Below are 144,179 nucleotides of genomic sequence, written 5' to 3'. Positions count from 1 at the left end.
GTGTCATTCTTCACAAAGGACATTTCAAGTAATTACAAAGCAACAGGAAAATGATAGTTTGAATATTAAATCACAAGCTGTTGCAGAAGTATGACAATTTATTTCAGATAAAGCATGAACACATACTTGGAGCTTTATGGAAGTCCACACTACCCCAGATTCATACAATATTCAACAAGTTCTTCACTGAGCTTCTACATGTGCTGGGCTCCTATTACTCAAACATCTTGAGGAAGAGCACAAAATCCTGAGCCAGGTATTTTCATATCCTGTTCCTGATGCTAGAGTAGCTAAGTGTCTTCTCAAATTTCTGGGCCAAAGTTCTGAAACCAGAAGTAACTAACAATGAAATAGTTTTCTCTAGATTTTAAGTCTTTTTGTTTAAACAACTGTTTATCCATAAGAGGTAAAATTCAATTTCATAAACAGTTGAAAAAGAAAATCCAGCTTGAAATGGTTTAAACAAAAAGAAGAAATTAGTGAAAACCTGTAAGTAAATTTGGCTTCAGGCTTGACTGGATTCAGGGACTCAAATGGTGTCCTCAGAACCAAGTGTCTGATAGGTCAGCTCTGTTGCCTTCTTAGACTGCACATGGTTAGCAAGATGGCTGCCCAGGGTATTGTTTTTTATATTTTCCCCTACAGAATAAAATTTTAAACATGATTTTCATTGGCCCATATTGGATCACATGCCAGAGGAATGCACCTTTTGATTGGTCAGTCTGAATCACATGTGCATTCCTGGAATCAGAGCACTTGGGCTGAGAATGTCAGTTCTCCCATAAGATCAGGTTAGCATTAACTAAAAGGAAGGAAAATATATACTAGGTAGCCAAAAAAAAGCACATGTTCACCACAGGTGATAAGCTTATGTCTCTCAAAAGAAGATAGAAGTTTTCATTTGTAAATGAGGCACTGCTACAGAAAGGGCTGTGGATTAGAAGTGAAATTTACTTAAATCTAATGTTAGCTCAGATTATTTTAGCTACATGACAGGGTTCTTATAAGAAGTAAATGAGTATGCAGTGAAAGTGGTTCATTAACATTGAGTAATATTTTATAGCTAAATCTGTCATTATTATCCAAGAGGCTGAGACTATACCCCTTAGACAGGCATTTTTTAACTATCTGAATTCCATCAAAGCAACTCTGCTTGTAGTACATATTGTGTTTCCTACCTCTCTTTCTGCTGACTGACGGAATGCAACTTTTATTTTAAAAATCCACTCTCTTCCATAGTGCCAAGTATTTCACTAAGTTGTGATGGCAATGTCATCTTGTGGCTCTGCCATCTCCTAGGACCTTGGAGTCTTCTGATTCAGCCGACAGGAAAAATTCAAGAAAATAGGAAAAGAGCACTCTTCTGAATTACTGTACCTCAGAAGTAACACTCATCACTTCACATTTCATTTGTCAAAACTAGATACACACTTGGCCAAGATGCAATAAGCACTAGAAAATATAGTCCCTCATTAGGTAATCACTTCTAAGGACCAACTGTTTCATGAAAGGTAGAGCACACAGTTAGCCATGTCTACCATGTTGACTGAGACAGTAGTCAACACTGAGACAAACTCTTGTCAAGGGAAAGAAAAGGAGATGGAAATTCTTTAAGTCAAAACAGTCCTGTATTAGTTTATTAGGGCTTTTGTAACAAATTACTACAAACTTGGTGAATCAAAAACAACAGAAATATATTCTTTCTCAGTTTTGGAGGCCAGATGTCTAAAATCCATGTGTCAACAGGGCTGCATTCCCTCTGAAGTCTCTAGAAGAGAATCCTTCCTCACTTCTTCCAGGTTTTGGCTCCAAGTGTTCCTTGGCTTGATGCTTCATTCTCCAGTACCTGCTTCATCTTCACATCATCATCATCTGTGTGTGTCTTCTCCCCTTCTCTGTGCCTGTATATTCTCTTCAAAGGACACTTGTCACTGGAGTCAGGGTCTACTCTAATCCAAGATGATCTCATTAAGGTCCTTAAATAATTACATCTTCAAAAACATTTAGTCCAAATAAAGTCACATTAACAGGTTTTGGTTGGACATATCTTTTGGGGGAGGGAGAGTCACCATTCAAGCTACTATGTGCTTTTGTGAGCCCGGAATGGTTTAGGTTTAGTTGTATATTCTCCCTCTTGGCTAAATAGGATAAATTCAAACAGTTTCATATAACTAAGATGCTATAAAACTAGTTCTTCATACAAAAAGGTGCATTTTGTACAAGAGCAACAGACATTATTGTTAGAGGATTACCCACACACAGGAATTAATAACAGTTGTCAATACCACTTATTCTAGATTTTATTAATTTATCATATTTGTTTATGTATAAGGAGAAGTGGTGAAATATGCAAAAGAATGAAATCCAGGTTCAGATACAAACTCAGACATTTATTAGATATGCAAATTTTTGGAAAGGTATTTAAACTTCATAAGCTTCAGCTTTCCCATACATAAAATTCTAAATCTCAGAGTAGGGCAATCTGAAGCTATAGTATGCATGATGGTTCACTGATTATCCTGTCTTTATTTTCTTACCTTCACTTCACTCTGACATCCTCAGGGTCACCTTCAACCTAACACTGGTTCTTCTCATGGCTATTACAAATCCATATCCAGACAAAGCAACATCCAGAGGAAGATGAAAGACTGTCTCCTCCTATGACTTTAATGAGAAAGGAAGTCTTTCCAGTAAACCACTGAGAAGTCTTCTCCTCATGTATTTTTAGCTGAATTGAATTACATACTCACCAGCCCACCTTGGGAAGGTGGGTGAAATGGCCATAATGGCTTATAATTGTCTAGTGTAGAAGAGTGATTGAGGATTCAACCACAAATGTCTAATACGATTACCTACCCCCAACATCCCAAATGAGTAGTTGAAGAATATATGTATATATTCACCTAGCATATTTTCTGGAACTTAGAAGTCATTAAAATCATAGTGGCTTATATCTATTAAAGAAATTAAATCAATAATTGATAATATTCCAAAACAGAAAACATAGGTCCTGATGGGTTCACTAGTAAATTCTACCAAACATTTAAGGGAGAAACTATAAAAATTCTCTACAAATTCTTCCAGAAGAGGTGGCAGAGGAAACACTTTGTAACTCATTCTATGAGGTCAGCATCACCTTAACACTAAAGTCAGACAAACACATTATAAGAAAATTACAGATCAATATCTCTCATGAACACAGATGCAAAAATTCTCAAAAAAATATTAGCAAATGAAATCCAATGATGTGTAAAAAGAATTATACACCATGACCAAGTGTGATTTATTCCAGGTGTGCAAGACTGATTTGACATTTGAAAATCAATTAATGTAACCTATCACATCAACAGGCTAAGGAAGAAAGTATACATAATCATATCAATGGATAGAGAAAAAGCATTTGACAAAATTCAACACTCATTCATGATAAAAACTCTCAGAAAATTAGCAAGAGAGGAGAACTTACACAACTGAATTAAGAATCTATTTAAAAAAAAAAACTACAGCTAACAAAATACTTTAATGGTAAGAAACTTGAAATTTTTCCACTAGGATCAGGAAAAAGACAAGGATATCCCCTCTCAGCACTTCTTTTCAACATTGTACCGGAAGTCTTAGTCAATAAAATAAGATAAGAAAAGGAAATCAAAGTCATACAGATTGAGAAGAAATAAAACTGTCTATTTTCAGATGACATGATTGTCTATAAAGAAAATCCAAAAGAATCAGCAAAAAAACTCATGGAACTAATAAGCAATTAGAGCAAAGTTGTAGGACACAAGGTTAATATACAAAAGTCCACCACTTTTTTATATACCAGCAGTGACCAAGTAGAATTTCAAATTAAAAACACATTTTCACCTATATTAGCACTCCCTAAAATCAAATAGGTATAAATCTAAAAAATAAATATGTACGAAATCTATATATGAAATCTATGAAGATCTGATGAACAAAATAAAAATAAAAAACTGAATAAACGGAGAGGTATTCCATGTTCAGATTAAGAGGACTCAATATTGTCTAGATATCCATTCTTCCCAAATTGATCTATAGATGCAATGCAATCCATGCAATTCCTATCAAAATCCCAGCAAGTTATTATGTGCTAATGACAAACTGATTCTAACATTGATATGGAAAAAGACCCAGAATAAACAATAAAATATTGAAGAACAAAGTTGGAAGATTGATACTACCCAACTTCAAGACTTACTATAAAACTACAGTAATCAAAAATAGCACAAAATTGGTAAATATTATTTTAGACAAATCAATGGAATAAAATATAGAGCCCAGAAATAGACCCACATAAGTATAGTCATCTGAGCTTTGAAAAAGAAGCAAAGATATTACAACCAGAAAAGATAGTCTTATCACTAAATGGTGCTGGGACATCTGGATATCCACATAAGGAAAAAGTGAATCTAGACACAGATCTTACACTTTTCAAAAGAATTAACTCAAAATGGATCATAGACCTAAATGTAAAACATAAAACTATGAAAACTACTAGAAGGTAACATAGGAGAAAACATTGATGGCCTTAGGTATGATGACAACTTTTAGATACAATACTAAAGGCATGACCCATACAAAAATTAATTGATAAGTTACACTTCATTAAAAAAACTTCTGATCTGTGAAAGACAGTCAAGAGAATGAGAGAGCAAGCCACAGACTGGGAGAAAATAATTGCAAATGACATCTGATAAAGTACTATTATCCAATACATACAAAGAAAATGAATAACCCGATTTAAAAAACACCAAAAACAAACTAAAAGGACAACTCACCAAAGAAGATATACAGATGGCCAGTAAGCATACAGAAAAACATTCAACATATTTCATCATAGAAATACAAATTAAACCAACAATGAAATACAACTACATGCCTATTAGAATGGCCAAAACCCAAAATACTGACAACACCATATGCTAGTGAGGATGTGGAAAAACAGGAACTCTCATTCATTACTGATGGAATATAAAATGATATAGCCACTTCACAAGATAGTTTGGTGATTTCTTTCAAAACTAAACATATACTTACCATATGATCCAGCATTCACACCCCTCGGTATTTATCCAAATGAACTGAAGATATGCCCACACAAAAACTTAAACATGGGCATTTATAGCATCTTTATTCATAATTGCCAAAAGTTAGAATTAATCAATAGATCCTTCAGTAGGTGACTGGATAAATAAATTGTGATACATCCAGAAAATGAAATATCATTCAGTGCTAAAGAGCAATAACCTTCAAACCATGAAAAGATCCGGAGAAAACGTAAATGCATGTTACTAAATGAAAGAAGGCAATTTCAAAAGACTACATACTATATGATTCTAAGGCTACATGTTATAGGACATTCTGAAAAATGCAAAATTATGAAAACAGTAAAAAGATTAGTGATTATCAGAAGTTGAAAAGAGGGAAGGGATGAATAGGCAGAGCACAGAGGGTTTTTAGTGTTGAAACTATTCTGTATGACACTACAATGATGGATACATGTCATATATTTGTCAAAACCCGTAGAATGTACAACACCAAGAATAAACTCTAAAGTAAACTATGGACTTTGAATGATAATGATATGTCAATGTGGATTTATTGATTGTAACAAATATACCACTGTGGTGTGAGATGTTCATAACGGAGGAGGTTGTGTGCGTGTGTGTGTGTGCGCGCACATGTGCATGCACACCAGAATGGAGGGCAGGGGCAGGGAGGAATTTTGCAAAAACTCTCTACTTTTCACCCAATTTTCTTGTGAACCTGAGTGCTCTAAAAATTAAATTTTAGTAATTAAAAAAAAAAACAATGAATTGCAGTATATTACATACACAAAGTTAATACACACAAAAATTTGCAATATTTAATCAGACCCTGCTCACTGCCTATAGAAATTTTATCTTTTCTTTAAATCCTCTCTCAACATTTCTCTCTCTCTGTAACATCCTTTTAAATTCTCCTGTAATTTATACATAGACCTTCTCCTTCATCTAAAATCTTATATTTGTAACACATAGAAAGGTAATATGTCTTGAAAACATCTATTATTATTACAGGTTTTCACATATGAATGCCTTAACTTACCTTTAAACACTCTAAGCTATTCTTTGAGGAATAGTATTATATCTTCCATTGTTCTTTGTCTTATTTAATACCTTGATATTTTCTCAATAAAGAATAACTAACCATTTATGTCAGTAAAATGCTGTTTAAAAGACGGTGTATCCAAACCATTTGAACTCTTATGTGAGAAGAATCTTCCCCTTGGAAATAATGGTGTCAGATCTAAAATAAATTTTCAATTCCTTGCCATGCAAAGTCTAATTAATAAAACATCCATTTATTTTTTTACAGTGTTTTATGCTTACATAAATATTTAAATATATAATTTAAATCTAAGATTCCACCCCCCCACACACACACACATTTTATTTTCTATGTCACATAATCAGTGTGATGGATTAAAGTTCCTAGGAGTAGCACACAGCTGTTAGATGCCACAAATATATTAAGCCACAAAAGTCTATTCGAAGGCCACATTTCTGAAAAAGGCTCACCACCTCATCTGTGATAAGTCCTAGAGCCTTTTGCTCATTATAATTAGGTTCAACAGCCAAATAAAACTAGTGCATTTAAGCCTGAGAACTAAAAGTCATGTTCAAAGTTGGAGGGAGTACATAGCAGAACATATGAGATGGAGTTTCTATAAAAACTTTCCCTTACACTTTAGTGTCTTAACACATATAATCCATGGTTTAGGACTGGTTATTTGTTTTAGTCCTACAAATGCTGAAACAAAAGCAGCTCCAGGTTGGGAGTCTCATATTAGGAAGAAAGAGCATTTAAAAATTAAAAATAGTTATAATCATTATACTTTATTGAATATCTATAAGCAGAGTACTTTAGAAACATTTGTAGGCTGTAGGCAAACTTCCCCCTAAGACTTTAAACTTTCATCATATCAAAGATATTAAAACATATAACTCTCAATAAATCTAACTTTTGAATTTTGAAAGGGATCTAATCATTTTTATCAATAAATGATCAAATTTTTCAGATAAGTCCATGAAAAGATGTGAGCACTGAGCCTAAACTACTTAATTAATAAAATGCCTTTCTATATCAGGTCATTTGCCAACATTGTCCCTTTAAGGGGGGAATCATTTTATCTATTTTAGACATGAAGAAATTGAGCTCGAAGAACCTAAGGAACATTGCCAGAACCATCAGAGCAGTAGAGCAGAGTCAAGATCCACTTTGGTCTGGCCTCAATCTTCTCCTCCATCTTCTGCTTTTGAGGGAATTTGAGTCTTCACAAACCTCTATAGCCTGTATTGGAATCTGAAAATCTAACCAACATTTATTGCCTATAATTCAATAAATTAGTCATCTGCCTCGGGGATGCCCTGTTTTATACATAGGTATCTAGCCTTTGCCACAGTTGTCACGTCTTCTCCTAACATCACTATAAACAATATTTGAACTCAGAGTTAATTCTCTCATACTCATGCCCCCCTCTCTAGCACCTGGCCTGCATGCCTGGGTAAGGGGAGACATAATAACATTGTCAAGGAACATACAACTTTCGCTAACAATAAAAGTGAAGCTCCTAGGTGAAAGTCAAGTGGAGTCCCAGTTTTCTGTGAATGTAATTCTATTGAGTTAAAAGTAAAGTTGTTACATGACATTATGGTATGTATCATAGGTTAAACTGTACAAATATAACCATGGTTCTAGAAGAGCTACTGAAATAGATTACTCTGTGGGGTGGAAGGGAGCAATCTCATTAGCCTCTAAAGAGAGACAGTATTGGAACATGGAAGGATTGGAGAAAGATGATCGTTAGATAAACGAGGAAGAAAATCATTCTCAGGCAGGTAGGAAATTCAAAGAGATTATGTCTCTAAAAGACCTTAACATAATAATATAGGTAATGTCTATTTTTTCTTTAAAATTTTTATTGCGACATAATTTCAGTCTTAAAATAAAATACTACAAAAGTAGTAAAATCCATATATTCTTGTATCCTCTACCCAGATTAGCTAAATATAAACATTTACCAAATTAACCTTATTCCATATTCCACTTTCTCTCTCGCCTTATCTTTCTGTAAACACACTCATACACTTTTCCCCTCTGAATTAAAGATTAAGTGTGGACATGAGGACATGAGACCCCTTTGCCCATAAATATACCTCTTAGATAATCACAGTACAATGATACAATCAGAAAATTAATGTTGATGCATGACAAATGTTATTTATATTTTGCCAATTGTGACAATTAAATCCTTTAGAGAAAAAGAAGGTACCAGATTTTGAATTGCCTTCAGTTATGTCTTTTTTATCCTGGACTAACATCTTGATATTCCTTGTGTTTTAAGACATTAATATTTTTTGAAGAATTAGTTCAGATTGTTTGGCCTTTGTCTGATGTTTCATGATTTGATTCAGGTCTCCATTTTTGGCAGAAATCAGTGATGCTCTTTCTTTCAATACACCATATCAGGAGATAGTTGATATCAATTTGTCCCATTAATGGTAAATGTTTAACTTTGATTGTATGTTAAGATGGTGATTACCAGGTTTCCCTACATAAAGTTATTATTTTCCCTTTGTAATTAGTAATAAGCATCTTGTGGGGGAAATATAAAGCCATCTTAAAAATACACTTTAAATCCCAGAAATTAAAAATGAAATGTTCTCATTAGTATAAGCTATCTACAATCCTGAATTTTCAAGAGGTTAAAATAATTTCATTGTATCTAGAACATTCATGTGTTTTAAGTGATAATAAATTACTATATATCTATTCTATCTAAAATATGAACTTTTTCCATACATTATTAAGAATAAAAATGCCCTCATAGTTAAAATAGCTGCTTGATGAAAGATAAAACATTTCTACTTTTATAGTCATTCTTATTGTTCTTGAAACTAGAATCCTATTCATCCAAAAACAATTTAGAGGGCAACTGATTGTACTTAATGTAAGGCAAGATCTGGTAGTATTTCTAAGAAATATTTATTTTGAAAAAGTGCCCATTGGCACATCTTATCCTACAACATTTAATATAATCTAATTGCCTGCAGAAAAATTCTACATCGGAGATGGTTCAGAATAATTGTGACTTTCTGTTGGATAAAGTAGCAGAAGATTTGCTTATAGACATTTCTATATATAGGCCCCCTCAAAGAATCTTGTTATTTAACAAAGAAATCTATGAATTTTGCAAAGATTACTCTGTTTCATGGAGAACAGTTTAGAGTGGGGGAAGGAGTGGAAACTGAAAGAACACATCAAGAGCTCTTGCAGTAATCCAGAAGAAAACAATAAGAATATCAATTCAAGATATAATTCAGAGGATGAATCAATAGAAATTAGTAATTATTTGGATATAAAGAGGAGAATGATAAAGAAAAAGATGTCAGGACAATCCTCTGGATTAAATCTGAACAACTATGTGAACAAGTTGCTATTTACTAAGAGAGGGAGACTAGGGAAGTAAGAAGAGTTTTGCACATGTTGATTTTGAGATGCCATTGAGGCATCCCAGTGGATATGTCCAGGAGGCAACTGGAAGTACAGAATATACGTCAGGGTAGAACCCCTATGCTAAGTGCTCTCATGTACTGACATTAATCTGGTACTTTTTTCAATTTGCCTATGCCAAATGGAAGCTTTTTTTACTCACAACCACCACATGAAACAGATAAAGTGAGCATGAACCAGCTTTACTGTACAATGAAATAGTACTCAGCAATTAGAAGGAATGCACTATGACAAGTGGGGGGAAAAAAAAACAGTCAAAGCTTACATATTGTAGCATCCCATTTAAATGACTTCCTGGAAAAGGCAAAACTAGAGATGAACAGATCAGTGGTTGCCAAGTTAAGATTAGGGGGCGGATTTGACTACAAAGAGGCAGCGTAAGAAAATATTTTTTGAAGGTGATGTTAATTTTTCCATATCCTGACTGTAGTGGTGACAGCTGCACAGCTCCATGGATTTGTCAAAACAAAGTAAAAAGTGGATTTCAATGTGTGCACATTTTTAAGTGTCCGTTAAAAGGATATGAAGCAAGGGAGTGTGCTTTAGAAAGATCATTCTGCCTCCAGTGTGAAGAATAGATCAGATACACCAAATGCCGGAGGCATGAGATCTCTTGGGGGCTATTGCATTAATCTGTGAATATATAACTATGGCCTGAACTAGGGTGCTAACAATGAGGATGGAGAGAAGCAGATAGGTTTGAGAGACATTGTGAGGGGAGAAGTAAGAGATGATGTTCACGTTTTTAACTTGAGCAAGTGGATGGGTAGTGAGCTCATTCAGTAGGTGACAGCTGGGTATGAAAAAGATTTTAGAGGAAGGGCAATAGCTCAGTTTGGGATGTTAAGGTTTGTGGTGTAATCTTAAGTTTCTAAGAAGATATTTACATGGTGTCATGGCTAAGGGAAAATACTTGTATTCTATCCAAGTAATGGTGCTGAAGAATGACATAATCCACTACATTTATATAACTGACATTTCCAGGAACCCAAAGCAGTTCATAAAAAATGCAAAGTGTATTTTTTTCAATTCACTGAATTATTCCTCCTGGAGACATTTCCAGTTTAGGAACTGGAGCCTTTGTACATTAATTTGTTGTCCACACCAAGGTGCAAAATTGATGACTAGAGCTTGCATAACCAGAGCAATTACTTAGTTCCCTACAGTAGCTTGAATATCTAGCTTATGCCAGTTATCAACTCCACTGACAACAGGGTTTTCTGCTTAAAGAAAAATAATTTTTAAAAAGCTACGTGGGACATATGTTTTCAGAAGTCCTTGAAAATCTTTATCCAATAATAGGAGCTAAGGTAACCTTTAATCTTAAAAGTTAAGGACAACAAGGAAAAACATATCTGCCTATGTCACATGTTTATCAGTAGACTTAATTATGTTTGTGCTATGTAATACTTAAAAGGACTGGTTGAATTTTTGTTCTCATTGGTGCTGGAAAAGTTGATACAGATCCTACCCTGAAGAGCTAGAAATAGTCATTTTCTTTGCTATCTCCTCCAACAAAGCAAAAATAAACCATTAAAGCATAGGGGTTCTCAAAGCCATAAATGACAATACTTGCTCCTATTGAATTTTTGTTTGTTTGTTTCATTTGTATAGATCTGATCTTCAAGAACATCATGGTCCTTAAAAAGTGTATCTACTGTTGCTATAGAGTTTTCCCCTATCTTTGACACAATCCTGGACATGCATTCAGACTTTTTAAAAGATACCAATTGATAGTGACGTATAGTAATGGATCTTAAAATGTTCTTAGGTTTGCTTTACTTTGAGTCGCTACTTAAATATCTTTCTTTTTCCACCTTAAAGTCTGTTCCACTCTTCAACCCAATCCATACATAAACCATTTTCTTTACTTCTTTCTCTCTTTCTCTCCCTCCTTCTCAGATTCTTAAAAGCAGGAAGAGCCTGCCATAAAGGTTAGGGAATGAATTAAATTATTTATAACTGGTGTTTTCAGTATGTCTGAGGGATCCAGCTGAGTCTAAGTGGGATTCAGAGTCTGCCCAAATACGAGGAACTGCTGATTTTATTGACTCCTCTGGGGAAAAAGAAAAAGGCCCAAAGGAAAAGATTTTGTGTGAAGATAAGCTTATGCCAGAGGGGAGAAGTATAGCAATGGGGAGAATAGGATGACATCAGTTACCTAGCCCAGACCCCAAGACTAGGTCAGATTCCTGGGAAAAAGAAAAGTTGTGCAGTATTTTAATCGTGTAATATATTCTTGGATGACTTTATGAGTCATAGGACCTAAGCAGAACTACTTTTTTGACCAAGGTAACCAAGTTTGTACCCTGATTTAATACACTAATGGCTTTTTGAAACAGCACCAAAGAGACTTTAAGAATATGATTCCAGGGACTCCATTCTCATGTAAAAAAAATGAGACTAAATGGTTGAGTAGCAGTTAACCAGGTGAAGACTTGAAAGGATGGGGAGGACATATCAGGGAAAGCAGATAGATTGAGCAGAAGCATAAGGAATAGCTCGATGTTTGGAAGAATCCCAAGTATTTCATTACTGATGGAGCCTGAAGTTACAAGGCAGGGAGTGCAAGGTATGAAAATAAAAAATAGGCAGGTCTTGATTCCAATCAAGATGGCAGAATAAGTAAACAATATGCTTGCCTCCTCTCATGACCACACCAAATTACAACTAAACTACAGAACAATTACCATTTAAAATCCCCTGAAGCCTATCTGTACAGAAATCCTATAACTAAAGATATACAGAAGAATCTACATCAAGACTGGTAGGAGGGACGGAGATGAGGAATGAGCTTTTCCCACGTCTGTGCGTGGCAGTTAAAAATCAGAAGAAATATCTCAGCTGCAGAGGTCCCCCTTGAGAAGTGAGGGGTCCAAGCTTCACACCAGGCTCCCCAGCCTAGGGCTACAGTGCCGGGAAGATAAATCACCATAACTTCTGGCTATGAAAACCTGCAGAGATTGTGGCTGAGTGAAATAGAGGGCTGCTGGAGTCCCAGGCATTCTTCTTAAAGGGCCTATGCATGAAATTACTCACCAACAAACTTCTTCTGAACTCCAGTGCTTGGGAAGCAGCTCAAAAGGTGCCAGGGACACATGGTGAGGAACTGGCTTTCCTGACTTCAGGACATGTACTAGAAGGACAGCTTTCTCCTAGACAGAAGTACTGGCAGAAGCCATTGTTCTTTTGTTGAGCATTTCTCACACCCGGCATGCATGTACATGTGCAGACAGGCAACAAATCTGAGTCTCCATCAACCTGGCTAACCCTGGTTGCCCTGCCCTACTGATTCCGAGACCCCACCCCACCTAACTTGCAGGCAACCCAAGCCATTTCCAGTGGCTTTTCCATACAAATGGCCTGTCTTGGCTCACACTGTGTACTTCACTAAAATCTCTCAAAGGTTCACGAAACCTTAACAAGCAGCAGCTACACCCAAAGGGTAGACTGGGAAAGCACCAAAGCCCTGCTAAAGTAAATTCTGCTTTGTAGGCTCGGCCCCTGCACAGCAGCTCCTCTATTGTAGTTACAAGCCAATTCTCACAACCAATCAGACTGAGGATCAACCCTTCCCATTGACATGCAAACAGCAATCAAGTCTCAACTACAATAGGGGAGCACCTAGCTCAAGTGACCAGGGGGACTGTGCCACTAGACCCCATAGGACACCTACTATATAAGGCCATTCTACTAAGATTGGGAGACCTAGCAGCTTTACCTAATACATAAAAACAAATATGGAGGCAGCCAAAATGCGGAGACAAAGAAACATGTCTCAAATGAAAGAATAAAACACAGCTCCAGAAAAAGAACAAAATGGAAACAAGCAGTCTACCAGATTTCAAAACACTGGTTATAAAAATGCTCGATGTATTTATGGAAAGAGTAGATGAACTCAGTGAGAACTTTAGCAAAGAGAAAACAAAACATAAAAATGAAGATAAAAACATAAAAAAAATCAGTGAGAAATGAAGAATAACTGAAAAGAAGAATACTTTAGGAGGAATGAACAGTAGATTAAATGAAGCAGAGAATAGAATCAGAGATTTAGAAGATAAGGTAGCAGAAAATACCCAATCAGAACAGCAATAAAAAAAAAAAAAAAAGATGAGGATAGTTTCAGGGGCCTCTGGGACAACAGCATGTGTACCAACATTCACATCATAGGGACACCAGAAGGAGAAAAGAGAGAAAAGGATTGAAAACTTATTTGAAGAAATAATGACAGAAAACTTCTCTTACCTGGGAAGAAAATGGACATGAAAGCCCAGGAAGCACAGAGTGTCCCAAACAACATGAACCCAAAGAGGTCAACGCCGAGACACATCATAATTAAAATGTGTCAGGGTAACTTTCAACCTATCCAATCTAATAATCAAAATAATTTTTTCATAATTTAGTTTTTATTGTATTTACAAAAGTACCGGTTTGTGATGGCTTACAAATAAATAATAATAAAAGATTCCATCAAACAAAACAGAAAAAATAAGTAGGTCTTGTTTGCAATGTCTAAAAACTGAGATTCTACCTTGTTAACCAAGAATTGCCAATTCCAATCCAGTGGCTGTGGCTTCCTAAAGAGCTGTGTCAAGGAGGAGTCTGGGGTTACAATGGACTCATCAGGAATGTCACGATCAAAGGGAAAGGAGGAGAATAATGGTATATATGTCAGATTCTAGTGTCCCTGCTTTGGCAGTGAGAAGCCATTAACAGTTCTTAGCCCCTGAAAGATGTAGACTCAGACACAAGCCTGTCAAACCACCAGAATATGTTCATTAAACTTGGCCTATTTTTCTAGATCCTGGGAAATCAGTAATCAATATTAGGTGATTGTATTCATAGCATTTGTGTCCTCTTGGTTCTGTTGAACTTTCTAGTAAGGCTGAACTATATGCTACTTTAGCCAATAACATTGGTCCCTTCTGATTCCTAAAAAATTGACTGGTACAAGATTCAACTGAAGCACAACCATCTATAGTTCTTAATCCACTCATCTTAGTGTGATCTGTAGCTTGTTGAGTGTCTCAAAAGCTGCTTTGAGATTGACCTGCCAATTAGCAATACACATTATCACCTAAGGAGATAACCCCAGTTTCCTTGTAATTCAAGCCATAAAGATTTGACTTCTCATTTTAAATGATATTCCTTAGGTTTTCTTGAGATTTTTAAGACGAGGAAAGATCTCCATCTGAATACATTTAATTATAAGCTAGCAAAATTGAAAAGGAGAGAACAATGAAGATGTTGGGGAAAGGAGAAGTCATCAGTAAGTATGACTTTGAGTTATACAGTCTAGGTAATGAGTTGAGCAATGGCATATCGAACCATAACAGAATCTAAGAGGAGAAAGTAAGAGGAAAATGATAACAAATTTAGATTAGAAATATCAAGATGTTAAATGTAAAGCCTTAGTTTAGTTTATATCATCATAAAAGTATATATTAAGAACTGATTGAAAGCCTATCTATAATAAATGTCTTTGCAGCTACTCTATGAGCTTTAAGATTTTATTATTTAATAAAACAGTTGTAAAGTTTTCAACCTTTCTAGCCATTTAATTATTTTTATGGCTCTCTACCAAGTTATCTGTTTCTCTTACATTTTGGTACACAAAATTGAATATATTATGACTGCCAAGGCTGACTAATTTTGATTTTTTGGCTTTCTAATTTTCTTCCATACTTTTCCATTTATGCTGCCAGTAGCTTTCTAGAGTCCTACGTTTGGGCACTGTGCCTCAACTCATAGATAGTACCTTCATTCTTTTGGATCACTGTTCTTATCATATTGACTTTCATCCTAAGGTTTTTGTAGCAAAATGGCTGCCACCATTCAAGCATCATTCTCACATGACAAAAGAGAAATAAAGAGGACAAGACAAGGAGAAATAAAGGAGAAATAAAGAGGACAAGACAAAGTGTAACTTTCTCCAATTTTATCAAGGAAGAAAAATTCCAAGACACTCAGACAACTTACTTTACTTTTTATTGGCCAAAAGTAAGTTGTGTGGCTATCCCCAAATTCAGGAAAGGATGCATAAATGAGTATCTGACAAAAATGAATGGAATTCCGAGACTAAAATAACCAATTCATAACTTATCCCTTTGATCTAAGTGCATGGCTATTCCAAAGTCAGGGAACTCTTATCAAGAAAAATGTCAAGAACAGCTTTTAAAGAGGCAACCAATAGTTTCTGACACATTCCCCCTTGAAGAAAGGGAACTAGAATATGGAGGTGAAGCATTTTCTTGATTTAGAAATTTTGTAGATAATAAAGAATGCTTGAAAATGAGTAAATTGGGGTCGGGGGGAAAAAGTGATTTTCATATTTGGACATGTAAACTTTGAAATGCTTGTGATGCACTGAGATGGATGTGTCCAAGCAGATGGGGGAAAATATGAAACTAGATCTTAGGAAAAATTTGTGTGCTAGAGAGAAACATGAGAGCCATCAGTGTATTTTGTGGCAGTTGAAGCCATAGATTTGAATGTGACCATCTAGGGAAAGTATAAAGAGAGAAAAGAGAAGAGGAATTAGTGGAAAAGCAGTATTTAAAGGATGGGAAGCAAAATTTAGACCCTGGAAGGCAGCGCAGAAAGATAAGTCAGGATATAAGAGGAAAACCAGGTCATGGTATTGTCATGAAAATCCAGAAAATGTTTCAAGATAGGACTGATAAAGAGAATACTGTAGAAAAGTCAAATAAGTTGTAAGAGGAAATGTGAATGATGCAACTTAGACAATTAGAATATTATTGTTTGATAGCAGCATTTTCAATAAAATGATTAAGAGAAGCCAAATTATAGTGGGTTGAAGAGTAAATGAGAATGAAGGAAAAGGAGAAACATGTTTAATAAGTTACAACACGACACACACAAACACACAATACAGTTATCAGTAAGGTTATTGATGTCAATGAAAAAAAAGAACAAAACTGATAAAAGTTTTAGGCACTATAATTTTTTCTGCCTTTTCAGACACCCCTTAAATTATCTATGGTGTCTAATCTGTCTAGAGTGGACATATGCATGAATTTAATATGAATTCTTCAGTCTCATAAATGCTGTAATTTAACCTGAATATTATTTTTAATTTAATCTTAATTCCAATTTTTCCTACCATTGTGATATTGGGTTATGTAGTATTCAAGGTCACACATCCAGTTTGTAAGATAGTTGAGCTTCAAATTCAGGTCTGATTTCAAAGCACACATTCTTCACCCTTGAGACTTCTTGTAAACCTATTGAAATATGAGTCAGCTTCCACTTTTATCAATGTCAGCAGGACTTTAGTTTTTCCACATGAATCTACCTACCCACCTTTGCACAGTACAGAGACAAAATGAATGCCAGATGAGAAGGGATTGGATAGAGTCCTTAGGTTAAGAGTTCTGCCAAGAGGTAGGAGTAAAAGGGTTAGTCTCCATATTCCTTAGGATGAGATCCATCCATTCTCTCATCTAACCATGCCCTTTCCTGGAATTCCCAGCCAGCTGTAGCAGAGAAAGAGATAGATAATCTGTTATACAGAGAAGTTCTCCAGCAAAGGGCTGTGTGAAAGAGAAGAGTAATTAGGTGGTGTCAGTTATGTAAATCAATCATATACAAATGTTACAGGCCATGCTATATTCATTGTGGAGGCCCTGCAAATAGCATCATCTGTGTTAATAAGCAGTTTGTTAATTATGTCCTCATCAGAGTAAAAAATTGGGGGGACAAAAACAGCTCTAAATATGTATTTGAAGTCAACCACTCATATTTAAAATGATTTAAATGTGTAATGCAGAGAACTGTTTTTAATTGAAAGAGCAAATAAATTATTACAGAGTTTCAAAAGAAAAAGATTGCTATCTTACATATCAGCTATTTTTTATGGGTTTTTCATGACCATAGGCTTGTCATTTTTGCATTTCACTTTATCTCTTTTACTAGTGAAGAAACAAAAACTGACAGCAGCTAATGTTATGTCCTTTGAGCCATTTCTCTATAACAAAGCAATTTAGAGAGGCAGACATAGGATGGAGTCAACTTTTATGAGAAAGTTGCTCATGTTTTCCTCTGATACAATTTTTCCATTCAGATGTTTTATGACAATTACAGTCTCTAAGGACTGATTGTGCAAAGTTAAGACTGATATTTTATAGGAAGACTTCCCCTATTACTTAATCACTACAATCTGATAATAAAACCATCTGACTTTAACAGGCCAACTCCACAAATTGCTCAAATCCAGAGAGCCAAATGTCTAAAAGGACTCATTGTTTTATCTTGGGATGCCAAGTTTTATTCTGAGACAGACTTTGTGTCTGAATTTTATTATGCCATTGATAGGATGAGACACTATTTTTTTTCCTCCACTATAAATATCTAAAATTTTAAAAATCTGATTAGTTTTACATTAAATGATGACAATCATCATCACTGCTCAGAATGATATAGATTCTCACACTCAGAAACCTATTGTTCCACAATCACAATAACAAGAATTCTTGAGATTTATTGAGTTGTTATGCTAGGCAGTGTGCTATACACAAGAACCTTACAGGATAAGAACTATTACTTTCTCCATTTTATAAGGAAAAAAACTAAAGCTTAAAGCCATGAAATAAACTTCCAAAGTCACACAGTTATTAATGGCAATGGTGGGACTCAAACTCAGGATGTTTGAGATCAGAGTCCAATACTCCTAACCCTTATTACAAAGAAAACAGAAGGTATCAATTCTATAATGAAAGAGAACTCATCTAGAAGACCATGTCAAATGGTAAATGAGTTAATATAACAGCAAGAAAGGGGGCTAATGAATATATATTTAAACAATATATATAGCATTTAAGAGAGCTATAAATATATCCCTTTTTTGCTTTCATTTTTGGTATAAGTGAGCAATTTGAGCAAAAATTTAAATAGATGACTTTAGGTCAGAGCTATTTTAAAGAGACTAAATTTTGATAAATAGAGCATGTTATGCTAAGCACTTAGGAAGTTTTCTAATACTTTACAAAGGAGAAGTATATGTGTCCATTTACTTGGTTTTCAAGAGAAAAATAAAAATATTCATCTTCTTACTAGTGACATACTTTCCAATTATGACATCTGTTTCCTGAACTGATGCTTCATAACCAGGTTAACAGGTTCTCTGTGTCACATATTGTTATAAACTGATCCATTGAAGGCCCATCGCTGAACCATGGACCCAATTGTTCCAGAATGGAACAACTGAATGTGATGAAAGTCATAGTCTCTGAGGTGCCCATGCTTTATCAGTTTGATTCTGTTTAAACAGAGGCACTTTCGAAATGGAAATGGGCACTATTAATGATTTTGATGAGTCAACAGATATAAAGCTCTGCAAAGTTGATCACCTGAGCTAAAGCTCACTCTCTGATCCTTTCTTCATGCTGCCATTGTCTGTGTTGGTAGGAGAGTGAGATCCTTTCTGAAGCTTGGGTGCTAGAAAAAATGTTTTTGATAAAAGTGGGTGTGGACAAAGTACTTGAGCCCCATTAAAGAGACAAGATGAAAATTCCTGTTTGGATCTTATTTCTTTAAATGCAAAACCACTCAAGAACTGGACCAGAGGGTCATGGCTTATGAGTTTTAATGGAGTTTGTATACAAAAAAATCCAAGAATACATATGAACATAATTAGAGTGAGGCTGGTAGAGGCTGAAGGGATGAAAGTTGTACGAAAACAAAAGTGAGAAAATTAAAAAAAAAAAAAAAGTCTTGCCAAAGAGGAGAGAATGGGCAATTTAAGTTGTGAAGAATGAATTTAGAACCACCCACCCCATGTTAAGTTTTTTTAATATGATATGTGTGGAAATAAGAATGATGAAACTGATCACTAAGTGACCTGAGATTACAAAAAAATGAATAAATAGCTACACATATTGGCTTCACACAGAAGGAAATAAATTCAGAAATTGGAAGCTTGTTTAGAATTGAACATAACTCTAGACACTTGGCTGTCTCCTCTCACTGGGCAACAGGAGCTCCTTGTTTCATGCTCTGCCATGGTGAAAACTTGACTACCCTCTCTGCCTCTGCTCTTTTCTTTGCGTTCCATCTGAAGTACTCCCTCCTGTGGGTGTGGCATTCAGTAGCTCTGAGGCAGAGGATCCAATTTGTTCATTAACCTACCATCCAGTAGAAAGCTCTTGCTGGAAAGAGTATTTGTATCAGAAAATCTAACATGCTTCTGGTTAGCCTGAAGAAAAGCTGTCTTTAGGTCAAATGCCTACCCCTTGTCTAATAGCCATGATGAGAGTAATGGGATCACAGCAAATAGAATGTAGTCACCCATGGTACTGGAACACCACACTCTCCTACATTACCTACCACCTCTCTGGGTTCTCCTTGGGTTCTTTTGTAAGCTTATGCTCCTCTGTCTAGGCGTTAAATGTTGGATTTCCTTGAGGCTGAGCCTTAGGCCTTTTTCTCTTTTCCTACTATCTTTCTCCTTATATAATCTCCACCATGCCCATGGCTTCAGTTCACATACATGTACCAACAGTTTCCAAATGTGTATGTCTTGCCTAGATCTCTTTCTTGAACTCTGTATCATATCTAATTAATGTCTTGAGATTTCCACTTTTACATCTCAGAGGCATCTCAATCGAAACATGTTCTGAACTTAATTTATGCTCTTCCACCTCAAACCTGTCACCCAATATACCCTTCCTTCCAATATATATTATTATCCACTCTGTTGCAAAAGCCATAAATTTAAGAGCCATCCTTGCCATATTCTTCTGCCTCAATCCATTTTCAATTTACTCTCTTGTTCTATCAATCCTATTTCCTCAACATCCCTTAAAGTCACTTTCCACACTCTTTACCACCATAGTCCATTCTGCCATATTCTTCTCCTGGACCACTGCAGGAGCCCTCACATTTGTCCCCTCATCTATTCTTGTTCCTTTCAATTCATTCCTGCCACCACAGTCACAGTGAACTTTACAAAAGGCAACTCTTATCATGTCACTCTCTTATTTAAAATCCTTCAGTGATTTCCTATTGCTCTTAGAATTGAGAATAGCCAACATGACATTGAAGAAGAACAAAGTTGGAGGATTTACACTACCCAACTTTAAGACTTACAATAAAACTATAGTAAGCAAGACAAGTGTGGTATTGGTGAAAGAACAGACAAATCAAGGGAAAGCCTAGAAATAGACTAACACAAATACAGTCAACTGATCTTTGACAAAGAAACAATGGCAATATAATGGAGTGAAAACAGTCCTTTCAACAAATGGTACCTGGGACAACTAGACACAGACCTTACACCTTTCACAATAATTAACTCAAATTTGGTTAGAGACCTAAATGTAAAACATAAAATTATAAAACCCTTAGAAGATAACATAGAAGAAAATCTAGGTAACCTTGGGTATGGTGACAACTTTTTAAATACAACATCAAAGGCTCAATCCATGAAGGAAGTAACCGACAATCTAGAAATGAGCTATCAAGCCATGAAAAGACATGGAGAAACCTAAATGCATATTACTAAGTGAAAGAAGCCAATCTGAAAAGGTCACATACTATGTAATTCCAAGTATATGACATTCTGGAGAAAGCAAAATATGGATACAGTAAAAGACCAGTAGTTGCCAGGGGTTAAGTCAGTGGGGAGAGATAAACAGGCAGAGCATGGACAATATTTTGGGTAATTAAAATGCTCTTTATGATACTGTAAAGACAGATACATGTCATTATACATTTGTCCAATCCTATAGAATGTACAAAATCAAGAGTGAACCTTAAACTATGAACTTTAGATTATTATAATATGCCAATTTATGTCCATCAATTGTAACAAATGTCCCACTCTAGAGGGGGATATTGATAATGGAGGAGGCTATGCTTATGGGGGAAGGGTACATATGGAAAATCTCTGTTCCTTTTTCTCAGTTTTGCTATGGACCTAAAACTACTCTTTAAAAATTGTCTTTTGAGAATCTACTGAAAAAGACAAGTATCTCAAAGGAGCAGTCAGCTGATAATACAAGCATGTAATTTAAAAAATGCTATAACTGGCAAAAGAAGAAAAAAATGAATAATCTAACTGGTAATTATTTTAATTACAAAATAAAACAATGGAATATAATTTTTCCCCTCTTAACTGAAAAACACTTAAAAGAATAAGAATACCCAGTGTTGGCATAAGTGTTGGAAAAATAGGCCTCTCAAACACTCTTGGCAGTAATGGAAATAAATTGGTCTAATAATTCTGGTGAGAAATATGACAATATATATGTCAAAATTGTAAAATGTATGCCATTTGACCTAGAAATTTAATCTGAGAAAGTAATTAGAAAAATGTGAAAAAATATTGGGAATAGAGATGCTAATTTCAGCATTTTTCACAACAGCAAAAATTCTAAAACAACCCGAAGTTAGAATGAAAGATCAGTTAAAAAATAAATAATTATGGTAAATATATTCCATAGAAAACTCTGTAAACATAATTTTGTTATGTTGATGTATAGTTAGTGACATGAAAGATGTCCATGGTTTATTCAGTAAAATGCATTACAGAATAGCATTTTTCATATATCAACGTTATCTGTCTATAAATGTTTATATATGCATTAAAAAGTCTCAAAATCTCAAGAACGTTTATCAAAAGGTTAACTAACAGTGGAAATTTTGGGATAATAAGATTATGAATGATTTCCACTTTTACTTCTTTCTATACTATTCAAAATTTTAAATATGCATTACCATTATAATAGTTGAAAAAGGAATAATACATACTTAGTTAATAGTTTTTAAAAGCATAAAGATAAGTCACACTTGTATTTATATCAAAGCTCTAGCCTGCTACTTCAGATATCTGCTTTTCTTTTTTAAAAAGTTTAATTATTTTTAATTTATTTTTATACCAGCAGCTGTCAATTCAAAGAACAACAACAAAATAGCCATCAGCTGAAAATTTCTATGCTTTGGAATAGACTTCCCTTTCCAGGAATAGTATATTTCTATCATGCCATCTAGTGTTAAGAAATCGTGATGTCTTGAGAAAGGTTTGCAACTCTAAAGGATTCTTAAATATTTCAATTCACAATTGTATAGGTAACTGGAGCAAAACAAGTACATTTTTAAAAAAGGACACTGAGATTTGTCCTGAGGTATAGTGAGGTCAAAGTCTAAGTTGCGAACTTGCAGCTGTGTCCTTTTAATTAAGCTGTAATTGAAAAAATCACAAAAGAGTATTTGAGAGCCGAGGTGGTTAAATATTTAAACTGATAAAGGAAGAGAGTGAATCTCTGCCCTCATCTTCATCCCTGCCACCCCCCAACACACACATCTACCACTACTACCATCACCACCATCACCTACAAAAGTTGAGAATCCACCAGTTTCTTTAAAAGATTCCAAAAACAAAGATTTTATTTGAAAATATACCCAAAGTCTACTTACTTTTTGCTCTAATGATAGAAAAGAAACAAAAATGATAAATAGCAGGATATATTTTCTTCCGTGTTATTGACACAAATGAGTACTCAGAGGAAGTTGATGTTCTATTGATAGCTTGTCTCCAGACTCATTTGGGAATAACTTAATCAATACAACTCTAAGTAGAGCCATATGTTAATCAGGCAACAGTATTTTTGACTACCTATATGCCAAGTTGTTTTAAGTGTTAGAAAACTATACTAGGTGTTAGGAAAAAATACTCTAAGAAGAACAAAATTTCTGCTATCAAACAACTTACAAACTAGTGTAATTTTTTAACCCGACAAGAGTTTTCCAATTTGAGACCATGTACCAAGTACCTTAAATTTTTCCGACCCCATGACTGATAATTTTGTTTTCTGGGAATTTATCCTAAAAAAAAAAAAAAAAAAAATACAAAAAACTCATCTCAGCAATATATAATAGTGACAAATTGGAAACAACCTAAATGACCAAAAGTAGAGAGTTGGTTATGAATTATGCAATGAAATACTATACAGCCATTCGAAATTACATATCAAAAAATTTTTAATAGATTTTGCAAATATCTAGATGACAAATCGATGGGAAACTCTTTAGACAATTCTAATGCTTTGAGAAAGATGATGTGTTCCATTTTAATGCGGAATGTTGACTGTGCAGTCAAAAAGTCAATATCATAGTGAAAGTTTTTAAAAACCAAAAAGTATATTGTTCCTCCATTTGTAACCTACTTGGAAACTGTCTTTATAAACACTTTTTTTATGCCTTAAATATAGAGTGAGTTTGATTAATCCTATAAAATTGGCCTCCTTTCTGAAAAACCAATTTCAGATCATTCTACTGTAGTGTAAGTTGCCACTATGTTAAGAAACTATTTTAAAAATCGACATTTTGATAATGTAGGCACTCCTTTAAGAGAAATGTCAGATATATTATTATTCTTTTAAAAATACTCTTATGTCAGAAGAAAAATTAACTTATTATTAGATGATCAATGTGAACACTAACTGTATCAGTTTAAAAGATCCTAGCTCTATTAGAGTCCATAATATATAACGTATTAACCTAGCCCTGCTATAGGGATTTGTGGATAGTGAAATTAACCCAAATTAGAAGTTCAGTATCCAAATTATGTCTAGTGTCATAGTATGCTGGGAATTGATGTTTAAAAAACAATTTTCTTTGGCATTTAATTCCAGAATGGAAAAAAAAAAGAATCTAAATTAAAATATTAGAAGGAAAGTGCAGAGATATAACTGCTACTTAAAAAAATTCAATAGCCTAAATGTCTATACTGTAAAGCCTGTTTAAATAGTTTTAAGAAATTTATAACAATTGTTTTAATTCCTTTTAATATTAATTTATACCCTCCACAATAGTTGATTAATTACTAAATGTAAATTTTAAGTGTTTAAAATATACAATATATGTTTATATAGTAATATATATTTATTATTTATTAATATATAGATATATTGCATTACATATAATGGAATATTATTCAGCCTTAAAAAAGAAGGAAATCCTGCCATTTGTGATAACCTGGGTTAACCTGGAGAGCATTATGCTAAGTATAAGCCAGAGAGAGAAAGACAAATACTTCCTGGCTTCACGGTATCACTTATATGTGGAATATTCAAAAACAAAAGTCGAAATCATAGAAACAGAAAGTAGAATGGTGGTTGGAAGTGGGTGGGGGAATATAGGGATAGACTAGTAAAATGGTACAAACTTTCAGTATGAGTAAGGTCTCAAAAATCTATTGTGTAACAGGGTAACTATAGTTGATGGTACTGTACTATACAATTGAAATTTTCTAAAAGAGTAGAACTTAAGTGTTCTTACCCCCAGTCACTAATAATATTTTATGGAAGACTCGAAGCCATCCATTAAGATAATGCGAGTTGCAAACAACAGTCTCTAAAACTCTCCAAAGAAGTTGACAACTTAAAAATAAGTAGGTGGCTTTGTTGGCTTTGCTTTTCAGTATAATGATAACAGCAATGTTTTCATACTTTGAAATATAATTTTATAAAACATTGTGAAAGAACAGAGGTGCTGCCACCTCAACAATTAATGACTCTATCAACACACTAAAGTACACTAAGAGACAGCCCATAGGTACAATGTTACACATCCTATATTATTTCTCACTGCTAAGATTGAATAAGTATTTACCTATGTTCATGACTATCCCTATCAAGATGTCTTTTGATTTTTAACTGAAGAAAAATTACTATTAGCAAACTGAAAAGAATTTAAAGGTGGTTCCCAGAAAAAAAGAAAATCTGAAACATGGGGTATTTTCTCTTGCTGCTGCTATTGCTACTATTTGAGAATAGTTTGTGGGTTTGTTTGTTTGTTTGTTTGTTTATTTTTTAAGTATCCATTCCCCTATGTTTTTTAGAGGGATTAATAAAATTCAAAAATCCTTAGCTATGCCCATTAAAAATAAACAGTTAAAAAGGAAAATAAAGAGTGAAAATATGAACAGGCAATTTACAAGCAAAATACAGAGTTCTAGTCAAGATGGCAGACAAGGTAAAACAGAGTTTACCCCCTTCCATAACTGCATTAAAATTACAACCAAATTATAAAAAACACAACTTGGAGAACCACCTAAAGTCTAGCTGATCATAACACACACATCTGAGGATGTAAAGAAAAAGCCACTTCTAGACCAGCAGGAGGATCAGAGATGTGAAGCCAACTGGTCCTGCACCCGGGCATGGTGGTTGAGCAGCAGCAGGGAGAGTACAGCTGCAGAGTTCCCTCTGAAGGAGTGAGGGCAGGGGCTCTCCAGGCCAGGGTTCCTGTCCCCAGAAGAAGGTTTCCCACAAAATCTGACTATAAACAAGTGGGGACTCTGGCCATCCGGGTGAGACAGAAAGAAACCTGAAGACCCAGAGGTCCCCTTTAAGGGCCCACACACAAACTCATTCACTCGCAGACACTCACCCTGGGCCCCAGCGGAGGGTCAGTGTCTTGGGAGGCACAAAAGACATACGGGGAAAAACAGAGTTGCATGGTACAGGCAAAGGCCAGAGGGACAGCATCATGGTTCCTTTGCCAGCCTTCCTCCAGGGCAGGCTACAGGTAGGTACCATCTTGCCTGCGTTTACCTCTCCCTTTGGGTGGCCAATTCTGAAGCTGCACTGGCCTGGTGAGAGCGGTTCACTCCATCCCATGTCTCCCTGAGGCCTTGACCCACCCAGCACACAAATTACCTGCAGTGGCCCACTGCCAGGCAGCCAACCCCACATCTACACCTTCCCTGGGCTGCACATTTATTGGCAAGCAGCAGCCCTCAGCTCAAGCGGCCCAGGGCATGGCGCATACATTTTAGCAGAGACTTGTGGTGGCGAGCCACTGGTGCCAACCCGAGCTAGTTTCTCTTGGGTGGATTGCAGGGGTCTGAGGTCTGAGGGCCTGAGGCAGATAATGGCTGCCCTTACTACAATCTGAGACTTTTACAGGAAGCTGAAGATTCAGCACTGGCATGAAATCTGACTCTGTATTGGTCATGTGAAATTCACTTCCTTTACTACCTGAGTTTCCACCCCACCCAACTCGCATACCCCGCAAAGCTTCTTCCAGCTATGGAGTCATATGGGCAGCTGACAGGCAGTCCCAGGCCTTGAGGTGCACTTGTCCTTTTCCTAAGTCACCTCAGGCCTGGTACTAGGGGCAACCAACCTTGACTTTCAGCATGGTCTCTGCCACATGTCTCCAGATCCAGCACAGGCAGCAAACATTCGTAGATTGCTTTGTAGTTCTTACCAAGTAACACCAAGCAGTCAAAGGCAGCAGCTGACTTTGGCCTACACAGAAGTTCCTCCCAAGGTGCCACAGAACCAACACACGCGAAGCCTGGCATCAAACCACAAAAGAGTACCACCTGACTAGCCCAATAAGTGGTTTACCCAAAGGATGGTCTCAACAGGTACATGAGACTGCTGGGGCTAATCTCACTCTGTGGGGTCAGCCCCCACACAGCAGTTCATAATCTGTGGGCATGACCAATCCCCATATCCAGTCAGCTCGAGAATCAATTTCATCCACTGATATGCTAACAGCAATTAAGGCTTAGCCACAACAGGAGAAAACACACAACCATAAGGAACACTCCAGAGCCCAGAGAGCAGATTATCAGGAAAATTGAGCCCCTGGGCCACACAGGACACCTACGTAAGGCTGCCTGGCCAAGACTGGGAGATAGAACAAATCTTCCTAATACATGGAAATGAACACAGAGAGGCAACTAAAATGAGAAAACAAAGAAACATGTTACAAATGAAACAACAGGAGAAAACTCCAGAAAAAAATACTAAACAAAATGGAGGCAAGCAACCTATCATAGACAGAGTTTAAAACACTGGTTATAAGAACGCTCAATGAACCTAGGGGGAGAATTAATGATCTTGGTGAAGACTTCAAGAGAGAGATAGTAAGTATAAAAAAAGACATAGAAGCCATAAAGAAGAATCAATCAGAAAAGAAGAATACAATAACTGAAATGAAGAATACACTCGAAGGAATCAACAGTAGATTAGATGAAGTACAGGATCGAATCAGTGAGTTAGAAGACAAGGTAGCAGAGAACACCCAATCAGAGCAGCGAAAAGAAATAATAATCCAAAAAAAAAAGAAGAAGAAGAAGAAGTTTGAGACCTCTGGGACAGCAACAAACATACCAACATCCACATCACAGAGTTATCAGAAGGAGAAGAGAGAGAGCAAGGGATTGAGAACCTATATGAAGAAATAATGACAGAAAACTTTCCTAATGTGGCGAAGCAAATAGACATACAAGTCTAGATAGTGCAAAGAGTCTCAAACAAGAGAAACCTAAACAGACCCACACCAAGACACATCATCATTAAAATGCCAGAAGTTGTAGACAAAGAATTCTAAAAGCAGCAAGAGAAAGGCAGCCCGTTACTTACAAGGGTACTCCCATAAGAACATCAGCTGATTTTTCAACAGAAACTTTAAAAGCCAGAGGGATTGGCATGAAATATTCAAAGTTATGAAAAACAAGAATCTACAACCATGAATACTCTACCTAGCAAGGCTTTCAATTAAAATGAAAGGTGAGATAAAGAGCTTTCCAGACAGGAAAAAGCTAAAGGAATTCATCGCCAATAAGCCAGAATTCCAAGAAATGTTAAGGAGACTTCTGTAAAAAGAAAGGCGGAAAAAAACCCAGAAATACAAATAATGGCAATAACTATGTACCTATCAATAATCACTTTAAATGTAAATAGATTAAATGCTCCAATCAAAAGACATAAAGTAGAGCAACAAAAAGAAAAAGAATCGAAAAATAGATAAGAAAACAAGACCCATATGTTGTCTACAAGAGACCCACTCTCAGATTAAATTACACACAGAGACTGAAAGTAAAGGAATGGAAAAAGGTATTTCATGAAAATGAAAATGAAAAAAATAGCTGTGGTAGCAATACTTATATAAGACAAAACAGACTTTAAAACAAAGATTGTAATAAAAGACAAAGAAGGGCATTACATAATGATAAAGGGATCAATATAACAAGAGGACATAACCCTAGTAAACATATATGCATCCAACATATGGGCACCAGTATATATAAAGCAATTACTGACTGACATAAAAGGAGAGATCGACAGTAATACACTCATAGTAGAAGACTTTAACACCACACTGGAACCAATGGACAGAACTTCCAGCAGAAAATCAAAAAGGAAACAGCAGCCTTAAATGATATACTAGACCAGATGAATTTAAATGATATTTTCATAGTGTTTCACCCCAAAGCAGCTGAATATACATTTTTCTCAAGTGCACATGAAACATTTTCCAGAATAGAACACATGTTAGGCCACAAAACCAGTCTCAATAAATTTAAGACGATGAAATCATATTAAGTGTCTTCTCTGACCACAATGGTATAAAACTAGAAATCAACTACAAGAAAAAAATGGAAAATACACAAACACATGGAGGCTAAACAACATATGACTAAACAATGAATGGGTTAACAATGAGATCAAGAAGAAATCAAAAGTTACCTAGAGACAAATGAAAATGAAAACACAATGACTCAAAAACTATTGGACACAGCGAAAGCAATCCTAAGAGGGAAATTCATAGCAATATTGGCCTATATCAAGAAACAAGAAAAATCTTAAATAAACAATATAACCTTACACTTAAAAGAGCTAGAGAAAGAATAGCAAAACACAAAGTGAGTAGAAGAAAAGAAATAATAAAGATCAGAACAGAAATAAGCAAAATAGAGTCCAAAAAAACAATACAAAAGAATAATAAAACCAAGAGTTGGTTCTTGGAAAGAATAAACAAAATAGATAAACTTTTAACCAGACTCAAATAGAAAAAAAGAGAGAGGACCTAAATAAATAAAATCAAAAAAGAAAGAAGAGAAGTAACTAGGAACTCCACAAAAATACAAAGGATTATAAGAAATTAGGACAAGCAATTATATGCTAACAAATTGGAAGAAATGGACACATTCCTAGAAACATACAATCTCCCAAGACTGAATCAAGAAGAAACAGAAAATCTGAACTGACTGATTACCACCAGTGAAATTGAATCAATAATCAAAAGACTTCCAAAAAACAAAAGTCCTGGACCAGATGTCTTCATAGGTGAATTTTACCAAACATTCAAAGAAGAATTAGCACCTATTCTTAAATGATTCTAAAAAATTCAAAAGAGGAGAAGGCTTTCTAACTCTTTTTAGAAAACCACCATTACCCTGATTCCAAAACTGGACAAAGACAGTACAAAAAAAGAAAACTATAGCCAACATCCTTGGTGAACATTGATGCAAATTCCTCAACAAAATATTAGCAAACCAAAATCAGTAATACATTAAAAATATCATACATCATGATCAACTTGGATTTATTCCTGGAATGTAAGCTTGGTTTAATATCCACAAATCAATTGATGTAATAAACCACATTAACAAATTGAAAGATAAAAATCATATGATCATATCGACCGATGCAGATAAAGCATTTGAGAAAATCTATCATCCATTTATGATAAAAACTTTCAGCAAAGTGGGAATAGAAGGAACATACCTCAACATAATAAAAGCCATATATGACAAACCTACAGCTAACATAACATCATACTCAAAGGGGAAAAGCTAAAAGCGTTTTCCTTAAGATCAGAAACAAGACAAGGATGTCCACTTTCACCACTTTTGTTCAACATAGTATTGAAAGGCCTAGCTATAGCAATCAGACAAGAAAGAGAAATAAAGATATCTAAATTGGAAAGAAGGAAAACTGTCATTATTTGCATGTGACATGATATTATATATAGACTATCCTAAAGATTCCACCAAAAAATTTTAGAATTGATAAATGAATTGAGTAAAGTAGCAGGATACAAAATTAATATTCAGAAGTTGGTTGCATTTTTATACACCAATGATGAACTATCAGAAAGAGAAGTTAGGAAACTAATTCCATTTACAATTGCATCAAAAACAATAAAATACCTAAGAATCTAATGAACCAAGAAGAAAAAAGACCTGTTCTCAGAAAATTATAAATCATTGAAAAAAGTTGAAAAATATACAAAAAAATGGAAGCATACTCTGTGCTCATGGATAGAAAGAATCAACATTGTTAAAATGGCCATACTACTCCCAAGCAATCTATATATTCAATGCAATTCCTGTCAAAATATTAAGGATATTTTTTCAGAGAACTAGAACAAATAATCCAAATATTATGTGAAACCATAAATGATCCTAAATAGCCACGGCAATCTTGAGAAAGAAGAACAAAGTTGGAGGTACCTGATATTACACTACCTGATATTAAACTATACTATAAGACTATAGTAGTCAAAACAGCATGGTACTGGCATAAAAACAGACACATAGATTAATGAAACACAATAGAGAGCCCAGAAATAAATCCATGCCTATATGGTCATTTAATATATGACAAAAGAGGCAAAAATATACAATGTAGTAAAGATGGTCTTTTCAACAAATGGTGTTGGGAAAACTGGACAGATACATGCAAAAAAAAAAATGAAACTGAACTACCTTCTTACACCACATACAAGAATAAACTCAAAATGGATTAAAGACTTAAAAGTAAGACCCAAAACCATAAAACTTCTAGAAGAAAACATAGGCAATAAGCTCTCCGATATTGCTATTAGTAATTTTTTTTTCTGATTCGTCTCCTTGGACAAGGGAAACAAAAGAAAAAATAAACAAATGAGACTACATCAAACTAAAAAGTTTTGCACAGCAAAGGAAACCATCAGCAAAATGAAAAGACAACCTACTACATGAGAAAAAATATTTATCTACAATACATCTGACAAGAAGTTAGTATCTAAAATTTATAAAGAACTCATACAACTCAACAACAACAACGACAACAAAAACAAATGATCCAATTAAAAAATGGGCAGAAGACCTGAATAGGTATTTCTCCAAAGAGGATCTACAGATGGCCAACAGACATATGGAAAGATGCTCAAGGTCACTAATCATCAGAGAAATGCAAATTCAAACCACAATGAGTTATCACCTCACACCTGTCAGAATGGCTACCATCGATAACTCAAAGAACAAGTGTTGGCAAGGATTTGGAGAAAAGGGAACCCTTGTACACTGTTGGTGGGAATGCAAAATTGGTACAGCCACTATGAAAAACAGTTTGGAAGTTCCCCCCAAAATTAAAAATAGAACTATCTTTTGACCCAGCAATTACACTTCTGGGTATTTACCCAAAGAAAACCAAAACACTAGTTTGTAAAGAGCTCTGCACCCCTATGTTCATGGCAGCACTATTCACAATAGCCAAGATATGGAAGCAACCTAAGCGCCCATGAACAGACGATTCAATAAAGAAGTTATGGTACGTATATACAATGGAATATTACTCACCAATTAAAAAATGAAATCTTACTATTTGCAATGACTTGGTTGGACCTAGAGGGTATTATACTGAGTGAAATAAGTCAGAGAAAGGTAAATACCATATGATTTCACTTATATGTGGAATTTAAAGAACAAAAGAACAAACTAAACTAAAACAGACTCACAGATATAGAGAACAAACTGGTGATTGCCAGATGGGTGGGGGTTTGGGAGGCTCGGTGAAAAAGGTGAAGGAAGGGATGAAGAAGTACAAATTAGTAGTTACAAAACAGTCACAGGGATTTAGAGCATAGCATAGAGAATATTGTAGTGTTTGTGTGTAGTGCCAGATGGTGCTAGAGTAATTGGGGGAATCATTTTATAAATTATATAAATGTCTAACCATTGTACTGTATATATGAAACTAACATAAGATAATAATAACTAAATAGTCATGGGGATGTAAAAGTAAAGCATAGGGAATGTTGTCATTAATATGGTAATAACTATGTGTAGTGCCAGGTAGCTACTAGACTAGTAAGGGGATCACTTAGTAAATTATATAAATGTCTAATCACTATGTTGTACATTTTAAACTTATATAAAATAATGTTCAATGTCAATTATAATTGAAAAATATTTTAAGGGGAGGGAAAAGGAATAAGAGGTTCAAATTTCTAGGTATAAAACAAATAAGTCATGGGGATGTAAGGTACAGCATAGGAAATATAGTCAGTCATATTGTGATAGCATTGTATGGTGTCAGACTGTTGCTGGACTTATGGTGATCACTTCTTAGGTATATAAATGTTGAATAACTATTGTGCATACCTGAAACTAATATAATATTGTATATTAGCTACATTTTAATAAAAATCTTTTTTAAAAAATACAATCAACATATCAATTTTAGTCTCATTCATAATTAGAGAAACATAATTCTAATCAGCTGCTTGCATACAGATAGGCAAATATTTACATTGTATAACATATAAGTTATGGGAAACCAAGTACTCTCGTACGCTATTGGTAAGAATACATAATTAGTGGAGCCATTTCAGAGGACAAATTCTTGGATTTCATAATTCCACTATATTAGAAATTTCCTTTTGGAAATACCCACAAAATTATGCCAAGATCTATATGTACGGGAATATTTCTTAAAGTATTGCATATGCTAGGAAATCTAGATACATCCTGAAAGCTCCATAAGAGGAAACTTATACAATTTAGCGTCCATCCATCCAATATAATAGTTTATAGCAATGTAGTTGATGTCCCTGGGCAGAAAATATCATTTTTGTGGGACCTAGGTCACCCCAAGGAAATGTCTACTCTATAATAAGATTTTCTACATTTGATCAACAGGCTACCCCCTATATTGAGTCTTTAGGAGGAAAATGAAATTCAGTTGAAATTCAGTTATAGTTCATTTGTTTAAATATTCATGCAAATGCCATACTCAAAATGTCCCCTTATGGATCTACACATGAAAAGATAGTTAATTGGACTAAGGCCATAAAGGTGGAAAAAGCACAAGGAATCTCTAATGACAGTACAGGTTTTACTTTTTCTATTACATTTGAATACAGAAACTGAGGTAAAATCAAATAATGCTTGGGGTAGCTTTGCCATTGCTAAAATGAAAAAAAAAAAACCAGCCATAACTTTGGTCAAAATGAACTTTCTCTTGTTTGGTGGGTCACTGAATCTGTTGGCAGTGTAGGTGACAGTAATGGTGAAAATATGAAAATATACCCAGAGCTGATTCCTGGAAGATGTAGTTTGTGTCTACATGTTTCTATCAAAACTGGAAAAATTATCTTGGAAAACCTGAACTGGTTGAATTCAAACTAGACAAAACTAAGAGACCAATAGTGAATTTTTTATTTAGACTCAATTTGGATCATTTCTTTTTCCAATTCCTTTGAACTCGAATATGCAGTCCCAGCATCCACATCCATCCTCTTTCCACATGCAATACTGCAGTGTGTAGAGTGACAAACCTTCCCGCTGCCCAGGATACAAGACTTTCAGTATTAAAACCACAATAATACCAGGTGAATTAGGACAGTTGGTCACACTAAAGCTTAGTGTTCATTGAGGAAAAGGTTTATAGTATTGTGGCCCCAAAGGTCTGCTCCCTAGGAAGCCAGATCCACTTAGGATGGTCCCATTGCTGAGAACAGGGCAGACCTACAGCAAAAAGCTAAGATGAGGAAAGGACAAAGAAAACCGCCCGTGTTCCTGATGGTTTCCTGATTTCTGATTTCAGTGGTACACAAGAACCAGCTGCAATCTATCCTTTTAGTTACATAAAATATACTTTTATAACAAATTGCCTGGGTTTTATTTATTTATTGTTTTGGTTTAAATTAGTTGTGGTAGGTTGCTCAGAACCAAAATAACTTGATTAATATGATATCCATCACCAGCACTGTCCAAATAATTAAAACTTTTTAAAAATCTCATTGCCCTCGTGATGGTGTGTCAGTAGTATCGTACTTGAGCACCAAAGGGAGAATTATTAATAGTTTCTGGAACAGTAGCAAGGCGTATCCATTAATGCTTCAGAAAGCAAAGCACTAATGGAAAAGTGCTGCCCAGTTTCCAACTTTCTTTGTTAATGAGCACATTTCATTCTCAGGCCAACAATGACTAGTTCAGATTCCCTGGTGCCGGGAAAGTTTTAATCTAAGTGCTATCTTGGTCTATTTTGAAATCGCAGTGCAGATAAAGGCTTAGATGTCCAGAGTTGAAAACAGATTTGAAAACTAAAACTATATAAAAAACAAAATATTTTAAAAAGTGGTATCCCCTAAAGTCTCAAGTTCAGGTGTGGTGAGATCTAATTGATAAGAAGACAACAATTTATAAAACATCAGGATCTGCCTGAGCTCTGAGTTGTCTCATACTCAAAAGATGAGGGCGATTTTTATCCTTGTCCCTGTTACCTGCCTCGGACTGGTTGGTCACCTGCTTTAGTCTCTACCATGTGGTCTCATGCTCAGATAGAGGAGCATGAGTCACAGAAAGTCAAAGAGAAGGCCCAAGGTGGCTGAGAGAGCTCTCTCTCCCCTTCCTGGAATATTAAAGTACTGAAAGGAGCACAGTTTTGAAGTAATAATTAATCATGAATCTCGCCACTTTCCCAATATCAACCTAATTCACACTACTATAATCTCTCAGTTTTACAGCAATTGCCTCCTAACTAGTCTCCCCACTTCTGCTTTTATCTCCCTAAAGTGTACTTCTCACAAAACAGCCAGAGTATGATCTTTTGAAATCATAAATCAGACTTTGACACTCTCTGCTTAAAACACTCTTGATTTCCCATCATACTCAGAATAAAATACAAACTCCTCACAATAGTTTATAAAGCCCTATGTACTCTGGCCCCTGCCTCTCTTTGCCCAACCTCAATCCTCAGTTCCTGCTACTCTCAAACCTCCTACCGTATCCCAGTCCCACCACACTCTGGTTTAGCACTCTGGCTTTGATTATACTTCAACACACATTATTCTTTTAGGGCCTTTGCAGGAGCTGTTCCTTCTGCCTAAAATGCTCTTACTATAAATCTTTGCAAGATCCTTGTGAGGTCTCAACTGTCACTTCCTCAGAAAGAACTTTCCTGCCATCCTATCTAAAACAATACCTTTGGCCCAGTCACTTTCTTTCCCTTAACCCTGCTTATATTTCGTATATAGCATCTATTTCTTGACTACTTATACATACATATGAACATCATCTATGACACATGCACACATATTCTCTGGGTCTGACTGAGGATCCACTGAAACAAGCTCATCTAAGCTTCTCACAAGACCAAAATAACCTCCGAAGTAGTCTGAGTCTCTGATATTTGTACCCTCTCATTTCACAACTCTTTATTGGCCCTGAAATATCTCACCAACCTTGTCTCTTCTGGTCCCATAGAGTCTGTAGCTTAAAAGTACCTGGACTCCCTGAATCAGAGAATTTAGAACCAAGGAAAAGTCCCTGGAAGCCTATTATCTGTGGTTCTGTAACATTGGAAGATTTCAAAGACTTTCTTTTTATTCATTTAATCTTCCTCTATGATATACTACCTTTCCTCACCTCCATCTGCCATCCCCAACCCAGATAAGCTTTTGAAATTTAAAATCTTTTGAAAATATATAAAATTCTATCCTTTTATAAAATGTATTCTCTGGTTACCAAGATATATTTTTAATAGTCTATCACATCCAAGTGTGTACAATCATGGGCAGATTTTTACTAATTAACATGGTTTGACTGAGATATTACAGCTTTTATTCTCTTACACATTCCCTAATATAGTTTGAGCCTGCATTCCTAAAATGAATGGCTCTCGATTCAGTACATAGACATACGTAAACTGATCTTTGGATAAATATAAACTTTAATTTTTGAGAAAGTGGCGCTCATTTTTACACACCCATACCTGAGAACCAGCCAAAACTGTCTTCTTTCTTATAGAAATCTGTTCTAATATTTCTTAGGGAAGAATGACCTAAAATCTAATCAGTGTCCTAAATTCTGTACAAGTAATTTTAGAACCATAATTTTAGAAGATGAGATCGCGCTGAGGAGCTAATAATACTACTAAAACTTGTAGCTATATTTTCTAAGCCTAGATCAAAGGTTTTATAAGCAAAGTACATCAAAGCTCTAAAAAAACTTAATCGTTATCATGCCATTTGCAGGACAACCCAGATTAATCTTTCATTTTTAGGGACCACCTTGTCGTCTCTACATACTAAAGGTAGAAGAACTGGCAAAGAACATCAGAGTCTTAATATCGACTTACTTCGATGGTTAAAAGAATGTTTTTCAAGCAGAAAGGCCCTGACCTTAACATTTTATAAAGATCTCTCTGCTATTAATACTTTGATGATGAAGAGGAGAAAAAAACATGAGATAAACTCCTGGAGTCATCATTTATTTAAAGGTCTTCCAGGGAACTCTTATGATGCATCACTGACAACTGTGCCCCAACAATTGTTTTTTCCAGTTTCAGATAATGTTTTCAAACTATTGAGTGTTTGCTAGAGGCCAAGCACTTTTCTAGGATGTGAGTGTAAAAAGTTGACTCCATGCCTACTTTCAAGACAATAACAGTCGGAATGCTCACTTGCCAAGGTAAGTGCCCCTACTCGGAATGTTGAAATCATCACTGTTTGTTCCTGGAAGCCCTCGACCCTCTTGTTCCCTTTCAGTGCTTTGCTTTCTCCCAAGGCTCTGTTCTACAAAGTCGCTTGAAAAATAATTCACATTTATGTGAGTAAATACATGACTAACCCATGCTTTCCCTCTCTTTACCTTTACCTACAATTCACCTTCCTCAATAAGCTAAAGATCTACCATTATAGAAGATACATGATGATATATGTAAGTATTGCCTTTCAAGAAATAACACTTTTTAAAGAGAAACATGGAAGAGAATAAAGTTCAGCTCAAGATATGAAGCTTCTGGCAATGAGGCTTCTCAGGCTCTCAGGCTATCTGGCATCTAAGGTATATAGTGTCTTATATTTATTCTGGTTACAGAAGCAGAAATATACTAACGTCACTACAAAGTAGAATTAATGATAAGAGTGCAGGTATTTCCTGGGACTGAAAGTAAGAGTAGATAGGCATTCAGTGGCATTTTAAATGGAAACCAGCATGATCAAAGGCAGTTATTATTCTCTATTCCTTTCTTTCTCTTTCAGGAACTACAAAATGTCTAATTTCCATCCCTTTCTCTGAGTTTAGTCCATCATCCTTTCTCAACCAGCTTCTTCTCCTAACTAACCTTGCACATGGCTCAGTATGGCCAGCAGTCTCAACTCAATATCATAAAGTTTCAGCCTTTCTATCTATTTCCAATTAATATAATCTTAGTTCCTTGGTTCAAATATGAAGAAGAGAAATGAAGAGAGAGTATGTGAGTCTGATTGGTTCAGTTCATCTTTTCAAGCTAAGTCATAAAATGTGCTTACAAACCAGTGCATAGGCAGGTATTGGATAATGTATTCACTCCTGGCTCAATTATTTGGGCCAGAAAGCACCAAAGTTCCAGAGTATGTAAGACTGTCAACATGGGATCTGGATAGAGTGGAATGTTCAAAAAGTCTGTGGATAGAGGCAGACAATAAAACATTTAATGGACTAGTCCTCTATATTTTTACCATAAATTATCTGTAGGTTATTATATAGTATCAACTACCCATCCTCTCTTCCTCCTTCCAAATTTTTACGGATTTTCTTGGTTTAAGTCCATTTCACTTTTGTTTGCTTGCCTCCCACATCATGTTTATTCTCATTCACATTAAGTTGTCGACCTTAAGAACCTAGTTGATAGTGAAACAAAACAAAACAAAAAAATCTATGTAGATCATCTAGTGACCATGACTGCCCACTTCTACAGCAATCATGATAAGAGGTAGCTCAGACAATCTCCATTTGCCATGGTACACTGTGACCATAACATTGAGTACCATAGAGACAAGTGGGCAAAGAGGATGAGATATTTATAAATGCTCTTCACAACATATCCAGAGAGGAGCCAAGGGGCATCTACATTGCCCTCTTTTCAACTCATAAGATTGATTTGGCCTCGTCTCATAAAAACACAATTTGGTTATTTTTTAGACCTGCCTCATCTCTTTAAATATCTCTCTTTGTCTTTTTCTCCTTCTACCTCCTCCCACTGTTAGCCTTAATCTTTGCTATTGTGATAAAACAAAAAATTTTACTGCAGATGGCAAATTAACCACTTGCACATAATTGACAGTGTTCCAAGAAACTATGCCATGGAATATCGAAAGTAAAATCTTCCCTGATACAGAACTCTCTTATGAAATGCTCTACTATCCCACAAATTCAACTACCCTCTGGTTATATCACAGATCTCATATAAAAGTGATGTATTTGATAACATGGAAAACTTGCAAAGTAAATACTTTTTGTCCTTCAGGAACAACTTTTTGATGAATAGGAAGCTACTGAATATTAAGAAATGGTAAATAGAGTAGAAGTAGAACTCAACTAAGTTCACTGGCTCTATCATTAGATCTGTCATTGACTAATCTTGTCATTGACTTTGGACAAATTGTTTAACCCTGCTGGGACTCAGTTTCCTTAAAAGTCAAGTGCTAAGTTAGATGCTTAAGCAAACACTCTTGATTGCCATAAGTCATTCTCTCCGCTTCTTTCTTGCTTATGGAGCTAATTTCCTACGATAGAAGCTAAAAATGACCATTCTCACTTCTTTGGCCTTCTATGCAGCTAGGATTTGGGCACTTAATCAGTCTTGGCCAATGGAAACTGCCTGGAGTCTTCTGGGAAATGTTTTCCTCACTACTGAAAATAAATTTCCCTCCTGTGGTCCTCTGGAAGCTTTCATGCCTGGAGCTGTGGTAGCCATTATGCAACCATGACGTGGGAGCTAGGAGGACTACATGTCATTGACTAATCTTGTCATTGACTTTGGACAAATTGTTTAACCCTGCAACTTTTGAGCTGCTGAACTGCGAACCCTAGAAGTCATTAAATAATTTCTCACTCTATATTCCATTTTATTTGGGTATTGCATCATTTGTAGCCAAAAACGTCCTTATTAAATAAATGCCATTATCTCTAAGACTCCTTCCAGCTTTAAGAATATCTGATCTGATAAGAAAAAAATAGAAGAAAGTTGTCTCCTTGATAAATAAATTATCTGAAAATCTTGAGTTTTAAGGACAGGAGTTAAGAGACGTCAGAAAAAGATACTCCAATAGACTCCAAGATACTCCAATAAATCTATTGGAGTATCTTTTTCTGACGTCTCTTAAATAATGAGTAGAGAGCTTCTGATACAATATTGCCTGAAAAGCACAAAGACAAACCAACTTCAAAACATCTCTCACTGCCTTTATGCCTGATTAGAGAAGGATTATCTATAGTACATATCTGTAATATTTTGACTTTTAATCATTTGAACACCCTTCCTATTTTAGGAATCTGCCTTCCATTATAGAAGTCAAAGGGAGATTTGCCCTCTTCCTATCACTGGCAAGCAGAGTAAAAGAAGATGGCTAAGGCCTGACCAGCTGAGTGCTCCTACACCAGGATTTTTCATCTTGGGGAATTGGAATGAGGTGTGCCAAGGCAGTTGTAAGGTTATTGATGTCAGAATCCTTGGTCTTAACAGGGCAGTGATGGTATCACCAATAGTGAATCCCCCCGTCAGATTGTTGCCACGGCGTGAACTTGCATAATAATTTCTGATGCCCAGTCTCCCTCAGTCATGCCTGTGTTTTGATTTTGGTTCTCCAAACTTCCAAATGATTCTAGGAGCTATCCCCAATGTATTTCAAATAAACTGTTTTTCAGTTTTGGTTAACCAAAGCCTGTTTTTGTTTATCACACCCAAAATTACTGACTGATAGAGAGTCAAATCTATAACATGAAGAAATGTGTCCTCACAAGTCTAGATTTCATACAATTTGTGAAAATAAAATTTGGAAGAATAACTGGAACATTTGAAGAACATCTGGAACTTTACAAGACTTTCTGGCCCTACCCAATAGAGGAATATCAGTTTGGGGAGGCAATGAGGGAAGTGAGTCAGCCCTCCCAGAAGCAACCCCAAGCACTTCTACTGCTCCCCGTCCTGTGAACAGCTTCCCCTAAAAACTTTAAAATAAGTAGTCTTTCAGAACACTGGCACTCTCAGCTCTCACTTCTATATTTCGGGGAGAGACATGATTGTCTTTCAAAAGTGTTTCTGATATATACTTAGAGAAGTGTGAGTGTTTGAGAAACAACGTTGAGTGGAATATGACTTTTATTAAGAGTAACACCTGCAAAATTGGCCATAAAGAAAGAGGCCTACAAATTTTCCATTTATGGTGGAATTGTTTCCCTATCCTCCAGACACCAGACTTCCTGCTACAGTTATAAAAACAAGTAACAAAATTAAATAAAATTAAAGGAAAGCATAAATGAGAGCAACATCAAAACAAAGATAATAAGTTCACTGTAGGCTAAAGTTGGTAAAAAAAAAAAAAAAAAAAAAAAAACCACAAACAAATTGCGAGAAAAAAATATTGTCAAAAAGAAAACAGGAATCAGGACAGTTAAATTATAGTGAAAGAAAAATACAAGATTCAAATAGATAAAAGATAAAAAGAAATCAGAGGATAAGATTTAAATAAATAATGAAAAGTCAAATAAAATCAAAAGATAATATGAATCTAAAAGAAAACACTATTTTGAAAAACTCTAATTCAAAATTTAAAAATGTACCAACTAATGCAAAGTTCTAAATGGTATGTTTGTGTGTTTTAAATAAAAATAACTCTAGTCTCAGTAACGATAAGGAAAACATAAACAGCTGAAGCCTAAGGGGACTCAGAGAGTGAGCCCAAACATGCCACAAAGGCCTCAGTGTCAGGCCATTCTCTTTCTCCAGACTCCAGAATGTGGCTCCATGTATTGTGTGGGAAGCTGGCCTACCTCTCACTTCAAGCGCTTCCATATGCTAGTGACCCTTTAAGGCTTGCTTATTTCGGACTTTTTTCTGGTCCATGAAACTTCTGGCTACAGAGAAAACCAATTGATTTTTGAAGGGACAAAAGTGAGAGAAATAAACCCTAGAAAAGATTCTGGGCCCTCACTGACTCTGGTTCAACAACCTCTATCATAACCATTTACAGCCTGATTTGAATTAATTTGAAAGTGCTTTGTAAACCATACAAGTACTTTGCAGTTCTTGCTGAGGAATGGTGGCTAAAAGCCTACAAGCAGATTGCTAAGAATGAAGAAATATTCTCTATCCACTATCTGAGCTGTCCTGACATGCTGGCTGCCTTCCAGACCACATGATTAGATCAGGACCTAAATTTGTCACTGACCTGGTTTTGCATCTTTGGTATAGCCAGTTAATGTAAGCCCAGTGCTCTGGAGTTATATTTGTGTAAGACTTAGCTTTAGCCTATTCTGTTTTTCATAACTGAATTTTGTAAACAATAGCCTGTACTCCTAGTTATTATCAGAAGTGGATAATAGAGTGAGGGCCAAAGAAGCCTGGGAGAGATCTAAGCAAAGTAGACGATATGCATCTCCATGACTGAACTCATATACTAACTACCAGATTCCTGCAGATGAGACACAAAGCTATGAGGAAATCAGAAATCATTGAATTGACCTGATTTCATTCAACCCTTCTGAAAGCCATATCCTGCACTGATATTAAGAACAAATCTTATACTGGCTACCCTGTGACTGAGAAGCTCTTCGATGAGGTGTTCAATGCCTAGAATTCTAGAATGGGTATACATAATTAAAATACACAGTTCCTGGCCCCAAAGAATGTATAGCCTAGTAGAGGAAAGATAAACATATTGACAAGACAATGTGATAAGTGGCCCGATGGAAGTAAGCCTTTGTGTTGTAGGAACAGCTAAGATGGGCAGCCAACCCAGAACAACATGGCTCAAGAGCTGAGAGAGGAAGGTCAGGGATAGAAGGATATTTCACTGCAAGAGTAAATAAGACAGGAGAGGAGAAGAAAGGAGAGTAGAAGAGAAGTGAGGATGGGAGAGCAATGGAGAAAAATCCTAAACTACTAGGGCACTGATTCCCAAACTTGGGTGGGCAAAAGAATCACCAAGAAGCTTTTGTTGAAATGAAGGTTCTCAGGCCAGTCCTCCTTAACCCCTTCTGAGTTTAATTAACTGGGGTGCACCCTTTGCACTTCACTTTACACCCAGTGTGAAATGAAGATCTTGAATTACCACAATCAGGATGAATTTGCTTTTTATCCTGACCTCTGAAGGAATGAAACATCCTCAGGAGACAGGATTATTTGTGTAAGTACCAGGGAAAGTTTCCTAGTGGCCACCTTGAAGTGGCCATTTATTCAGCTTATGGGAAAAGGTACTCCAGAGTCCCGGGACAGGCTTACTCTTTGGAATGCTCACTGTATTCACACTTCTTATCTCTTACATGAGATGAACAAAGAACAAGTATTGATTTCTTTGTAGTCCAACGAGTCTTATGCTTCAGTCCATACTCTCAGACGGTAAGGCCTAAGAATAACCTCTGATAAATCCCCTGGGTTTCCCAGCAAAGCCAGGGTCCTTGAGAAGCCTGTCCTTCCTTGAGACCTTGAGAAGAGAAGGAAGGAGTTTTAAAGAGGTAAGGGCAACAGGAGCTTTCTCAAGTAAAGAGTTTTGTAAGACAATGAACACTTACTACCAAATACCAAAAATAAATAAATAAATAAACAACTTAGAACACATAATTGGGCACTACTTTTCCTAACTGGATTAATCCTAATTCTTCAAAGCCTCCTGTGGCTCTTTTCTATATTGCTTCCATCCGTACCTTAACACATTTCCTGATTCTAATGTGTCCATCTTCCCAATCTTTCTCACTCCCATCTCTTCGCTTCTGCTCTTACTTGCATAACACTGCCAAGATCCTCATAATATCTCTTCTGGTGGTCCACAGTAACTGGCTCAGATAGCCTACTGGTTCCAATTCATCTTACCAGTGCCACAAGATGAGTATCTGTAAAGCATGGCTTTTGTCAGGTAAGTCCTTTGCTTAGTGGTTCCTCAACACCTCCATGGATGAGCTTCAACATTGGGACCCAACTTTACTGTATTCAACAACCAAACAAATATCCATGTTGTCTTCTTTCAAGACTTAACTCAAATGTTCTTTATTTTGGTTGTTGTTGCTGCTTTTGGCTTTACATTCAAAAATGTTATAAGTACACATGGTAAGTATTCAAACAGTACAAAAGACTATGAGGTAAAAGAAAAAGTATGGACTTTCCCCCTCGTAGCCTTTCCCAGAGGCAACAATGCTACTGGTTTCAGAGTTATTCACTGCATCTATAAGCATCTCCGTGTATATATGTCCCCCTTTTTAAAATAAATAGTAGCACACTATACCATTCTACACTTGGCTTTTGTCATCTAAGAATGTCTAAGAATGTTGTTCTATCAGTACATATAGATAGATCTCCCTCATCCTTTTTAGCAGCTGCATAATATTCCATTATAAAATGTATCATAATTTAACCAGTACTCTACCAATGAATTCTAATTAGTTGAGAGTTTTGCTACTAAAAATAATGCTAGATTATATACTCTAGCTCCAGTCAAAGACAGACTTACAATGACACTAATGAAGCTTAAATGTCAGTGTTCCTCATTTGCATGAGTCCTTTGGTATACTTCTTCTCATAAAAAGGAAATCCGAAAATTATGTACACTTCAAGATCCACAGAACCTGGATCAACACCTGGATGTACAATAAATTTTCCGTGACAATGGAGTCGAAGGGCATATTTATTTTACATTTTGAATAATGTTGCTGAGTTCCAAAATCAAATCTGTAATCCATGCTGATGACAACCCTCACCACCTCCTTACAATTCCCATGGGCTTCTATTGACACTTCTGGTAGGATATATCCCTTTGTACTTTGCTTTAATTATTCAGGTAATTGTCTTATCTTCTTCCTAAGGCTGAAAGCACCTTGAAGTCAGCATTTCAGTCTTCTGTCTCTGTTCTACCCAGCACCTAGCATAGGGCTTTCATACAGCAGATTTTGAAGTATTTGTTGTATCTGGAATCCTTTTTGGATATATAATCAGTCAGTCAACAAAATACCTGTTGAGTGAATAATAAAACACTTCTGCTTCACCTTAAGTACAATTTGATTTTAGATTCTATCCATTAAATACCAGCTCTGCCAATTTTTCAGATTTAATGATGATGCTTTTCATCGTTAAAGTCATGTAAAAATAGTAGATAGAGGTGGCCTAAGACCAATAAAATATTACTTAATATGTTTTCTTCATTTTAATGTTAATATGAAGCCACCGATATTGCAGTCTAAATAAAATCTCATGAACAAATAAATTTAAATAGCAAATATAAAAAATCAAAAGTTTATTAAAGCTGAGTGCTTCCTCATTGTTTTCACTAGGGTTCTATTACTTTGCCAAAGAGGCAAATTTTAATTGGTAGACACAGTAGGTTCTTCACAGAAGAGCATCAAGTACTAGCAAAGTTTTCTATTTCTTTTCAGTGCTTGCTAAACAGTTCAGAGGCATTCAAGTTACAGTGAGCAGAGAATATATAGGTAGTAAATTGGATGGGGTATATAATTTCTCATTTTAAGTGGTATGAAGTTTAGCAGTGTTGGAATTAGTGCTGAAGGCATCATTTTCCTTCATCTAATAAACACTTGTAACAGAGGATCTCAGAACTCCATTTAAGCATTATCATACATTAATCTTAGCCTCTTTGACTGTCGTTAGATATTCTCTTAATCCAAACTCAGTTAGTCCCTCTATGTTTCCTAAAATCTCTATTTTTCTTCTTTAATTAACCCCAGTAGTTCTCCAACTTTGATATGCATCATAATTGCCTGGGAAGTTTATGAAAAGCACAGTTCCCTAGCCCCATCTCTATTGTGTCCAACTCATTTTCTCAAGATTTTGCTCCTCAAAATTTGGTCCCTGCAACATAGCCTTGACATCACCTAGGAGCTTATTAGAAATTCAGGATCTCAGGCCTCAGCCCAGGCCTACTAAAAAGATCCCAAGGAGATTCACACATATGTTGAAGTCAGAGAAGCATTGAGCTATACGCCTCTTCCTTCCAGTCCATTCAGTTTGTCTCCTTGACTCTATCCCTTCATATCCATTCAAAGACATTATTCCTTAAATCACCTCCTTATTTTCTTAGATTTTACTTGGAAAAGTACTTGAAATATAGCAGTAAATGAGTAAAACAAAGCTTCTGCCACTATGGGGCTTATGTTACCTTCTGGAGGACAGACAATAAACCCAACAAATAAAAGAAATAAAGTAGGTAACGGCTGGGATAGGTTAAGAAGAAAGAAGCACAGTAGAAGGAAAATGAGATAGGTACTATTATGCTTATTTTACAGACAAGGAAACTGAAATTAGTGGTACATAATTAGGTAAGAGTCACATAACTAGTAAATGGCAGAGCTGGAATTTAAACCTAAGTCTTTCCAACACCAAGACACTACAGTTTTAACCACTCTGCTAATGTGTCCAGATGGGATTATTAAAAGCCCAGATGGGATTATTCTGCATCCCTTTCTGGTCACCTATGAGAACTTTGCTCTTATTTTCCCAAGATTTCTAACCCCTCTGCACCCAATTCCAAATTTCCTTGCTCTGATACATTTGGAAACATTTTACAAACTCTAATCCTGGCACAACCTTCAATGTACTTATCCTCTGCCTTCTGATATGGCAGTATGGAGACTAACAGTCTAACCTTTTACCTCAGTCGCAGAAGGAACAACTGCCTCTCCCTTGATAAGGAAATTGTATGCTGCTGGACACTTTGTCCAAAATTTAAGAATTCCATTATATCTTAAAAAAATAAAAAATAAAAAAATCTTGCTTTTCTGTATTCACAAATCACCAACATTTAGTGTCTTCTTGACTCTTTTCCCAAAATTAAAAGACAAAAAATTAAAACACAAACCTGTGATATAGAAGAGATCCCATCTTTTCATTTAAATCCAGATAATGTCAACCACTCTCTATCCCAGGCCCTAGGTTATAAAAAATTCAGCAGATACTAGTCAACTTTAGGCAAATACCTTCTCAAAGAACAGTGTTTAATTTTCACATGTACTATGCTGAAACAGCCTCACCCAACTTTCTCTGATAAGTTGATACCATTTATGATACAACAGAATTATTCAAGTACTAGAATATTCTAACATAATTCTGAAATTCCATACATGTTTGTTCCAAGAAAGTATTTTACAACTCTGCCCATATTTAAATGTGACAACTGCAAATATATTTTGTGAAAATGCATACCAGAAAATTTCATGCTTATTGAATCAGGCAATGAGAAGAGGTTTTTGTTCCAGCAATAGTGTTAAACTTTAAAAGTGTGCCTTGAAAAAATAAGTGCCTTGACGCTGTTAGTTTAAAACAGAGAGAAAGAAAGGCTTGGTAGTAGATACTGTGCAGTCACCTTTCAACAATCTTCTCACCTTTTCCTGTTCATGTACCAGTCCATGTGGTTTTCAGATTTGACCCTGACTAATCTTGAGAATATAATTCCCTTTTGCCAATAAATGGTTTATGAAATCAGACTTAAACCAAGCAGTGCATAGCTTTTTTCCTGCAGACAGAGATAACATAAAGATATTTCTCTATCTTTGGATTTTGCTGTGTGAGGACATTAGGTCAGAACTAACCTAAGCATGAGGCTTATTAAACCAAGAGTGTTGGCTGGAAAATGAATCCAGAAGCTCTAGAACAAACCGAAAACCTGAGGATATCCAGCTGCCATATTTTATCAAATCTAATATGCATTCAGTGTAAGACACAGCATTATTTGAGGTACTACTCAGAAAAGAAAAACATGATCCCTATGACATAATGCATCACTTAGATTTTTTTTAAGAACTTTCTTATTGAAATAGCTCTTTTAGATTTATTTGGGCATAGATTTTTTATGAAATCTTCTCTTTATACATAATAATAAGGGATGCATGAAAAACAAATTTAAGGTTATCTCAAAACTTCACACTCAATCTGGCTCAGTCACATTCAGTAGGTAGGTCTAGGTTTTTCCATACACTATCTTTCTCTGTGCCATTAAGACTACAAAAAATGCATTAAAATAAAAAATAAAAAAAGAATGATTGACTACTTTCTTCAGGACTTCCTTCTAATACAATGATATCATTTTTAAATATTGCTATGCATATCATCATTGCATATGATGCATGCAATGACATCATCATGCAGTGAAGGCAATGACAACACTACACCCACTGTTGCTCAACAGTGATTTTAAGACACATCAAGAATATACAAATATACAAACCATACATATTAGAATCACTGAAATATAGCATATGTGCCAATAAATGTCCCTGCTGCCATAGTGGACCTTAACCATGGATGTGAGAACATGTCTCCTGAGAGGGCACCGTACTTCCTGCTATCACTGACTGCTAACTGCATCTTTAGAATCAAGTCAACAACTAGAAAACTGGGGTCAAGAAGAGGATCTAAGTTGAAGGGTTCTGTAAAGCAACAGTGACTTATTGTTTGAATGATGAATCACTGGTGAAACTTCACACAGTATTAGAAAGCACTTCCTAAAGAGCATGGAAACTGGCTGGCAATAGGTAATTCATTGTCCAGCACATCCAGACTGAGTGGTGTTTGACACTGCATATCATAATATGAAGGGGGATTTAGTATCATTGGTTTAGAAGACAATGTTCTAAGTAAGTGCATTAAATAATGGCCTGCACTCGGGGTCACTGAAAAGGGGATGGCATGCTTCTCACAGAGTATGAGGGATAGTGTTAAACAGAGCCTGGGAGCTACTTTTTTAAATTAAAATACAATTTGAGGCTAAATATATTCAAATTAATATTCTTGTAAGGAAAACAGGGTCTCATCTTGACACTAAACTGTCTCTAAAATTAGTCATGTGCAATTGATGAGTTCTCAGCTTGAGTCTTCACTTCAGTCCTCCACTAAAATGAAACCCTTTTTAAAAAAACTCAAATATATTTTGATAATCAATTAAGAGAATAACAATTATGAAAATAAACAATAGCTATCATGTATTGAGTTCTTTGTATGTGACAGGCACTATACTATGCACTTAATACACAATACCCCGTTTAATCTTCATTTATGAAGTGGACACTTTTAATATCACCATTTTATAGAGGAGAAAATGAGCCTTGGAAGGCTATGAAACGTGACCGAGATCTTCAACTAGGAAAGGAGGGAGCCATGAGTCAAACTCGGTGTTTCAACTGTTCCCCTAAGCCTATTTGCTTTCCATGATACCCCACTGACCCTCCTCACTAATTTCTAAGGTAATAAAATACAACCAGGGATGCCTTTTGAGAATTTCCATGCAGATCAGAATGGCCTTTTATTCAATTTTCACCAGTATATTATTTTAAACTACATTGATTTAAATATATAGTTTACTCAAATTTTGGAATTCCTCTTGCAAATTGGGATATCTGAGAAATGGTTGGAAAATGTATAATTTAGCCATTGAGTGAAAGGTTAGAAAATTTTAAAGATTTTCTTGAAATTCATACTGATTTTTTGGTTCCATTTATTAAAATAGATAATATCTGGGTTGCATATAAGTATGGATAAACATAAAGAGACAAAGAGAGATATAGCAGTGATTATAGTCAGATAGATGTAACTTTATAATTAGATTTCTGAAGTCCTTTAACAAATTTTTCAATAGCAATATTAAGGACTGCCTATGTGCATAAAAAGTAAGGCAAACAGGTTTAAATTCTTGCTTACTATGTTACCTTGGTCACATTACTTAACTTCTCTGAGTTTAATGCCTCCATCTATAAAGTGGGGGATAATAATACTTTCCTTTCAGTATTGTTTTAAAGTTTAGGAATGTTTTACCTGATGTGCCTTACACAGTGTCTGAAATATTCATTTATTCATTCAAGTATTTATCCACTCAGTATTCATAGAGCACCTACTATATTCCAGGCACACTTCTGAGTATTAAGTATACAGTGGTAAAAAATAAAACAAAACATGTACCTGCCCCATAAAGGTTATAATTTTGTAAAGAAAACTACATAAAATCAAAAATCTTACAAATATATGTAAAATTACAACTGTGAAAATTGTGTGTAGACTGAGAAATTAACTGAAAAAGCTCCTAATAGCCAAAGCTAGAACAAGTTGAACAAGAAAAGAAAGTCATATTGGGTTATAACCCAATGTACAAAATAAATGTCCATGAATCCTTACTCATAAGAGAAGGAAGGGAGGGAAGGGAGGGAAGGAGGGAAGGGAGGGAGAAAGAGAGAAAGAGAGAAAGGAGAGAGGGAGAGAGGGGAGAGGAGGAGAGGGGAGAGAGAGAGAGAGAGAGAGAGAGAGAGAAGAGAGAAAAGAGAGAAAAGAAAGAAAGAAAGAGAAAAGAAAAAAGAAAAGAAAAAAAGAAAAGAAAAAAGAACGAAAGAAAGAAAAAGTTGTTGAAAAGAAAGAAAGAAAGAAAATTAAAGAAAGAAAGAAAGAAAGAAAGAAAGAAAGAAAGAAAGAAAGAAAAGAAAAGAAAGAAAAGAAAAGAAAAGAAAAGAAAAGAAAAGAAAAGAAAAGAAAAAGAAAGAAAAGAAAAGAAAAGAAAAGAGAAAAGAAAAAAGAAAGAAAGAAAGAGAAAGAGAGAGACAAATCTCCTTTCCTTCTGTGTGGGCTGTGCATAGTGATTTCCTTCCAGAGAGCCTAGTATGGAAAGAGGAAAATAAGAATAACTTCACAGTAGAGAAACCTGACAAACACTACTTCAACCAAGGGATCAAGGTCAACATTAACAGTCATAAATCATGTTGATAGTATGTACTCTAGATATGATGGAATTAAAACATCATTTTACCTCTGCGATCTTCTCAAAAAAAACCAATCTAATCATAAGAAAACCCTCAGATAAACTCCAAATATGGGACGTTATTGATCAGTACTCCTCAAGACTACCAGTCAGCAAAACAAGAAAAGTCTGAGAGACTGTCATAGTCAAGAAGAACTTAAGGAGACATAATTACTAAATGTAACATTGTATCCTGTATAAGATCCTGTGATAGGGAGAAAATATTAGGTAAAATTTAAGGAAATCTGAATGAATTATATTATTTAGAAATAATGGATCAATTTTGGTTTATTAATTGCAACCAATGTTCCATCCTAATATAAGACATTAATAATAAGGGAAACCTGGTGCTAGATATATGGGAAATTTTATGCATTGTCTTCAAAATTTTTCTGTAAATTTAAAACTTTTAAAAATAAAGTTTATTTTAAAGGAACATTTATAAAAATGTAGAATCTTTTGTTCTGAACTTTAATGTTCTTTCAAAAGCTTTTTTAAAAATGCTCCTAAAGAGAAGCATATGGAATGAGGAGAACAGGCAATTGCTGGACTTGACTTCTGACCACATGTATATAGCTGGTTTTCTTGAGGCAGTACCAGTAAAATTAAGTTTAGACTCGTTAAGAGTAGCTAATGTTTCTATTGTGATAAACTTTGCTTGTTTGGGAGTAGGGAGGAAAGGATTTCCCTTCTTGGCCAGAAATCTATACTACTTGAGTCACTAATTTGAGTTAGGCTAGCCATGGGCCATTAGCCCTTCAGCCTAAGAAGAATACTAACAGGTATTAAATGCTAGTGTCCTCAGCACAATAGCAAGCTCTTTAAACAGAGAATCTATCTCACTCTTCATAGCATCTCTGAAGATAAGTATAAGAACTTCCATTCTGCAGGTGAGGAAACTAAGGCTGAAAAATTATATGGCAGACTTGCCAGAGCTCAGATTTAAACTGAAATCTTTCTGGCTCTCTGCTTTTTCTATGAAACCTGGAAAATTGCTTATTTTGTATGATACAGAGAGCATAGCCCTAATGAGCTAAAATCATTTATAAGGCCTATCTTTGCCATAGATACATAAGAATGTATAATGTTCACAGAATGGTGAAATGTAAATCTACTTCCCTGCTAAAAATGTTAAAAAAGAAAAACAACTCCTCTGGCATAAAGCCAGCAGTTAGATGTTTGAACTCAAAGGAATTCAACAAAGTAGGTCTAGCTGAATTAAATGTGTCTTTAATTGATGTTTTGGTTGAATGTCCCTTTTGCAACAAACTAATGCCATTAACATGGAGTTTGTTTTCCAACTGAATGAACAGAATTGAGTGAGGTTGTAAAGTCTGTTCTATTTTCACTGCTGCTTTGTTGTGTGAAGGTAATGGGTTAAAAGTAATTTATGTGGTCAAGCTAAACTATCTCCAGCTACAAAATCTAGAAATAGTTGGCCAGAGCAAACACAACCTGGGATGTGTTTTATACCATGAGTTGCCTTCTTCTCCAGTTCTCTCAACCCAGGATTCAGGCACAATGGTGCTATCCTGAGCATGAAACACACATTTTAATTCATGTTTTGACACAAACTGAATATACTTACACAATCTTTTTTATATTTCTGTCAAATTGCAATATAAAGGAACTCTTCTCATCCCCATTTATTAGTAAGCTTTTCTGGATAGTGAACTAATTATATCATTGGAAATCATGTTTACTTCAATAATCTATAGCTAACATTCATTGAATACTTACTATGTGCCAGACAATGGGCTAAGCACTTTTAAAATATTCCATTTTATAGAGAAGGAAATTAATCACCAAGAAATTAAATATTTGCACCAAGATCTCATAGCTAGCGAGTGGGGAGCCAGAATTTAATTAAGTAGGAAATCTAGCTTGAGAACCTGACTGCCTAGCCACTGCACCATCCCACTAGGCATTACTACTCAGCCATATCATCCCAGTTAATTCCAGGACAGATGTCCCAATTCAAACATAGGTCCAAGTTCTAAAGTTGGAATTCAAGTTTGGGAGTGGCTTAACCGAGGTCTTAATGTTCTCCTCTAAAATGAACCATTTACCAACCTTGCACAAGTCCTTTCTTTTTGGGACTCAAGTCTCTCAATTGTAAAAGGAGACAAAAGACTTTTCCAAATCTCATCTTCTCTTTTTTCTTCTTCCTGTGTATTGAAGTTCCTAATTTGGCGGTCGATGTGAAAGTCCACTGTGAGCTTCCTGCTTGTCCAGAACTATAAATGCACCAGTGCACTTGCCTTTCAGGAGCTCATATTACAAAACAATCACAGACTTTTACTTCTGGAGGGAAGTTAATGCTTAAAGGATGTCAATGATCACCCCTTTTCAAAGCCTTTTTGTAGTGTAATGGCTATTTATATGATAGAAGTGAAATTAAATGTGAGCCCTCCCAGCCTTCTCTTTTCTTGATCCAACCCCATTCCAACAAGTCAAATTCTGTTTTGTTAAGTATCTCTTTACCAACCAATTTATTTAACACAAAATTTACCAATAGTAGCATAGAGATTTTAATTCTAAAATAATTAGTATTATAAATAATACCTACATATATTATTATTGTAAGAATTCAAATAATACTGAAGTGAATATCTTTAGTTGCCTAAAAGTTCTTTTTTATAGCCTGTTCTCTTTTTTTAATGCTAATTCCTTTTAAATATCTGAGGAAAATGATTCTTAGATATTCTACATTCTGAATTTGTTGCTTTTGGTTTACAGAGTTGTATTTCTTCAAATACTAAATGATATTTTCTGTTCATTTTTTAATTTTATCATTCCTGTTTGATTTATCATCAAATTTCTAATGTAAGTTTTATAGTAGCCTGTCTCTTCTGGTAAGTGTGATACGTCTATGGGTGTGTGTGTGTGTGTATCTCACATTTTATACACATATATATAATCTGCTTTACTCAAAGTCTACTATCTATATGTTAATATCATCTAAAAATACTTTCACAAAAACATCTAGAATAACATATCAACAAATATCTCGGTTCTATAGCCTAGCCAAGTTGACATAAAATTAACCTTCACAAAAGCCCTAATTGGATGTGAAGATAACAGAGACATGAAATTTTCTCCCTAATAATTAAGTTATTATGTATATGACAATTTATCACTCTAGATAAAAGCCCCATGAGAGCAGAGACCACAACTCCTGGTTCCAATAACCCCAGCATCAAGTGTGATCCAAGTGTTCAATGAAAATTGTTCCTTTAGCTGCAATCCTGTAAGCTAAATTTCTTGAAAAACTTCTTGTGATGGAAAAAATTAGTTGCCCACCCCAACTTTGTCCTCATGGTAAAAGAATTCTGACCTTATTCAGGGCATCCTTGAAAGAATAATTTCCCCAGCTAGGATCTAGGCAAGGCCATATGACCAAATTTTGGCCAATGAAATGTAAGCAGAAGTGTTGAGTGGGATTTGTGGGAGAGTTTTCGCAAAGAGAGGGGCACAACTTTTAACCTTATTTCTGTCTCCTGCAGTGTAGATTTCAGATGCGATATTGAACTCAATTAGGATCCAGGTATATGAAGATGATGTCACATCCTAGTTGAGAGCAAGAAGGAGCCCAGGTACCAGATAAAATCTTATAGCCACTCTACCCTCTTTGGACTTATTTTACATAAGGAAAAAAAAAAAAACTTCTATCTTGTTTCAACACTATCACTGCTATTTTGGGTTTCCCATTATATGAATTGAAACCTAATTCAAATATATATTTAATTTCCTAAAAGATCTGGAAAGGTGGGTAGAACATAGCACATTCATATAAATGCATAGCTGACCTCACGAGAAGGAATGGTAAAAACAATAAGGAAAACAAAAATTGGCGGGAGCTGATATTAGTAACCGAGTGGAGTGGATGTTAATAGCTATATGGAGAACCTTGGACTTGAAAGAAGCAGAAGTATAGTATTAGTATTGACATTGAATCCTTTTAAATTTAGGACTCTCTAATGGAACTGCACTTCTCAAAATCAAATGTAGATTTAAAAATATTTACCCACTGGTAAAGGGCAATGAAAATTGGATTTTTTTCTGTCTCAATCTTATATCTAGATGAGCCAAAATTTCTCCTAATATTAATAACTACTAACATTTTATGCAAATTTTAAGAGATATATATATTATGTATGTGTGTGTATATATATATACACTGCATAGTCTCATATATCCCAAGCTAAAAATTAAATAGAAAAGTGTCCCAGAGGAAGCAAATTCAAAACCTCTCTGGAGGTACACTCCATCAACTGAGTTAGCAAACACAGGTGACCCAGGATTCCTACATATAAAAGTGTTATTAAACACAAACTCACAATCTAACATGACAAAGTTACAAAGACATAAGATATTTTGACAGAGAGTTGACAAACAAAAAAGAATTTAAATACTAATAAATTGACATACTGTGATTATCATATATATAATATAAAAAGTTTATCGTGATTCATGAAATAAAAAATGTAACTGAAAACAAAGAAAAATAAATAAGGATGCACGGCTCTGTTAAAAAAAACAAATAGAACTTTTAAGATATATATGCATACATACATACATACACAAACATATGTATATATGTATAGGTGTGTATATATAAGTGTGTGTGTGTGTGTGTATAGTTGGTATAGTTTAAAACTCAATAGATGGGTTACACTGAGTTAAACAGCAGATTACACAGTGTTGAGATGGAAATTTATGAACTGGAAGGTATATCTGAAGAAATTACCCAAATGTATGTAATCATAGTGGTAAAAAGATTAGAGAAATTGGGTTCAAGGGCAACATTTGAAGAAATGATGATAAAGAACTTTGTAAAACTGGTGAAAGACTTATGTCCTTAACTTTAGGAAGCAAAAGGATTCTCAAGAAATCTTAAAAAGTATACAGATTTGTAAGTGGGAGAACCAGGATAAAAACCCAGGTCTGCCTACTTTTGATGGATCATGGTATAGTAGAAAGACACCTGAAGATGAGATAGAAACTTACTAAAACTCAATCTTAGTTGAGTTTAAAACACATAGTTCATTTAATCCTAAAAAAATGATAAATTAGAGATTATCAGTCTTACAGATGAGAAAATTGATATTCAAAGACATTATAAGAACTTCTACCGTCACTCAGTGAGTAGAAGCAAAAGTCTGTACCCTTTATTCCATCCCTGCGTTGTTTCCAGGTATAAGACCACTTTGTACAAACATTTAATCTCTTATTATCTCATCTTCTCTTCTTCAATTTTTTTAATTCTACAGTGATCTACAATTCTCAAAACATGTTCACAGTGTTTACCCCACAATATAAATGCATGGTGTTGTTAACCAAACCATGCAGAAGATCTTGGACTTTCTGACAGGCTATACTAATTTTTAAAATGGTATATTATAGATCACATGGAATCAGAATTTTCTGTTTGCTGGAATAATAGAAGAAAGACAGTTAACCTTCAAGACTCCTTTGAAAACTGATTAATATAAAATTAATATAGGTAAATATTTACTATGAATTGGGCTAAGCACTTTCTATAACTTCTCTCCCAGGAAATCTGTGGGATAGATGTTATCATTATCTCCATTGCCAAATGTGAAAATAGAGGGTTAGAGAGGTTAAAAGTCCTGTCTAAGGTTAGTAGCTAGTGAGTGATTAGTTGAAATTTCAACCCAAGCAATTAGACTGAGAAACCCATGGTCTTAAACATTATACTCCACTAACATTATACTTCTAATACTGATATGGTTGTCACGAAGACCCAATAAAAGTGTTTTGGAAACTGCAAAGCACACTTGAAAGGTAAGTTTCCATTTTATATAAGACATACTGAACACAAATTAGGCCCATTAAACAGCAGCCATGGTTTTGTTTGAAAAATTAATGTTCTCTTCACAACAATCTTGTCATTAATTTCGGCTTTCTTTTTTTGAAAATGTAGTAATGCATATAATCAGTATTTTATTATTCTATTTCTGTTATCCTTAACCCCCGAAGTTATTTTAGCATTTATTAAGAAAATTAGAAAAATTGCCTTATTCAGTTAACTGACAAATGGGTTCTTACTTGGATGTTGAAAGTCTGAATTTGCTAAATTAGACCTGATTTGATTTCAGGCTATTGTAGTAGCCAGATCTAGTTTTATCGGAAAAAAAAAAAAAAAAGATGTTGCCTAAATTGCTAGAAATTGCTAACTTCTTAGATTCTTCATTAATCTGAAGAATTCACAATACCAATTGGTAATGAACAGTTGTGTGAAAGGGGGGGAAATGTGGTTATACCATAGTTGTGTCTAGGGTGTATGTGTATGCTTGTGGTGGTGTGTACACACGTGCATATGTATGCAAATGTTTTAGCTTCGATTCCTCCGGAATGCCTTCTACCTTCTAAAAAGAAGACATCTGCTTTTGTCAAAACAGTAAAATTAACTCAAGGAAATAGGTAATGACATGGTCATTAAAAGAGAGATTATGTAATAACGCCCTCTCAAGAAGTTATCTAAAAGTTAGTGGAGCTTTTTCTGTAGGAATTATTTTGTGACACAATAGAACACAGCACAGATTAAAGACCTAATGATCTATATATTGTAATATTTATAAAGGAATAAACCAGATTTGATAACTAGATTTCCTTTTCTAAAATTTTTCTTTTTAAAAAATATTTGTTTTGGAGTTGGTTGAGCTAAATAATATTGCTTTAAAAAACAAGAAAACATTTAAAAACTCTAATTTCAAGAACATTTATAAAATACAAGGGAATAAGAAGTGGGAGACAATTGACTCATGCTTACAGGACAGGCCCAGGGTAGCATCCCACTCAATACCAGGGTTTTTAATCTAGACTTAAAGAAAATTCTCAAATATTCGTTTAATCCTGCAATTGTTTGATATTGAAAATGTCACTCAGGAGAACCAAATGTAACTTCTTAAAGCACAAAGCAAATGGGTGTGTGTGTGTGTGTGTGTGTGTGTGTGTGTGTGTGTGTGTGTGTGTGTTTTGATCAATTCAACACTAGATGGCTCTAGTTACAAAACCAATACCTTTTTAAAAGCCTAAAGTCTTAGGATATGACATTATGAGAACAGATGGATTCTAACCCACTGAATCAAATTGTACTATCTTCCAGAGTCTTGTAGGCATTAAGAATAGCATCAAGCTTTCAGATTTGAAATACTATGAAGCTCTAAAAGAACAGGCATAAATCCTAGAAGTCCTTATTTCACAGATTAAAATAAGGAGTGCCACTGACAAACTGGGGCATGTAGATTTAATTTGCTCTGTAATTAAACCACTCTGTACTCTTATACTCTTCTTATTTTCAAATTATTTTCATGTATTCCAATTCACTTGACCCTCTCAATAATTAGTGAGGGAGAAAACGGAGGAACATGTTTTCCTTATACGTGAGTTCACTGAGTAGTCAGACGAGGGGCAGACATAGTTCATAAGTGAAAGTATTAAGACCAGATTCCTCAGGTGCCAACTTTAAGTTCAAAGCTCTTTCCACACAATAGGCAGGGAAAGAGAATCAGGTTTTTTTCCTGTGTCATGCATCTGACATGGTCCTTTCATTCTTTATAATGCTCCCTTCCAGTTAACTAAATATAACCCCCCAACTATCCAACAACCAAAATGAATTTTGAATTACTAGGAAATTGAAAATAGTAAAGAAATTTCTTATTGATGTTGGCGAGGGACAATGGTGGCTGGGATGCAAGCTTCTTACACTTGGTAATCTCTGGCTTTGATTTCTGTTTTCAGTTTTTAAAGCTTTTTGTTTTACCTAAGCCAGCAATAATCAATGAATTTTGCCTAAATATGCCAGCTCTGCTGGATGGCAAAATTAGTCTGATATTAAAGACAAGATTAGTTAAAATTCACAAGCCAAATAATTCATGTGCAAATAATTGATAGCTATCACTTAATGAACATCAGCTGTGGACCTGATTATAGTGCACTTTGCAAACCTCTTCCTCTATCCATTCTTTCTTGCTCCAGTGCCACCACTCTAATTTTAACCACCACCACCTCCTCTCTAACTGGTCTGTTAAGGCTTTGCTTCCCTCAAATACAAATCATTAACTCTTACCTGAATACATGCATGGACAAAATAATTCTAACACAGCACATTTTCATTTTTTAGAAAAGAGAAATATAGTGTTATATGTCAATCATAAATCAATTAAAAAAGAAGAGAGGCAGGAAATGTCATCTCATGACAATTTGTTCTCAACTCTACACCTAAATATACACGAATAGATCATGTGGCTCACCTTCTTACAACCCTTCGGTGACTTGCCATTGCCCCAGGATAACATTGGAAATCTGTCTGAGTTGGCCTCCAGCCACTTTTCCCCTCTCTCTCTTCTTTACCCCTCACACTGGACTTCTACCAGTTATTCGAATGTGCTAAATTCAGAGCATCCACATGTGCTATTTACACCTCCCGGAATGCCCACCCTCCCATGCCATGCATCCCTCAGTCCTCAGTTTAAATATCTGGTGTTCTGGAAGATCTTTCTCACCTCCCTCCCAGTCCCAGTCTAGATTAGGTCCCTGTGTTTTATGCTTTGGGTAGCATCCTGTACTTCTCCTTCGTAATATTTATTACAACTAAGTTAAATAACAAGGGGGTGTAATTGCTTGCTACGTATACATTATATCTGGCTTATTAACCACTAAATATCTAAAGACTAACAAAATATTTTGGAAACTTTTTCAATAATGCTCCACAATAGAAAATAAAACTTACACAATAACCAGTACATCCATACATGTAACTGAAACAGAAGTTTCATAAATACTACATACCATTTTTCTTGATGAAATTCACTTGACGTTTTCTATTCTGTTCTAGTTTTAATGGTGGATAGAACCCAGTGTATTGACTTTTGCAGCCTTCTTATAGACTCAACCCTCATTTTAAATAATCACTCATTTAACACAATGCTTACCAGACAGTATATCCTCAATAGTTGTTTGTATAATAAATGAATGAAAAATATTTACCAGCCACTATTTAAACCAGATTTGTTTGTTTACACTGTATAACAGTTTGATTATTGTTTTGTCCCTCTCAGGAGGATGAGGCCTTAGGAGGGCTAAACCAGGTTTATTTTTACAAAGTAAAAGCAAGCCTTGCCATTCTAGGTACAGCTATTTCCTTGATTAGACTGATGAGATCAAGGTCATGAATTTGATCTCATTCTGATCAGCTAGTTTCTCTTGGTTTCAAGGCCACAGATTGTCCACCTAAGTAACTTTCAGAAAGAGAGAGGCTAATCCATTATTTTTCTTTTAATTGCTCATCGACATGTCCCTATCACTGCAACAAAATATGGTTTAAAAATAAAAAGGAAAAACTTTCCAGCTACATCTTTATAATGCCACTAAATTCATTCCTGCTCTCTGCTTTTATGAGTAATGCATGAATTGTCCTGTTTGAATTGTCAGATTTCAGGACTGTTTTAACCGATTTCTAAAAACTTGGGTTTAAAATTATATTATAATCACACTCAGTTGAATGTCAGGACCCATCAAAGAGGAAATTGATATATTGTTTTTTTAACTAGTAAATATAATTCATTCCTCTACCTGTCATACTTTGTTGTTGCCATCAGATACCTAAAAATAGTGGCTTTCCTTTCGTCATCTCCCTTTCTCACCATTCAAGCACCTAACCGCACAAAATGACAAAGGAAGCCGACTGACAACATTACAACATCAGCAATTCCTTGTAGGACCAGGCAGACTCAAGGTAAGAATTCCTCACTTATTTGGGAACCATACAAGCCCATACTGAGCTTTCATGAGGAAAACAAGTAACAGCTTGAGGAGGGGGAGGTCTATCCCCAAGGAGATTGTAGAAGTACCTGTCCTTCATTCAGCTGTCTAGCTGGGTGGGGCGTGAATATTTATCTTAGGTCTCACTCCAGGGGCACAATTCCAAGGCAAAACAATTGTTCCTGGGGTGTTTTTGTTAAGCCTTGTCATGCATTGCTTTGGGAGAGGTTGAGGTAAATCAAGGCCTCTACATATCTGAGAATTTAAAACTGTAGGCAGTACTAGCCATTAGTAGGTCATATCACCTGTTTTGTATTCCCAGATGTACTTCATCGATTCATCTTTCTCTATGTCTGTACTATGGAAGGATTGCTCATTCTGTGCTTTTCTAAATTCAATGTACTTCTGTTAATAGTTGGTTCTTAGAAAATTAGACTCCTCTTACTAGAACTGAAGCTAAGTGAGAATGTGCTCTAATTCTAGCTTTGGGGCCTGTGGTTTATGTACCCTTAAAATTTACTCAAAAGGGTTTTAGTTTGCTTGTTTAAGTGGACTCTACCCTTAGGAATTTTCTCTGTAGACTAGAGAGCTCTTCTCACAGAATCTCAAATGTAGAGTTCATATCTTTGAAAATACCATTTCTCAATTCTTCAAGAAACACGGTTACCACTGAGGTTTCAAGCAATCAACAACAGCCTCAGCTCTCATATAATCCCAGCTGATTATTATGCTTTCAGTCATGGCTTCCTCTTAATATCTGAATGAGACGCTTATATAAAAAGAAGCATGCTTGCCCCAACCTCATCTGACCCTATTTACTTGGTTATATAAATGCTCTGTGTATTTTAGTTTTGTAAACTAGTATTTATCTACATACTTGACCTAAAACTCCACACTTTACTCCATGTAATACGGTGATATGAAAAGTGTAAAAAAATATTCTCCTAAGTTATCTTAGTTTTTATGTCATTTTGGTATAGCAGAAAAAAAAGGAACTAACATATAAAAAAGGTTATTTACCCAAATTGTAGTGAGTTCTAATTTTTAAATATGTCGCTAAAATAGCTTCAAAATAATATTCACATCAATGTTTTTAATGCGAAGTTCATTTTAATTTTGTAAACAAATGACAACAGTAGTTTTGTAGATTCTGTTTGGGCTGTAGTGACCCAAGTATCCGGTCAAAGGGCTGCATGGATGCAAGAGACGGGGTGAGTTAAAGTTTAACTCCTAGGAATTGTAAACCAAACCTAAAGCCACTGAACCTTTGGAGTTTGATATGATGATTAGAACATAACCAGAGTGACACGTTGAATTCGCCATAATCAAGGAAACCTTTTCCAGGTGAGGATCTCTGAAATCACTCAGGTATGGTCCATGTGTTTGATTTTTCTATTTCAATTCTGTAATATTGTGCAGTGTGGATCAGTGGAAATGCAATGAAAACAGCTTTTACCCTCTTCTATTATAGAACCTAATTTAGGGATTCTTCTACTTTGTTTTTATACTAATGAAGCAACCTAAAAACAAGAAACTATTGGAATGATCATATAATCTCAAAATGAGATGGTGCCATCTTTTGCTTCTTGAATTGAATCATTTTCTGATGCCAAGAAATGTAGATTTACTACTTCGGGTTCAAGAATAGGGCTAATGTTTCTGAAAAGTTTATTTAGCAATAGCCAGACAGCAGGGAGAGTTGTGGTTGCCTACCCGTCCTGGTCCTAGGACTCTGAGAAGCTTTAAAATGTAATTGACAAGAGATATAGTATTAACATCACTGGCAGATTCTGAGTTCTCTGTATGGATCATAATTCTCATACTTCAGACTTCATATATTCAATTATCTCTCTTTTTCTCCTTTATCCTGCACCACTACTGGAAAAACAAACAAACAAAAACCGCCTCGGTAAATTCGTGCTATTTCCTCTGCTACTATTGTACTAACCAAAGGAATGCCCTAAGCTATTCATTTTCATCCTAAAGAATAAAACAAAACAAAAACAGTCATGAAAAATGATTGGCTATGAGCGTGTTAAATCTCAACCTTGCGATGGCTAATTATTAGATCTTTTCCTTTCAGGATGGTTTAGGCAACTGTGTTGCAGTGGATACATTTTTTGCATAATCTTTTTATTAACTCGAAAAAATAATTCACAATCAGTATATGATGAATTTTATCTAAAGAAACAAATCAATCAGGGCACTTTCAAGGAATATCTCATTTCTATCAGAAATCTCTTAAATTCTCTGATTGAAATACTTTTGTTCCATGATTACCGAAGTAAGTTGCAAGGAGGATAAACTTCAAGTTAAACATGTTTATGTTCTATAGAACTTTTCGGATGTGTATTGAATATCTCCAAGAAGATAAAGAACATAGCATTATTTGTGCATTGTGCAGAATTAGTGTTTTGCAAAATACACATTGGCAAACTCAAGTCTACAATTTAGGAGCAAAGATGTGTTGGTCTGGTCTGAAACATTCTTAATAATATGTGCTGAGATGCCTACAACAGGAGTATAGTTCTGGAAATAAAAGTAAAATCACTTATTTGTCAAAGCACTGAGGCCCTCCCTTGCTAACTCCAGAATAATAGACAAATGACTTACAGATTCATTTGTAAGGGCCACATTTTCTGGAATCATGTTGATACTGCTTGTTTGAGACACTTCTCACATTTTACTGTTCCATTTTATTATTATCAAGTGTAAGGGCAGAGGGAAGATAGTTAGTTGGCAAGAAAAAAGAAATTAGTTGTTATGGGCAAACATAAAATGACATAATGGATATGAAAAACACTGAATATTTAGTTATTATGACTAACTAGGCTAACATCAAGTTGATTTTGTATCATCTCAAATACATTTCTATACTGTAGCCAGAGGACATTAATAAATGTGGCTCAAAATGTCACTCCATTATCAAGTAAGTTGAAGAAATGGTGGTTAGATAAATTAAAGTAGGTCTTGTTACTATGAGTGTTTTGAGTAATAATAATAACAGGCATTTATTTCCAAATGCACTTCTCAGCACTTTCCATGACTTTATCTCATGTTATTCTTAGAACAGCCATATAGGGTAGATACTATTATAACATTTTACAAATGAGAAAGCTGAGGTACAAATAAGTTACCTAACAGGCTTAATATCACCCAGTTAGGAATCGACAGAGCCAGGTTCCCCAGCCAGGTGGTCTGACTTCAGAGCCCAAGTCTGTCACCATTATACTGTACTCACAGTATAAACATGTCTATGTATAAACATATTCATTCATGGTGAATATCTATGGGAAGGCAATGTTTTGTTTCCTAATCATAATTTACAACAGAACAGCTTTCAGGAACACCTATAAATGTCTCTCAGAAATGGTATTCCTCAGAACACAGATTAAGAAAGAACAAATCATTTTTATAGCCCACGTCCAGCATTTATAACAACAATTGACTGAAATCATCACTATTGAAATTGTCACAATTAAAAAGAGACCTTACAGTCTAGCTATCTCCCATCACACAGGACCATGCTTATCTTAGAGATGTCCCAAATTAATTATAAAATTAACACTGAACTTTTTCCTGATAGAGCTGGGTTGGAATGCATGTTCCAAAACTCCGTAGGTTTGTGACAGGCGTAATATTTAACTTCCCTGAATCTCAGACTCTTCAAATGTGAAATGAGGATAAAATCTGCCCTGCAGAATTTAGTGAAGATTAAATGAAATATAGCAAAACAGTTAAGCACAGTTCCTAGCACTAGAGAGAAATTTAACAAAACTCTCTTCCCTTTCCATTCCCTTATTTATAACAACCTCCAGAAAAATTTCCTAAAATTTTCTGAACCTACTCATTAGCTCCTCATTGTCAAAACAATACTAATACGGTTTAAATAAAAAAATTGAACACAAATAGTAAAGTTTGTATTAACCACAAATAGTAACCCATTTCCATTTATTCAAAGAAAAAGACAACATATAATATTTTTTCTAAAAAAAAAAAAAGTATATATTTATTTTTGAGAATTTTGCTCAAGAAAACTCTTAGTTAAAAACCCAATTCTCTTTTCACTGAAACCTACAGGACACCCTGTCGTGCGTTTATTTCATCACATAGCCAGCTGATGTTAAAAATCTGTCTCAATAACTGTCATTTAAAATATTGTCATCTCTCAGAAAGCTGGGTAGTACTCTGGGTACTATTGCACAATAGTTTTCATTACCTTAAGCGTCTCTAAATGACTCAATAAGTTCAAACAAGACAATATTGATTGACGAAGGATAAACACCATTTTATCTTATTCGTGGAAACAGTAACCAGGCTCCTCTAAAGTGCAGTTCTAACAATCCAAACTCTGGAAAGCATCTGGAAAAGGAGCAGCACTACTGCAGTGACATTCTATATTAGAAATCTAAATCCCATCTGCCCCTGGGCCCAATACTGTAAAATCTAGGCAGTTATTAACATATGTTTACTGATGGTTGGATTAGGAAAGCTAGTTTATTATTTTATTCCATCAAACCTACTTCAACTAGGTTATCAGCTTCTAAAAACAATTTAGAATTTTTAATAAATTAAAATTTTGTGTTGAATATTTTCAATTGATCCAAACCAAAAATTAAAATATTTTCTTTTATAAAAATGGTTGTCTTGACTAAAATATGCTGGTATCTTGAGCCTCCAATTTGATTTTTTAAAAAGATATATAAACTAAGCTTTTTTCCTTCATATAGATATGTATGTGGAATTTCATATATGTAGATTTAACGATCATATGGAAAACATTTTTCAGGTTCAGGTTTACTAATTCCATTAGGGCTTGGTCCCTGGTCATATTATTAGGAAAGTAATAATAAGGACTAAGGTAACTTTTTTCAGTTTGCAAGGTTACGTGCAATATTCTGCCCTAGTCAATAATATGGCTAAAGAGAATTAGTACATGACAGTTTGTTCAAATGAATGACTAATTGAACAAACTAGTTCGTAATTCTATAAAATCCCTTCAGTGATATAGTAATGTCTTCTCTTCCCTGGCAGTTAAAAAATGACCATTGTTTCTGGGATGCCCAATTGGTTTAAGAACACTTGACTGACATAGCAGAATTAACTAATATAATACCTTATGTCTATAGAATAATCTAGTTTACAAAGTATTTTATACGGAAGAATTTGTTTAGTTTTTTTTTAATGCCAAATTTCTTCATAGTCAATTTAACATGCCTAGTTCCTTTAAGGGAATTGAGTCACTATTTATCATTCCAATGGTACAAAGCTAGTTAATTGAAAGATGCTGTCACCTAGAATGTATAAGCCTAGCTCTGTTTATGCAGCACAGTGCTGATTATGTAGGGAGCCTTCAACTACTGTTCTAGACATTAACCAATTTGTTGATAAGTTAATTAAGAGGTTAGATGAAACTATAAAGAGAGGTCATAAGACTCCACATGGAAGGTGAGAGAAAAATCAGCCCCAGGCAGGCCCCAGAAGAAAACAACCCTCAAAAGATTTAATTTAGTACAGATGCTGTAACTAACATAGTGAAAGAAGCGAAGGAAGGGAGGATACTATAGTATGTCCTAAAAGAATGGCAGGGCGCTGGTGGAGTATTATGTATAAATACAGTTGTTTTTCATTTCTATTAACTCGCCTTTTGTATTCTTCTACCCCGCTCTCATATCAGGATTGTGTTCAGTGCTTATCTTTTCAGCTAGAGCCTCCTGAGTGAAGTAAATTGATTTATTAGATATACTTAAACCTTAATGCCTCCAATTACATGCAGTGGAAGTCAGAAATCAGAATCTGGTACCCTGGAGGGGAACACTGTGTTAGAACATATAAATGCTCATCTCAGGAATTGTTTTTCCTGAATATCCCTAGCAGTGCCTCACAATTAAGGCATTTACTACCAACCGATTAGAACTGGCACCCTATGATGATGATAACAGTGGTATTAATAATAGCTCTTACATCTTTATATCGCTCCTGCCACATGCCAGGCAAATAGACTAACTTGTTCAATCCTCTGGAATCCTATGAAATAGGTACTATTGCTGTGCCATTTTTCCAATAAAGAGAGTAAGTCTTAGGGACATGGAGAAACCTGCCCAAAGTCACAGAGTGAATAAGTGGTAGAAACAAGTGAACTCCAGCAGTCTGGCACATACTACCCTGTAAACAGAGTAAAAATGGAACACTGAGAAGCACTGAATCTTGGAATCAGAAAGAAACTTTTGAGGTCCTTTATTTCTCAGAGAAAAGCTAAATGACTTCCCAAGGATGAAAGATACTTTTTGTTAGGGTAAGAACCCAAGTGCAGGACCCTGGCACTCAGAGAGGCCCTTTCGATTATACCACCCCCCACTGCACATGGCCTGATTCTACACAAATTCTGGGAGACATTAACAGGACCTCCGTGGTTAAGGGGAATATTCCCTTCACTATGAGTTCCGCCTTCCTTGCTATATCCAGAATCATGGACAGACACAGCCAGAGACTAGGTTACAGGACACTCATTTTGTGACTTTGAGAGATTGCCAGGCCCAGAGCACAGAGGAAATGTGGGCAGGCGCAGGGACCACGAACGTAGTGGAGGCACCTCTGAAAATACGAAGTAACTGTCCTGAATGACTCTGCTGCCTTATGCCAAAAATCTGCTAGTGTCTGACGAGGGCATAGCACTTCCCACCTGAAGAATACACCCTTCTCCCCAGGGAAAGAATAATTGGGCTGCTAGGACTCTGAATGCTAAGGGAGTCCTATATTTAAACTGACCTAATTTGGAGCTTTAAATTAAGACCCAGATGCTCCCAAATAGCAGCTTTACCAGCCTCAATAGAGTTATTCATTTAGGATAATAAGAATATGTTTTCAGAAGTTCCTTGTTAAAATACAAATTAGCTGGGATGCAGAGTGTGAGTGATAGGGACACTCAGGAACACTTTAGCCTAAAACCACTTAGCAGAGAGTAGCCTGGTAAATTTTGTGTGAATGGTACTTAGGACAAGTAAGTTTTGATGGTGGGGAAGATAGATATAGAAGAGAGATGGTCCAGGGTGGACATGTGATGGGTAACCAGAGGATAATATAAAATATTTAAATGGTAGATATTTGTCTGATTTTGGAGGAAAATTTTATTTACTAAATAATTTTGATTTATCATTAAATTCATTTCAGTATAGCACTTACCAGATATCATTTCCTCCATGTCTCTCCCTCATTATATAAAAACTACTTAATACAGGTACACTGACTTAAATTAGAATCATCCAGAAAATACCATTATATGGCCCTTTAGGTATTTTAAGGGAAAAACCTATAAAGTCCAGAAACTCTTATTTTTACTTGCCTTTCAAATTAGCCATAAAGCCAAATATCATCCCCAGTTTTGAAATGAAGAAACTAGGATCTGATTATATAACTTGACCCACGTTTACAAAGTTCTTAAGGGGAGAAACTATAACATTCAAACCTAAAGTCAGTTTGAATCCACTATCCTATGGTTTTCCTACCATGACACCCTCTTGCTTGTAAATCAATAATGAACAACACAGGGCAAAATTTTGTATATTCTAAATTATTCAGCAAAACTAGAAAATGAGGACAAAAAAAAAATACTCTGTAGTATTCGAAGGGGCTATAATAACTAAACTTGTCAACCATCTATGCTACTTTTACTTCCATCTCTATCTCCTAGAGTCCCTTTCTTCTCCCTTCTTTTCTAAACTCAGTCATCTTTCAAACTGGCCTGAGTAGAGATAAGGTCTACACTATAAATTAATATGGAATACAAAGTTGGAGAAGTTTGATAGATGATGAAACAGAAAAGTTGACATTAATTGATAGAGTTATGAAATATGGAGCCACTGAAATTCTTTTAGTAGGAGAGTTATATAAAATGGACATTTAAGAAAACTAACCAGTGCTATGAAGATGGTATTAGAGTTAGAAAAGACTAGAGGTTGAATTAAGACAATGCTCTCGGTAGTAAATGGTGATTGTATGGACCATAATTAACGTGGGTAGGAATTCAAAAGCGGGGCAAAGTATCAGGATTCAGTGGCTGACTAGAATAGAAATAAGGAGCAAGAATTTAGTAAAATCAGTTTATGCAATGCATGTAAGTCAGCATAAAATCAGGACTATATAATCTGTTTTTTTAAGGAAACAGAAGGCTGTCTTTCATTACAAGTGTCAGATTGCTTCGAGGCCACTGTAATATGGAGCTTTAGATAGTTGGACTTTATAAACTTCACTCAAGGATCAAATATATTTCATTAATTAGTGATTGGCAGTCTTGGTGAGAATTGAGCTTTCAACTTAATTTTTCCAAATTTATCTGAGGAAACCACATCAACACAAAAATTCAAAAGGACAATCATAAAAAAAAGAAACACATAATAACACGAGACCAAGAATGAATGAAATATAGTATTCACAGCCCATCACATCTCTGTAATCTGTCACACAAATAATTGGTCCCAGGACTATTGAATAAACATCTGCTTTTGAGGTTAAGGGTATCTAAATTGTATGCTTTGATTACCATTTTACCAACTTGTAAGTCAACTTAGAAATTAAGCATATATACAAAGAATTTCTATTTTTCTCATGAAACTATGCCATTCTAGAATTTCTAAATTCTGCCAGTTCTCTTTCCCAAGTATCTTCAAGGAAGGCAGGCATAGTGGGAAGAGTTGAGTATCATAACTGCCTGAAGATAGCACAACAGCCACCTGTAGCCTGATTTTACAAGTACTAGGACAACACCAAAACCATTTATGTACATTCATTAGCTGAAGTTCTCCTGAGAAACAGAACCAATATCCTAGTTGGAATTTTAATTGGCAAATATATATACATAAAGCTTCTTTATTTTTATTTTTGGAAAATCCCAAAATATTTAGAGATTTATTGTTTTTTAAACTTATTATAGTGACATTGATTAATAAAATGCAATATTTCAAGTATACAATCGAACAGTATATCATATATATATTTCATTGTATGTTCACCTCCCATAGTTATAGTGTTGTCATTGTCTATTATCTTTAAGATACTAGTACTATTTAGTAGTATCTATAAGATATATATATATATAGATATATATATAGATATATATATCTATATATATATATATCAAGAAATTATTATAAAAAGTTGGCTTAGATGACTATGGAGGCTGGAAAGTCCCAAGATCCGCAGTTGGCAAGCTGGAGACTCAGAATAGCCAATGTGGAGTTCCCGTCTGAAAGCAGGAAGGCTCAAGACCCAGGAGGAGCCCATATTTTGGTTCAAGTGTGAAGTCTAGAAAAGACTGATGTCCCATGGCAGGTGGAGCTCCCTCTTATTCAACATTTTGGTTCTAGTCCGGTCTTCAATTGATTGGATGAGACCCATCCACACTGGGAAGGGCAATCAGCTTCACTCAGTCTATTAATTCAAATGCTAATCTCATCCAGAAACATCCTCACAGACACATCCAAAATAATGTTGGGCCAAATGTCTGGGCACCTTGCGCCCCAGTCAAATTACATATAAAATGAATCATCACAGTATAACCTTAAGGAAGTAGGAGGCTCCTCATGTTGTCTGATTTCAAGGCTCTCCTTTTCCTCCCCTTCACCCACTTCTTCCTCTAACACCTGCAGTTTCCATCTATTATTAAAATTTTCCAAAATCTTTTTTAGATTAAAAAACAATTGTTTTCACCTCTCAATCTTCAGTGCTACCAAGAACAAGTCACTTAGGAGGATCTCACAGTTTCTATCTATCTTGATATTATCCAAGATGAGCAGAGGCTGGAGGATTTGTAAAGGGGTGGTGGTATTAGAGCTAGTTCCAGAAATAAAGGGATGTATAAGGAGGTCTCTTATATGACGTGCTGCCAACACTGGCCACCAGGAGTTTATTCACCCCTGTGTAAACACATTCATGTCCACACACGTTTGTGCATTCATACACACATATCCACATAACACACACAATCTAATGGAGTGGGCAGGAATTTGTCTGAGCCAGGGAGATTGTGGAAAGAAAGATGGGAACCCTAGGAAAATGGCAAACAGGAAACAAGAACAAAGGAACCTAAGAAGTTACTGGTGTATCTGGGAGACTGGATAGGATCGAGCATAGAATAGCTCTTGATTTCCCCTGAGAGATAATCTGGAAAGTAGAGTTAGGGCTAGATCATGGCAGGCACTGAATGTCAGGCTAAGGGAATAAACTGCTTCTTTTTAGTTAGCGATGAGGTCAATGAAGGTTTTTGAGCAGAAGAATATTAGAAGAGACATTTTAGGGAGACTGACCTAGCAATGGTGTGCAAAACAGAGGAGCAGTGCCCAGAGGGTAGTAAGCAGTGAAGTTTCATCCTACACTTTGGTTGAGCTCAGGTTAAGTCTAGTAACAGAAGAGGAAGTGGGAGTTGGGGGTAGGAGTATAAGAGGAGCAACAAGTAAGGATACATGTGTATATAAAGCAGGAAAAAAGTCAAGATCCAGACTTCATGAGGAGCCTAGTTTGTTTGGGATAAAGAGGCTATAGGGATTCGTAGGGATAGAGATTCGTTGACCTGCTCAGGCGCTTTGTTATTAACTATGTACGTCCTACATCTGTTCCTCTCTCTTTTAAAAGCCATCCTTACTTTCTACTCTCCTTTCTATATCACAGCTTTTGCTTCCTCGACATACACAGAACCACTACGAGGCACAGTTATGCATACAGCATTAATGTGAATACCTAAGTGACTGATCCTCATGGAAATTGAGTTGAAAACAAATTATTTCAGCCAGAATCTAAGAAGAATGTATAATTTGGGGGTGGAGGGGAGGGCGGTATTTCAAAGTCGTTATTTCTTTTTTTTTTAATTAAGTTTATTGGGGTAACATTGGTTAATACAATTATATAATTTTCAGGTATACATTATCATTTGACATCTGTATATTTTTTGTGTGTTTACCACACAAAGTCCAGTTTCCTTCAGCTTCCATATATTTGATCCCCTTTACCCATTTCACCCTTCCCGTAAACCCTATATTTGATCCCCTTTACCCAGCCTACTAGTAACCACCCCACTAGTAACCACTAGCCTACAGTCCATGAGTCTCTGTTTGTCCTGCTCATTTGTTGCTTTTAGGTTTATATCCCATATATAAGTGATATCATGTGATTTTCAACTTTTTCTGTCTGGCTTATTTCACTTAGCATGATTATCTCGAGGTCCATCCATGTTGTCACATATGGTTAGCAGTTAGGAAAACATTTTTTCATTAGAAGTTATAAAAGTGTAGACAAGACAATTATAAGAGAATTTTTAAATTATTTCTCATTTTTCTATAATCAAGTCTCTATCTTTCTTCAATAAATTTTTTTCTTTTTTAGTAAAAGTTTTATATATCCATCCCATCTCTTTGGAAGGTGAAATGAATTTGATTACTCTCCATTGTTTTGTTTTGTTTGACATTTAACATGTACAGACTGGAGCTTAATTCAGCAGTTCTAAACTCAGTTGCATACTATGACCTGAGAGGTTTTAAAGCATACCATTTCTTGGGCCCCACTCCAGACCAGTTAAATCAGAATTCCTCTGGGTGTGGGAAGGTGATGCCCAAGTACAGGTGATTATAATGCGAGGCCAGATAGGGAGTCTGTTCTTTCTCAACAGCTCCTGCATCTCATACCTGTTGTCAACTGGTGTTGACTAGTGCTATTCTTAAATAATCTAGCTCTAGGTTGGAGTATGTTTTAATAGTGGTACAGTATTTTAAGGATAAGGTCCTGTGTAGCAAGATATTGCAAGTCACAGTTAAGAAATTCACTCAAACTGGACACACACTGAACAGAAGATTAGAGTAAAGTTGTTTTTCAGAGCATGATAAAAATAGGGAGAGAGATTTAACAGAGTGAATATTATTTGCTAAAATTTAGGAATGCTTTTGGTGAAATCTCAAAGTCCTGTTTCGACAAGACGTGCATAGGTTAATGCTTCTCTCCTATCTTTTCTTGTGTAATTCACAGTTTGAAGCTAAATTTTAGAGATTTAAAGGCTCCCTATTGATTTTTAAAGGTCATTTTAAACAAATAAATGGTAAAATTATTTTTGAAGCAGACAAAATTGTCCCTCTATAATATCTACTTAATGAGAATGTTAAAAAGCAGGAAGTGTTTCCACTGCACCAAAAATTATACAATTTTTAAACATACTTTTAAAATGATAAATTTATTTTTCATTCTATTTGAAATCACTTATTCCTCAAATGAAACAAAAAAAAATATTTCTTGCTGTCAGGATTGTTTTGCAAGAATGATGATCAGAAGGGCCAGAAGAAGGTGCTTAACTTTCCCAAGATTTGGGGTAAATTTTGGATAACTTTTTCTTTTCAAATGAGATTGTGTGCAATTTCTGATTTTGAATTATTAAAAAAAGAAAGTTGGGAAATCGTGGCTCCTCACTTATTTAGTTCAGATGTGTGTAGGTGTGTGTGCATGCATGCAAGCACATACACAAGGACATATACAAAAATTGCAATATAATCATTTGTCTATTATACACCTGCTGGTCTTTTTTGCTAATATATTCTAGGTCAACAGCTTCAATAATATTTTTCTCTGGTATTGTTATGTTTTTTTCAATAGATATTTTTACTATGGTACAATTTTCCCCAGTGTCTTAGGTTTTGCTGTTTTGAATTATTCTATTTAGGACTTGGAGTGACTCTAAATAGGATAGTTTATAGATTTAAATATAATTAAACTGTAATCAAAGTACTAGCTGGCCCTATACATCTTTGCAAAAATAACAATTTCTTTAGAAAGTCTGTAAGTACTTTATAAAGTACATTACCTCTCTACAACAGTTAATACCTTATCTTAGAAGTATAATATACCTACTAGATGGAATCAGTAACTTCTTTAGCCAGTGTTGTCATGAAGGGAGCAAGAGAGAGCGTGCAAAGTAGAGGATAAAAAATAGAAGAGAGTAAGAGACAGGAGAAGAAAAAAAGGAGTTCTATGGCATTTGAAGGTGGAGATAGAGGAGAGAAATAAAACCCTGCTCCCAAAACAACTGTGTTTTGTGCCCATGACAAGTACCAGTGGCTCTGGTTATGCAACACTGTACTACTCCTTTGGATGTTTGGTCCATAGTTGACTTCCTCCTCTCAGGCTATCTACAATCCAGAGAGCTAACAATAAATGGGAAGAAGGAAACACTTTAATAGAAATTCACATGAAATCCAAGTCAGATCCTGCCAAGTGATACATCACTCAGTCACCTCTGAAGACTCTACGCTCATGCCCAGGAGTGATGTTTCAGTTAGGTATGACAAAGTGCATAACGAGGCTGGCAATGACTATGTGTCCATTTTAGACTGTGTCGAAAAGGCGTCAGATCCTGAATATGTCCAAGTGAACCATCAGACTGTCTACCCACCCTACCACTCAAAAGAGCTATTATACTAGTTCATTTTTATCCCAGCAAAGAGGCTAAATTACCAGAGTGCTTTAAAAGATCAAGACCAACAGTTCCTATGGAAGAGAATGCAGACTCACAGTATCACCTTCATCAGTTTCATCATGATGTCACATGTTCCTCACAGCAACAGTTCAAGGGAACTTGGTTAGACATTAAATCTCTCTTCTCCCCCTCCTGCCACTTGCCTATTTTTGTAAAGTAAGGAAACTGAGAAGTCAAATTTAGTAATTAAAAGCATGGAGTCTGGCCCTGAGCTACCTAGATTCAAACTATGGGTCTGCCACTAACTATCTGAATAACCCTGGGCTCGTGAACTTCTCCAACTTGGTTTATTACCTATATCACAGGAATGATAAATCCTGCCCCAATGAATTTTAATGAGAATTAAGTGAATTACACTTAAAGTTTTTAGAACATAGCATATAGAAATTGTTCAGTAAATGTTAGTTATACGTATTTTCCTTCTTATTTGAAACCTTTTCAAATTTTGCCAAATAGGTAAAACCAAGCTATCTAGGTTTTTTGTTTTCATTTGCTTTTTCTGATCATGAAAGACAATGCCCATAGTTAAATAAGTTTATAAACTAGTTTTATTTTTTTCTCTGAATTAATTGTTCATGTCCTTTGCTCATCTGCCCGCTGATTTGTTTCTTTATATATGACAGACATTAATTCTTTGTATACTGTATAAATAGCAATTATTCTCTTTCAGTCTGTGGCTTCTTTTTAACTTTATTTTGTCATTACAGATGTTTTTAATTTTTATGTAGTCAAATCTTTTAGTCTTTTTATTTTTTACTTGTGGCTCTTGATATGTTTGGTTAGGAAGACCTTCGGCATCACAAGTTTATAAAAATATTCTCCAATATTTTCTTCTAGTAGTTATACAATGTTTTTAAAGGTTATTTCTGTAATCCACTTAGAATTTTAGTATGTGTTGTGAGATAGTATACCAACTTTATTTTTTTATCAACTTGTCTATGATCTCCTTATAACTCAAAACAGCACCTATTGGCAAATTTCGGTATAAACAAAACTATGGGTCTATTCCATTAATTTACTTGCCTACTCCTGTGCCTGTTTTAATTTTAACTTTGATCAAGCTGGTTCCAAACAATTCTATACTTTCAATACATGTGGCATTTAGTGCACATTTTTTTTCTCCCAGATTAACTTTAGAATCAACTTTTCAAATTTCAAAATAATTTTATTGAAATTTAAATTGGTATTGAATTAGATTAATAGTTTTGGAAGAACTGATAGTTTTATGATAATACTTCCATTTATGCAGGCTTTTACATCCTTCAGTAAAATTTTAACATTTTCTTCATATAGCTTTTGGATATTTTGTATTGTTTATTCTTATTTACTTTATAAGTTTTGTTTATACTGTTCAGATGTTCTCATTACATTTCTGTTATGTACTGTTCTGTTACATTCATTTTATAACTGTCCTTTTGTAGTATTCTTTTATTAGTTCTAATAGTTTTGTATAGTTGATTTGTTTATAATGAAAATGAATGATTGCAGTGTTGCACTATTGAACAAGATGTTTGGCTCATGTTTCTGATAGATGGTCTTTATCAATTTAAGGATGTTTTATCCTATTGCTAACTTACTAAGAATTTGTTTGTTTGTTTTTTAAACCAATAGTGTGTTTTGAAGTTTATTAAGTACCACTTTTACATTTACTGAGATGATATATTTTTCTTTTTTTTATAAATGAAGTAGTTAAACTACTGGACTCACTAATGTTGAACAATCTTCTTATTCCTGTAATAAACTCATCATGATTGTTATATATTAGTATTTTGATATTTTGCTATATGCAGTTTATATCCATATTAAATGTGAAATTGGTCTAATTTTCTGTTTTGTGATAATTTTTCTGGCTTTGTATCAGAGATATGGTAAGTCTATAGATAATTTCATAAGTGTTTTATTTTTCTATTTTTTCTATACTTCAAAGGCTTTATATAACAAAAGGATTATATTTCTTAAGTGAATTGTATAACTTGCTTATTAAAACCATTTGGACTTTGTGTTATTAGGGAGGAGAACATTGAATTTTTCAATATACTAGTTTATTCAAATTTTTAACTCATCTGGAGGTAATCTTAAGAATTCATGCTTTTTGGGTAATTATCTACTGCATCTACAATCTTTAATATTGATAAAAATATTTTTAAGTCTCTTGACCTGTCCTTATATTCTTTTTTCCTTGTTTTTAAAATAGATTTCCTTCTTTTTACCTTGTCAAGATTGCCAGAAGTGTGCTAAGCTGCTAATCTTTTCAATCAGCTCTTACATTTATCAAGTCTATTGGTTTTTCTGTTTTGTTACTGTAATTTGTTTAAATTTCTCTAGTCTATTTGGTTTTTTCCTAGCTCCTTGAGTTGAATGCTTATATTATTTTCAGCATTTTTCTGTTTTCTAATAAATGATGAACAGTTTCCTCAGAATAGATTCTCAGCCATATCTCATAGTTTTTGAGATGATTTGTTTTCGTTGATGTTCATTTATTAATGTAACTCATTTTTTAATTATTAGAGTAAGAGCTGTATGTTATAAAAAGCTAAAAATAGTCAAATAAACAAGAATGATAAATATAATTTATTAATCTACTACCCAGGTATAACCAGTTAGCCTTTCACAATCAGTCTTTATTAAACAAAATCAGACTATACATTCTGTTTCGTAGCCTTCCTTTTCTACTTGATTATATTTCACAAATATATATCTGAATCATTACATTTTCTACCATAACGTCAACATTATTAGCTGCACTGTACTACTGCTTATCTAAATCTTTCTTCATCACTGAAAATTTAGGTTGTGTCTAACTTTCATCGCAGCACTAAGATGCTCTATGAAAGACACACACAGACTCGGGACCTTAAGGATTTTTCCAATTAAAAAATATAAACAAACAAATGAAATAACTAATTATTAAAGCCATATGAAAGAGGTTAAGATAATGAATTCAAAACTACATTTCTCTTTACTTCAGACAATTGCTAGAAAGAATAACTATCCAGAGAACTCCAGATGATGGCTAAGATGAATCAAAGAAACAGATAAGGAACAAAAAGGGAATATTTCTTGAGCACCTTCTGTATGCCAAGCACCATGTTAGGTGACCTCATATCCATTATTTGATTGATTTAATCCTTTGTTAAAATACAAAAACAAACAAAAAAACTTCAAGTTAGATATCAGTGCACCTATTATTTTCTTAGAACTGGAAACAGGGTCTCACAAAAGTTGAATCCTGGTGGCAGAACTGAAATTTAAATCCAAGCCTGTCTTTCTCTAAAACTGTGGAAGCTACTAAAGTAAAATAAATATATCTACTATGAAGAAATTTAATTTCTTTTATTTTGGGCCTTAAAGGATCAAAATTGATCAGGACCAAATTAATGTATGATTCATTACTAATGATTTAGTAACGAAGAAGGGATTCTGGTTAATTTCCTTTTTCTTTTTTTGCTGACATATTCTATAAAATAAAATGCCACATATTGGAACTTTGTGTGATGTTTTTATGGCTACATATTGGAATTTTATGTATGCATATATTCTATTAATTTTGCTATGGTTCATGATGCATGAACAAATAAAGAGCTATCACATTAATTCACTACCAAAATAAACTTAAGACCAATTGTAAACATTTTTTCAAAGAGAATATTAGGGCTAATCTATATTTTGCAAAGTAATGCAAAGTAATAATTAATTAGCATCAGTTGGCAAATGCATAAACTAAACCTTCAATACGGCCATACTTTTGCTCTGGAAATTCATAAATTTGAACAACCATCACATTGGGAATGGAGTTCAAATCCTGTTCTCAAATAGAAAGTCTAGACCAGAAAATGCTAAAGTTGCAATATTTATCTACATACATAAACATGGACATATGTAAACTTTCATAATTTCTTAGATTTTTACCAAGGGCTTCATGTCCTCTACTGAGTGGTCTATCTGGTATGTGATTTAGGTTTTAGTAGGCCTTTCTAACACCACTCAAAAGAATCTACTCTTCTTGTTTTGTTAAAACCCCAGTGACGTTTTTATTACATAAAGTAGTTTATATGATGCCTTCTGTATATATCACCAGGACACTCTGTTTTATAAATTATCTTTGGAAAGTAAGTAGTTAAATGTCTTAGTTAACACATAAAATAGATAAGTGAAACTCTCAGGATTTTGATACTTTACACGACTTGATTTGTTTTAGTAACAGTGCCCTCTTCCCACATCTGTGAGGACCATTCTGTACATTCTTTTATTATTATTAAACTTATTGTTTCAGTTGGCAAGAGCTAACTTGTTTTTGAGCCTCTGGTGACATTCTGAGATCACTGGATGGAGAATCACTGATCTGCATTCTAATCGGACAAAGGATATTAATCATTTTTTTTCTTTTAAATTTCAACTGAAATTGAACATCTATAAAAACTCTTTTTTAATGAGGACATTTAACTGGCCTTGTCTGTGTGCGGCTATTAATTGCTCTAATCTTAATGACTCATTTATAGAGAATGTTTCCTAAAGCTGTCTTTCATGAAAAGGACAAGTTTAGACTTGGCAACAACAATTTACTTAATTTATCTTAAATTTGGTTTCAGTGAGCAACCTTAATTAACCTGATTTTTTGCTGATAATCACTCTCAATGGAATCAAATCACAAATCCGGGGATGGATTGAGCGGCACCCAGAAGGAAGCAGCCCTTCGCGCACTGGTCCAGCGCACAGGATATAGCTTGGTCCAGGTAGGAACTTCTTGTGACATCTGCTGAGACCCACCACTGAATTCACAGAGTGGTGAGATACAAAAATGGGAACGGTCAGTCGTATAACTCTTTATATGGATGCTCCTTTCCAGTGGGTAAAGAGATTGCATCATTTCAGTTTTGTAGGTGACCCTGCAGGTGATATTCTTCCTACTCTGGGCTATCAATTCAACTTTGTCATTTGAAAGCAGAATTGGTGTCCACAGTCATAGAGATTATCACAATTTTGAAAGGCCATTTTAGTAAATGAAAAGGCAGCTGGAGTTTATCACCCAAAGCTGTCTGTGAAATAGAACCAAGCTAGTGTTTCAAGAATCAGTGAACAAACTATCCAGGCAGCAAGTAGTCTTAGTTTCCAGAGAGATCACTGCAGATGTGAGAACACTTCTAGATGTGGGATCCAAGGTCTGCTGATTTGGCCAGCCTAGCTATTCCAAGAATTTTTCTCATAATACCTACCCAATAGTTTAGGATAATGTAATGATTTTTCTCCATGTTCAGCATTTTTGAAAGGGAAAAATATATCCTAAACTGTCTCTTCATAGATGTTGGTTAAGAATTATCGGTATGTTACTTTCTTTATGATAACCTCCTTTAGAGATTTTATGATACATTAAAAAGCAAACAAGTATTAGACATGTAAGTGATCTTATTTGAAGTACTGTTGCTTTTTTTTTTTTTACAGTAAACCAAAGTATTTTCACCCGTTATAATTTTCCAACTTTAAAATCTGTGGTTGTTATAAATACCAATATCATATGTGGATAACAATAAAATAGACAACAGTGTTCTTTTATTACATGTTACTTTGTCACATTGTTGCAAAATGTACTAAATTTAGTTTTCAACTAATCTTATAAGTCAAGGCATGCTTTGTCAGAGATAATATAATGATCAGTTATTTCTAATTCTTCACCTTAATGAAGAGTATTTATTTAGACTTTAAGATTTCAGAAAGTATTATTTCACAGTAGACTTTCCAAAGTTTTATTTAAGACAAGGGAACAACTAATGTATTATTACTTTTTAAATACTTAATAAAAGTCAAATTATTCTAGGATCATTGATAAACTTTTAATGTTTTCGTCTCCAAATTTAATGTACTTCAAAATGAACGACTGATTGAAGTATTTTTGTGCAGGCTTCTGCCACATAAAGTGGTGTTTTATAATTCAGAGTAAATCCTATAGAGTTGACGGTCTATAAATCAGATACTCTTAGAATAATTTGCATATGCTCAGGTACAGTTGAAAGTGTTTCCCCTCCCTCTTTTATAATCAATATTTGATGTATAAAATCAAAAATTGTTTTCAAATCAGTTATTTTAAACTTCTTTGTATCTGAAACATTCATGCAAACACAGTAGTAGTGGAAAGCACTTAAACCCTTTTGAAACTTGTCAATATTTATATATAAGTGTGTTCACCTTCTGGAAATAAATCTCTAGTAATCCAAAATATAATGATAGAAATATATATATATATAAACCTGTCTAGTGTGACATTGTTTATAATACCTCAATATATCAAACCTAAATGTATAAAAGGAAATTATTAAATATGAATATATAATCATTACAGACAACAAGCAAAATTTTATGAGATATAATCCTAAAACAATATAAATTGTCCATTTAATTTTATTCTGGGAACTGGTTTTCCCCAAATAAAATTTAGGGCAAATCTCATGGCGTTTCTGATAACTTTTAGACAATAAAAGATCCTCCACTAAATATGTCTAGTCCAGTATAACAAAAACTTAACTTTATTCGAAGTTATAGCTATTTCCTTTTTCCAACTGTGTCAGAGTGGAGTGCAACTTCGTTTCTATATTTCCTCCTTTATGCTTTTAGAAGCATAGTTCTCTCCACCGGTTTGCTAACTATAATTCCTGACTCCAAGTTGAAACAGAAGGGAGGAATAAAAGCAAAGGAAAAGGGACAGGAAATTTCTTCCATGACGGATATTGGCACTAGGCTGTCTGGACCTGGCACGTAAAACTCTGGTACATAAAGCTCATGGGATAGTTTGCAGGCTCACCAGAGACATCCTTAAGTCCATGGTTGGAGAATCTCTCACGGCTACACTCTCCTCTGGCTGGCCACTTGCCTGAGCCTCAGTCTCCTCTGCAGAGCTCTTTTTGATGTCCCAAATAGCCATCTTAGAGAAGATGAAAAATAACTCCTGATTCCTATATGTGGCCACTCTAGTCCCCTGGAAATGCTTACACATTCTCTGACCCATCAAAATCTAGAAGCATAAGTGACAAAGCAACCAGCTCTCCTTCCCACCAACATCAAAGCAGCAGGCCAACCCACTGCCCCCCAGTAGATATCTCAGGAGTAAGTTAGACCCACCAGGCTAATGTGTTCCCAAATGCAGAGAATACGAATTAATCTCTCTACTGGTTAGAATGAGGAAGCACCTTGCAGTTCCTCCCAATTTACAACACACCAGCAGTGCTCTCCAAATATCTTTGAATAAACTCCAAAAATTTCTCTTAACTCTTCAATCTCTTTTTCTAAACTTGGGTGTGGAAGAGAGGGCAATGGGTGTTCAGTTATTCAGTTAAGAATGCAAAACACTTTCCTCTACCTCCTTGTTCTGCTTTGTGGTCCAGTGACTTGATTTTATATCCCAGTCAGAGGCAAAACAGTCTCATTCTATCTTAAAACACCGTTACAAATGAAATAGTATTCAGTCATTAAGCGATCATTTAAAAAATTCTGCAGGACAGAAAATTGTTATTATTACAGCTATGTAAAAATCTGCAAATCACAATATTTTAAAAAAGAGATGCAAACAACAATGGAGATCATTTTATAAACCTAATGCTATGATTAAAAAACATTTTCATTATAAAAGAAAAACACTAACAGGACTATGTTATCTTTATAATTTAAAATGTTTTTAAAAAAACTAAAAATATATGGCCAATCTGCATATTACTTTGCTCTTATATATTCAATTACATTCAGAAAATGTTAATGAGGATTTATATCAGAAGTTAATATAACAAAATAATAGTAAATATTTATTGGACACATTCTAATTGCTTTGTATATATTAACTTATTCCATCCTTAAAACTGCACTATGAGGTAGCTACTACGATCATCTCCAATTTCCAGATAAGGAAAACAAGGAGTTTATGTAGCTTGCCCAAGATTTATAGGCTATAATTCCACTGCTATTGGCCAAAATTTCTGACAAAATTTACAGAACTAAAAACTGCTATAATGTTATCTCTAAGATTGTGATTTTAGAGGTTAGCATGTTAGGGCATGCTAAAAATATTTTGTTGAGCCTAAACTTTGTAACTTAATTAAGTAATACTTATCCATCAGCAGAATAACTATTGGATCAGAAATTCTCTAATAATGTAGAAATCTAAAATTCTAAAACCTAGTTATCTAGATCTAAAGCCTCTAATCAAGTTGTAAATACACACATGACACTCAGTTCAATCATTTTGAGTGAATTGGAAAATCCTTCCTGATTTCAGCTGCAAAGTATTGAAAATCACCCAACACTTAAAATCAGAGACTGGTTGAGACTGGTCTCTTCCACATACAAGTTGTATGATTTTGAACAAATTCTTCAGCTGCCCTAGGGTTTAATTTCCCACAGCATTGACTAGGAACCCCCACTCTCTCAGTCATGATTTTGTAATCTACCTTCTGCTTAATCTAGTTATTGGTCAGCTAATTGGATTAATTGGCTAGAAAAGAAGGCCAACATGCACTGAAATACAAGTCTCAAAATCTTTGTAACTGAGGGAAAACCATTTAGCCTTCTCAATACTTAAGTCTTTCTACGCTAGATTAAAGAATAATATTATTTTCAAAAAAAAAAAAAGAGGGCAACATCAAGTTTACTTTTTTAAAATCTTCTGTACAAAAAATGAAGATAAACATTTTAATACAATCAAGGGAATATACGCATTTCAAATTGTATGGTTTTTGCTAAATTTGGGTTTGACGGATTAATTTCTGTTATATCTTTGCAGTCTCTGATACTGAGTGTTGAATACTTGCAAAACAAGAATTAGAAAAAATAGGTAATGAATTTGTGCTCCCTTATCACTAGCAGGACAAATACAGCTGTCAAAAATAGGATTTTGCAGGTTACTTAATAACATGAGCCAGTCTGTTATATTACAACTGATGCAACAGCACATCATTGTAAAAGTTTGAAAATATACTTTGCGATATCATTTTTATATAATTGGATATTTTTAGATAGTGATAGCTAAAAATTTTTATTAAATTACTTGAGATTAAAGAAACTGAATGCAATTCCCTGAATATAGTAGACATTTCGTAAGTATTATTGATAAAAAATTATGCAATGTTGACAAGTTAAATTTTCAACTTCATAGATGCATCATGCCACATAGAAATATTTTGAAAGCATGCTGCAATGTTAACTTGTAAAAAGTTCTTGTCTCCAGGCAATGGAATTACATAGGGTGATCTTCTCCTCTACTTTTTCACTCTTAACTATATGTCTCATTTTTTACAAAACTAGCATATATTTCTTTGAGAGTCAAAAAAAAAAAAATCACATGATGATGATTCTTTCCTCAAGAATGCATCAATGATGCAAGTCATAAACTCTACAACACGTGATGTTCCTTCCATCTGCAATTTCTCCTTAGAACTAGAAAAACATTCTTCATAGATGAGCATTTTCAGAAAGCTTTCCACCCAACGTGGGGTTAAATTACACAAATTTTAAACCTACTAAAACTAAAGCCAAACATACATTTAATACAGATAACCTTCAAGTAGTCTAAGTATTTTTTAAAAAGTAGACTCAGAATATTTCTATATTATTTTGAAATAATTTAAAATATGGTATCCATTAGCACTATTTGTCCAGTTATCCTATTGATAATCTACTTTCTAAAAATCATTACAACACAATACATTTTTATGAAGTATGATACTCCCATTGCTTTCTTAATCCAATGGTTGTTCTTAATAAACATGAAGGGTTTTGATTATATATTTGCTTTTCTGTTTTATTTTCTTAGTCCCTATTATTGAACACAATCTGTTGGTTGGTATGAGACCTTGGCATTGTAGAAGATATAATGCCTGACCTAAAATGCATATAAAGTAGTTGCAATGAAAATAAATGTACCCCAAATTAAAACTGACAACATAAGCCTGCACTGAATGAACAATACTGATGTGGCTGCTACCTTTCTGTTTTAAGCCTTAAAACTGACCATACTCTTAGACCTAAGGAATGAGGATAAATATTTAGACATAAAGATGTTCATAATAGTAGAATTTATGTTTAAAAATTAACATAACCTAAATATCCAATAAAATATTACCAGTCACTAAAATATGATCACTCTTATATTTCCAAATTATATAGTCATGTAAAACTAATTTCAAAGAAAAATGGAGAAGTGTCCAAATTTTAATTAATGTTTACTGAAAAATCTGAATGTAAAACTGTATATATCAATTTCCAAATATTTTAAGAAATTATTCAAATGCAATAAAAATATTAGAAAATAATAAAATGTAATCTCTGGGCTATTTTTTCTTCCTTATTGCTCTTATTTTCCAAACTTTCTACAATGATTATAAATTATTTTTATTATGAGGAAAAATCTCATAAAGTGGAAAATTTTTCTATGGAGCATTCACTTCAGAGTAGAAAAATTGGGAAAATTTCATGGAGAAACCTTTATTATTAAAGTTGGCTGATATGCACCTGGGTTCATTAGGCTATTCTTTTTAATTCTTTATATGTTTGAATTTCAAACTGATATAGTCCAATCCTTTTGTTTTACCATTAGAAAACCAGCCCCCGAGTTTTACAACTCAGTAGAGACATAAGCCAGAGGTCTGCAAACTATGACCCATGACTCAAACGTGGCTACAACCTGTTTTTGTAATGATTGTAAGCAATGAAAAGTTTTCACATTTTTTTAAGGCTTTTTTTTTTTTTTAAGCCTTTTAAAATATCAACTATCTGGCCTTTTTCAGAAAATTTGTTGACCCCAATTCTAATCCTTAATCTATATTAGAAGCTAATTCACAATTTTTTAAAAAAATTCCTACCATTGCTTAATCAAAACATTTGTAAAGTATATGACCCCTTGAGCAGTGACGTTGGTGTGTCTTAAATTTAAAATTCAATTAGATTACAGCAGATAAATAAGAGAAATAGTGGTTTGATCCATCTCTTCTTTAAATCAGCCATCAGCCTGGTTTCCTGGGAATAATTTCCTCAAAATAGAAACAAAATACAGTCTCTAATTCCTACCCCTCAAACTTTTCTTTCCATGTATGTTCTCTTACATGGAATTTCAATACAACTATTTTTTTTAATTCTAAAATTCCTCAACCAATACGTACAAGCTATAAGGTACAAAGGATGGTGCTAGGTCAACATAAACCTGATTATTTCTCAAACTCCAATTTTTTTCCCTACGAATAATGCAATAAAAATAAATAACTTTGGGCCTCAGTGTTTACAATTGGCTTCATCTAGATTAGCTCAGCAAGAGGCAGATGGAAAAACACTGTGGCACTGGCATTCTTTTCCAAGCACCACACAAAAATCCTTGGGACAGAAATAGGAATTTGACTTCACAGTGAAATATAGCTCCCGGGTCCTACTTTTTCTTCTTTTGCCTGGTCTCACCACCTGCTCATGTCTCTGCTACCCAAGGACTTAGGTTATTCACCAAGTGCATGAATACTAATTCTTTAAATAGGAAGACTAAGAATGAGAACAAGATGGGACCAGCAAACCATCACAGACACGTGTTTCCCTAAGCTTATCACTCCATCCACCCACAGGCCAACTTAATTTTAAAGTTCAGAAAAGCCTTGTTTCCGCTAGCCAGAAATGCCATAGCATGGTGTGGAAGACGCCAAATGAAGGAACAGTTCTGTGAATGCTCTTGTGGAAAATGTGTGTGCCTGACATTGATGGGAACTTCAGCATCCCAAGAGATAGAAATACATTCCAGAAGCTATTTTCCAACAGCAATGAATTCTTCCACAAATAGCCTAATAGAGAGTTGGTTTTGAGGTCTCCACCGTAAAGTTCAAAATCTTTGCAAACTATGTATTATAGTGCTTTCCTTATAACTAGAATCACATGAGGTTTTCCATTTTATCAGCTTAAAAATCTGTGCGAACATCATGACTTAAATACACAGAAGCACGGTCAGCTCTTTTGGACTTTAGACTTTGCTTTCAGGCAACTTTGTTGTTTTTTTTTTAATTGTTACCTGTTTAATACTGATCAGCAACCAAAAATAAGTGACTCTTCATCTTCAGATCCTAAAAGCTTATCGTTATGAAATGCAAAGATAGATTTCTGACATAGGCTAAGGAGTAAAAAAGTGAGATTACAAAGCCATACAATTACAAATTTGCAAGGACTTCAGCAGCTGTGTTCTTTTTAACATTGTTTCAGAGGTGCCTGGAGAGAGCTGAGATGACGTCAAATGGTACATTGACATAACATTAAATAACTTTAAATTTCATAGTGAAAAAATTATTCCATTTTCAAATCTCTTTCAAGCTTTCACATTGAAAAATTAGTTGTTGGAAGTATGTCTTAAACACTTCTTCAACCCCTGCTAATTTTTTAAACCTAGAAAGCAGGACGAGGGCTCAGAGTTTTTAGTAGACAATAGTGTCTAGCTAGAATGCGATCGTAATTTCCCTCTTTCGTAATTGTTTTTATACTTTTTTATGAGATATAATACTGATACTTATAAGAATAATATGTATTTTCTTTTCTGCATAAATTTCTTTAAGAAAATGAATCAATTCAAAGATAGCCATTAAGTAATTAATGAAATAGATGTTAAGTGGATATGCAATTGGAGATACACTAATTTTTAAAATCCCTATAACACCCCTACAAAATGTCTTTAAGGATCCTATTGACTAATTCATAAAATATTCAATGAACATTTTCCCACATTTTAATATGGTGTCAAAGTGAGCCTCTCGTTCACAAGCATCTTAACACCCTCACAAGATCCTAACACCCTCACAAGATCTTTGCAATCACTTAGTCAACTGTATATCTTTATAAATGAAGAATTTAAAGTCAGGAAAGATTTAATGCCTTGCCAAGTTTCTCAACTTGTCAGAAATTTAAATTCATGAGACTATGGTAAGGAGAATAATGACTGCATAAAATTCTCACTGTGACAGATTTATGTTTCTCACCTAAAAACAAGTACATTCGATGAAATTCTCCCTGTCATATGTTGAAGTAGGAAAGGGCAGGTGAGCAATTACCCAAACCAAATGTTCTTTATGTACGCACACATGGATAACTGTCTTTATCTGTATGTGTACAGCTTTATATAATTTAACCAGATCTTCAACTACTATAATACTAGTCAATTCAAAAGGCAAAAAAAAAAAAAGTAAATAAAGTAAATAAGTAATAAAAATTTGTATAGGTCTACTGAATAAATTATATGTGGCAAAAAGATAAAAGTCCAAAATGGATAAAGTCATCACCAAAACTTTTACCTGGTTATTTCTTGGATGAAATTTAGAAGTTCCTGTAGATTGGACCGATGCATCAAGACACATGCCCAGAGCCAGAAGTGAGCAGTAAACACAGCAAATCCTAGTATCAAAAAAGTAAATATATGCTTTGCAGTCCATCACTATGTAAACTTTGTTGCAAAATATGAACACAGTCCCTTAGAAGTGAGTTGGCATTTTACTTGTTCTCTTATGTAGAAACACACATATCTGCTCAAAAAAATGTTTTCTGAATCTAATTTTGTGTAAACATGTTCTTGAATTTAATGTTTCCATGAATTGACAAAAAGCTTATACAAAGCTTTACAAAATACAAGTCATTTTTTAAAGCCTGTTTGTTTATGAAACTTGAGGTGTTGATTTCCTAAAGCATGGTTTGCCACACATAATCCTTAAAAGCAAAGGAAAAATATTAAAAATCTTTAATTTTAAGTGTATCATTTGATAAGAAATTAGTTCTGCCTCCATAAGACAATCAATAACTTGAAATATAATTAAGACCATTTTCCTGGGCAATAGACCTTTAATAGTCTTCTGATCTGATACAGAAACATGATTCATAATTTACTAATAGGTGTTTTCATGGATGAACCAAATCATATGATTTTAAAGATCAAGTGCAAGAGCTTTGGGGAGAGTGATATGAATAGATACATTTTCAAGAGCCAAAGTCTTTTGTATGTTTCTTTGTGCATTTTGCCATAAACAAAAGCTGCCAATAATATTATTTACTTAAAATTTATTAAATCAACTATTTCCACTTAATTTTAAAAGTAAACTTTTTGTCACTTATATAAATGGAAAAGCCACAAGTTTTATGTGATAATTATATTTTTCTAATATACAATAAAATAAATGCATAACTATTAAAATAAAGCATTGGTCTATAAATTATCTAATATCTTCTCACATACCACATTTTCAAGAGACTCTAAGCTATATAATGACAAAGCTATATTTATATTTGTATATTATGTTTATGCCCTGCTTCCTTCTCGTTCTAACTATAGTTTCACATTTCTACAAATTTCAACATCCTTTTTATATCACAATTGTTATCACTCTTTCTATTTTTAGAAAAATAATATCTGGCATCCATATTACATATATTTTGCAAAGAAAAAAAGAAAGGCTAAAAAGGGCATGCCATCTTCTACAGTATATAAGTTAAATAAATTATGCTTTCTAAAAATTCCCAGTCTAAAATAAATTTCACCAACATGAAGTCACTGATCTTAACAAGATGTGAAGGTAAAAAAACTAAATACACAAAACAGATTATTATCTTTTATATAGAATTAACGAAATGAATATTCCCATAGCCCCATCTATTGCCTTCATAAGCAGAGCCAAAGTAAAAATCACATCTAAGAGAATCCTTTTGGCATATCTTATTAAAATTCCTTTAGATTTGCCTTGAACCTATCACATAATGAGATATATAGGTGGTATATAAGTATGAAAGACATAGAAATATTGTCTAATAAGGACTTTTATCCAATCTTACAAATCAATAACTGAGAAAATACAGTATTAATTCATAAACTCCCTAGACACAGTCCAGAGAGACTTTCTCAATGCATTCACATCAACTGTGAGAACAGTCCCCAGGAGCTTGGTGACAAAATCACCATTGTGGGTATGGCCCTGGTGACTGGCATGCTTGTAAAGTCTAGAGATGCCACCTAACATGGGTATATTGTCTAGCACCTGAGAACAGGAGCAGAAATAAATACATAATCATTGGGAGGTGGATAGAACATCTGAAAGCAGTTTTATAAGGGCATACAGTTTTTCCCCTCTTGGCAAAAAAAAAAAAAAACACACACACACACACACAAAGAACCACGATGATTACAGATTTAGAATATAAAATTTCCAAAGAATCATTACAGGAATTGAAATTACTACTCAGGAGAAAATAAAAAGACAGAATGAGGGTTCATTCGTTAATATCCTTCTACTTTATGAATGGGCTCATTTATGAGAGACAACACACCTTCTGGTCTCCACATTTGGTGAAGCTAAAGAAGAAAGTAGATGTGACATAACAAAATGCAGAATTATGAGGCTGGTAAGCCTAAGAAGAAAAGTTATCAGGACTTTTGAACAGTATATATGCCTGAAGTTCACCAGATCAAGAATCATAGGACCTTTATTCTAGCATTGTCATATTTAAACCAATGTGACATAGACAACTCATGTAATATCTCTGGACTCAGTTTCCTCATCTGTATAATAAATGTAGTAGGTTAATATAAAGAGCAAAGAAAAATGATGTCATGACTACAAGCATGGACTCAGGATTCAAATTGTCTTTGTCATTTACTGCTTGAATGACTTTGGACATATTCCATGCCCTGGAGTCCTGATCTATAAAAAGTAGTATCATCTACATAGGTTTGCTGAGAAGATTAAATGAGTTAACACAAGTGAAGCACTTAGCACAGTGCCTGACTCAATTAGGATTAGCTGTTGTTTTAGTTGTTTGGGGTTTGTTTGTTTGTTTTTTGTTTTTGTTTTTGCTATATCTATTATGTGTAAGTAACAGAAGCTAACTTGACTAATTATACAAAAAAGGAGTTTATTAAAAGGGCATTTGTTCACAGAAACTTTGGATTTGGAGAACCAGAAACAAGGGCAAGCTTTTAGGAATGAACCCTAAAATCATATCACAAATCTGGAATGATAAGAAAATGCATCCACCATCACAGAGTTCTCAACACTGAAGTTGACACCATTATAATCTCTGCAACAGAACTTAATTTTATTTTATTATGACTATGACTGTCCTAACTGCAAGGGAAGCTAGAAAAGCAAGTCTCTGACATGTTAACTGCTATAGGAAAAGGCAATTTTGCCCAAATTCTCCAGATGTATAAAAAGTTCTGATGTGTGACTGGAATGAAATCAGTCTGCTTGACCTTCATGCTAAGATTTATTGCTTAGAATTATTTGTTAAAAGTTGTGTGGTTTTATCCAAGAAGATGGTATACATAATCTCTTAAAGACTCTACAGTTCCATAATGAAAGGCTTAAAATATCTGACAAAAGGAACTTCCAAATACTCTTGACATATACGCTAAGTTACTAGGTAGGCTCAGCATTCAATATTTAGATTAAAACCACTGGATTTATAGATAGAATTGGGTCTTCAATTTTTAATTTACGTAGTTGAATATTTTTACCCATTTATATGTGACTAGAGAGAGTGAATGGTTTCCAAGTCTTAGACTGGGGAAAAGATAAAAGTTCACAGAGTTGAATGAATATTCCCTCATGAAAAACAAAAACCCATATTCTCTCTCTGAACTATTAATATATTTATTTGTACTGCTGGGAGAATGCATTCCACAAGAAGAACATCAGCTAGAAGGGGAAAGAGCAGTCATAACTGGGTTTATCTATTTTAAACTCTACAACTATAAAAAACTGTGCCTAAAATACCAGCAATCCAGCTCCCAACTGTCCTTCCCATGTGATGGACAGCTATTCTGACCCCATGACTAATGCCCAGTGCCCGTCTTAAACTGGCCTGAACCTTGATCACTGGTACATTCTCAGCCCAGTGGGTGGTTCAGAGAGCACATCTCCCCTAGCGCATAAACTTCATGGCATCTCTGAACTAGTCAGACTCTTTGTGATCCCAAAAAATATTCTTGGAGAAACTATTTCAAGTGTTTATAGAAACCATTTGAAGACAATTAATAAGCTTTCCTGTCCAATTATTTTGGCTGGTGAGCAGATGACTCCTTCTATACACATGATATGCACAAAATAGTTTGGTGACATTTTCAGCAATTATACCAAGAAAGTTGAAGGGAAAATAAAAAACTTCAATATGCTCATTGCCTATTTATTTTCAAACTATTAGACAAAACTTTCAAATCAGAAATTCTAGAATAATCATTTTACTATTACAGGATGAAAGTTTGGTTTCCTCAACCTGAAGAATAAAAATACTGCCAGATTCATTCTAAGTTTTTTTCCAATAACCTATTGAATAGTATATGTCTAGACATTTAAGATATACATACAGAAATGGCCTCAGAGAGATCACCATCAACCAAATGAAGAGAGTTGACCCAGGGAGGCATACTATAGTCTAGGAATCAAAATACGCCTCTCTGTAAGCAGCAGATGTAATGTTCTCCCCTCAAAAATTGTGTGAAAAAATAATTGGAAATTGAAAACGATTTCAAATGCAGCAGAAAGTTTGCAATTTAATGGTATGATAAAAATCTTTCATGAATAAGTATTTAAATGTATGAATCTATGACAAGTATTAGGCTTTCATATAACAAGGCAACAAAATGAGAATTAAGCTGATGGATTCTGAAACCAGAATGCCTGGGTTCAAATCTTCATTTCACTTCCCAACCACATAATTTTAGCAAATTACTTAAATCTCTCTGGGCTTAGTAAGTCTTTGTAAAATAGGGATAGTAACCCATGACATTGAGGATAAGAACAGTATCTGACATATAGCAAGTATTTTATAGGTATGTTTAAAAAAAAATAAAAGTAAACAAAATCCTTACTATATCTGTAAAAATATCAAATTTATAATTTTCAGGAAATTCTTGTCTGAGATACCAATTGGATTCCTAAGGGTTTCGGTTTTTTTTTTCTATAAGTATAAAATATTTTCTTTCCCAGATTTCTCAGAAATACCAAAATTTTGCTAATGGATAATCATGCAAGAGTATAGAGGAAGAAAATAGTATAGGAACTCCTGAGGTAAATATTTAAATACTTAGTAAAATGAAAAACATCCAGTCGTTTGAAGCATTTGGAAATTTTTCTTTTTAACTTATACATTATTATGTTTTCCCACTGTGTATCATTTTGTATTATAAAACTTTTTAAAGTATTAATTGTAGAAGTTAGTAATGCAGCTGATATTTGATCCCTTACAGTTTCTTTTCTTCAAAAATCACCAAAAAAAGTATAATGACAAAAAGCCTCAGCCATGTCTAAATGGAAAGTAAGTTTACCTTTCCCCAGCAAATGAACTATTTCAGATCAACAGTGGTGGATTAAGTCTATTCTTCATTTTGGGGCTCTTGAAGTTACATTAGATCTTTAACCTCTAGAAAAATAAAGATATTTGGCATCACAAAGAAGCACCAATACCACTCCTCCCCAAGCAAGGACATTAAATTAACCAAGGGTTTGTTAGGACAAAGGAAAAAACTAGAAGCTAATTCTATTTGGACAGAGAATGGCATTATTTCCCACAAAGAGATCCAATATTAGTCAGCATCTTTCACTATCTTATCAACTTTGAAAACAGATTTAAGTTCCTCACCAGCTACCCCCAAAATTAGCCAGCCCCTCCTTCAAATGATAATCTTCACAATGTTTCTATTTAGAATCTTCAAGGAGGCAAGAAGAGAATTACCAGTGAATACATATCACATGCCAAGAGCTGTGCCACGTATATCTGATGCATTATCTCCTTTAATCAAAAGCCAATATTATCTCCCACTTTGCATACGAGAAAATTGAGGTTCTGAGAAGTCATTTGCCCAAGGCCCCATAGCCAATGAGAGCCAAGCAGTACAGTTCCAGAACTCTTAGCACCACACCATATAGCCTTAAAGTGAAATTAGAGCCCCAACCCCAAATTATTGCCAGATCTTTTGATGATCAGGCTTTGATGAATGACAACAGAAAAAAATTATAACCCCTTATATTTGTTCAGCACTTTACAAGTTTCCACATGCTTACATATAGCATGGTATTAAAATACACACAAGAGACTTTGATATTTTTATCCTCTGACCATTCAACAATTATTTGTCAATGATAAATATGTTTCTTACTGTGAAATGATTCTGAAAAATAATCGAGAAACTAGATCTAAAGATTCTCTTGTTTTCTTCTTTCCCGCATACAACCTACTCTGGATTTGCAGGAGAATGGACAAAGAAAATATGGTGGCCCTCCACCTGGTTGGGATGCTGCACCCCCAGAAAGGGGCTGTGAAATTTTTATTGGAAAACTTCCCCGAGACCTTTTTGAGGATGAACTTATACCATTATGTGAAAAAGTGAGTCCAAATTTAAATTATCTTTTAAGGGAAAAGTACTATTCTCTTCACTCTTTTTTAATACTCATTCTTCTTGGTCAGTGATGGTTTCTCTTCCAATTGCTATTCCTCAAGCAGTTAAAACCTTTCCACCTGTTAGTGATTGTCACAATTATCATTGCCTTCACTCAGCACTTTGTCCTGTTACTGACAGCTTGACATCAGCTGTTACAGATATCATTGCTGATGACTTTCAAATCTATATCTCAATCCTCGATCTCCAGTGGCATACCATATCACTGCAAACTCAATGTGTCTGTCAATATAAAATAACGCTACAACAACCTGTCTAAAAAGAAAAAAAAAAAAAAGGTTTTTTTTCCTCAACACTTGACATTTTAATGTGTGTGCAACATTTTTACATAAAAAGAACACGGCTCAAACAGGTGATTTTATGTTTTGATCCAGAATGAAATTTTCTTCAAGTTTGAATTTCTTGTCTGCCCAAATGCATCAACAAGATTAATAACATGGGTTCTCAAAGTCATTATATAATAATTAAGGAATAATAATTCCTCAGTTTTAATTCCAATTATTTTAAACCCTAAGTTAAAAGAAAAAAAAATCAGTTATTTTCAATTTACCAAGTAGTGTTTAAACAACCACATTCCTAAAAATATATATATGTGTATATATATATATATATAGCATAAATGAATTTAGCTATGTCTTTCGTTAAATGCCCAAATCAATTGTGTGTGTGTGTGTAACTCAACATCAGATTCAGAACTGCTCCTAATTTTATGCATGTGGCATGTGGACAAATTATGAGAACTTAATCCTATAAGAACCTTATATCTTGAACCTGAAAATGAGCAACAAGAAATACCTGAAACACAGAAATGAAATATGCTTGGACTCTTTCCTAATAAGCCCAGAAGAAATAAGTGCCCCTCACTGAATACTTTGGGGCGGGGCAAGGCTTAGATGAGGGGTAACCAACAACTATGGTAATAGCATATGTTTAATAATGCCTCTTCTCCCTGCACATGTCCCTCATATTTTTGGGGTCACCCTTCTTATGGCAGCCAGCAATAATGAATTGCTGAGTCTGGATTTCTGGAGAACATATAGGTACCAAGTAGAAGTAGTATATAGGCAAAGCAGAGGAGCTGTAATCAGAGGCATAGCGAGTGCCCTCCTACTATAGAGTTCCTGGCCCTGGATCAGGTGTTTTAAGATTAGCATTGACCTTCAGCCTACAGAACTGTGAAAATAACAGGGCTCTCCAGACCATCCCCTGAAACACATCTTCTGTATTCATTTTGATGTCATAGTGAGGGAAAAGATAGCTAAGAAAGTTTATCAAAGTTCCAAATAAGTGTTCCTGGGTTTTGTTTTAAATATTAGCAGTAGGGTATGACCAAGTAAAGATAAAACTATGGAGACTTCAGAGGTCAATGGAGAAGGCAAGGACAAACCAATCAAGAAATTGTACTTCTGATGACAATGTGTTTTCAGGTCCCTAAAGCATTGTATAAATCCCCAGATAATGGTGTGGCAAAAGGTCATCTGCTCTGTGAGAAACAAATTCTGTTAACTCAGGCTGAAATGCTACTTGTACAATTTTGTTTGTTTGTTTTATTTAATTTCACTTTGCCCATGAGTCAGATACTAGACCTGAAACTAGCATGAAAATTTGCAAACCATTTCACCTGGGGTGCAAATGCCAAATATGGCAGTGATAGACTTCAGAAAAACATTGTGTACATGTGCATGCATACAAGCACAGGTGTGTGTGTGCACGTATGCATGTGTGCTCATTTGGAAGTGCAAATGTATACATATGAATTTCTCTTTTTTATTACTTATAGATTGGTAAAATTTATGAAATGAGAATGATGATGGATTTTAGTGGCAACAATAGAGGATATGCCTTTGTAACATTCTCAAATAAACAGGAAGCCAAGAATGCCATCAAGCAACTTAATAATTATGAAATTAGGTAAGATTCACCTCTTCTAGATTTAAAGTGAATCAGACAAGACACCTGTATCTGTTCTTCTATCAAGTTTATCTAACACGGTATATGTAAAAGATAATCAAACCAGAAGTAAAAGAGGTTAATTCTTTTTCTTGGGGAAAATCAATTTAATGAAATATTTATTTACTATCAACTCTATATGAGGTGCCAAATTAGGTTCTGTGAAATGTTTAAATAAATAAAATATATTAATTTATCCATTTCATAAATATTTTCTGGGCACAATTTATTAGAAATATATCAAGGTACACTTTCCTGTCCTCATAGTAAACAAATGAATATATAAGATTATTTAAAAGAGTATAAAAAAATAAAACGAGGAAACAGGATCAAGCTGTATGAGGAAAAGTCAGCCATGACAGTCATACCTGGAGGAAGATTATTCACGAAAAAAAAAAGATCAGGAAGTGCAAAATGATCTCAAAACGAGAACAAATTTGACGTGTTAGAGGGACAGAAAGAAAGCCAATGTGGTGGAAGAGAGTCAAAAGAGGAGAGTTGAAGGCGATGCAGTTGGAGAGCTTTACATGCCATAATGAAGACTTTGGATTTTACTCTAATAAAAGCGGGAAATTATAGGACAGTTTTAATTAGATTCATGTTTTTTAAGACGTCATTTTGGCTGTTGGTAAAGAATGGACTACAGCAGAGTAAGGATTGAAAGAGGGAAGCCAGTGAGAGGCTGCTGCAGTACAGTAAACTAGACGAGAGATGATAGTAGTTGCACAGGTGTTTAGTAGCGAAGGTGGTGAAAAGGGTTAGATTTGGGATATATTTTGGAGGTTGAATAGATAAGACTGGCTAAATATCAGATTTAGAGTGTGAGTACATTTAGAATTCAGGGAGAAAACCTAGGATTTTGGTCCAAGTATCTGAACATGATAGTGTTGTTTTCTGGGCACTATTTAAAATATTAGAAATATATGAAGTTATACTCTATCATAATAAAATAGAACACTTATAAAAATACACTGTAATAAATGTTATGTGAATGGCTTTGGACCATTATTAAGTAAACAAAGTTTACTTGAACACAGCACTGCAGTATCATGACAGTGTTTGGATAACTCAAACCGCTACTCAGTGTACAAGTAGCATATACAGTGTGGATGCACTGGACAAAGGGATGATTTACATCCTGTTAGGATGGAGTGGGAGAGCATGAGATTTAATCATATTTCTCAGAATGGCACACAATTTAAAACTCATGAACTATGTATTTCTGGAATTTTCCATTTAATATTTTCAGACTGTGGCTGACTATAGGAAAACTAAAACCATGGAAAGTAAAACCACAGATAAGGGGGACTACTGTGCAATCAATCAATTTGCTGCAGACACTGATAAGTAACAGTATCCCCTGTAATTTTAGTGTCTTTATAAAATAGAAATAAAAATATATCTACCTCATTGGACTGTTATAGAAAATAAATGAAATAATGCACGTAAAGCTTAGTACTTGACACATATTAAATGCTCTGGAAATGTTTGCTGATGATTATGGTGAAGGTGATGGAGGAGGAGGAGGGGAAGAGGAGAAGGGAGAAAAGAGGAGAAATATGACAAATCATTTGGAAAGAGAAAGTTGATGGCAAAAACTCCAAACCAAGTTCCAGATGCAAGGTGAAGAAGGCACATAGTGACTTTAAAATTTAAGGAAGAAGATAAATGAAATGTGAAATAGAATAGACACCCCAAAGCCAACTTCACCTATTTCCACTCTGCCTTGGGTCAGTGGGAGAAACTTTCTTGTAGAGAAAGAGTGACCTTTGATTTGCTTTTAGCCACTGTTTCTCAAGGGATAGATGAGGTTATGTGAGAAAGACCCACAATTGTCATAGCATCTTCTTCATCATCAACTATTCACAGAGCATCATCTAAATGCCTAGCTTCAGGAGATATTACAGTCATGTCCTCAGCTTGAGAGATGGCTTTTTGTCTCCAAGCAATTCTGGGAAAGGTGCCTGACAAACCACACTCATTTAAAAATAAAATATGGAGACTCTGGGCTCCCCCTACTGGTAACTGGTTCCCGACCAGCCCTATCAAAATAATTTAAGTTCTATATAAATAATATCTTGGAATACAAGTTTTTTTTTTTTTAATAAAGTTAAAAAAAAAACTCAAAAGATTAGTATAGCAACCCTTCCCTCTTCCTCCAAAAAAAAAAACACACATTCCTAGAGCAAGGAATCACCAGACTGAGATGGACCTGTCACAGATCTGATATATGGTCCTTGGTTCTACAGAAAAGCATAGAAGGCAACTTGGACAGTGGCCCAACCATGGCCACTAGTTCCAAGAAATCAGCAGTCTCCCACTCACCTGACTCAATGCTTTTATTCATGACAAACAAGTGATATCTGTTAAGGGAACTTTACCCATTTTTAATAACTTCGTGTTATTACAAAAGTCACACAGTCTAAACGCAACACATAAAAAATAACAAAAACCACAAAGCGATAAAAGTTAAATAATGCCTCCATAACCCCATTGCCCAAAGACAATCACTATGTTGATTTATTGTCTTTCTAGATTTTCTATAGGTTTAATCAAAACAGCCTTCTCACTTATTTTTTAACCCAGCAGCATATTGTGAACTGTATTTTTTATAACCAATAAACATGCTTTTACATTACTTTGTTCAATGACTGTAGAGCATTCTATAGTGTGAATTCTATAGTGTAAATGCTTGTTTTTTATTTACCAGTGATTCTCAGCCAGCAGCAATAATGCCCACCATAGGGGACATTCAGAAAAATGAGGAGGCATTTTGCAATGACCTAACGGGTAGCTACTGGCATGTAGTGGGCAGGAACCGCTACACACTACAAACTTTTTAGTGACAAACACACTACAGTATACAATGAGGAAATGTTTAGCCCCAAAGTTAATAACATCTCAGCTGAGCTCCATTAAATTCATCCTGTGTGTTGGGATATTTTGTTCATTTCCAATTTGGAGGCAGACTATTTTAAATAACAATAAATATTCTTATACTTAAATCTTGGTGCTCATCTGTTCCCTAAGGTCACTTTCAGAAAGGACATTTTTTGGTCAAAGGTCATACGCACTTAAGACTCTTGATACATTTCGCCAAGTGTCCCCAGAAAGGTTTAATCGATCAGCACTCTGCCAGTAAAGGTGTACTTCAGCTTGCCGTTACACAACACTATTCAGTGAATGACACAGTGACAGAACTGAGATTCTGGAGGCCAGTTTCATCTCTTAAAATCCTTAAAATCTTAAGCAAGTGACTTCATTTCTTGGAGTCCTAAGTTCTTTATCTATAAAATGGAAATAAAAACTTCCTCTGCCTATCTTACACGTTCCTTGTGGAGGCCAAATAAAATAATATGTAAAAATCTGTCCACGCATAAGGGACTATTTTTAATAACAATCATGCCAGGATAGCTTCTGTATTTGGCTGGAAAAGAAAGGGAGCATCAGGGGTTACAAACTCAAATACCTCCAGGGCCAGGCAGGCGACATGAGTAATATCAGCCAGGAGTAAACTCATCAGTTTTGGGGATATATTAGGGAGTGGTGAGAATTGACAACAATTGGCAAATCCACATCTAATCTAAAGACAGAAGATACTACTCAGCTTCATACTTTTTTTCTCTTTAAAAATGTAGAGCAAAAGTTGACATATTTTCCAACTTCTCAAAAGCACCTACAACTCTCCAAAAATAGTTTAATCACTATAAAGACCAAACATCCAACCACTATAGGCCATATCAGGTCCAAGGCCGTATGTTTTCAACTTCTGTCTTAAACCTTAATCACACACAGATTCCCATCAATCAAATGTCTGCTCTTTTTGCAGAAATGGGCGTCTCTTAGGGGTTTGTGCCAGTGTGGACAACTGCCGATTGTTTGTTGGGGGAATTCCAAAAACCAAAAAAAGAGAAGAAATCTTATCAGAGATGAAAAAGGTCACCGAAGGAGTTGTAGACGTCATTGTCTACCCAAGCGCTGCAGATAAAACCAAAAACCGAGGCTTCGCCTTTGTGGAGTATGAGAGTCATCGGGCAGCCGCCATGGCCCGGAGGAAACTTCTACCAGGTTAGCAAACACCTGCTTAAAACTGAGTCCTCCCCACTCCACCCTGCCTGCCTCAGGCTGCTGTGTTCCCTAGCGAGGGAAACAAATACTTTTTGTTGTGCTGGAGATTTTTTGCCCTCTCTCTTTGGTTATGTTTTAAACTATTCATGCTTCTTATCTCATAGTAAATTCAGTTTCCTGAAGTTTTACAAACTAAGTTCCGAAAAATGTTCATTCTATGTATTAAGTCTAATTCACACACACTGGAGAAATTTAGGACTTTAAACTACAGCAACCTTATCATGAATTCTTTAAATGAAGAATTTTCTTAAAATTAAATATATCACTCAATATTTGTAAATATATAGATTTTATCAGGCCTATTAGAAATAGGGTATATTATCCATTACAGTGTAAAAATAATGAATCTGCAAGTGATACATTAACCCCATGACAATTAAGTAATATGCTTTTATTATGACTCCCTAGTGTCTATTAATTTCCTTCTGACTTTGGGGAATAAAATTAATAGCTCTCCGTAGAAAGGCACCTTTGTTAGGTGCTACAACCGCAGGGAAGGTCCCGTTTGGGCAATAACTATTAATTCCTGAGTTTAAAAAATCTCCACACCAAGACACTGCCTCGGTTAGATAAACGTAGGAAAATTGTTGAAAGTCCTAAAATGTTCGCTAAAATTAACACACAGTAAGGTGTTAAAATGATTATTAAGTGATAAGAGAATTTTGAGAATGACAGACTGGACACATTGGAATCAACTCTTCTCATGAATATTATGGAAGAGCCACCATTGAAAACAAAACAACAAAATTGAAAACAAAACAACAAAAACACTTGGATTTATCTTGCCCTCGTACACATTCTTAAAAACAAAACAAATAGTAGGATTAGCCCTCTAGAAATTTTCGTAATTGTAAAATGACTTCTGAGCTTGGGGAAGATTTTTTAATAATGTTTTCATAAAGGCAGCTTAAAGTGAAAAAATATGAGATAGCCCCCCAAATAGCTGACTCTTTTAGAGAGGTGCATATTTTTAATGTTAAAGTTTCTATTTATTACTTCTTCACTACCCAGCAGTCCAGTCACCTGACTCACAGGTGCATAGAATCACTAAGGCTTCTTGTGGAAGACACCTAACCTCTCAGTGATCTAAACTTAATATTTTGCTATTCTCTTAAACGCTTCTCTCTTCTTCAGCAGCAGCGATTGTGCCACTGAAATCCCTCATGTCCTTTCTGTTCTCAGACCACAATAATAATCTAAACACAGATATTCACAACCTTAGATTGTTTCAAGGTCTCCTAATTATTCTTGCAGGTCTGCTCTCTCTCTGATACACCTCCACCTCTGCCTACTCCATCCTGAACATTACCATGAGATTAGTGTTCCCAAAGTATCATGTTACACTTTCAATAAATTCTTGCAAATAGTAGGAATTCAATCTCTGTCTGTTGATTGGCTGAATGGTGTCACTCACTCAGCAGTTCAAAAATATTCACCAACTACTTGCTGCGTATAAGATACAGAGTAAACCTGAGCTCGCCATTCAAGGCCTTCCATTCATAGCCGCAGTCCTTTACGACCATATTTGCTACCTTCCATTCCTAATAAAAATGCTCCTTTTTATCAGGACAAACTCCTCAATGTCCGAGACAACATCATGCTAATTTCTGTTTCCTTTAATACTAATGTCGTATCCCCTCCCCGGGGCTCCTTGCTGATTCACAGTTCTCAAAGCCCCAGTTCAGCCACCACTTTCTTGAGAAAACAGCTGCCACTATTCCAGCCTACATTAATTACATTCTTCCTTCATTATCTGTAAAAACAGATATGCACAATGATTTTTTTTTTTTTGGTGGGGGGGAACATAACAGTGAAAGAGAGTCCAGATGGGAGAAAGATACTTTTTAGGGGCCAATCAGTGTTTCTAGGGAATCAGAACTTCTCATCAGCTTCCCCTCTCTTCAAAAAAATAATAAAATAATAAAATAAAATAAAAAATAAAAACAATACAATACACTACACTACAATTCAATACAAAACAAAAAACCAGCAGATTGACCCAAAGAACTTCTGCCTTTACCTGACTCAAGCTGACTAGGTCAGACAGGGCTGAGCACCTGGACTTCAGAAATCCTCAAGCACTTTGTTATGCCTCCACTTAAGATCCCGACTTTTCTCTCTGGATTCTCTGTCCAAGATCCAGCAATATAGATACTACCTCACTCTCTTCATCCGCTGTCTTAATCATGATCCGAGGCAGCACCCCTTGCCCATGGCCCTTTAAGCTGGCTGAGTTGAGTTTAATTCCACTGGATTTTAGTCAGACTGCTTCATCAACAGGCTTACAAGATGAGGCACACTGGTGAATAAGCCAGCCTAATCAAACAGTTTCATTTCTACAGAAGCCTGAGAGTAAAATCTGTTACCCATTTGGACACTCCACCTATTACCACACTGTAAATTCAACAACAAAGTAATTCGGTAATTGGCCATCCTCTAGACAGCCTAGTTTTAAAGAATGAGGAGGTCTTTAAGAAACGTAAACAAGGCCCACAAGAAGCTTTTCCTTCTTAATTGATCCAGACTTGGAGACAGAGAGAAAATTGTTGTCTAAAGTGATATCTTGGCTCCCCAGCCACCTACCTCCTCTGTTAATAGTAGTAGCTCTCTTGACAAATGCATCTTGGCTGAGGTGTGCCTGGAACAAAGTTGTTGTATCCAACTCAGAAGCTATCAAAGAATACTGAAGATGCTCTGGGAAAAAGTGATAACAGTTTTGTTCAATGTTAGCCTGCATCAGAATCACCCAGAGGGCTTGCTGAAGCCCCTTGCTGAGCATCACCTTCCTGACTCAATAGTCTGATCATTTGCATTTATAACTGCTCCTGAGCCTGCAAGACTGAGAACTGAGAATGGGTCATCTAATACAATGATTGCCCATTGTGGGCTGCAAATCTGAATCGCCTGAGGATGTTTGAAACAATACCACTGCCCAAACCTCCTCAGGTGATTCAGATTTGCAGCCCATGATAGACAATCAAGAGGAGAGTGCAGAATTGCCTTTTCATTTAAAAGTGATAAACTAAGTCCCTTATATTTTATAATCTTCTGTCTTTGAAACAAACCTAGTAAGTAGGTACTTTTATTCTCCCAGTTTTATAGGATAAGGAAATTAATGTTTAGAAAAGTTATATTTCCTAACTAGGATCACCGATCTGATATTTGAACATGTCTGACTTCAAAGCCTGTTCCTAAATCACTCTGCAACACCGACTTCCACAGAAATGTTTGTGGAAATCACTGCTTCCCACACCTCCTCTCACTTCTCCCCACTTTATTCTTTTGCAGATAGATCTTCAGGCCCATGGATGACTTACCATGGTCCCAAGCTGGGGAGGCAAAACCCAGTGTGCAAAACAGTGGTTCTCAACCTTGCCTGCATGTTAGGATGAACTGAGGTGCTTAAGAGTCCTGAGGCCCAGACCACTTACATAAGAATTAGGAAGGAGTGCACAAGGGTCAGTGATGAGCTGGTAAATCTTCAGCAGCCAACTCACAGGGGAAAATCAAAAGCCCTGATTTGTAGCATCTGCCTATTTCAATGGTATTAACACTCCCACTGTGGCTGATTTCAAGCTACCAAGTTGATGTCAACTGGCTGACAAAATTCTGAAAATTGAGCGGTCTATTCTTACAAGTGGATAGGAACTGCTTCCAGCACACCACTGAAGTGGAACCCAGGTTTTACCATTTTTTAAAACTCTTCTAATGTAGAGCAAAGGTTAAGAACCACTCAGCTACAGAAACCAGAGTCACCTGGCAGCCATAGGGGTCTTGGGATAAGACAAATAGCAAAGTCTATGTAAACCATGGAAGTGGAAGAGAAGAGGAGGGGAAAAGGGGAAGGAAGAAAGTAATGAAGAACTGTCCTGTGGGAAGCAATGCATAACACCGTACCAGCTGGCTGGGAGAGCATAAGCCAGTGTCTCCAGGACCAGCTAATTCATTAGGAGGTGTCTATTCTTTTGGTTTTAGAATGTCAATGCCACAGATGCTTTCACTGACTACTTTTCAAAGAATAAAAAGATGAATTTTGATTGAAAATTTTGCTTCTCATGTGTAATAATTAAACAACTGATTTCTAAACCAATACTGAGAAATTCTGATTTTTGTTCCCTCAAGCTTTTTATTGCTTCCAGGATATACCTTGTTCCAAAACAACTAATAAAAAACAAACAAGATTTTTAAATCAAATTTGAAATTGAGTTGACCTTCACCTGCCTCTCATTAATTCAGCATGGATCTGTGCTGGATAGGGATACAGGGGCTGAGTAACAAATGACAGAGGAGCAGTGGAGAAGTGAAACAGATCTGGGCAAGTTATCCTCTTGAAAGCTCATTTCCTCTTCTGTAAAATTGAGAAAGTCATTCCCCTCTCCACAGCGTTACTGTGAGAAGGAACTGAGATAGCATATGGGAAACAGTATAGTGTAAGACACTCAGTAAATTGCAATTATAGGAAAACAGGATATATGTAGTCATGGATAATAACTAACCTTTTAAGAAGAGTTCAGTTTCTCATTATAGATTCTTCCATTGCTCTTTGTCTTCTTAATTTGGATTAAAAAAATTTTTTCCCTCCAGATTCCTGAGTCATTCATGTTCTGAAAGAGAGAGAGAGCTGGGAGGAAACACAGTCGATCATAACACTGACCAAGTGAAAGGGACAGAGAACAAACTAGAAGTGTCCAAGCCCTACTCACCCTCACCCATGCACCATTTTGGGGTGCTCAGTGGTAGCACCTGATCGCACAGATTCCAGCAGTAGCAGACATACTTCCTACTGATCTTTCTAATGTTTCATGAAGTCAGACTCTATGTCTGAGCCCTAAATCGTTTATTTTCCTTTCTCTCCTTTTACCATCTCACTTTCAATGACTCCCTTCACCCTGTGGGAGCTGTTCTAAAACCAAAATGTGCCCACTGCTGTCTCATTTCTGTTCCATTTCAAACCACATCCTAGTTTCCTTTATACTTAATCATTATAATAAGCTACTTGTCATACAGATCTCCCTTCTAGCCAGCTCTTACATTTATTTGGAATGTCTCTTAAAATCAATAATCACCTCTTTTAATATTGCTCTTCTTGTTCAATCAAGATCTCAAGGGTCATTTCAATTTAAAAGGCCATCAATATGAACTGAGACAATGTTGTTCTGATTTCTATATAATTAATCATACTTGTGATCCTTTTCAACAGGAAGAATTCAATTATGGGGACACCCTATTGCAGTAGACTGGGCAGAACCAGAAGTAGAAGTTGATGAAGACACAATGTCTTCAGTGAAAATCCTATATGTGAGAAACTTAATGCTATCTACCTCTGAAGAGATGATTGAAAAAGAATTCAACAATATTAAACCAGGTAGGACATGCCATAAAAGATTACTTTTTTAAAACACACTTTAAAAACACTTATACTTAAGATGACTCCCCATAACTTTAAATAAGATAGCTTTCATTTATCATTCTCATAATTGCATGCAGACCACTAAAGCTATATTCCTGTCCGTGGGTTAGAAAATAGGAACATATGGTCCTATAACATTTATCAATATTATTTTACATTTATCTGTGTGATTACTTAATAAATACATATTTCTTTCACTAAACTATAAATTCCATGAATTCTTTTTGCTCTTGTTGTCTCTCTAGCCCCTATTCTTGTGTCTGGAACATAGTAGATGCTCAATAAACATTTACCATTTTAATGAATATATGGTCATACCTATAAACTAATGCAGGTTTCCCAACTGCAGTATTCTTGAGGACCAAATAATCCTTGGTTGTAGGGGACTGTCCTGTGCATTACAGGATGTTTAGCAGATCCTAGGCTTCCACCCATTAGATGCCAGTAGCAACTTCCAAGATGTAGTAACCAAAAATGTCTCCATACATTGCCAAATGTACCCTGGAGGACGAAAGTTCCCCCAGTTGGGAATCACTGGTCTAATGGAATATGATTGTGACTTTAGGTACATAAGTAAAGAGGTAACAGTTAATTCTGGGAAATTCATTTGGGTGAAGAGGAAGGAAAAGGAATAGAAGGAAGGTGGATGGGGATAACTAGTTGCTGCTCATCTTGTCAATACTTTCAATATCAATTTTAAGCCATGAGATGGAGTTTCCATCTCTTTTTTGCTCATATTGGAAGTATGGCACTGAAACAGGTAAAGCATTTCAAGAAACAATGTCCAAACAAGCATTTCCTAAAGCCAGTTCTGCAAAACATTAATTCTATAAACTGTTAGCAGATGTTACTGATAAAAAAGGTCTATGGTCAAATAAGTTTTTTTTTTTACCATGGAACTTATCAGAGTCCTTAACATTCTAATATTCTTAGAACTTCTCCAAAAGAAGAGATGAAGGATGCCAGATCTCCCATATATATGGACCATGGATCCCATTTTTTGGCAAGCCATCTTGTGGGATTAGTGTATCTTAGAACACATCCCTACCTAAGTTTATCACTGTGGTAACACCTTTCCATAAATGAGAATTTTTCTGTCTCTAAGCAAGAACTCTAGGAGATTTCTAATCATGGGCCATGTTGCCATCATGTTAAAACTGCCTGAGAATATTCACTTCACATAGTCATTTTGCCTGTTTCCAACTCTGGGTGCTGTGTCAGGTGTAACAGAATAAGCTGATGATTCATTCCAAAGTTAATTAGTAAGGATGTTATTTCTCCCTTTTTAAAGATTCGCCAGAGATTTGTCTATTTCTGGTATTCAGGACTCTGCCTTCCCTACCATTTTAGTATACGGTGTGGTGTCATATCACCAGCTATGAATCCATTACTAATATAGCATCTGCAAATGATTAACTGCCTCACTATGTGCCAGGCATTGTTGGTGGGCACTTTCACAGCATGTGTCATTTATTTATCACAACAACCCTATGATGTAGGTTACTTTATTACTTCCATTATTTTCGAGATAAGAAAACTAGGACCCAGAGCAATTAAGTAACTTGTCTAGGGTCATACAGCTAGCAAGTGGCAAATTCCAGATTTGAATCCAAGTCTGGTTAAGTGAATGTTCTAAACAACTCTATGACTACAGCCCCTCATCCTTACTCCATTCACTCACTTTTTATCAACTCATTATTTAGTAGCTTCTATATGCCAGGCACTGCAGGAGGGACTAATAGGTGTTTTGTATGCGTGGAAGAAGTTTAAGATGCTCCAGAAAAATAACAGGAATGACAGTCTATTTTTGCGGTGCAGAGAAGACTCATATTTAGGAAAAGTGACATGTCAACTAAGATCTGAAAGTTGATGCATTTGCGAGCATAGGAACTGACATGTCTGTGTACAAATATTGCTTCACTACCACCCCCAGTTTTGTGTTAACTTTCTTCCTCTGAGTGAATAACACTTATAATTTTTTATCTAAATAAAATGTTATTTGTGTGGTGTGTGTGTGTGTGTGTGTGTATGAGGGCTGGAAATGAGAAAATACTAAAAATCTTCTGCCTTTCATAGTTACTGGTTATTGGTTTTTCCAGCCTGCATGTTGAAGAGAGACATGTTCTCAGGCCCTATCAATTATATGAAAATAAGAAATGCTAGATCAAATGTATTTCTCTCTCTCTCTCTTTCTCTCTCTCTTCTTCCTCAGACTAGAGGCACAACTCTCACAGCTCTATAGTAATGTATAGCTTCTTGGCACTCCGCAAAAAATATGATTGCAGAGGATGGATGACTTGCAGACTTTGCTGTATTGAGAAGAAAAATTCAGAGCTAACTAGCTTTCTTCTAGTGGAAAGGATGTATTTATACTTATCTAGAACATTTTATTCCCAACAAATATTTGACCATGTATTATTTTAACTCTGATTAACCTGAAAATAGTATATTGTCAGTCAGAGAAACAAAATGACGATCAGAACAGAAACTGGGACCTGAAAATAAGTTCAGTATCTGCCAAAATTCTAATTATAGTCATTCTATAAAATCTGATTTTCCTAAAACAGTTTAACATCAGAATCACCTGGAGGGCTCATTAAAAAGAAATTGCTAGCCCCACCCTGGAGCTTTTGATTCAGTAGGTCTGGGAAGGGCCCAAGCATTTGCATTTCTATTAAGTTTCTCTCTGAAGCTGATATTAGGGTCTGAGGAACACACTTTGAGAAGCATGGCCCTCTAATAATCTTTACTTTGGATTGTAGTTGTGTTTCTCTTCAGGTAACTGATGTCTGCTGACAAATTGATAATGACCATAGTAATATTCTTCCAATTCCCTGTATTATAATTTCAAAGAATCTTTCTTATCATTGCTAATGGATTATCACTGATATTTTATTGCCTCACTGTCTGCCAAATGGTGATCAATCAGTAAATAAACTCCAATACACTAAGGAAGGAATACATTAAAATAAGCCATGTTGCGGATACTATTGTAGAGAAAACCAGCTTTTATGATCCTGACTCTTACTTTCTAATTTGTCTGTTTTATGAGGCTAAATTTTCCTATATCAAGATTTCCTAAAACAGATGCAGGCGGACATTATAGCTCAAAAATGCAAGCCAATTTCAACATCTACAAGGTGAATTTGAGAACACCTAAATCCATTATCATCTGAAATTCAGCTAATGTGGATGATAGAAGTTGGAATGTGAAATGACTGATAGTATTTGTTCAGTCCATGTATATTTACTGAGCGGCCCCTGTGTATAAGGCACAAGGTAGAAACTGAGTAAAGACTATACCAAGGTGCCTCTGAAGCAGAGCCTGTTCTTAGGGTGCTAACAGTCTAGGATAGCCTAGAAGGAGGACATCACTACAAAATGAATAGAGCAAAGACGGGAAGGGTAAAAGTCCTCACGGCCCCCCTCTTACTTCTCAATTACCAAGACAAGCCATGGAGTGGAGTCACAAAAATTACCCCACCTGATAGTGAAGAAAAAAAGAGAGGTTGTTGGAAGTTCAGTTAATTACATATCCCATGCTTCATGGTCTCAGATACTTTTATTTTCTCAGCCTGGAGAGATAATTTTACTCTATACAACCATTGTCATCAGAAGTCAAGGATTATATGCTAAGGAAAGAGAGAAGAGAAAGACTTCAGTGTTTTTAAATTATCCTTATATTACAGCACTATCGGTATTCCAAAGGAATAACTACTGAACCATGTGGTAGAATAGAAACTCTAATTGTTTTGTGACAATTGGATGTAAGAGGATAACCGAACTTTAATAGGGGGAGGAAGAAAGGAGAAACTGTCTCTTCTTCTGATCCTCCCTAGCATAGGATTCCATACTGTATTTTTCTCTAGAAACTAAGCATAGGAGAAGAAAACCTGGTCTCTCAAGATATACCCAAGTGAGAATAACTAAAAGAGGATAATTGGCATGCTAAATTGCTAACAAGTTAATGTTAAACAAGTTTCCATTTTAATGTCACTCTAGGCAAAAGTTTTATTTTTTAAATTGGGTAAGAAACATTATTATTTAACAACATTTTAATAATACTTCCACTCTATTTACAGGTGCTGTGGAGAGGGTGAAGAAAATCCGAGACTATGCTTTTGTGCACTTCAATAACCGAGAAGACGCAGTTGAGGCTATGAAAGCTTTAAACGGAAAGGTAATGTCAGACAAAGAAAAGTTATATATGGATTCCATCAAAGTTTGGTGTGGAAATTTTATTCAAAAGAACGATCCTATAAATCTATCTCACTCAGGCTTTCTCCATCTCTGACATGGCTGCCTCAATCTATTTAAGATTAACAAAAGAGAAGTGATGGAAAAGTACATTGAAGATGGGGCTTGTATGTCCAACTCTATCTCTAATTTTGGCTGATTTCAACAAGTCATTGGCCCTCAATTTCCTTAGGAAGAGGGGATTGTGGTAGATTATTTCAAGCTGTTTTTCCCCATTCCAATATTTAATCATTACTTCAAAGAGATTATCACCTTTGTAGTGCAGTGTTTTAGAGGCTAATGATCAGATAAAAATGTCAAGGTAGCTGTTATGATTCTGCCCTTCAGAGTTCGATCTTCCAACTCTAGAAGGCTTAAAACCTCTTCATCTTGCCAAGAGTAAGTTCCGGTGGAAAACTTCTATGTCCTTACTTCTAATTTGTGTGTAGAAACCAATATAGCACTTACTTACAAATTCAATAAACATTAAAGTACTTCCATAGACCACTTATCATGCAAAATAATGTCTGGAATACAAAAAGAATCAAACCAAAGATGGTTGTCAGCTAAAACTTTGCAGAAAGAGTAAGACAGGTAAACAAACTCCTTTGCAAAGTACAGATAAGTTTTATTTTTAAAAAAATTAAAAATAGTGAGAATGTCCAAAGGAAGAAGAAATGGCTCCCGAAGAATCAGAAAATCTTCCTGGATATGAGAAGATATCTAAGAGTAGCCATAAAAGTTGGGCCAAATTAAAAAAAAAAGAAAAGAAAGAGAGAGAGAGAAACACATGGAAAGAGAGGCAACTTTGGAGGCAGAGAATTTGAAAAGAGTCACATATTACTGGAGAACAGTATAAGTAGATCATTGTGGTTATAACATAATGCACATAGGGCTATGTGACCTCTTAGGCTATGCAGCAGTCATTCCCAACAGGAGACAGAGGGCAAAGAGACTGATTACAAAAGTATGAGTATGGCGTCAGGGATCAAAAGAGATAGTGCAGAACCCTCGGCTCATGGCACTCCTGGAGTCAGAGATGAGGAGCTGGAGAAGTAATAGGAAACATAAAGGAGAGAGGGGGTCATATAGAGCAAGTCTCTTTGAGGGAAGTAGTGCTCTTTGGTCGAGGGACACATCCAGGTCAACATAACCTCTCAGAGAGTGAGCCAGAAGGAATGGCCCAAACTCTGTTTTCTTTCTCTCCAACTTCCCCCCAGTGCTTCCCATTGGTCAGATCAAATCACAATCCAGGAGCCCGGGAGCCCTGAATAGGACTCTACATAGAGCGCCCTCCCAGGGCAGAGAGGCTGAAGACTGGTAGGGAGTATATCTGGAGAACAAACGGAGAATCTCCCAGCCTAGGCCCTTCAGACACAGCGGGGCCTAGGTATAAGAGCTCCTCCAGGACCTGCAGAAATGTTTAAGTCCTGAGAAAAAAAAGCACTAACTTTAAAATACAAAAAGAAAACTGCAAAGCAAAAATTAATGATTTAAATACATGTCTATGAAGTAAAACGTTATTTCATCATCATTGAGTATTACAGTTAATATCATAAAAATGTTGCTCCTCTGAAAATAATTTGCAGGTTAGACATATTCAATTTAGAAACATTCCCAAGTATACATAATGATTGCTGAAAGGGATAATCATGAATTAAATGCTAATTTATGATTATTTATTATATGATTATTGAATTAAATGCTTATTTATGATTATAAATAATCAAAAAATTGGAATAATTACAATTGGAAATATTCAAATTTTTCAAAATTTTAAAGCTACATATATTTACACCTAGATATTTTTATAGTAATATATACATAAATTATGTAATTAAATATATATTCAATATTATTATTAAATATACATTAAATATTATAACTATTTAAATATAATGTGATATGGGAAAATCAAAAGTAAACTTGCCTTGGAACCATAAAGGCTTCTGAATATGTATATGGATATTTATATTTAATTTGTTAGACACAATAAGACTGAAGTGTTTTGTGCAGTAGAGTAATGATCATATTTACAACTTAGAGAACTTAACCTACTAGGAGTTGAAATTTTATAGAATAGGAAGAGAGATGTAAAAAGCTATTACAGTCATCCAAATGGGAATAATAAGGGCTTGAACTAGGGTAGGAATGGAATGTAGATGAGAGCTCTACACAGGACTGTGGGGGTGAATCCAAAGGTCCCAGGAACTGGGTAGATATAGGCATGAGAAAGGTAGATAAGTCATTATAGGTTTTCAATATGGGAAACTAGGACAATACTTTAATGAAGCCAGAAAAGGAAACATATTTGAAGAGAAAGATAATGAATTGAGCTTTGGATGTGATTATTCATTTACTCCATTAATATGTGTGGACATCTATGATGTGCAAGAAATTTTGCTGGGCTTGGGGTATACAGATTAATCAGATATCCTCCTAGCTCTCGAAATGTCTAAATTAAATAACGAAAATACAATACTGAGTTTAAAACACTATTGGAGTGGCAGAGGAGTGCAGAACAAAATCTATTACAATAAGAAATCTGACTTTGCAATAAAGAATCATTCCATTAACAATGTCTCTTGATATGGAAGTGCCTATTGGCAGAGACCTATTTGGGTCACTCGTCTTCTTTATGACAGGACTGAAGATATAAAGACTTTTATATCTAAGTTCACCCATTCCTTCAATATCCCAAGTCTATTTCTTCTAATTATATCAACATCAGTATGAGACAGTTGACTATCACTAGATTCTCTCAGTGTGTTCCATCTAACACATTTCATACTGGCTCTTGCTACAAAAAGGTAGGATAGATACATAGAATTAGGGACAAGTTGCCCCAGAGGCTGAACAAAATGGTCAGGATTACTATGAAGCATAAGCTTTGCCCAGCAGACATCAGTGATCCAAGCTGTAACTCAGCTGCTGTGAATGGGAATTTTTGCAGGTATACTTTATGTTGCTTCTTTATATTAAATAGAGGCTCTTCATACTCTTATTTGAAAGAAGCCATAAGTGCTTTCTCACAACACTTGGTCCCTTGATAAGAAATACATTAATCTACCCAGTATTTGTTGAGAGCCATCTTTGTCTCTTCTGTATGTAAACATTACACAGAAGTGAGTCACATACAGCTATTATCTTCAACATCTGGAACTGTTTGCAAGATCAAAAACTGGTGTCAGAATCGAACCACTTCAATAATTCTTGAGAACTAGTTTTAAGGCATGATTGACTTGAAAAATCTCAACACTGTCCCCGTTACCCCTGTCTGCTAGTTCCCAACTGTTCAGCAGATCAAAAGGTTGCTTCACAAAAAATACCTGTGGGGGACAATGTCATAGCCTCATAGATGCCTCTTCTTTGAGTAGAGCCACATTTTAAGCCTCTCTCCTTTCTCTGTGAAAACTTACTTATTGTGAAGCTGCTCTAAGGAACAGGACATGTAGCTGGCTAGCAGCCAGAAATGCCTAACTGGGCTGCCCATGTAAAGATATTAATAATTGATAAGATCTCTTTACTGGTTTCCTTTCACCTTCATTGTACTTCGCTAGGTAGTAGAGATTATATTCCACTCATTATTAACCTAAAATGTCTTAGAATTATATATTCTATAAATATGAAATTTAAAGCATATATCACATTAAAAATAGTACATAATTCTCTATCTACATTAATGGATGGTGGCCAATTTGTCACTGTCAAAATTGTTGGTAGCTTATAGTCCACTTATCCACAAAACCATTCAGGGAAAATTTCACTGGCACACAAACACCAATTCATAAAGAGATAAGATACATATAATTGAAACAGCCAGTACACATAGCAAATAGGCTAATACAGAAGGAGGTGCATTACAAGGGCTCACTCACACTTGGTTGTCTTCATATCTTCTTGTGTTGTTTTTTTCCTGGCTCTCTACAACAGGTGCTGGATGGTTCCCCTATTGAAGTGACTCTAGCCAAACCAGTGGACAAGGACAGTTATGTTAGGTATACCCGAGGCACAGGTGGAAGGGGCACCATGCTGCAAGGAGAATATACCTATTCTTTGGGCCATGTTTATGATCCCACTACAACGTACCTCGGAGCTCCTGTCTTCTATGCTCCCCAGGCCTATACAATTCCCAGCTTTCATTTCCCAGCTACCAAAGGACATCTTGGCAACAGGGCCATTATCCGAGCCCCTTCTGTTAGAGGTAACACTAATCGGTTCTTGCCTTAGAATAACTATAATTTCAAATGATTTGCATTGCGATAGCCTTAGACAAATTAGATGGGTCCACTGGGAGAAAAGGACTGAAAAATTGTTTATTAAAAATCAAATATTATATCAATAGTTTTCCTTCCATAGGAATCTTTTTTCACATTACAACTGGTTTTTAAGAAAACTTGGACACAACATAGTACAAATGAGTCTGCATACATTTGATCTTTGCATAGACCCATAAAATTTGTGCAAACTAAAACTCAGGTCCACAATTGTAAGTTTCTCTCTTATCATTGAACCATCATATTGCAGTCATATGTGACATTATAAACTTCCAAGTAAGAGCAGAATAGTCCAATGGAAACCAATTACCTCAAATAGCAAAAACATGTCAAAGCACATGTGTATTTGATAGTGACTCAATGGCATCATCTTAATATATAAATCACAAATTATCATAAATAGATCCTAATAGATATATGAGATGCTCTCATCTACTTCCCTCAAGAAATATGTGCAATGTCTTGTAAAAAGCCACACTAGTAAGGAAATCAATTTACTTCTTCAGGATATGGGTAAATAAATAGTAAAGCACAAATAGAAGGGGGAAAAAAAAAAAAGCTCAGTCTGACAAACAATAAGTCTTTCCTATTGAATCCTATAAGAATTCCAAATGTTAAAGTAGTTTTCTGAGCTCAGATCAAGCAATATTAAAAATAAGAAAAGCAATTTTTTTTATTTTCAAGAAACAAGTTTGTCTGTCTAATGTGATCCTTCAGAGTGGTTCTGCTAGGAGGTGGCAATGCCCAGCTTTGTCTTCCAAATATGACACCAGTCTAAGCAATTCAGCAATAAACTGTGTATTTAAATCTATTCTTGGGTTTGACAATGAAGCAAAGGGGCATGTCCAGATTACTGTGGAAACAATTATCTTATTGTCTTTACTATTTTTCAGGAGAACTGAACTGACCATTTTAAAGCTCTAGTCTTCAATAGCCTTAAAATTTCCATATGGTCACTTCCCTCAAAATTGTAGTGCAAAAGAAATCATCAGAATTTCCTTCAGGATAATCAGTCTATATGATGACAAATTATGCCACTAAAATATTATGCATTTATAATCTAAAATTCCAACATTAAACAACTCATCCATTAAATATAAGTTTCAACCAGTTGTAATGTAAGAAAAAAACTCTACTCCAAGGGAAAAAAATATCTGTCTTATAACAAGAAAGAAATCAATGAATGATATACATGGATAAAGGATAATCAATTTAATATTTTTATCTTAATGCTACCAGTAGAAAATCAAAGTAGCAAAACAAAAAAATCAAAAGGAATCTATTAATGAAACTCAATGGAAATTTACTCCTCACATTGATAGAGCATAAGAGAGGAAATGATGAACTTAAAATGCTTTCTAAATGTTTTCCAACAGGTCAGTGGGAATGGAATTATTTGGAAAGCTAGAATTTATTTCTGATTTACTGATTAATGACAAAAATGCAGGACTGATTTTAATATATGCGGTCATATCATGCTAGGATGTTTTAAAAAACACCTTCCCAACATTTATTATTCTACAGAAAAATGTCAACAAAAGGTTAACTGAAGACAAAAACTGCAAAATTTTTCTCTGAACCAAAGCTGTAAAGTTGCTTGTGTACTTATTGATAGCTTTGCTAGTATGTACGCTTTCTTCCAGATAGTTTAAAAAAAAAAAAAACCCAACTTGTGTTGAGTTTCATTACATTAGAATCCTAGAGTTTTCTACTCATCTTCAGGGCAATAATCAATGTTGCTTGGGCTAACTTTTCCATTACAGTAAGATTCAGGGTGATTTTCTGGTGGTTTGATTCAGTTTAATGCCTTCTTACATTCCTAGAAATTTACATGAATGTACCTGTAGGGGCTGCGGGAGTGAGAGGACTGGGCGGCCGCGGCTATTTGGCATACACAGGCCTGGGTCGTGGATACCAGGTCAAAGGGGACAAGAAAGAAGACAAACTCTATGATCTTTTACCTGGAATGGAACTCACCCCAATGAATCCTGTCACTTTAAAACCCCAAGGAATTAAACTTGCTCCTCAGGTAGGTAATCTTATTCCAGAGATGGTTTCTTTAAGTTGAACCAAAGACCATTATTCACTTTTCATCAAATGATTTGACTTAATCTCGACTTAGGGTATTGTTTTGGGTCATATACATATACACACATATATATGTGTGTGTGTGTGTATACATATATATATATATGTATGTATATGTGTTTACCCCATTGGTATGTGTGTGTGTGTGTGTGTGTGTGTGTGTGTGTGTGTGTGTGTAGAGAGAGAGAGAGAGAGAGAGACTAATTAGCATAACATACTGTGAGAGAATGCTGAATATTGAGTTTCATTGTTCTATTATAGGCTCTTTTTTTTTAGTTATAAATTACAGCACCTTAAAATATCTTCTGCTAAAATGCAAAGATTCCGAGAGTTATTAATAATTATCAACCAATACCTTAAATAAAATAATATGAAGCAAAGTTCAGTTCAAAATAAATGTTAATTTTGTGTGAGCCAGGTTGGTTAGCAAATGAAGAATAGTCACGACGGGAAATAGACCATTTAGAACATCTTTTCTGGAAAATACAGCATTTAAGAGAAAACATCATACTATCTATGGTGATATCATTACTCATATTAACTATGAGGTGCCATATTCATATCAAATTAAGTCTTCAACAGTAATTATATTTGGGCAGTGGCATTGTGGTGACTTTTTATTGCTTTTATTTCACAGTCCTAAGTTTTCAGGTTCCTGCATGAGGTTGCGGTTTTTATTATTGGAAACTTAAAAGTTATAGAAGTTGTTCCAATATGGAAACTCGATATCAAACAAGCTTAAAAATAACACAAAACAGGATCCATTTTAACCCTTAGACTGTTTCCTGTGAATGTGCAATGCATACTGATCTCTCTGCAGAGACTCGTTAGCTGAATAACCAATATCCAGTTGTTCACAGCTATAGTTTGTGTATTCTAAAGGAAACTTCTCTATTCTCGTCCCAAAGGTATAAGCCTAAATTTATGGATGTAGCTTTACTGTTGAGATCAAATAGAAAACTTGGTTTTCTAAAAGCTCATCGTCAGTATTTTTTTATTGAATTAATGGTTTTCTTATACACACAAATTAGTTCATCTAAGGTTTAATTGCCTACCAGGCAATTAAAAAAAAAAAAAAAAAGAATGCCTATCAGACTGGTAAACAGCAATCATTTGTTTGTTCAAAACCCATTGATTGGGCATGCATTATGCTAGGCTCTGGGGATGGAAAAGTGAATATAACACAATCCTTGCTATCAACAATTATATGGCACAAAATAAATAATCCAATTAAAAAATGGGCCAAGGACCTGAAGAGACATTTTCCAAAAAAGATATATAAATGGTTAATACATTTAAAAAAGGAAGAAATCCTGTCATTTGAGACAGCATGAATGGACCTTGAGGGCATTATGCCAGGTGAAATAAGTCAAACAGAGAAAGACAAATATTGTATGATCTCACTCATATTGGAATTTTAAAAAATCCAAACTCATAGAAAAAGAGATTTGTGGTTACCAGAGGTGGATTGCGGGGAGAGGAGAGGGAATGAGAGGAAGGTGGTCAAAAGGTACAGACTTTTAATTATAAGATAAATAAGTACCAGGGGTGTGATATGCAACATGATGGCTATCATCAATACCACTGTATGATACATATGAACATTGTTACGAGTAAATCCTAAGAGTTCTCATCACAAGGAATTTTTTTGTTCTTTTTTATTATATCTGTATAAGATGATAGATGCTAACTAACTAAACTTATTACAGTAATTATTTCATAATATATGTAAGTCAGATCATCATGCCGTATACCTGAAATTCATACAGTGATGTATGTCAATCATATCTCAATAAAACTGGGGGAAATTATATGGCAGTTCAGTGAGAAGATACTGTCACATACACAGATAATTATAATAAAATCTAATAAGTTCCATAATAAAGCTCTGCTCAGAAAACACAAAATTAGCCATTCAATATACCTTGGGTTAAAACCCAAAATAAGGAACCTACTTAAAGTACTGAGATACTTAGAAATCTTTTAAGGAAATAAAAACACAATAATCATAAATTCTGTATAATAGTTTTAAGAGCTGCTATAGCATGAGTAATAATATCTGCTTTTTATATCAAACCCAGGCTAGAAATTGGTCATGCTTTATATTAATATGTGACTAACCATCTGTATCAACTAACAAAAGTTCTTTAATTTGTCCCTGAATTTCTATGACTATGGATTAGAAACCAAAGTTAGAGTTGACATGTGTCTACCCCATTGGCATAAACAGACAGGCAGCGTATCTACCGGGTAAAGAAATTTACTTTTACCCAGGAACCTTAGAGAATGCTCTGTAGATGACAAACATGCTATAAAACTAAGAGTATTAAAAGAAAAAGTTAATAGAGAAGATAAGAGCAATCTACAAATTTAACATACTGGAAAATGTTATGCTATTGAGCTGGATTAGTGTTAGAAAAAAATGAAATGAGCTCCATAGATTCATCCTGGGACATTGTTCTATCCCAAAGAGTTATTTTTTCAGACTTAGGCCCTTTTTTTGTACATTTTACTGAATCGGCTGACTATTAGGAGCATTGGGTCTCGTAGGCCACCAAAATTGGCTTCAGGATGAAGAAAATTTATGACTTTAGGCACAATTCATTTTGGAATAATATAAGAAGAAAAAATACAGGAAGATGCTATAAATCAGTTCATTGTAAAAATAACCAGAAGTGATGTTTTATAAAGATGTCGCCACTGTCAATACTAATCTATTAATGCTCATCAATAAATACTAACCCATTAAACTTTAAACTCTATGTTTATGAAAATGTGAAATTAAAACCCTATTATAAATAATATGATATAAGAATATACTGTATTCTTGGTTATTTTCTCTAAACCATTATAAACAGAAGGTTGAAGGTAACAATGAGTAAATCTTGCCACACAATATTGAAATATCATTTTTAAAAAAATGGAATAAATATATCGAACAAATCATAAAATCAATCTATTGGTAAAAAGTTAAAGCTAATGGACTAAACTAAAAACATATTAGAATAAATAGTGTGAAAATGATTTTTATGAATTAATAGATCTAACATTTTAAACAGAGTTCAAATCGAGTTCATATTAAATTTTAATGAGTCATTAAACCATGTGGCATTTTATATCTTCTCATTATTAGCTTAAACTCTGAAGAACAGAGTTGAAAATCTGAAAGCTGGAGAAATAATGCAAATGTGACATTTGAAAGGGAAATCATTTTTTTACTCTTGTAGATATTAGAAGAAATTTGTCAGAAAAATAACTGGGGACTGCCAGTATATCAACTGCACTCTGCCATTGGACAAGATCAAAGACAACTATTCTTATACAAAATAACCATTCCTGCTCTGGCCAGCCAGAATCCTGCAATGTGGGTATATTCTCCAAATTCTTAGTCATTTAGATTTTAGAATAAGAGGCTCTTGTAAATTAAGCGTATTGTATCACTATCTAAATAAGATAAAAATATTTATCTTATTTAGTAGTAAGTCTACTACTTACTCATTTTTTATTAAATGCAAATGTTGATATGTGTAGTTGGGATATATGTGCCAGCTATGAGACTGGCATCTCAAAGCCTTCAAATTTCATATAGACAACGAAGACCAGGTAGAATAATCAATCAATGGAAAACCATAGATGTAAAATGTAATAGAAATGAAAACTGTAGCTCATTCTTTTTTCTGCATAGTGTTTACATTGAACCATATAAAATTGCCATTTACACACAATAACATCATTTCTTGTCATTTAAATTTGGACCAAAGATACAACCTCTCTGTTAGTGAATATTACCTTTCAGATTTTATCTCGAGCCTGTATTTCTACATATTTCAGGAATCATTGTGTTTCATATGTACCATAGAAAAACCATGTAATGAGTTACGAGTCTGCTCCAGGAATATTATCAACCACTGATGCTGTAGGTCAGTTCACAAATATTCCTACATGTTTATATATTTGGAAGATTTAATAGCAAAGAGAATGATGAATACCCACACAAAAACCTATTATCTTATCATCTTGAAAAACTACCACCTTAGATTTCTATCTGTCTCGTTAGCACAAGTTTAACATGCCTACCCTGACCTATGCTTTCCAGCCATGCTTTCACACCTCCGAAGCTAAGTGCCTATGTGGATGAAGCAAAGACATATGCAGCTGAGTATACCCTGCAGACCCTGGGCATTCCCACTGATGGAGTGGACGCTCCCACTACAGCTGTTGCTGCTGCTGCTGCTTCTGCTGCTGCTTTTCCGGGTATGGAAATATTGCACCAGAAATGGCACCCTGCAGAGAGTGTTTGGGAAACCCGTTTGTTGGTACATTGGACTCACAGAGTTGTTTGTGAACTCCACCTACAATAAATCTGATTTACACCATCTGTGACCAAAAAGAATTTGCCAAATAAGTGAACCATTAAAATATGAGGCAAGAGAATTGAGCTGGGCAGCAGAAGTGGGGTCTGTCTGGTCTTGTCTCAGCTTTAACAGCTGTGTGATCTTGAATGAGTCAGTCTCTCTGTATCTGATTTGCTTCAGTTGGAGTTGGTTTTTACTTTTAGCAAGAGAGGTTGGAATTGCCTATTAACAGCTAATATTTACTTGAACTCTTACTATGTGCCTGGCACTCACTTCAATGCCCAGCATGCTTTATATTATATCAGTAATGCTCATGACACCACAAGAGGTAGGTAGGTTCTATCATAATGCCCATTGTGCAGATGAAGAAATCAAGTACTGAAAGTCTTTCGGCCAACATCTATCAGTTTTTAAGTAATCCTTGGGCTCCCTCCCCAAATCTGATCTTCAATTTTATTCTTATTACTTTGATTTTTGAAAGAGATATGTAGATTACATTTTTTCTTAAATTATTTTATATCAAAAACTGTGTGTGTGAGAGAGACAGAAAGATACAGAGAGAGAGAGAAAGAGAGAGACAGAGAGACAGAGAGAGAGACAAAGAGAGAGAGAGAGAGAGATCCTTTCAATATGTGCACAATCAGACTTTCTTTTATCTATTCTATAATTTTGGTCTACTGCATGTGCTGATTGCTTAAAATAAAGCCTATGTGTAGGTCAACATGCCTTCAGGGTTACATTTAAAACACTTCCACCCATTTATTTATACCCATAACAAATGCTGACAATTAAAAATGAGTCCTCTAAAGATTAAAAAGGACCAGACGAGAAATTTCTTTGGGAATCTTTTCCTCAGCATTTAGCCTAACTCTACTTTTAGAAGTAAAAAACAAAAAAGTTTTTTTGTTTTTTTGTTTTTTAGAGAAATTTGTCATTCTGACTTGTCATTGTGTCAGTGTACTCCCATAAACCCAAATCAGATAGTTCTGACTAGACCTGGAAGAATGACATTTCTATTGATTGATTAATTCATAAATTGGTTATATGAAGATGGGCGAACTCTATATTTCTCACATCTATAACACCTGGAGCTCACTGTCGTTTTTTTTTTACTTCTCAAAAATTGCAAATATATCCTCCACTCTGGCAAGTGAGCTGGAACTGATCATGCTTCACATGCGAATATGACCTCAATTCCAGCTTTGTTCTGTAGAACAGGAAGATGCGTAGTGTGCCCCTGAGGGGTTACCAAGGCAACAGCTGCCACTGTGGAGGGCAAGATCTCCTCTGGGCTGTCTGCGGCCGACCGCCTGACACTTGCTCTCCATAAAACAGGGTGTTGACATGTCTGTCTACTGGAGATGTGTGCCAGGACTTCTCAGTTCTTAGAAAAGTTGAACCCTGTCTTGTAGAAAGCTGTACCTTAAAGACACCTAACTAATGTGCTATAAAAATAAATGAGCCTCTATCAGGGAAATTTTAAAATTTGATTTCACATTTGAAAGGATTTGATTTTACCCAAGAATGTTTTATCTTACCCTCACTTTTATTTGCTCCTGCAAGAAGTAAATAGATATTTAGGGCATGAGAGTTGTCTTGGAAATGCCTAAGAATTTGATAACTTCTCTTATAACCTTACTGTGGAATCAAACAGAGAACAATAGGCTACAAGGGAAGAATCTGTTTGAAATGCAAATATTATTACACTTTAAGAAATCAGCCAAACTGGAAAAGAAAATTAGAAATCCTTAGAGATAAAAATCTATGCTATACACACATACACACATACATTGGTTACTCACTCACTCATTTACTTTAGAAATACCGTTTTCCAAAATTATGGAAGTAATTGTTAACACATTTCTCATATCCTTGGAAAATGTACCAAACTTCACTAGTGCATTAGTCAGCATTACTGCCCAAAGTGCACGAGCCAAAGAGTGGATTTAATTTTTTTAATAGTCCAGCCAGCTTCCTGCCACCGCCTCCTGAGGAGCCACCAGAAAGAAATCAATATGTCTGAGATTGGGCAGACTTCCATAGCACACGAACTAAATGAGCTTTTGTTTTTTAAATCAGATCCCCATTTGTTGCTCAAGTATACTTTTCTTGTCTCCCTTTTTCCTGTTATCTTTTACATTTTTTGGATCATCTCAGAAACACCTAGGTTTTGGTCTAAAACACTAATAGGGAAATATTGGTTTTAGATAATAAGTGCTATGCTCTCTCCTTCAAATGTGAAATTAATCAACTAGATATGTGATAATTTCCTTATCAGTCAAACCCCTTGGTTTTCTGAGAGTGAGGAATGGCATCAAGGCCTCCAAATACACCAAAGACAGCTTCCTGGTAGGGTAAGAAGATTTATTTGCCCTTCATAGTTAGGTCTAAATAAGGCTACGTATTTGCTTTTATGGTGCTATACTATAAAACATGCTAAAACTTTAAATATTTCTCCTGCTGGTCTATCCAGTCCCTATAGATCCTTTTTGGGTAAAGACAAGAGCTTTTAACATTTCATTTAGGTAAGAGTTGGGGGTGCAGGAGAAGCAGACCCACAGAGCCCCATCCCCCATGACGTGCCAACCCATCCTCCTCTCTTTTATAAATTCTGAGACCCTCTGTAAAAGCTGTAAATCTCAAGCTTTAGTCAACTCAGCATCCTGTTAAGTTTCTGTTTCTTGGAATCTATCCCCAATGTTTCTAATTCTCTAAAAGTAAAGTGTGTTTGACCCCACTTTGGAGAATACTGTCCCCTAATGAATGAGTCTCCTGAGAGCACCTTTTAAAATGGATGTATGAGAATATGGACATATTCCAAAAAGGAAGACAATGAGCCAAAAAGAAGCAAACCAGAATCCTTTTCATGAAATGTTCTCTGCCTTCTCCTCCAGGATATGCTGTTCCTAATGCAACTGCACCTGTGTCTGCAGCCCAGCTCAAGCAAGCAGTGACCCTTGGACAAGACTTAGCAGCATATACAACATATGAGGTCTACCCCACTTTTGCTGTGACTGCCCGAGGGGATGGATATGGAGCTTTCTGAAGATATCTGTCTTTCATTTTAACAATAAGACGCACAAAACTCTATATAGAAGAAATAAACCTCCAACCCCATCCCCTGATGGTCCTATATAATACTTTTCCTAAAGTGAAGCCTTTCCTCAGACTGTATAGCTTATACCAACCATAGAATGATGATATGAGAACATTATTCCTAACGTAATCAAACATTAAGGAGCCTTTTGTCTTACAGAAAGCTAAAGAGCCGCTGCCCCAAAAAATTGTTCTTCCAAGATTCCTGAGGGTCTTGGGAGCCTGTTTATAACCCCTGATAGAGTGGAGAGAGATCTTCTAGCCAGAAAGAGTTCAGGGGCTGAGCAGACTTGAGCAGTCAGTAATGACAAAGAGATCCAAGGAAACTCCAGAGTCTTAACCCTGGCTAACAGCAGCTTTTGTGATAACACAAAGTCACAAAAAGCAGAGCGAAGGTGGGAGGATGCTTTTCAAAATGTGTTCCCCATTGCCACTACACCAGGTATGTTCGCAGGTTGAAGCTTGTGAAAGACTGTCCAAGGTTTGATGAAGTCAGCATCACTGCATGTCTAACATTTCCACCCAGTCAGTTCCATCCAGGATCTCCCTGTCCCCTAAAATCCCTGGAGACTTCCTGGAAATTGATGTGATATGTTACAGATATGGTTAAAACAATCCAGGCCTATTGTATATTAAACTCATTAGCCCATGCCTCTTTTTCCCTAGGACTCTTGACCTTCCCAAGGACCCCCACAAATATAATAATCATTACAATTTGAAATGACTTTTTCTCATTTTAAACATTTGATGTGTCCCTATTGATTTATTTTCATTTCAGCCCCATTTTGCTCATCTCTAATATCTTTAAAAAGTAAATCACATGTATAGAATATCACCTACTATTTTTTTACTATTTGGCAAATTGGCTGAAACGTCATTTCAAAGAGAGAAGTGAAGATTTATTTCTTTGATCATTTTGCAGTACCCAGACCACCATCTAGCATTAAGAAACAGTTATATTAACTTAGGTTCAGTCTTGCACTATTATTCTAACCCACTTATATTAAATCTACCGAGAAATCCTCTACCTTCCCTTCCTTTTACTTCCAATAAGTATCAGACAGCTTTAACATAGCTGAGTACTTCAGTCTTTGAATTGTCACAGGAAAATCTTACATCCATCACTACCAATTAGAAGCTGATTCTTCAGACACTCAGCAATGGTGTTACTTACCAAAAGTACCTAGGGTTTGTGGCCTCTTCCCCAGGAACGTCTGAGGGTGCTATAAAAACTGGGGTGGAGGGGAGTAGAAGGCACTACTTTCTTGCAATACTTATAAATGGTTGCTTTTCCTTCAAAACAGAAATAGTCAAAGTCCAAACACCAAATACTTATTACTGCTGCTCCAGTCTCATTTGTGGTTTAAGACATAACAGTACTACAATTTCCATTTTAAAAAATCCTTTGGCCCTTATAAAATTCTACAGAACTCAAGGGAAAACATAAGTACAAAGGCATGAAAAGAAAACTTGTCGACCCTTGAATGGAATTCTGTGATCCAAAATCAGACCAGATTCCAATGAAAATCATATAAATTCCAATAACAAAGTCCTTTTCACTTTTCAGTTCTATTAACTCCAATCAGATATCAAAGGCCTCAGTGCTACAGTTGAAACTCTGAAAGGCCTTGTGTTTTCAGCTTTACATTTTGCTTCTCACATTCCCGAGGACAGTGGTTCCCAAACTTTACTGCACATTAGAAACACCTGGAGAGCTTTTCAAACTGCTATTGCCAAGATCACACCTCATACCAATTACATCAGAAGGTCTTAGGATCAGAGCTTGGGGTCAGTATTTTTTAAAGATTTTTAGGTAGTTCTAATTTGCAACTAAGTTTGGAAACTTATATTCTTTGTATTTCTACTCTCTATCCATTAATATTTTTTCTTTTCTATTTTATTTTTGTTAAAAGAAAAATATAAGAAAATTTAAGTTAAAACAAATAGTCAAATTATATTTTATACATGTACTCATCTCATGAAAATATGAATTTGAATTTAATTTGTATTGACTTCAAACTAACTCTTGGGCCAAACTAATTCTAAAGATGAGAAAGTGAAAAATTTCTCCTTAAGCAATTCGTAAGTCCCAATTTATACTCCCCTCCCTGACCACCTTTTATACCCAAAGAGAGTAATTACAGTGTGGGCAGGCAAATTCCTAGTTGGTCCAAAAAAGCATCCCAAATTCCAAGAGCAAAGGTTTTAATGTTCTTTAAAATCTTTAAAAATAAATGGTAAAGGACATTCTACATGTCTAGTCAATGCAAAATAGAAGGCTTTATCCAGAGGAATTTTTAATTTAATCAAAATAAACAGACAATTAGTTAATATAGGAATCTCTTCATGAGAAAAATTATTATTATAGATTAAATCATAATCTCTTTTTTAAAAGATTAAGAGCAAAGACTTAAATGTACAACAATAGAATAATACTAAAGTATTACCACTGGAACACAATCTCATTACTTGCTAAAACATGAGTATTCGTGACCTTTACCTCCTGAGGACTGATTTATTTAAATGAGTGGATGTGGTTTTATTTTTTGCTGAAATTTTACTTCACTCTAGTAAAATCTAGAGAATACTTTGAATTCCATTAGAACATGTTCATAGAAAGTGTCAATGTGCCTACCATGTCATATGTTTGCATTTACTTTACTTAAGTAATGTAGAGCAAGTCCTACTATAATGAATTTAAAACTTTAAAAAATGGGATATTTATAAATCAAGTGTAGAACCAAAGGTTTATTTTGTATGATGTTTATATTTTTGGACTTCAGAATTAACACCTTTTTAATACCTATCATACCTTATTTGTATCAATATTCATTTTTTAGTTACTTCTTACTATATTACTGCCTAGAAAAAAAATTCTTTATAAAAAAATTAAAATGAGTCTAGTGATAATACAAAACATCCAAACCAATAATTTAGAAACATCTAGTAAATTAGAATTGGGTCCTAGTAAATTAAATTTTGGTAATTAATAGCTTACTAAGAATTAAAATGAGCCAATGTTACCAGGGAGGAAATGGAATGGCAGTGAGAGTAGATATTTATTTTCTTACCTGGAAAAATGCTGCCTCTTCTAAAATTCCTGTACTTCTCTCCCACCACATTAATGTAAGTAGAAGACCACCTTTAACTGCGATTCAATGTAATTCTCCTAAAGGACTAGTTTTCCCCTCCCGCCCCTGCCCAGAACTGGTATCATGCCAAACCAAACTATGTTTGGATAACAGCACCTAAAATGCTGCTAGAAAGCTACCTCATGTTAAGAAAATATTGTCTTTAAAAAATATTAAAGAGGACATATTTCCAAACCATAGTTCCATAGCTTTTAATAATGGATGGAAATTAAATGATAACTATGTATTAATAATAGCTATGCAGGAAATTAGTTTTTGCTTGACTTAAAAGTTTTTTTAGACCCATTCTGTCAATCACATAGATGAGTTTTTCATAAATATTGCCTCAATATAATTTTTAATTTATGTTAATTTTCACTATATGTTCAATTATAGTTCTGTCTTGGACAACTGGGTCACATTTTGAATCTGTGAGGACAGGGAGATTCTCCAGGGTGCCTTTTGCAGAATAGGGATCAATAAAGAAAGTTAGTATTTTGAGTAAATTGTGTTTATATTTAAAGCTAGGAAGTTGGGTAAAGTTTATTATTGTTATGCAACTCCAGCCCTATACAAGATTTTCCAAAAGTAACACACTTAAAAGTGAATGGTGCGTCCCATGGTCATTTATCCCCTCCTTGCACTCATATAGAAGTTCCCAGACTTACGACTTAACCTAGAGACTTTGTACTTTTTATATTTTATAGTTACATTTTTATATATTATAGACATATCTATTAAAGACAAAACTAAATTTCAAATATGATACCTTTAGTAACCTTTGTGATAAATATTTCAAAAGAAAAATGTTTAATAACATAATTTTGGAATTTTAATATACTTATTAGAATACAAAGAAATTAGGCCACAAAACATTGCTACGTGATATGCAACAGTTATCTACTGGGTTTTGTTAAACTGATTTTCAAATTTGATGTTGAAATTTTACTTTATTCTAGAGACATCTTGAAAATGTTCTGAGTTTTACGAGGAAGTATTCATATAAAGTTTAAATTCTCCACCAGGTGATAAGTTTGTATTTGCCAATGTGAGAAAAAAGCAAAGCAAGTCCTACTCTAATGAGTAAATTATTAGGTAGATGAAATTGACCTCCATATTCTCTCTCTTTACTTGGGAAGTAAAACATTTTTTAATATTTTATTCAATAAAATATGGATGCAAAAAATTCTACTGCCCCCCCCAAATATCCAACATTTTAAAAGCCAGCTTTTTCTTACAATGTTTTTATAGAATGTAGAATGCATAGATTCAATGGGGACAGACGTGTCTACCTTAAACTCAGAGACTCATTTCTGAGGGACTGCCAACTTTATGTGTCTCCAGTTCTCCTAAGTTTTGTAGGAAAGGTAAAAGAATACCTTGTACTTTAGCCGATAGTGAAAAGAAATTAATAACCAATCTAGAAAAAGTAATTCAGAAACTAGAAGCCTTCATTTATTTAAAAGTGCCTGGAATAAAATACAGAATGTTTTGCATTTACCTCTTCCTTGCAGACTTTTCTCCTATGTTGAGAAAAAAAAATCAAGTAGAATATCTCTCATTCTCTCTTCACTTATGTTACTTTGTCTAAGGGGAAGGGAGATACCAAGAAACAGCACTTTAAAGAAAGTAAGCTACCAGCAGGACCTTCTTGGAGACTGAAGAATGCCAACCCCACTCAGGGATTAGCAATGTCTCTCTGGTGTGACAATACTTCTGTGTGTGCTAGGACAGTGCTGTTTCATGTCTGTTGTCCCACTTTATAAATATTAGTGATAGCCCTTCTTACGCTCGAATGTGTCCCAGCGCAGACAACTAATTACATAGTAACCCCATCTTTATGGCTTATTTTTTTTTAATGTGGTAAAATTGTTTTTATCCTCACCATAGCAGATACAGCTTAAACTAAAGGGTGCAATTACTTCTGTAGTTGGGTAAGGACAACTACGTGGAGAGAAATGCATCATCTTCTCCACAGTTATCCTGAATCTACTCCCCATCAAGCTGTCTCTCTACACAGCCCCTTTCTGGTCCTACTTTCCCTTCCACTATGCCTGGGCTATGGGTCCTGAGTTCTGCCTTCAGTAACATTGCTAGCAGCCACTACGTCAGATTGGGCAAGGAACAAGATGAAAGATAGCTCTTAGAGACACATGCTTGGCAGGTCAAGATCCACCGGGCATTATTAGTAAGGTCGTAAAGCATTTACTGGTTCCTTTCTTCCTTATACCAAGCTACTTACACCCCAAACCAGAAAAAAACTTCCTTATAATTTTATTCAAACACTAATACACTTGCATTTAACTTCACCACTGTGGTTGCTCATCAACTATTCATCACCAAAAATCTTCATATAATCCCATAGAGATTTTAATGGAAAATGATATTGAGAGGTATTTTTTCTTTCTGTAGAACTTCCTTTTTACTCTTCCTTTATTCTCTTTACTAATATTGAGAATTAAACAAAGTTTACAGTCTCTATAGCTATTAGGCCACCAACCTATTCTTCATAAATATATGATCAGTCTGTATTTACCATGCACTTACTCTTATGCCAGAAACTGTGACTACAAATACATACTTTTTAAATTTTTTCTTCAGCGAGGTACACACTCTGGTGATCCATTCCACATTTTTTAAAACTGAATATTATTGTACTTATTTAAGTGCATCAGCTGTTAGATTTCATCACCTAGTCAGAATCTCAAAAATAATTAACTTTGTTCTTAACTTTAGGTTTCCATTATTCTTACCAAACATTAGATTGGTACAATAAACCTTGTTAAAGGTGAATTTAACTCTTGAGCTATTATTATTGCTATTTAAATAAAAAGAGCTTTCAAATATTTTCCCTAGGAGAAATATAAAAGACTATTCAAAAAGAAAAAGAAAAAATTTAGAGATCCAGAAGGAGCTTCAAAACATTGATTTGTGATATTTGCATACTAATTTATGATGTTGGTGAGCAAGTACCATGTTTTTCTATTTACCTGAAAACATTTTGGTCATTAACTATCTCTGTTTTCTAAATATACTTGTGTTTATAAAATTCAAAAATCTATTTAACAGGCCTCATCTAAACCTATATTTTTTTGCAATAAATAATTTGCAATAAAGTATACATACTTTTTTCAAATGTAAATTTTATTTTGAAACTTGACATTTTCTACTATAATTTCTAATCTCTGGGCTCACAGACTACAGATAAGTCTATTTAAATCAATCCATTATTATCACTGGTTTAAATACTTAATGTAGTTATTGGTATTTTTATTCCTATTTTTTCCCAAAGTCTTTCTTTTTTTTTTACTTTTCTGACTGCAATATATAGCAAGATACTGTTATCTCCTATCTCTAATGAAAAACAAACTGTCAGCAAAATGCATTTCTAGTTTCTAGATGTTAAACAGTTTCTTGCTTCTTTTCCTTTTTCTTATTATTGGTTTTATTTATGTGAAGTTGGTTAGCTGAGGTACCAAAAGAGACAAAAACAGTATTAAAGAGCATGTTTAAAGCACTTATTTTCATACTTTGAGTACAATGTTTTATAGAACTCTGTGATCTAGCTAAATATACTAAGTAAAATTACAACATTTATTCAATAGGAAAATAATCATTGGTTTGGAAGATATAAACATAATGGGTACCATTGAATCATAAATCACATGAAATGAGAAATAATGCAATATTGTAATGACTAGTGTAATTCCAGGGTGGCAAAAATGATTTTAATTAAATTTTTAAGCACCATCATAAAGTTTTAAAAAGTAACAATATGAGTGGCTGATTTATTTTTCTTTCTTGAAAATTAAAGTTTTACTCTTTTTGAATAAATATCTAAATATTAATGACCTATCACTGCAATGTCCTTCTGGTGATTTCTTTACATTTGCATCTTTTATGAAACTCCCCTCTGGTGTACCTTCTGAGAGTGAATGTAACTTTTAATAATTAAGTGACCAAGATCATAGATGGCCCACAAAGCCTAAACTATTTGCCATCTGGCCCTTTACAAAAAGTTTGCCAACTCTTCACTAAGCCAACACCACATATTTTTATTTCTATTACAGGTAGCTCCCCAATTCTAAGTGCCAACTTCTGAATTAGCTAGGATTAGGTTGGCTGCCAGTGACAGGAATCAAAATAGCAGTAGTTTAAATAAGATAGCAATTTATTGTTCCTGGACCAAAAGTTCCAAAGTGGGGTGTGGTATTGTCATGAGTTTTAGTGGTTCTTTTTTGGGTTTAATAGTATTTTTAATTTATTTGTTTATTTTATTTATTATTATTAATTTATTTAATTGAATTTATTGTCCCTGGACTAAAAGGAAGTACAGTGCTGGCATTGTGTTTCACAGTGTCATGAACAGAAGGCCTTTCTTCTTGTTTCTTTATTTGCATGATCTTAATTTCATGGACTAAGATGATGGGGTTTACATTCCAAATAGAAGGATAGAGGAAGGACAAAGAAAAAGAAGAAAGGATACCTACCAGCTTTCCCTCAAGAAGATTTATTGAAAGTTGCCATACACTATGTTTTATATTTCCATTGGCCAGAACTTAGGCACATGACCACACCTATGTACAAGAGAAGATGAGAAATGTAGTCTTTACCTGGGCAACCAAAAAAAATTATTTTACTATGAAAGGATAGAAAAATGAATATTGAGGAAAATTAGCAGGCTCTGGCACAAATACCTCTATCACTTCAGAGGAGATGTGAAGGTTAAATAAAGTAAGGCACATGAGATCATCTAGCATTGGGCTGGTATATCCTAGATTCCTATGAGTCTTGGCTCCCGTTCACCAACTAAAAGGAAACTGTCAATTTACCTCAGAATTTCTTGAAGCCTTGTCACTCATTGAAAGTAGAGCTGTAGTAGGGATGGTATCACTGATCCCACGTTCTGGTATTCACACCATGATTGTATAATCCCCTTGAGTACAGACTGGACCTAGTGGCTCATTTCTAATGAATAAAATATGGGGTCTCACTTCTGAGGTTAGGTTATAAAAGATTATGATTTCCATCTTACTAGGTCTTTTTGCTTGTTCGCTCTGATAAAGCCAGCTGCTATGTTGTGAGCTGTGCTGTGGATAGAGCCATATGGCAAGGAACTGGAGACAGCCTCCAGCCAACAGCCAGGGAGGAACTGAGTCCTGCCAACAACCACATGGTTAGGCTTGGAAGCAGAACCCTCCTCAATAGAACCTTGACAGAAAGCAGCCTGGGCTAACCCATGCATTGTAGATTATGAGAGATTCTGAAGCAGAGGACCTAGCTGCATTGGGCCTGGATTCCTGCCCCACAGAAACTGTAAGATAATAAGTTTTGATATTTTAAGATTCTAAGCTTCAGGATAATCTATTATGAAGCAATACATAGCTAATACAACAGTGAAAAGTTATAAAGTTACAGCGAATGCAAATGTGTTCATTACTTGAGAGTCACTGAAGCTGTTATACGAAATCAGAAAACCAATTCAATTTGTGAGGTTATGGATAACTTGCTGTTGTCAGGATGCAGGATCATTTGCGCAATACTAGGGAGAATATACCTCATAGGAACTCGGATATACCTCATAGGAGGTGCTCTAAAATGCTGATTGAGTGGAAAGAAGAAAGGAAGGGAGGGACTGGTAAAGGGAGGGAGTGAAAGATGGAGGGAAGCAAAAAGGAAATGAGGAAGGATAGGGTAGAGAAAGTGAGAAGGGAAAGGAAGAGAAGGAAAGCTATTAACCTACTTCTATTGCTGTATTTTCCCCCTTTCTCAGTAGGTCCATCTGTATATCATTGCCTCGATAAAGGTATCTGGCCAAACATAAAACAGATTCCATGCATGCCTTTCTGGCTATAGTTTTCCAAAAGTTTTAGCAATTTAAAGAACATATAGGGGATTTGGAGGAAATAATAAAATAGGAAAAAGTGATCTGTAATAGCGACCAGGGCATCACAGAGAAGGAAGGGGAAGAATGGGTGCCTTTATCCTCAAAATAGAATGTGAACAGGGAAAGGGAGAAGAGATTGAAAAAAAAAAAAAATCCAGGAAATCTGGATCCTGCTTCCAAGCAGCATCAACCAGAAAGTAAGACGATCTCAGAGAAGGATGGCTGTAAGGCAAGTTCAGGCAGCCTCGAATAGATGTCCATGCCCCAAACATAGCAGAGACTTTTCAAAGGAAATGAAAAAGGCTATAGGAACAGAGACACTGATTTTCCCAGAAGTTATCGCTATGACCCATTAGCGAGCTTCAGACCCTCCATTCCCACTGCCATGTAGGATACCAAAGACTGTAGCACAGTCTCAGGACTGAGAGATTTACATTTACAAAACTCTATCAGCAAGTTTTCATTTTTGCCTGTCCCATAAGATGGAAGCTCAGTCAAAAATCAGGTTAAGTTATAGAATGCTGGGGTTTTTTATTTTTCTTTCATGCTAATTTGTGGACTGAGACCTGCTACTCTAGCATTCAAGTTCCGCCTCAGCATGGTTTCTATTATTCTTTTAAATCTCACACTGCCTTGCAGAGCAGCTAAGAACACAGGCTTTGGAGCCAGTCGGAACTGAGTTGGCTCTGCCAGTTACCAACAGTTGGAAACTTGGGAAAATTAAACTACCTGATTCTGTTTCTTCATTCATTAAAGAGAAATGATAATATCTCCTTCATAGGGTTACTATGAGAATTGGTTGAGATTATGTATGTGAGAGTATTCATCACACTGTCTGACATGGTAAGAATCAAATAAATAGAAGTCATTATTATTACAAAAATCAACAAATGGGACTTAGGATACTGATGGAAATTTCCACGTTCTCTTCTCTAAGGAACAAGTAAATATCAGGCTCACAGACTTCTGGTGCTTTCCAAACTCAAGTAAACCAACTGAAGTCTATTTCTTCCACTGATTACAACAGAAAATTCCAGCTGGCGGCTTGGGGTGGGAAATCAAAACCTGAAGATTAATCTGTAAGGGCAATAAGTTTTCAGAGAATTTTTTTCTTTTTTATCTCCTCATATTTAACCTAAGGTGACCTGAGTCACAGAATTGTACAAGTATAAAAACTAAACCTCCAGGAGAAAGCTCCCTTTCTACCCAGAAGCCCTCGAAAAGAAGCTCCTAAGAACTAGACGATGTGGGAGAGAAGGAATCTTTGGTGTAAGGGTTGTCCTTACTTTTACCCTTTTTTTATTCCTTTTATTATCTCCCAATTCTGTCCTTCTCCACCCCCACCCCACCTTCAACCACCAGACCTCATTGCAGCAGAGCACAAGGACATAAAATCCCTGGAGAAAACTCACATTTCCAGGCAAAGTTACCACAGAAGAGGCCCCTGTGCTCTGAAGAGGAAGATTATCGGGGGAATCCTCATTTTACCTACTTTCTCTTGTCACTTTACCCAGAGAACAGACCCGATAGTGTAGAACTGCATGAGAACATAGGAATCTAAAACTCTAAAACATACCTTTTTAGCCAGAGGAAATAAGAAAAGGAATCCCTGGAGACAGAACATAAGAGAAGTCCCAGAAAGAAGAGAGCTAGGGAGAGGAAATGCCTAAATCTGTATATTAATGAACATAAATTCTGGGTTCATCCCGGGTTACATATACTCACATAAAAAGTCAAAAAGGCATGACAAAAATTATTGAGAGGGATAAAAAAAAAAAGTCTACGTCACAATTCTAAAGAAGTTGATTTGAAGAAGACATAAAAATGCTTAGTATTTATGTACTTATACCTAATAATAGAACTTTAAAATATATGAAGCACAAATGGATAAAATTGAAAGAAGGAATACACAAATGCATAATTCTTGTTAAAGATTAAAATATTGCTCCATAATTTATAGCAAAGAAAATCAGTGAAAATATGGAAGATTTTAAAAATGCTGTCAACTGATTTGACTAAGTCAACATTTATAGACTACTCCACCCAACCACAGTAGAATATATACTATTTTCACATGCACACACAATATTTACAAGAGAGGTCATAATCTGGGCTATAAGACAAATCTCAATAAATACAAAAGAATTCAAGTCATACAGAGCATTGTCTGACCATAATGGAATCAAATTGAAAAATCAATAACAGAAAGATATTTGGAAAATTCCCAAATATTTGGATACTAAATAATATGCTTCCCAAAACAATGAGTCAAAGGAAAAAATAATAACATGTTTTGAAGGAAAACGCAACATATCAAAATATCTAGAGTACTATAGAAAATACTTAAGGAGAAATTTATAGCACTAAAAAAACTTTAAAAAGAAGGTCTCAAATCATCTTTTAAAAATATAGAAAAAGAAGGCAAACTAAAACAAACGGAAGGAAATAATAAAGATGAGAATAAAAAGCAATGAAATAAAAATAGGAAAACATAAAGTAAATTGATGAAACCAAAAAGCTATTTCTTTGATAATACCGATATTAGTAAGCCTCTAGACAACTAATTAGGAAAAAGGGGGAAAAGACAACCAATTACTAATATACCATATATTCTACAGATATTAAAAAGATAATAAGAGAATATTGTGAACAAATTTGTGAAAATAAATTCAGCAGTTTAGATGAAATGGGCAAATTCCTTGAAAGACACAAACTACCAAGCTTAATCGAGAAGAAATAGATAAACTGAATAGTCCAATAGCTATTAAATAAAGTGAACTTATAGATAAACCTTTCCCACAAAGAAAAATCCATGTCTAGATGGCTTCACTAATGAATTTTATCAGACAACTAAGGAAGAAATAACATCAATTATATATAAACTATTCCAGAAAAATAAAAAGGAGGAAAATTTCTCTTTCTATTCTATGAGGCCAGCTTTACTCCAAAACTAAAATCAGATAAAGAAACTTAAAAAGAAAACCTTATAACTGTAACGATTCTCAGCCTACTAGGACGTAAAGGGAAATTCTCAAGATGACAAAGGGCATCTACAAAAAATCTACAGCAAACATGTTAATGGTAAAAATCTCTAGGCTTTCTCCCCGAGATCAGGAACAAGACCTAGATGTCCAGTTCTATCACATATGTTTAGTAGTGTGCTGGAGGTTTTTGTCAGTGCAATAAGACAAGAAGAAGAAATAAAAATAATCCAGACTGAAAAAGAAGAAGTAACATCACATTTATTCACGGACAACATAATAGTCTATACAGAAAATCTGATGGACTTTGCAAAAGAAAAGCTACTAGAACTAATAAGTGAATTTAGCAAGGCTGTAAGATATAAGATCAATATTCAAAGATCAATTTTATTTCTATATAGTAACAACAAATAATCCAAAGTTGAAATAAAAAAAAATACAATTTGCAATACTTCCAAAAAATATGAAATACTTCGGGATAAACTTGATAAAAGACATGAGAGGCCTATACAATAAAAATTTATTAAAAAAAAAAACATTTCTGAGAGTAGTTAGAGAAAGTTATTAAAGAAAATTAAAGAAAACTAGAGACATACCATGTTCGTGGATCAGAAGACTTGAAGTTATTAAAATTTCAGTCCTCCCTGAATTAATTTATAGTTTCAATGGAATCCTAACCAAAATCCTAGCAGTCCTATTTAGATGTTACAAAATGATTCTAAAATTTAGATAGAAATGTGTATATATTACATTAACAGAACTTTGAAAAGAACAAAGTTTGAGGTCTTACTTCTAGACTTACAGTAAAGCTAAAGTAATCAAGACATTGTGGTAATGGTGTCAGGATAGTAAAATAGATCAATGGAAAAAAATAGAGTCCTAACATAGACCCACATCTATATGTAAAACTGAGTTTTGACAGCAGTTCAAAGTCAATTCAGTGGAGAAAGGACAGTCTTTTCAACAAATGATGCTGGAACAATTGGATATTTATATATAAAACAATAAACTTTGATCCATATGTCATATATTATATAACAACTAACTCAAGATGGATCACAGAATAAAATTTAAAACCTAAAACAATTACACTTCTAGAAGAAAAAATATAGGGAAAATTTTGTAACCCTAGGGTAGGCAATGATTTCTTAGATAAAATACCAAAAGCATAATCTATAAAAGAACAAATTGATAAATTGAACTGCATCAAAATTTTAAAATCTTGTCTTCAAAAGAGAATGGAACAAGCGCAGACTGGAAGAAAATCTTTGCGAACCATATATCTTATGAAAGACATATCCACAATATGTAAAAAACTCTCGACTCTTAACACTAAAAAAATAAACAAGCCAATAAGAAATGGGCAAAAGATTTGAATGAATACTTTACCAAAGTTGATAAACAGATGGCAAATAAGCACATAAAGAGATGCTCAACATTATTAATCATTGGGGAAATGCAAATTAAAACCATAAAAAGCTACCTCTATACATATATTAGAATAGCTAAAATTAAATTGATAGACCATACCAAGTTTTGGCATGGATGTGAAGGAACTGGAACCCTTAGACACTGCCATTGGGAATGTGAAATGCTACAATCACTCTGGAAAATAGTTTGGTAATGTCTTAGAAAGTTAAATGTACATTTACTATTTGATCCAGCCATTACATTCTTATAGATTTACTCAACATAAATGAAAGCATTTTTCCATATAAAACTTATACATGACTGTTTCTATCACTTTACCTATAATAAACCAAAAATCTATATAAAATAGAATGCTGCTCATCAAGAAAAAAGAATAAACTATTAATATACTACCCCAAAGATGAATTTTTAAAAATTATTCTGGGTGAAAGAAGTCAAACATAAAATGCATACTGTATTATTTCATTTTCTAAAATTTTAGAAAACACAAAATAATCTATAGAAACAAAAAGTAGATGAGTGATTGCCAAGATTTAGAGCTGAGAAGGACAGATGGATGATAAAGAAACACCAGGAAACGTTTCTGAGTGATGGATATGTTCGCTGCCTTGAATGTGGGGATGTTTTCACAGGAGAATAAATATGTCAAAATGTATCAAACTGTATAATTTAAATATGCAGTGTATCATATACCAAATATATATAAAGCTCAACAAAGCTGTTTATTTTTAAAGTTTAACATATGCCTATCATATGATCTAGCAATTCCATTCCTAAGTATTGACCGAAGAAAAACAAAAGCTTATCTCCAGATAAAGACCTCTACATGAATGTTCATAGCAGCCTTATTTGTAATAGTCAGTAACTGGAAAAAACCCAAACATTCATCAACGAATGAATAAACAACTCGTAGTGCATTCGTATAAGGAATGTTGCTCAACAATAAACAGAATGAACTATTGATATATGCTACAACATGGATGAATCTCAGAAAAGGTATGTTAAGTGAAAAAAGTCACACAAGAGAGAGTACATACTGTGAGATTTCATTTATGTAAAATTCTAGAATATGCAAACTCATCTAGAGTAAGAGAAAGTAGATTGGTGGTTGCCTGGGGAAAAGTGGGAGGGAAGGATTACCAGGCAGCAGTGAGAAATCTGTGAAGATGACGGATATGTTCCTCATCTTGACTGCGATAATGATTTTGTGAGTGTGTACATTTGTCAAAACTTATCAATTGTATAATTTTATTATGTGTATAGCTTGTTCTATGTCAAAACGACCTAGATATAAAAAATAAATAGATGTAAAATGGTAAAATCAGCAGAGTAATTAGAGAAAGCAAGGAATGAGAATTCTGGTGATCTGGGTACAAGAACGTATTGGTAAAAAAAAAAAGTAGAAAGCTAAATTTCTATGCAACCTTAAAAAGTCTTCTATCCATGCTCCCATTTCTGGTTCTGTGATGTGAAAGTGGTTGGACTTGATACTTTTTAATATTTGCTCCACTTCAAACAGACTATACTTTTTTTTTTTAATTGTTGACATCAGAGTTCTTCAAAATAGACTTTAAAGAAATTAAATCTTACCATTTACAACATGAATAGATCTAGAGGGTATTATGCTAAATGAAATGTCAGAAAGAGACAAATACCCTATGATTTCATTTATATGTGCAATCTAAATAAATAAATAAATGAACAAACAAAACAGAAACGAACTCAAAGATACAGAAAACATTTTGATAGTTGCCATGTGAGAGCAGGGTTGGTGAAAAGGTGAAGGGATTAAGAAGTACACACTGGCAGTTACAAAATAGTCACAGGAGTGTAAAGCACAGCATAGGGAAATAATATTGTAATAAGTAAGTATGGTGTCAGGGGGTTTTAGACTTATTGGGGAGATCACTTCTTAAGTTACATGAATGTCTAACCACTATGCTGTACACCTGAAACTAATATAATATTGAATGTCAACTATAATTTAAAATTTTAAAAGAAAATCAAAAACTACACTTTAAAGAGACTCCCAGTGAGCTTCCTTAAGAGCCTTCAAAATCCATATCAACTAAAGAGATAAGCATAGCTGGCCCTCCACCTTTCCCGTTCCCAGGGAAGGAGCCACAATCTCTCCAAACTGTTCAGGAGCTCAGAACGAGTGCTCTAGGCAGCAAAATGTTTTCTAGAGAAACTTGATTTACTCTTACCTTGGTAGGTCCTACAAGGCCTGCAAATCTGCCAACATAATCCCAGAAAATAACCTTCTGCTGTTCTAATGAGAACACAACCAGGCAAATCTAAATTTGAGAGATAATTACCATCTTTGACCTTTTCTTTCTAGAGTCAGTGGGTAGAGTGTGAGCAATAATAGCCTACATCCTCCATCTGGCAGCTATGAAAATTTAAACTCCTGTATGTGTGTACGGTTACATTATAACTTATTAGTACTCATAGTGAGCTCTCTTGGCTTGCTTTTTCTGATAGGAGCTGGGATAAATCATGACCCTTGGCTGTCTTACTGATTTCCTGTTAGAGGTTGTGGACTTTATTGTTCGCCTAATGTGTTTCTGCTAAGTGCCTTGGGAAACATGTTCCAATGTCCAACCATAGTCCCATTCCCCGACCAAATTTGTGTGATGAAACACTGATGAGATTAAACACCCCATCTAGTGCTGATGTGAAAGTCAAAATATACTGAGGCTTCTGATTAGACCGAGCTTAGAAGAGAGTCAGATAATGAGCCTTCTCATATGCTTCTGCATAGCACAAATTTCCTACAGGTGCATAATCTTGATGTATCTCTGAAGCACCTGGGTCAATGCCAAGGACCAATGTGAGAGTCGAGTGACCTGAGTTCTAGTCCCAGGTTTACTACCAACTTAACCTATGTCCTTGATCAAACTGTATAAGCTGTGTGGACGCTCAGACTCCATAAATGAAATCAGGTGCTCCATACTCCATTGCCTTCGGCAACCAGGTGGGGAACCCAAATGAGTAAGGAGTCCAAGCAGGGCTCTACAGAGTATCACATTGTGTACCCCATGCCTGAACGCATTCGAGGCTCATTAAAACTAGAATAAGTAAAATGTATGCAAAATAAATTTGGCCATGGCCTGTAGTGTTCATACTCTGGTTCAAACTCTGATTCAAAGATCACTAAGATGCCCTCCAGCTCTAACATCCCAAGACTGTCCGAGCCATGTACTCTGGACAATGTTTGTGGTAGCTTAGATCAAGTGTGACATCCAGTGGCCTATTTGGCTAATGACACTTAGAGGCTTTCAAACAGCCTGAGGAATTCTGATCTCAGGTACTTCATCTTGCTGAAAAGATTTCAATTGAAGAAAGGGAACTGAAACTAACAAATATTCTCCACTGGGTTGCAGGCACTGTGAGAGGGACTTGCCCCATTTATTCTACCCACACTCCATGGTACTGCGAGACCAATAGCATTACCCACCAAAATAGATATGGAAACAGAAAGAGGCATAGAGATTACCTAACTTACCCAGCTAACTGGCCTAGCTTGAGAGTAAAAAATTATAAGTAAGTTCTGACTCCTGAATCCATACTTCATCCATCATTCTGGGACTTCAGAGAACATTTCTAATTTTCTATTTTCTAAGTGTGGAAATTAGCCTGAGAAAGGTTAAGTGATGTCAAAAATTAACCAGCTACTGAGGGACGGGGCTAAGGCTAGAACCCAAGTCTTGCAAAAGATCTACCAGTTCATTTTTCCACAATTAATTATCCATAATACAAATATTCTTTACCAAGTTCTCTGAAATACAAATTCTGATTACAAAGACTCTGCTTTACTTTAGAGAAAGGTATATCAAGAGTTGGCAGCAGAAAGAAGACAAAAGAAATAGTAATAATAATAACAAAATTTAAATGTATGGGTAGTACCATTAGTACAGGGGCAAAATTCTGACTCACTTTATGCTCCAGAGGTTTCACTCTATACAATCTGACATAATAATCCATGTCCATAATGATAACCCATTAGGAGCAATTAAATTGTTCTTAGAGTCCTTTGTTTAACAAGTAAGGAAATATATATTCTAATTTAGAGAGATTTAACATCTAAAATAATAAGAGTAAACATTTTCTGTGCAGTTAAATAGCAAATCTTGAAGGATGGTTTTGGTTTGACACATTCTAAATCCTTGAGCACAGTCTCTATGGAATAGTCAGATGACATCTATCTGGCTAGAAATTCTTCTACCATTAGTCTGGTTTACCCTGCAAATATGAGGGCACTGTTCTCAGAAAAGAATTGTTTCTAATACCTTTTGCCTATTTTGCCCTGATAAAACCTAATCCCTTTCAGTTTAGTCTCATAGCAGAGTCATGCTCAAGAAACAATTTATAAGGAACTCTATTCTTAATTTGTATTTCCCAACTGACTTTGAAGAGGATTCAAATTTAAAGTCCATAGTAACCTTAGTAAAAGATATCACCTATCCTCTCTATCTACTTTTGTCACACACTGCATCTTCTCTGGGACCTACCTTTTAAAAACCCTCAGGAAAAGCTTTCTCTGCTTCTCTACAAAGCACACCCTGTATTCTGCCTTAAATTTCCACCTCCCTTCCTGCCTCCTTTTCCTCCTTAACCATTACCGCTTGTCAGAATTTAATTCCTGCTTTCCGGTTTAACTCAAATACAATAAAATCTCCACTTCAAAGAACTTTGTGATCTTCTCATTGAGAATGAATTCCTTCTTCTACTGTACTGCAGTTGCATTTTTAGTTTACACCTCATTCACATTGCTTTCTCTCAATCATGCCTCACATGTCAAATATTCTTCCCATAGCTCCATCTCTCATTCGAATTTGAGTTCCTTGAGAGAAGGGACTATATCTCTTGTTCTGTTTTGCACCTAGTTTTTGAACAAAAAATACTGATATTGTTGAATACAGATAAATCGTTGAGTTAAATTAAGCATTTCGAGTAACTCACGGAAATCTCCAGTAATTGTTTTACTTGCAACATTTTTCATTGAAGAGCTCCGTAAAATGAGTCTGTTTGCTTTGCTGACTTACAATATCATTGAACTCCTAACAATGCTGTTTGAGGATTTCTGCGTCCTTAGTCATTCAACAAATATTTATAGAGCACCTTTTCTGTGCCAGATGGTTCTAAGTGCTGAAGCTTCCATGGTAATCTAATTTCTGTTTTCATTTTGCAGTTAGATAAGCATAGAATGTATAAAATTGGGCTTCAAGTTCATGAACTAATATTTACACTATATACCAGCTTTTCTTCTACGAAATGCAATGAGAAGGATGTGGTTAATTGAGGTTTCAGGGAAGCTAGGTTCCAGTTAACCAAGATTTTGCCATGCTTGTTTATTAAACAGAATGAAACCAGCATTTCTAGAGGATCTGCTTTACTTAAATTATTTCTTAAATGGTTTTACTCAAATTATTTTATTTACATATTACAACTGCCCTATACTATTTCCAGCTTATAGATAATTAACTGATCTTCATCAAAGTAAAGAAAACTGTTCAAAGATACATACCTAGTAAGTTCCACAGAAGAACTGGACCACAATTAATATAAAAGTGTTTCTTTCCTGAAGACTGTCTCTCAAAGTGAAAACCACCAACAGGAAAACCTTTGGAAGTAAAATTTTCTTCTGTTAATTTAAACAAGAAGGCCAGTAGACTCAGGTGGCTCTAATGCATGGCGGCCTATGTAAACAAACCAAAATCTAAGTCTGCAAATGCCTCAAGGTTCTGAAATTGAAACCTGAGGACAACCAATCATAAATATCCAACTAAGCTTTTAGTGCTATCAAATCGAATAACTGTTTTTTTGTTTTCACACTTTCTCTATATAAGTCTTGGCCCTGGCTTCTGTGAGTGGAGCACTCCTGACCACTTTCAGTTTGGCGCTGCCCAATTCCAATCAATTTTTTCTCAAATAAACTCTTAAAAATATTTAATAGACCTTGGTTCATCTTTTAATGCCTCTAATTTAAATCAAGAAAAACCAGGTCACCTAGAAGAATAAAAATAATCCATGTGAATCCAGCAATTTTGTTCAGGCTGCTCCTTATTTGCACCTTTCTCCTAAGAAATGTGTATCTTAAATTTCTGATGGCAAGAAATGTCCACCTAGGTCCCTTTACCTTGTTGTTTAATTGTGGGCTTGCACTCTGTTGAGTCAGTTGGGGAAAGTAAAGAGTATGTTTATTTCTAGGACAAAACTCAGAGCTTTCCTGGGAGTTTACTATTAATCCACTGCAGTGTCAATTTCACAAGTGCCACTCCGTGCTGGCTTTGGATGTAAGACAGCTCTTATTCACTTCTTGTTAATTCTAACAAGGGATTCTCTTCTCCACGTTGGCATAAGTGGCAGCAGTTTTCTGGCTAATAATTTAGAGCCAAAACTATGCTCAATAAACCACTTGTAGATATCACCGTCACACACGGAAAGCACATATTACTTGTATCGGTAAATCGTATTGCATACGTGTATACATATAACCCTAAACTCTTATCGGAGTCACTTTGCATACTCTTTGCAAGCCACAGCATCTCCATCACTGTTGCCAAGAGACTATTTGCAAAAGGGATTTGGGAAAAATATATGAAGTGAAGTGCCACTCAGACCTTCTTTAAGAGAACCTACTGCAGCGAGCATAGTTGGATCTATTATGCTGTTCATGACAAGGCCACACTTTCCCAGGGCTGCTCCCAGACGGTGCCTGAGGACAGCAGAGGTTTTAGAACTAGGCTACTGTTGTCCAACACAGGACTCCTCCATCAAGCAACCTTTGCTCAGAGACTCCCCGTCAGCATGGCCAAGACTTTCTCAGGACTGTGCTGTGGTCCGAGGATTTCCCTATCTAATCATCCTCCCCTCCCTCTCTCTTTTCACAGACCGTGTACTGCAGTCTGAAGTTTCTCCAACCTATTTCTGTTCCCTCTTCCTCTATCTTAGACAACTATCTTCCCCAATAAGTATCTTACATGTCTAATATCATTTTGGCATATGCTTCTTGGGTGACATGGGTGATACCAAAAGTGGTCCAAGAAAACAGGCATTATTGTGAGGTTTCAGTACTGGCTCACCACCCAACTGGCAAGAATGATTCCATCTCGAATGGAATTTAGGGCACAGATAGTCCCTGGCTCAGGTGACATCCCAGTTGCTGAAGATTTCACTAGTGTTGACCTGGAGAAATGCCCAGGTCAATACAATGAAGGAGATGCCCTTGACATCAGATATTTGAAGAATACCAGGAAACGGCTCCTACAAAGACAAGAGAGTTGATCAATCATTCCCAAGTTGTACCAGTGCTTGAGGTATAATACAACCCTGAGGTTGGTGGACAAACTAGGACAGGCTAATTGAGAGAACCAGAGAGCTTATCTCCTGCAGTGAAAAAGCAAATACAGGTGGGGATCACATTCAGAACTTGATGCTCAGAGCTGCAGAACTCGAGAGATATTTCAATAATAAACAAAACAGGATTGATGGCTCTAAAACCTGCTCTCATATTTTCTGTGAGTCTACCTATTGCTCTTAGAAATTTTGTAGGGTGTTTATTCTTCTTTATTTCACTAGCTTTTACTGAGTCTACTATAAACAGTATATAACTTTTCTGACTCTGGTTGTGCTATCCTTAAATTCATACAGTTATTCACATTTAAATATTCAGCCAAAGTAGCTCAGTTAAGCTAAGGCTAGGGCTCTGGTTAAAAAACATGGGACTCTGGAATATGGGATAGAAACATCTGGATAGATGCCCAAGGACTTTTGCTCTGCAGACACGCACACACACCCCCTCCACCACCACCACCACCAAGAGCTTGCATAGATGGCCTACCTCTCCACAGTCAGAATTTCCTCTGTTTAGAAAGATTCTACAGAAGCTTTTCCTCCACAAGACCACGGATGTTTCCCTAAGGTGATGCTCCCACTCCTCTCCTGACTGTCAAGCCAATAGATAGGGTTAAATCTAGCATAACTTAGCTTGGAGAAAGCTTGAGTTGATAAGACAGGAAAGAGATTATACCCTTCAAAAGAAATGTCAAGAATTACCTAGCAGGTATAAGCAAGAGCCAAAGGAGAACCCAGGGTTGGATTGTAATTGTTCT

General features: G+C 35.1%; 1 protein-coding gene across 4 annotated transcripts; it reads left to right on the top strand.

Annotated features, from left to right (window-relative positions):
* The first annotated feature begins 61,433 nt into the window (after positions 1-61,433).
* Positions 61,434-125,070, top strand: A1CF (APOBEC1 complementation factor). Of its 4 annotated transcripts, none has more exons than XM_039871818.1 (12): positions 61,434-61,521; positions 78,250-78,393; positions 92,885-93,019; positions 94,873-95,003; positions 98,872-99,110; positions 104,371-104,535; positions 108,663-108,760; positions 112,750-113,020; positions 114,941-115,122; positions 118,409-118,545; positions 119,278-119,435; positions 122,431-125,070. In XM_039871818.1, the coding sequence occupies exons 2-12, from the start codon at positions 78,295-78,297 to the stop codon at positions 122,580-122,582; spliced, it is 1,767 nt and encodes a 588-aa protein (XP_039727752.1). In that variant the 5' UTR covers positions 61,434-61,521; positions 78,250-78,294; the 3' UTR covers positions 122,583-125,070. The 4 variants fall into 4 exon arrangements, with proteins under 4 accessions (XP_039727752.1, XP_039727749.1, XP_039727751.1 ...); XM_039871815.1 differs by having other exon boundaries at positions 114,917-115,122; XM_039871817.1 differs by having other exon boundaries at positions 61,458-61,497; positions 114,917-115,122.
* Positions 125,071-144,179: the final 19,109 nt, after the last annotated feature.

The sequence above is a fragment of the Pteropus medius genome, unplaced genomic scaffold, assembly GCF_902729225.1.
Source record: "Pteropus medius unplaced genomic scaffold, Ma_sr-lr_union100, whole genome shotgun sequence".
Lineage (NCBI taxonomy): Eukaryota > Metazoa > Chordata > Mammalia > Chiroptera > Pteropodidae > Pteropus > Pteropus medius.
The sequence above is the reverse complement of the archived record's forward strand: the minus strand, read 5'-3'. Positions and strand labels throughout refer to the sequence as shown.

What these genes read in the sequence shown, in the direction of transcription:
- A1CF (XM_039871815.1), top strand. Translation starts at nt 78,295, where the DNA reads ATGGAATCAAATCACAAATCCGGGGATGGATTGAGCGGCACCCAGAAG. An exon ending in TTATACCATTATGTGAAAAA is followed by an intron (nt 93,020 to 94,872) that starts GTGAGTCCAAAT and finishes TATTACTTATAG; the next exon opens with ATTGGTAAAATTTATGAAAT. An exon ending in GCCAGCCAGAATCCTGCAAT is followed by an intron (nt 118,546 to 119,277) that starts GTGGGTATATTC and finishes TATGCTTTCCAG; the next exon opens with CCATGCTTTCACACCTCCGA.